At 41.2% G+C, this 144,179-nt stretch overlaps 3 protein-coding genes across 3 annotated transcripts; 1 reads left to right on the plus strand and 2 right to left on the minus strand.

The window, feature by feature from the left end:
• The first annotated feature begins 22,942 nt into the window (after positions 1 to 22,942).
• On the plus strand, positions 22,943 to 73,738 carry mpdz (multiple PDZ domain crumbs cell polarity complex component). The gene is made up of 49 exons (XM_071902882.2): positions 22,943 to 23,017; positions 24,281 to 24,447; positions 29,915 to 30,076; positions 30,540 to 30,679; positions 31,340 to 31,553; positions 32,100 to 32,222; positions 32,484 to 32,684; positions 33,490 to 33,592; positions 34,194 to 34,282; positions 35,131 to 35,365; positions 36,171 to 36,257; positions 36,621 to 36,700; positions 36,972 to 37,118; positions 37,231 to 37,401; positions 38,158 to 38,343; positions 38,730 to 38,939; positions 40,108 to 40,269; positions 41,268 to 41,420; positions 43,786 to 44,130; positions 44,508 to 44,619; positions 45,537 to 45,735; positions 46,457 to 46,498; positions 47,920 to 48,027; positions 48,838 to 48,918; positions 52,017 to 52,194; positions 52,559 to 52,669; positions 54,548 to 54,631; positions 57,247 to 57,309; positions 57,791 to 57,862; positions 58,636 to 58,801; positions 60,103 to 60,299; positions 60,563 to 60,654; positions 61,389 to 61,467; positions 62,076 to 62,144; positions 62,839 to 62,934; positions 63,030 to 63,104; positions 63,284 to 63,476; positions 63,705 to 63,850; positions 65,274 to 65,357; positions 66,673 to 66,866; positions 67,306 to 67,320; positions 68,932 to 69,079; positions 69,504 to 69,590; positions 69,684 to 69,780; positions 69,928 to 70,091; positions 71,097 to 71,201; positions 71,546 to 71,640; positions 71,747 to 71,870; positions 72,058 to 73,738. Exons 1-49 carry the CDS (start codon positions 23,002 to 23,004, stop codon positions 72,202 to 72,204), a joined length of 6,414 nt encoding a protein of 2,137 aa, XP_071758983.2. The 5' UTR covers positions 22,943 to 23,001; the 3' UTR covers positions 72,205 to 73,738.
• An 18,102-nt stretch (positions 73,739 to 91,840) lies between these two features.
• Positions 91,841 to 96,570, minus strand: LOC139914468 (leucine rich adaptor protein 1-like). The gene is made up of 2 exons (XM_071902796.2): positions 95,991 to 96,570; positions 91,841 to 93,518 (listed from the first exon to the last, which is right to left on the minus strand). Exons 1-2 carry the CDS (start codon positions 96,198 to 96,200, stop codon positions 93,129 to 93,131), a joined length of 600 nt encoding a protein of 199 aa, XP_071758897.1. The 5' UTR covers positions 96,201 to 96,570; the 3' UTR covers positions 91,841 to 93,128.
• A 1,668-nt stretch (positions 96,571 to 98,238) lies between these two features.
• Positions 98,239 to 102,787, minus strand: LOC139914427 (5,6-dihydroxyindole-2-carboxylic acid oxidase-like). Its single transcript, XM_071902757.2, has 7 exons — positions 102,433 to 102,787; positions 101,860 to 102,182; positions 100,790 to 100,994; positions 99,633 to 99,800; positions 99,332 to 99,511; positions 98,955 to 99,101; positions 98,239 to 98,855 (listed from the first exon to the last, which is right to left on the minus strand). Exons 1-7 carry the CDS (start codon positions 102,785 to 102,787, stop codon positions 98,668 to 98,670), a joined length of 1,566 nt encoding a protein of 521 aa, XP_071758858.2. The 3' UTR covers positions 98,239 to 98,667.
• Between the last annotated feature and the right edge of the window lie 41,392 nt (positions 102,788 to 144,179).

Genomic DNA, 144,179 nt, shown 5'->3' on the forward strand with positions numbered 1-144,179 from the left:
AGTTTATTTTTGCCAATGGATCCACAGTTCTGCTGTCATTACACCAACCTGAGATGAGGCAGGACTGCAGGTATACACACCGCCCAGATTTAAAATACATCATTCCCATGAGCAGTAGCTCACACTGATGGGAACAAGGGAGTGCTCTTGAAGGGCCTGCCGGCTGAGGCAGTCAGCCCTGCCAGATCCCACCCCCTCTCCCACACTCCTAAATCCAATCCTATGCTATTGATTAGGAAAATCAATTTGGTCTAAGTCACAAGCGCAGAGGGAGATGCTGAAATGCTGCAATACATTTTGAAGTCGCCACTGAGATCAGATTCTGATCAACCGAACGGATAAACCCTATCTGAACGCATTCTCTTAATTAAAAATGAGAGGAGCTGACCTCATGTGATACCAACATGAATCCATATTCGTGGAACTATCCACCTGCAAGAAAATGCTTCAACTATCCACCTGAAAGAAAATGCTTCTAATTACTTTGCATTTTATCAATCAAGTATGGATGGGTAATTTGATGTGTAATTTGAAAACATTAATCAACATCTTTACAAGGCCATTACAAGCTCTCTAGAAAATGCAAGGCAAGAACAGTATACTTTATCTCAGAATGAAAAGATCTGTAATGGAATTCTTATCCAAACATAATAGTGAAAAGTGATGAACACCTTATCTGCTTTTGAAAAATATCACGCCAACTGAGTCTGCTACTGAACTATCACTAAAATAAATGAGATTAGATGTTTTGTAAATATTTTGGGGAGAGAGCGAGAGAAAGAGAGAGAGAGAGAGAGAGAGAGAGAGAGAGAGAGAGAGAGAGATTGTCCAATCACGAGTCACAACACTGAAAAATAATCCTAAGCAAATCAATGTGCCTGCTTTGGTGCGTGAGAGAGTCTGTGTATACAGTGAAGATGGACGATATAAAGTTACGTTAGTGGAGAAATACAGGGAGCTACATGACCATCAGTGTTCAGGGTATCAGGGTACTTCAGGGGTATTTCAGGGTATTTCTCCTCTGTGCATGTTTAGGGAGAGCTGCTGGATGCCACATAGAAATATGCTTCTGGTTACATTTCCATTCCACATTCTGTCTGAACCAGGCATGCGTGCAGAAAAATAAAGCTGCGACTGGAACCAAAAATGTTTCTTTGGAGTGATGCCATAGAAGAACCATTCTGGTTCCACAAAGAACCTTTCAGACCAACCAATGGTCCTTTAAAGAACCATTTCTGAACTCCTTTGCTTAGACACCTGCGTTGTGTTTTTGTTTATCTGCCCTTGTATAGCCTCATTTGCAATTGCACAATATATGCTATGGAGGGGTTCGGTTATTTTCCACATTTATGCCATCACCCACCGTCCAATAACAAAAAATGAAGAACCTTTTAATATCCCAAAGAACCATATATGGTTCTTATTAAAAGGTTCTTGAAAGGTTCTTTGTGGAACCAGAAATGGTTCTTCTATGGCATCACTCCGAAGAACCATTTTCGGTTCCAGTCCTGACAGAAAGCAATAATTTAGATTGTTAACTGTTGTGAATATGCAATATGCCATATTGCTCACTTATCAATTCTACATCTAACTTAACCTAAGTTAATTAAATCCCCTTTTGCCTGCTGAAGGTACGTTGCAGTGCATGAATTTATTTGATCAAATGATATTCCCTTGTCAATGTCAAATCTCCTTTGAAGGGCTTTACTACAGGTTGATGGGGCACATAATTATTTGTCAATTGGTGTTAGATCGGGGGTGTAAAGTTGTTATATGCAGAATTGCACCTGATATTTGCAGATACAGCAGCCTGTGGAAAAGGAAACCATCTTCATTTCTCTTTGCTGGCCAATTAGTGGTCAGATCAGGAGGTCCCGATGGTTTAGGGAGGCGTAAATACTAACCGTCATTTCCATTCATTTGTATGCGGCTGCAGGTGCACTGCTTCATTATGTATTCAAGCCCAAACCTGCCTTCCAAACAGGCCATAAATTAACTTCTTTTAGAGCTTCAGTCTCAGAGAAGCACTGCATCTTTGTTGGAGTCCTCTACTGATCTAAACTTTAGGGAAAAAAACCTCAAAACAAAGCAAAGCCGTCAATATCGTCGCAAAAAACTCGGTGTCATATTGTAAAATGCACATAGACAAATGTATCAGACTTTACAGAGTAGTAAAGAGGTTGATGTACTGTGGCTCTGTCAGGCTATGTCAGTTTGATAGCTTTTGGATACATTTTAACACCACCAACAGGGTCATAAGAGCGGCTTGGATTGTTTTAAATGCTAAGTTGACATTTTTGGATCCATATCTGCACTGCAACCAGCATTTTAAAAGATACAGTATGCTTTTCACTCTCATATTCATTGGGTCAGCTCTCCTGGGGTGGTAACAGTGTTACACAACAACTGCTTTTTGGAATGCAGATTTAATCATCAGGAATGGCAGTGCTGATTTGGCATTGATTTGATCTATGTACTGATCAGACATGCTGCAGTGGCCATCGTGTATCAAGATATAGACCTAAATGCTACATACTGGTACATGACGATAGTATGTAATGCATCAAGGTTTGATTTGTTTAGGATATTTCAATGGAAATCATTAGACACCTTGCAACGGTCCCTGATAACAAGACCAAACACATGGTGGAGCTACTGGAAAGCAAATTTATAAAGCAAATTATAAGAAAGACATTTCTTGAATAGAAAGACAACATGGGAATCATGATTCCTCCCCATTTCTATTTCTATAAAGAAAGCATTTCTGCATTCCGAACTGCAGAAGCTAGCTGATGCCTTCCGTTCACATTCACTTGGCAATGCAGTCTTTGTATCTCAGCCTGCAGGAGTTGTAAATTGTTAGAACGCTCCTGCTAAGTGTTTTGACCCCCCCAGGGACAAGTTAACTAAGTGTCAAATTGAGGGTGGTGGGGTGGCTTGCAGATAATCAAAAGTGCAGAATAAAAGAAAGACTACACGCAAGAGTTTTTGATGGAAAAGTGTCATTGGTCATGCTGGTGTGCACACTTGAGCTAGACAACGTAGTATCCTTGCAGGCTTTTATTCAAATTGAATGCATAAATTACTGGAATTAATGTGACGTGGCATTGGAACACAAAACACAGCCAAAGCTCTTTTGTGTGTATTGTTTCTCACGTCAATAGTGAATGCAACAGTAGCCTTCCCAGTGTAGACTCACGGTGATTTTCCTTTGAACCAATGGTCTCATGTCCTACTTCTCCACAATGGAATATCTCTGTCTAAATGGACATTTTTTTTCAATTCATCGTCAGCATAGCAAGTCAATGGGGGAGCCACTGAAATATTTCCATGACCTCACCCTCTCCGAATCATTTCTTTTCAACACACCACACACTCACTGGAGTGGCATGAAAGCCCCCAGAAATCCTACGGCGATTTAAAGTGGATCATCGACACCCCCCCCCCACCCCCACCCTCCTTCCCAGCCGCATTTGGTGGTAAACTAGCCAAAGAGAAAGGACCTGGAAATAATTTGATAATCCCCGTCATCATGCTGGTAAATAATGGGGTTACTGGTGGAAACAATGGATGGCTTTGCCAAATGAGGGAGGTGAACGGACCAATGTCGATTTCTCTCGCACTCCCTCCCATCTCACACAGATTGCTGTCATTGCCTCACCCCGCGTTTTTCAACCTCTGTGTCCGACGGTAACGCAGCAGAAGAAAATACTTCATGACTCACAGGGCCAAATAGCAGGGGGCATTCATTCTTTCTATCTCATAAACCTTCAAAAAGCTTCAAGCCTTTATGTTCCAATTTTTGTTGCCGGTGCCTGGTGTCCTGCAAAACATTGATGCCAAAGCACTCAACTTCTACCGCAAAAAAGCCACCGTAAAAACCCTGTATTCTCTGGCTGCTGACCTTATAATTTTCAGATTTCAATACAGAGCTGTAGTGAAATATGCTTTGTGTCATCTGGTGAAAGCAGCCATTTATATTAATGGCACTTGTCACAGTGTTGTCCACCGTTTTCTTTTTCACTCCACTTAAAATGCTACAACACTTTGAGGTCACTCTTTTCAGAGCTGTATAGAATTAAGAAACTAATTGTCTGCTCTTTCCATAAAGGACAGGCTGCAGCCTCCATCGTAGCCATAACCCCATTTCCCGTAATTTAGTGCTCAGGGGTTTGTGAAAGCCCGTGTCAAAACCTTTGTGTCCAGGCTCTTTATGAGACGGGACAGCTAAAGTGTTGAGAGAGGCATAGACCTCAAGGACCTTTCCTTGGCCATGCGCTTTCCTTTGTATTTTCAGCTTTTTCTTTTATTCTTTTGTGACATTGCTGCCAGAAAAAAAAGGGTCCCAGCAGACCAACCTGTCTCACTCCTAACACCATGATAACTCCTGTCTGTGGGACCTCAGAAAACCAAGGCCCTCATGATAGCAGTGGGTGAGACTTGGCCTACAGGGATATGTGCACAGTATGTGGCCTGCTTTATCTTTATCAGGTGAAAGCATTATGTTCAGCAGTAAACAAAAATGAACTCCTCATGGCAATTGCTAATGCATTGGAATTGTATATAACTTTTTTGGCATATTTTCAGAAATGTTATTAATATGCACTGTCCCTGTCAAATAAAGTAATAAACTAAACTAAACTAAAACTTTATAACTATAAATATATAGCTGCACACATGTGATCATCCCTACTACTGCTGAATCATTGAGTGGTAGCCATGGGAAATATCAACTTTGCTGAAATTGTAAGGCACTCGCTACAACCTGAGTGTTATTCCTAACTGCCAGGTGGAATGTGGTAAAAAGGGGTCGGATCATGATTGCCAGGTGTTGCTATCCTCATCTCTATTCTTGTAACTGGTTTTCTGTCTTTGATAAATAAATTACGAGCAAATTATTTCCCTCGTTAGAGCTAATGTACATGTTAAGCAGGAGGATTATTAACAGTAAAGCCATAATAAATCAAGAGTCTTCAATGCCACAACAGATGAGTGTACATGCAGACAGAGAATATATGACTCTCGCATCTGAAACTACATCTGAAACCAATTTGTACATGCCTTTGAGCAATATACCTAGCTGCACGGTAGCATGCCTCATCACTACAGACAGAGCATTCATCTAGATAAAAATGTAAAAACAAGGTATTCATTCACTCAGAGAACCTACTGCACCACACTGACCTGGGTCAAATAGCATCTTCACACAATTCTTAGCATTGGTTTTGGCTTGGAGTACCAGGTGAAGTTTATAGCATTAGGACAGTGCAGATACTATCAGGTAAACTGTCAGTCAGAGAGAAGTATACCAAGTTAACTTTCAAATGTGATTGTCGAAAGTGTTGCAGTGTCCTATTGGGCAAACCCCATTCATGTAGCACTGAAGTAGGCTCAAATAAATCAGTAAAAAGCCTTTTGCAGATTATTATTTTAAATAGGTTCCACTAAACAATGCAAATCCATTATCTTTACGGTCTAGGTGGTGAGTGTAAAGTTGCAGTAGAGGAAAATCCATTAATGCTGTTCAGTTCCAAGAATTCAATTCAAATGAATCGCATTAACCTCTCACTTGAGCTACGCAGTACAAAAAATGTTGACAATAGAGAGGAACAGTGTGTGTGAGACAGAGAGAAGATTTTCTTAAATTCTTCCGTTTGAAGAATGGCTATTCAAATCGATACACCAGTAAAAGCCCTCACTGTACATAATGGGAGCTATCAAGCCGTATCCCGTATAAGCTAACCTAATGAAGAAAATTGAAGAGCCCATGTCTCCATTCATACTGCAATGGCAAATTGGATTCCACCTGGCTTGCAATCATGTCCAAAAGGCAAAATCAAATCAAATAAATGCAACTGGCTTTGGAAAGAAACGCAAATACACTTGCTGAAAAACTACACGACAATACACCAGTGGGGAGAAAAGAAAGGGGAACAACATCACACAAAGTGGGATTGCTTCCGAGGAACAATACAAAGGTCCCGACGAAAAAGAAAACAAAAAAAAAACATGGTTCACAGTGAGGGCACTGAATTAACCCACATCAGTATAAGCCAGTACCACTGGGAGAAATATGGGCCAGAATAGAGCGTGGGTCTTAAGTTGTAAAAGAAACATCAAGATAGAAAGAGGCACTCTACAGAGACAGAGAGGGAACAGAAGAACTTCATCTCACACGGCTTTAAATGGACCTAGCAAAGTGCTGTGAGGGTTAAGAGTGCCAACTGTTTTCGAGGAAGAAAATCTCGTCTTTATCGGCAGCAACACAAAAGACGACAAAGAGCTGAGAGAAAAACAGGCGTTACTGAGACATTTAGCTGCGTAAAAGGCGCTCGGGTTCCTTCTTAATTGCCAGGGCGAAGTTGTTGTGAAAACACTCCCAGAAATTAGAAATTGAGTGGAGAGAGTGAAGCGGTAAACAAGACCTCTACCATCTCTTTCTGCTTTTTTAATATGAGGCAGATTCATGTTTGGGGAGTGGGCTGTCCAATATCCAATTCGAAACAATTGTTCGGTGACTCATTCCTCTGATTAGGTCCGCTCCTGGCTAGTAAACCTGGGTGGGTACTATGACAGCCCTTGGAGACAGGAAGCCAATTTAACCATCGACCATAATACTACTATATGAATGTCTTCCTTCCTATCAAATACCTACATCTCAGCTGTTTCAGCTCAGGCCAAAAGGTATATGCTGAATAACAAAAAGCCAAAGACAGTGAAAACACTGAGACAAGATGATAGATGTCTTTGCACTCTCTCAGTGGGACCTTGAACATCACTGAGCATACCGGTGGATTATCTCTTTCCTTATCTCCTTTCTTCTTCCCATAGTATTTTGACAGCAGTAATGTTGTAACCTATATATTCATTATGAACCCAGCTATGGATATATACGGTGCGTCAGTTCATTTTAATCATTTTACACTCTTTTGACAGCAAAGACAGCCAACTATATGAACATCGACATGGCTGCAATAATACAAATTAGATATTTATTATATATGTTTTGTTTCCCGATGTAAGATTCCTGATTTGGATGGGAAACTAGAAGCAGTGGGTGAGTGTGTGCCCTGCTAGTGTGTTATTTTCCTGTTTGTTTCTCCCACTTCCCCATCCCCATGCCCTCATCCCCATCTCACTGTGTGCATCTGTAGCCAGATAATTAATTCAAACCATATGCAATATAGTGGCTCACATTCCGCACAATATCTTCCAATAATGCAACGTGAGAATTATTTTAGTCTTATATAGTGCAGGCCTATCAGGTATCACACCAGATGCTTGTTCCATGGCTAAGGAATGATATTCCACAAGGAACGGCATGTTGTTGAATCAAAATGGACAAGATACATTGGAAACAAAGTGCAGGTTGACATAACCATTTAGTCAGAAAGCATCAAATTTCCCCTTGAGTTTCCCTGGAGGAAGATGTCAAGGCTTTTACTGTTGACAGTGGAAAGCAATGCATGTCTGTGTTTCTCTCTCTCTCTCTCTCTCTCTCTCTCTCTCTCTCTCTCCGTGTGTGTGTGTGTGTGTGTGTGTGTGTGTGTGTATATAATCAAATCAAACATCTGCTTGAGGGCACTTCCACAGGTGCAGATTATATGACTTTAGGTACTGCAGTCCTGGTCAGAATGAATGCAATATCAAATAAGGTACAATAAATAGTCAAGTTTATGATATGCTGCCATGAAAAGAATCATACAAGTTGGTCACACACCTGAATCACAGGCAGCCAAGGCCTGGCTGTTAGTACTGTACCAAAAGGTAAGGGGACCATGCATTCACAAGCAGATTTTCAAAGTCATCCAGTGCATCCTGAGGAAAAAACTAGCCATCACCCCATTAGAATCCATCGCTATTATCTTATTCTGAATAAATTCAAAATGGCAAAACGGGCAAAGAGCAAACCATATTCAAAATGATGAATTGGAAATGAAGGCCATCATTGTGCAGTGATGAGAAAACTTCAGAGCCAATTCAAAGTGATAGGCTTAGCTACCTTTTCCACTTTTGATTTTGATGTTGAAAGACAGTGTGCTGTCCTCACATCAAAGCATTCAGTACAGTGGCCCCATCTACCCCGCACCTCTCTCTCTCTCTCTCTCTCTCTCTCTCTCTCTCTCTCAGACACAGGACAGCCTCTCTCTCAGCACAGGCAACCATACAACTACATATATGCACAGGCGGTTTTCCCCATTCTCTTTCTTTCTTTACGTGTGGAGTAAATAATTATATTCGTTATGCAGTAAATATTAAGTATGTTTTCGATTGCATTGGCTATTTTGCAATAGAGCCTATATTGAAACTTCGGAAAATATGTAAATAAGTCAACTCACCGGGGGGAAAGCCAGTCAAATATGTGAAATATTTACAGTACGTAGCCTATCCATACATAGATACCAATAACTTGTGTATTTTTGTTCTTAGCATATAGGCGGCCTATTATGAAATGCAGATGCGACCACCACTGCGTCTGTTTGCACTCACTCCTGTTCTTTTTTTCTGGACATCAGATCGCAATAGAAAACACAGGCCTAAATCGCCTTCTTTATAACCAATCCAACATTTAAAAAAATAAAAAAAATAAAAAAAAAAACACACACACACAAATTTAGCCTAATCTGTACTGTCTTGGCTATAACCTGCACGATTTGGAGCTGTAAAATCTGCCAAGGCAAATATTGCAATTGAATGGCGAAGGAGGATGAGAAACCCGGACTATTGTTTAGAATTAGATTGGATGTTTCTGGATTGCAAAAACTTCATTCATAGGTATGCGTTCATCCATGCAACTTCTTTGCAAAGCCATTTTAAGACCGGTGCGCATCAGCACCGTGTGAATGGAGAATGTACCTTTTACTGCTCATCACATATTCCCCAGATAAATTAGATCATAATCCAACCTTCTAACCCAAAAGATTAATTATTCCAACAGGCAAAGGTCATTGGGCAACAATCAGTACAGATGCGCCTAATTGAAATTTTCATATTGGCTATCAATACTTGGCGCTCGTTGATCAGCGCTGACGACACCTGAACGTATCGATACCCCAGTTAAAGTAATTAAGTGTAGACTGCACGCCAAGACTGTCATATTTTAAAGAGCAAAGCAAAACATAGTAAGCACAGTAACATAGCTGCAGGGATTAATTTATGGGAATGTTATCGCCCTTGGCTGAATCTGCAGATAATTGTAGATATGCGCACAAACAGAGTGAGATAGGCATTTGCTTGGGGGATTTCATACTTACCGCGTATTTAGATAATATTGGTGAAATGGTGATATACCTCACGTCCTCCCATTGAAAGTATCGGTGATAATTTCTCTCGCAATTGTCTTTCGCCCGTTGGGTATCGTCCTTACGCACAGTGTATGAGGATTGTACTTAATCAAAGGGTCGAGGAGAGAGAACAACGAATCCAAATAGTTGCCTCCGATCACTCCGTTCAATATCCTCCTAAAACCGTGTCTATCTGAGCTGAAATGTGTCTAGAATCCGTACCCTGGTGATGTTGCGGGAGAAAGACCAGGTTCCTAGCGTTGTATCCACAATACTGTCCCTTACGTCCCTTTATGGCACAAGGCGTCCTTCTGTGCGGGGGCTACATCACGTCCCATAAAGCTGAAAGGCGAAACGCCAGTAGCCCTCGCACACAAAAAAAAGAGTATCCAGAAGAATTTGGAGAGGGAAGTCTTCTGAGAAAAGCTCCACAGGGGCAAAAATCAAAGTTGTTTGGGTCCAAAACTGAGCTCTCTGCGACTATGACAAACCAATTGTGCGCACTGGCTGGGAGTAATTCTGTGTGGAGACTGAGGGCTTGGAGAGCCAGTGAAAGGTGAGAGGAAAAACTCGGATCTGGATTGCCGCTCTCGCTGTATACTAGGGCTCCACCTAGCAGCAAATACTAGATAACATGCTACAAACGACAGCATTTTTACCTACAGTGTATCTTGCTCGCGGCTGGAAAGGAGACCTATGTTATATTACATTCTGCCTGTGTGCCTGTGACTGCAGTATTTAAATGCGAAATCCACTGCCTCTCTCAAAAGATTCAAAGCTTCTTGAAAATGCCTGGCGACCCACATAAGGACTGTCTGCCAACTGCATTGCCCCTTTACAGTCAATTTTTTCAATCAAGAAAATGTAGGTTAAAGATGTTGGTTGATTTAATGCCTGAAATGCTCGATATATTTATTTATTTTTTTAATTGACAGCAGATAGAACGCCATGCATGCTTAATCAAAAAGATTTGCTGAGGTTAAAAAAAAGTCAATTAATCCATAAACTGCATTTTCTGGGGTGAAAAGGTTTGCCTGCTCTGGATATGCTGTCATCTTGACTTTTATCCAGTAAGTGCTGAAAAAAGAGCCCATCATGGCCTCACTTTGCTGGAGGCCTATAGTTCACAGGGATCAATTTGTTGCAGGCTGTCAAAGCTTCATCTTTTTATTTCACAGCATCTTCTGATACCAAAACATTTGTGGAAAATGTAAGGATCAAAGTAGCACTAAACTCTATAGAACCACCCTGATGACCAAAGTCTTTCAACACTGCAGTAACGCCACACTTACAGCTGCGAACAGTCAGCATCCAACCACTCAGTCATTGTATAGCCAATTAGCCAGGTAAATAATCCTAATTTCAATCAAACAATAACAACTAATCATCCAATCACTCACCCGGCGCTCTACTAATGAGCACATCTGAACGTGAAACTTTGATGGCAAAGCACATTTTTGTGCTAGTTTTCCTGTCTGAGGAACACCTTGAACTTTCGGAGGCAGTGAGTTATTTTTCATCGGGGCCTGCATTTGAAAAGATGAAGTGTTATCTCTCGCTGGCACCGCTTTCCATGCACCCCCGATGCAAATGGATTTCTGCAGGTAAAGCACTGACCAAAGCTGCCTGCCATTACACTTGCATAACCCAGGTAGCTTCAAAGCACAGGCTTAAGTACCGTGCAGTATCTGCTGCCATCTTGACTACATAAAATATACAATAACGACAAAATAACAGTCTCTACATTAGCAATAACATGAATACCATACCAATAATGGAAATGTCAACGCCTACAGACTAATAGGATAGCAGTAAGCTTTGGATCAGTTCCTTTTCATCTTTTGGATAACACGCTCTTCATGATTAAAGAAGTATAAACAGCTTTGCACTTTCTCCACTGAAATGGAGAAGCATTTCAAAAACATGGAAATGAGGGCAAGTTAGGCCCTAATACATCTAGTTTTATCACTGACAAAGACGGAAAATGGAAATACCACTGAAATCAAGGAAAACAACAGGAAAACAACCCCTCCGAAACTGCATGAGTCAACAATTTCACCTTTTTGAATACTGAAAAGGAAGACAAACTCAAGCTCCAAATCAAAATCCCCGTAAAAAGAATTCACTTTATTCGTATGATCATGAACTTCAATTACCACTTGTCAATATTAGGAACTCTTCCCCAAAGTTGTAAACCAAAGAAGAAAGCTGTCATCTGTGATCAATCAGACAAAAGTTTGAGCTGCTCTATTGACAAAAGTAACTGACTTTGTGAATTCATAGACATTTGAGATTTTATGCAAATAGAAAATGTGCCCATCATTCCCATAAAAATCACCCTAGGTACTATCATTGTGTCTACAAAGTCAGTATCCCATTTACAGTCAGTGGAGCAGCTCAAGGATTTGTCTCTTGCTTCAGGCTCAAAGAGACTTGTTCATATTAGCAATTCTAGACTGAACTGTCCAAGATCATAGGAAACCTTGCATTTCCAAAAAGAGTATCCTTCCAGGAATTCAAAAAATGACTGACTATAGAAATTCCAAAATTAGAATGGGTTCACTTTTGTGATAAAGTGTAATAAATCACACAAGTGTCAGTCATCGTGCAAACATCCTAATTCAAACATTATACATCATAAACAAAAAAAATAAAAATTGACACAAAAGGCGTGAAAAAATAGAGGGGTTGAGTTATTTTAATTGATTTATTCAACAACTTTTAAAACACATTAAACATAAATAAAATCAAGGATATCCCAATAAAGTGGACTTATATCATTGTGGTCATGCGGTAAAGATGGCAAGGCAGGCTGACCAAATACATTAAACATTAGCAATAATGAGGGAATCAAATCATTCATTTCAATAGCTGATGGGTATAAGTTTTGATTACTTTATTGAGCTGCAGCCTGTTCATTGCTCCATATAAATGACCACAAGAAAGGAGAGGACCTGTTTTAGGTTTTTTTCCTTTAAAGAGCTGAGAAATCTTTGTAGCATTGGCTGAAAATACTGTTTTCTCTTCTCTGTGTTTTAGTTGTTGAGATTCTATTTAAGTATGCCACAAGCTAAACGCTACGTAAATGTCATCGGAGCAAAATATCCCAAAGCGAGGGGGGGGAAAAAACATAATAGACATACTGTATCTGAGCCAAACATCGCAAAGTCATTTGTGAAAAGACAGGCTCATTTCAATGTCCATTTACTTGTAAACACCACCATTTGAGTTGCTCGGCAATATGTATAATTGTGTGTGTAACATACTAATGTCAAATCTCCAGCTGCCAACACAGGATTTACTAAATACGGTGAGTTAAGCACCTGAGACATAGTCATAATTGAACACCATAAAGTGATACATAGCACTATAAAACCTCTGTGCAGCAACTTGCCATGCTGTTGTGAGAAACTCCTGCCAAATACAAAGCTGTTGAAGAAAATTAAGGCTTATGGGGACAGTTGTTGTGCAAAGTGAATCCAATAACGTGGGAGCCATTTCCCTGTTTATCCGTGCTAGCAAGCCCAGGAAATATCATCTCCACAGTGCTGACACTTAAATATGCAGCAGTGCTTAAAGTGCTTAGACAACTAGACACTCCTCTTCAGCTGTGTGTGTGAAAATGTGTGAATGTGTGTTTGGTTTAAGCAAGCAAAGTATAGGCTACAGAGCAAAGTATTATCAATGTTGAGACTAAGACTACATAAACAAGTGAGAACTGGCAGAGTGCTATAGTTACAACCTTGTCATGTTGGAGCAGATGGGTTAATAATGCAATATTGTTTTTCATTAGCTGCGGTGATGTTGTTATATACACTTATTTCATTTCTTGTTATGGTTGAAGCAAAATAAAGGTATGACAGCTTTATTTCAAGAAAAAAGGAAACTTTAATTTGAGTCTTTCAAAGTAAAAACTAGTAGGCCAACAATATTAAATTTGAGATGAAGTTGGCGGATGGAACGGACCACTTTATAAAATCTATAAGATCTAAAAACCAGTATAAAATCTGCTAACTAAGAAAACACACCCACGAATAATTTAAATTACACAAAAACCTGAAATGGAAAAAACATTCCAAACAACTGCACTGAAAACAATCGCAAAAGAGGCAGTTTCTTTCAAACTACAACACACAGAATAACTGCAATCTAAGTCCATCAGCTCATACTGCGACAGGTACACTGTGTGTAAGCTGGCGGTTTACACATGCTGCGTAGTTGGGAACATGGAAGTTATAGAAAAAGCACACAAACAGGATGAATCCTTAAAAACAAGTCAGTGGTGGTGATAGTTTTGTGTGTGTATGTGTGTGTATTTGTGTGTCTGTCTGAGTGTGTTACCATTAGGTGAAGGTAGGCGACTGCCAGTGGGCCCCACAAAAGACAAGAAAAAAAACGAATATCACTTATTTTTCATCAGTTTAAAAGAAATTTGCCTTTGAAAAACATCCCTTGTTTTACACTAAATTATTTCAGTCTTGATTCATGGCCATCCGCCCCTACTCAGTCAGGCAATAGTGGCCTTTTCTACTTAACTTTGCAACATTAACACTTGACTAAGCTCATTTTCCTTGCCACTGCACCGGTTACTGCGAGAGAAGTAAAATAAAATGAAGCAAAGCTACCCAAGTGGTGCAGAAAAACAACAACAACAAAAGAGAGAGGAAGTTTTGTTGACAACTTTTTCACCAACGAATCAACTGCTGCTCTAGTGAAGCAAACGTCTGCTCCACTGCCGACACCAACAGTAACAATGATGGTGAGTGTGCTGCTGTGCCAACTGATGCTCACAGCCAAGTAAGTATTAGAAATAGTCCCAACTTGAAAGTAATGTATAGAAAGTATGGATTGAATAGGGTGAAGGTTGGGATTCAGGGGGCCCCAGGGCCCTCAAATTACTAAGTCTGTCCCTGCCTGTATCAAGTCAATATAACAGTCCTTTCCTCAAACTCAAAACTAAAACACATGCACTCAAATGAGCATTGCAAACCAGCTGAGCCTATAGATCTTAAACATTACGAAAGTTAATGGTCTTGGCCTACAAAGCTGACCTACAAAAACAGAATACCTGTGAATGTGATTGCTTGGAAATTATATTTGGTCACACGAATAACCTGTGTTTCATTGGCACTGAAATGATGCACTGATAGTCATGTAGTGTGATGAACTGGTAAATAATGGTGTATCCACATATGATCAAATGAAACTCATAGTTATGGGAGTTCAGGCAATTGTTTACTTTGAAAATGTACCTGCATTAATATGATGAGAAGACTCTCTTATAAATATGCAAGGATTTTTGGCACTATTATACTAAACAACACGGGGCCAAAAACCCATTCACACAGAGAGGTAAATATGCTGTGATGTCATGAGTGGTTGGGAACTTTACCTTCGGAGAGTCTGAAGTGCGGAGGAAGCATTCGCAGAATCAAAGTATGGTGCGATGTCACCAGGAACAGGACCTGAGCAGGAAAGCAGCAGGAAAACAGTAATGCCCTTTAGGATTGAATTGGAGAATCCTAACCCAAACATTGTTTCATATATTTGTTCTTCCTCCTACAATAGTTCAACCAAAGTTTATCAAAGGGAAGGCAAACTCAGAAGGGGATTATCAAAATGAAAGCAGATTTCAAAGAAAGGCTGTGTTTCCCCCACTAAAACTACTGTGTCAGTCTTCTCTGACTACCAGCCATAAGCTCCTTTTGTTTTGGTAAATCTGTCACTCAAATAGTAGGCTACTGAGGTCCAGTGGAGAGTTGGCTGTGCTCAAATAATGGCTGAATACATAACAACTGGGTAAGAAAAAGACATAACTGATAAAGATTGTTGTAGGTCAATTCAGCAACGTTATAAGTAAAATCCCATCCAAACCCACATATTTTCAGATTAACCAAGAACAAAAACACCAATTTCACATCTATTTTGTTGGCCTGTCATGATGTTAGCTGTATCAACATATAACAGATAACAGATAGTATAGTAACAGATAGTAAAATGGTAAGAATTAGTGACTCTGTATTGTTAACTGGCATGAAGAGAGACTTGTAGCAGTGCTGGCTGCCCACAGGTATGCAGGTGACCATGTGTGTCTCTAGATGGGAGATCAGTCAATGAGCAGACAGTCTTCTTAACAGATAATCTTGACAAGAGACACTTTCTTTCCACCCTGTCACACAACATGGCAGTTATTTCCTCAGCAATTAGAAGTATTTCCAGAAATAACATGGCATTCTTTGTCATCATGACAGGCATGCACTGAACAACAACACCAAAGAAGACACACTCCTGATTTTTACACACATCAAAAGAAGCAGAAAGCGAGGTACTTGCATAAACAGCCAGGCTTAAGATTGGTACTCATAGGTACATTTTAATTTGATATATCTTCATTATGTTGTTTTCTTTTTTTATTTCTTGATGTGTAACTTTTGTATAAACACTGTCTCAAAGCTGTGAAAGTGACTGTTATGGTTACTAATCATGTTGATGGCATATCACGACCGCCTGATGCATTCCTCTCAAAGTCACATTGCTTTTTTCAGTTGTTCATAAGGTATTGATATTTTCATGTAAAAGTAATGAAACAGATTTTAATTTTTTACCTGATGATTTGTTGGCTGACCTGTCAGAGGTTGCAGGTTTATGTGTTGATCAGTGTGAGTAGGAATACCAACCTAACTTCAAAAACACTATTCCTTAATTTGAAAGTGTACAGCCTGTCTTACAAATGACAAATGCCATAAGAATTCCACAAATTCAAATAAATTTGGAGACTAAAAATGAATGAATTATCTCTGGCTAGCCCTACTTTACCCTGTAGTGGAAAGTAAGCTATTGATGCCTGATTTTATAAATCTTTTGGGATTTTATATACAGTTTTCTGAAGCTTTTTGAATGGTAATGGATTCACTGGTGATAAAACTAGACAAAAGACAATGCGAGCTTTCACTTTGCCAATAGCAGCCTATCAAATATGATGTATTATATAGTTAAGCGGTTCAGCCATGACAGTTTTTTGTTCCTTCAGGGCATTTCATTATTATGATTTCATGCACCTTGATGAGATTCAATAAAGTGTCATATCTGAGTAGTGGGTTATTCTTTAAAGAGAATGTCTAGTTTTCATGCAGCAACAGCATTTTTATAAAAGAGATGGGTGTATTTTTATTATTAAATCATTTTCACCTTGAATAATCACTTTCACCATTAATATCTAGGCTAAATTGCAATCAGGCGATATCAGATGAGCTTGACTGGCGTAAAATTCTGTATATCAGCTATCTATTGGATATAGCCAAAGAAAGTGATTTGTCTGTCATGGGCCTACTTTCAAATGAAAAAACTGAACCCAGCTGCATTATAAAGCAGCCAATCAAATCATCATCACTCCATCATTTTCAACTCGATCTTCACAAGTGAAAGGTAAACAAATTCTCATGGAGAAAGCCTGACTTTAGCCCCAGCACAGCCACAGAGGCTGTAAAACACTGGCACTTATGCATGCACAACTGAAAAAGAGGTTAAATGTTTGACACATCATGTGCACTAGCTTATTGCACAACTGAAACAAAATCGTAATCAGCGTGTTTCAAGGCATCAGACAATGCCCTGAGTCCAGTCTGAGCAGGGAATTACAGAATTATAACATTAGACCTGCAAATACTGTGTTTGAATAACATGGGAGAGAGGGACAGCATCATATTGTTGTCTCTTATGTTGACAACAGAGAGGAATGTAATTCTAGTGGGCTATGGGTCACTGAAATGTGTCTGGTAAACACAAATTAACACCGCAACATAAATAAAACAATTTTCTCTGGTATTTGCTATTTCTTTTAATCCCTTCAGAGTAAATCATATTAGATCATTAAACGGCTTTTTATTTCACCCTTAGGGGGAGTTGAGCTTCTCTGGCACAAAATACACCAATTAACTTACTAGGTATTAGCTTGGACAACGCTGAAATGGCTTCGGTTTTAATTGTACATGATTGACACTGGCTGAAAACAAAACAGCCCCAAAAAAGAGGTCCATTTAAACAGATTAGCTGAAATGAACAGATTAAATGAGAGGCTGATTTACACATACAGGTCAATGAGAGAAGAGTGGCATACAACAAAACCACTAAAAAACAAATAAACAAAAAATAAAAACACAAAAAAATGTGGATCCTACTACTGATGTACTACAGAATTGGTGTGTTCCGGAGTGCTTATCCACATGATAAGCACTCCTAAACACTGACGACCATTGGAGCAGGCAGGAAAAGTAAAGATATGAAGGGATTTAGGGAGGGTGGAGAGTCTGAAGAATTGAGGTAAGAGGGGAAAAGTTGTAGAGGTCCAGCCCATAAGCCTGCATCATAGTGTTACGCAATAGCGGGCAAGGCCAACCTGGCTGTTGAGTCCTAGCTCTCACTACATAAGTTCCCCCATCTCCATCTCTTGGACTTTCTCTCTTTTACCTCTGTGCTCCCTCTTGCTCTTCTTTGGGGTCTTGTTCCACGCAAAAACAAGTTGTTGGTAGCGTTGAGGCCAAAGGTCAGATGGTGGTCAACAGCTTGGTAGCATCTACCTGACTAGCCCATACCATACATCTGTTTCACTGAAAACAGGAGAAAACAATGCAATTATCAGAGTAGCCTACTGCTATTTCGGTAGGTGTTAGATCTGAGACAGAAGTTAACAGGCAACAAGGAATTTGTCCCAGTGGGCATTTGATACAATTCATTTTGAGTAACAGCTCATATCAAATTTGATAAGCATGGCACATTGTCGGCTGAAATGGAGTGCATAATCCTATAAACAGGACACGGCCAGATGATCTTGGTTTTATCAGCATGCAGTGTCCTTTTCCAAGGTGCTTCCTAGGCCTAAAATCACTTTACTTTCCCCTTCCAATCAAAATCACACCATGCAATGCTTAATACACTTGAATGCCCATTAGCCTAATACATTCATTTTTTGTGTGTGCTTGTGTGTGTGTGTGTGTGTGTGTGTGTGTGCGCATACTTGCTTGTGTGCATGTGTGTAAGCGTACTGATGTGCTTGCTTGTGGTTGAGAGAGACAGTGCATGTGTTTCGGAGTTCACAGATTCTCTCGCAAATTGCCATGGGATTCACCAAGTTATTTAAAATGAACAAATTGTTCACAAATCACATATTATTTCTACAATAGCAAAGAGAGCTGTCATAATCTAACGCAGATGAAAGTGAATCATAGCACAAGTTTGAGTCAGTTTTGCTAAGAATGGAGATTGCAGCATTGTTAATAATAGGCAGAGATATTCAGGCCCACTTCCTTCCTGTTATTTCCTATAATAACTCCAAAAAGCCTAGGCGTGTCATAAAATGATGCTATTTTTCATTTAAATTACATTTTAGCTAGGTAGGGGGTTCAGAGTCTTGCTCAAGAAACCATCGACAGGACACATGGCTGCTGTGGGGATTGAACCTGTGACCTTTTTGTTGTGGGACACTCTAACTCTAGGCCAGGTGTTTCCAAATGTTGGGAATGTCAAGGACCAAAGTACAACCGCCTTAGATGACACACCCCCATTTGATAACGTTTTTCTGAGGGACCCTCATGTAAGAAGATATTTTTTTCTGTCTATATCCTGTAGGTGGGAAGATAACAGTGGGCAAACTCTGATCAGAATAGTATTTTTACACATTCTCTAAGTTCTTGTGTACAACATAATAGTGAAATAACCCAATTCCACATTTAACTGGGGACTTTTCTGACGTGTTGGACTTCTCGGTTTCGGTCTTGGCCACTATTGGATTGTTGACTCGGCCCACCTATCTAAAAAATGTCAAAAATTCACCTTTCCCCCCTCTGGTCCACCTTGGTTTATTTTCTCCCCTGCACTATGAATAATTATATTTCTTTATATGTAATGGCCCTCAACCGTTTATGCATTGATAAGTCACAATCTGCATTAATTAGGCTAGTTGGATGTTGAAATGTATAGCCCATTGAGCTCCCGCAGCTACATCGACATCTGTTGTCTGCTCTTTAAAAACTCCTAATTATTTTGATATTTATTTTGTTTTGGTCTTGAATAGGTTTCCATTTGCTCTGGTTTTGGTCTCGACTCCCTTTGTACCTGGTCTTGGGACCGATTTGGACTGGGTGGTGTTGATACAGCCCGGGTTGGAGCTGAGGATGCCCTCCTCGGGCCTAGTTGTCATGGCAGCCAGCAAGCGGCGCTTTAGTCCCAGCTCAACTCTCGGTGCCGCTATCGCTGAAAATGTCCATAGAGGATCGAGTTACACTACGCCCCATCTTTAAGCCGTAGTCTGTGCGCCGTTAGCCGGAGGACAACACGGTAGGATACTGTCCGCCGGGGAAGTAAGAGTCAACGCCTATGTAAGTCTGAGTCTTTTTTGGCAAGTTTCGCTAGGGGAAATGCTAATGTAGGTTTCGCAAAACGTGTAGAAAAGTACAGCGTTTGGAAGCGTCGGTTTTGTGAGCTACAATGTCGCTAATGTGGAGAAGGCAATATCCCGAGACGCCTGTTGTCGCAGTGGGTCGCTAAGTAAAACGGGACTGCAATTGTTTTAAATGTCTCTTGTCAAGTATAAAGTGTTTGCTGTTGACTATAAACAGGCGCCGTGGGTGTTTTCGGTTACTAACCCGTGATATTATCTAACTTCTTTTGTCGTCTCCTGGTCGGAAGCCTGTTGCTTCTTTGCTCCATGGATGAGATGGGGAAGGAGGAGGAGTTGAGAAAAGCGGATTGTCCCAAGTGCCTTGTAGGCTACATTCAAAATAATAGCGTGTATATAAACAGGCAGGATTTAATTAATGACCAAGCATAAGTGAATATTTCGCTTGGTTAATATAACCGACCAATACCTGAGTCACATTGACAGTATTTGATGAGGACTTGTTCGACCGACATATTGTTTATTATTCTGGAGAAGGGCTGCATGACAAAAGGATATTGACAACCTCCTCTTTTATTTGGCTTCATTTGTGGTCACGTTCAGCAAAGCTCACACAAAGATTATTTTAGGAAGCAAATGCTCCACTTTTAGGCTATAGTAGCCTGTGTTTTGGGGAAGTTACTGATAAAAAATAACCCTGTATGTGTATTTTTTTTATAGCCTTAGGAATAATAGGCCTACTGTGAATCATTACTAGCCACTGGATATTTGAAACTAAAGAATGAATGCACTTGATGAAAAGAAGTGAATCATCTGTGACCTTCCCTCCCTTACGAGAAAGAACTACAGTAAGCCTAAATTTTAGAAGGATACTGTACAAATATCACTGCAAAACTATAAACTACAATATTGTATAAAAATAGTATAGTAATATTATAGTCATATAGGAGACTAAAATCACTATAAGCTTATTATACAGACACACTACAAGTTCCTATAGGAATTATTACAGGAATATCTGTGATTTGTCATTGGGGATGTAGGCTATTTATAGTTTCCCCCTGGAGCTGAAGTCCAGTAATTTGCATCATGTCCTGGTTGAACATGCAGATTCAGCGATTCAACGAGAGTAGTTAAATTATTGAACATGGTCTACACTTTATGTGGAAAAGATTAGCCTAATAATAAAAAAAAATCAGATTTCTATATCCTTAATGTCTATTCCTTACACTCCTATAGATACTAGGGTAGGATGACAAATAATTTCCCTGATGAAAAATGATATCTTCATAACCCTCAGATTCAGCAATAACACAAAATAGAGAACAAAGTGCTTACAAACAACAGAAAAGCAAACAAACCTTAACATTTAGGCCTACATGTTCAAAATACAGATGTCAACTCTTGCATCAAAATCTTACTCAATCAATTTGAAAGTAAAAAAAAAAAAAAGGTTTTACATTGAGATAAGCATACCAGTGAAATAAACATAAATAAACCGGGTGCCACAAGTAGCGCTATTCTAAGAGTCAAGAGTCTGTATTGGGCCTTTAATTATCTTAACCAATCTCCTTTAGTCGTGTAATGTCTGCCTGAGTCATGCTTCTAAAGTCAATCATGATGTGCTGGGAATGCCAATAGGCAGATATCAATCTATTAATAATAGCATTAGTCAAATACAAAGGACATAACCACCTTGATATGTTTCCATTAGGTTGTAAAGGCCCAATCCATAACAGCAGTATGGTGCCTCATGTGGACTACTGTCACTCAATTACTGGCTTTGTTAGTGTTTTATTGGAGACTGAAGACTTTTTCATGTTGAAATGTATTGTCTGACCTTTTGATACAAGGAAGGACTAGCAGCATGTGGCAGTAAACCTGAGTTTTACATGTATTCTGAGGCTTTAAAATGTGTATATAATATATACAGTATATATTCATATTTGTTGTAAAACAGACTCAGACAGATGTGTTTTGAGTTATGATGGGTTAAGAAAGTTTCTAAAATCTTCTTCTTCTTCCATCAACAAGTCAAGCTCTTAAAGAACATATACATGAACACGTATACCTATTGCTGTGGATGAAAAACTCCAATATCTCCAAAAAGTCAGTGCTTCAAAATTGAAGAAAAATAGCCTCATTTTCCGATAGACACCAGTTCATTTTTCAAATACAATGATATTGACTGGGTTTCATGAGCCAAACAGTCTTTAAATTACTCCGCAAATAAAAGTCCATGTAAACTTTTCATTTAAGAGAAAGAAAGAAAAATACCAACACTGGAAGCACAAGATTTTCATTGCAAGAGCAGCATTATGTTAGTTTCAAGTGTAACTGATAAAGACGGTTATCTTGCACATGATGATTACCAGTCACCAGAGTATGTTTCAGGAAGAGATATTGGCTACTTTTATCTGACAGGCGCGCGATGACTTCATGAAGCTCATATGTAATGCCGGCTGCAGACATGTCATGTCACAAAACCACTGCCAAAGGCACGTAATGAAGTTCCCAGGAATGGAAATCGCCAGGTGTTAATCCATCAATAAGAGCATTAGTCAAATATAAGGGGCCGAACAACCTTGATGTGTGTCCAATAATAGCCTGCTTGTAAAGGTGTACTGTATGGCTGCACTGGGACTCAGCAAATAGCCTACAGTTCTCCAGCACAGTGATTTCTCTGTGATATTTTGGTGAAGCATTCTTAGAGATTAATATGGGCCTGAGAGAAAGGAAATGAATCCATTTCATGTTGACCTTTAGAGTGGAGGACATTTAAGAAGTTGGCCTCAAAGGAGGATGAGGCTTTTTTGGTATTCTTCTTACTTCCAGTATATCCAGAGTGTGTTGTGAAATTAATGAAATATTGGATGAGTGAATCTGCTTGCAGTGACTGGCATCTTGGATCTGCAAGGGCTGCACAGTGAACAATGGACTACAGTTTCTGGCCTATAATTCAAATTGCACATTATAAAAGAAAAACTTCCATTGTATTCAAACACAGCAAATATTAAGCAACATCATCTCAGTTTTTTATTAAAAATGTTTCTTGTTTGCTGAAAAATCAAAAATATTGGAAAATCTGTGTCTGTGTATAGCAATTTATATTGCATTTGCAGTATTCAGCAAAATAATGTCATTATGCTTATTTGTCAATATTGTGCAGCCCTATAGATCCACTAATAGAGCCTGTGCCGTTTCCTCCCCTGTGTGTTTGTCAAAGACATGACACATTATATTTTACTTTGCAGGCCTTGAAAAAGGGAAGAGCAATAATCTGTTGTTAATGGGCAACAGTCGCATTCACCTAGAATTCTCAAAATGATCGAAACAATGGGTAAGTCATCTGTTATTTTAACGTCATTACTGAGATATTGAGATTATACTGAGACATCTGTTGTTGGCTTATATGTTATCTGCATGTTTTAGAAAATGTTTTATGATAAGTGTGAAGATTTTAATGATAAATGAAGTTTTAACAGTGTGTGTTTGGCTCATAGGTTTTGTATCTACAGAATGCAATTTTATTCTCTAGCCCCATCCCCCTCTGAAACAGGCCCAGTTATGGGGTCCAGGCATGCAGTTATCTGTGCCGTGTTCTGCTCTGCTCCAAAACCGCCCTACACACACACACACACACACACATAATCACGCACATACACACCACAGTGGTGCGACTCCTCATTATGCACACCGAGGCAAGGGCAACCAAAACAGCAGTAGAGTTACCAGCGTAGTACCAGTGGCGAATAGAAAAATCTGTCTGCCGAGACTCCAGCGTTATTGGCTTGTTTACAACCTCTGTTCAAACAACCAGGCCTCTCAGTGCAAAAAGTGCTTTGGACCTTGTGCACGCCCTATTAGGTGTTAGTCACAGTTGGTGAGCCTCGGAAATTGCTTCGTTTTTGTCCAAATGACGTTGGGCTGGCCCATCCTCACTAACAAGCCGCTCTGTGGAGAGCAGGAGAGCAGGCTTGAGTTGCTTGATTGTGGGGCTTATGCAGGGTCCAGCAAGCAAACCGTGGAGGGCCTTATTCATTTTTTTCCTCCTGATACCCATTCTTTGCCCCTGTGCAACCCACCATTGACCCAAAGGCAAAAAAGGAAACATTGCTATTCTGAAAGCGAACAGTGCATTGAAAATGGAGTTTTTCTTTTTTTTTTGGTTTTCTGGTGCAAAACCTGAAGCTACATGATTCCGATATTGTAAGCTCTGCTGAGCACCAGTCAACCTTAGCTAAGCCTACGGGTGACGATGTGTGGTTTGCTTTCTTTCTCTCTCTCCCTCTCCCTCTCTCTCTCTCTCTCTGCCTTATTCACACAAACATTGTTAAACATGAACAAAATTTCATTTCTACAAGTCGAAGGCATCGGCCAAATGGTTTTGGAATATATTCCCAAAAAAAAGTATTTAACCTATAACTGGGCTACATTAAATGAGGGCATTTCAAAACACCCCTCCCTGTCTCTGCCCACGCACTGATATGCTCCTGTCCTCATCTCTCCACCTCTCACCTCTCTCCCTCCCTCTCCTTTTTCTCCCTCCATCCACTCTTTCACTCTGGCCGGCGCTGTCACTGAAATATGCGACGGCCTGCAGATACACAGCGTGCCTTGCAGGCGGTGGAGCGTCTCCAGGCCAGACTGAAGGAGCGGGGGGAGGTGCCCACAGAGGAGAAGCTCAGCCTGCTCAAGTCAGTGCTCCAGAGCCCCCTATTCCACCAGATCCTGGCCCTGCAGAAGTCCGTCCAGCACCTCAAAGACCAGGTAGCGTTATTGTAGCACATTATTGTATTTTATGGTACTCCTTTTACAGCCATGGTCCTTAATATTTTAGATTGCATGGAGATTCCATGAGCAGACGTGATCATATTACTGATCCCAGAACAGCACACTTTTCAGGTATCTGTGATGATGTGCTAAAGAAAATTATAAGACCATTTTATCCATTTAAAAGATTTTTGTTTTAATATACATGTAAATAATGACGCATTTATCATTCTAAAGGATCGTTCACACCTAGAGTGATAACTATAAAGATAACTATAATGGTACATTGTTGCTCAAGCATTCACAAACAACGATTCTTTCTACTTTTAACAATTTAAATCTTTTTATAGTTATAGTTATCTTTATAGTTATCATTCTAGGTGTGAATGGGCCTTAAGTCTGGCCATGGGGACTGTGAACAAGTTGCATTGATATGAGGATGTTCTCTTTGCTGAATATGAATGAGTGGTGTATGGTTCCCAGCACGCTAAGGCATCGTGGAAGGTCATAAGGTGGGTGCAAGGGGTTAGAATGTGAGTAAACTTAACCTTTGCCCTCACTTAGGATTCCCCTGAACCAGCTCAGAAACTTAAAGGGGAACACCACATAAACTTAGAATTCACTGCAAGTGTAATGTTTTTTCTAGTGTGTAGAGTCTTAATGTTATTTTTTTAAACAAGTGAGGAAATCTGCCCTTTGAGATAATTAATTTGTTTCCCATGCAAATGAACATCTTGATACTAGTGGAGTGATCCACTTTGTTTCAAGATATTGACATCTGTTTTAAGAAAACTCTCACAGCAGGTGAAACTCTTGTGGAATAAAGTTAATTGGCAAATTTTTCATTTAAGGAAAACAAGACTTTACTATTTACTATAACAGCTCTTATAAAAGTGTTAAATGATATACGGCTATAATACTGATTACTGATTCAGGTAAAATATCAGTTCTGGTTTTATTAGATCTCAGTGCGGCATTTGACACTGTAGATCACAGAATATTACTGGACAGGTTGGGAAATTGGGTAGGACTTTCCGGAGCAGTCCTTAATTGGTTCAGGTCTTATTTAGAAAGCCGGAGTTACTTTGTCACCATTGGCAGTAATGAATCTGATAGAGTGGCTATGACATGCGGAATCCCCCAGGGATCAGTTCTCGGACCTCTTTTGTTTAATCTTTACATGCTGCCTTTGGGTCAAATTCTACAGAACAACATTGATTACCATAATTACGCTGATGATACTCAGATATATCTGGCTCTCTCACCAGATGACTTCAGCCCAATAGACTCTCTGTGTCATTGTTTAGACCAGATAAATAATTGGATGAGCCAAAATTTTCTTCAATTAAATAAGGACAAAACAGAGGTTATTGTGTTTGGCAACAAAGAGAAGAGAATTAGTATTAGTAAACAGCTCAACTCTCGGGCTCTAAAATCAAAGACCAAGTCCGAAATCTTGGCGTTCTAATAGACTCAGATCTCAATTTCACCAGCCATATCAAAGCAATCACTAAAACAGCCTTCTATTGTCTTAAAAAATATAGCCAGAATCAAGGGTTTGGTGTCCCAAAATGACCAAGAGAAGCTCATCCATGCTTTTATTTCCAGTTCAATCAGGAGAGACTAGGATGAATGCTCGAATTAAAAGTTTATTCATGACATAAGATGTAAACTTTGGCGTAAGCTCCATGGAGGAAGTCCTCCCATTCGTGAAGTTAGGAGTACATCCAGGATAGACGTAGGAATTAGGATGTCCCCCCGGGGAGTTCCTCTGGAGCCTGGACATTGGTGGTGATGGGGTGGTGGAGGGACGAAGGTAAGCACAGCGACTGGAATGACAGCAGCATATGGCATAGATCTGAGAGAAGGGCAATAGCATAGAAGGTGACGTGTATATACTCCCGTCACTTAGACGATTGGCTCTTTGAAAAAGAGAGGGAAGTGACGGCTAACTCTGATTGGTTCTCTGGAAAAGAGGGAAAGTGTTCACCAACTCTGATTGGGTAAAGAGAAAGCATGAGTGAATGATAAGTAGTCTTCCTGATTGAAATTACGTAATACTTCACTAGGGTGGACTATTGTAATTGTCTCTTAACTGGTCTTCCTAAAAAGACCATTAAACAGCTGCAGCTCATTCAGAATGCTGCTGCTAGAGTTTTATCCAGGACCAGGAGAACAGAGCACATTACTCCAGTTCTAAAATCTTTACACCGGCTTCCAGTTAGTTACAGAATACATTTTAAAGTGATGCTACTAGTCTATAAATCACTGAATGGTCTGGGCCCAGAATACATCTCTGATATGCTTAAAGAATATAAACCGAGTAGGGCTCTTAGATCCATGGACTCTGGTCAGCTAGTACAGCCCAGAGCCCAAACTAAACATGGTGAAGCAGCATTTAGCTGTTATGCTGCATGCAACTGGAACAAACTGCCAGAAGATCTTAGACGTGCCCCAAATGTAGCAATTTTTAAATCCAGGTTAAAAACATTTCTCTTTTCATGTGCCTACGATTGAGCTCTAAAACTTGCACTCTATTCCTACTGCACGTTAATTCTGGAAGTAGACCTCTAGTCACTCCCGGCGGGGAAGTGACGTCTCGGGCTTATGGCTAGGCTCTATTGGCGGGCTTTTGCTCTGTGGTTCTCTATTCGGTGTTCCAAAAGATATAAACACACAGTCGAGGCTACTTCCACTATGTTTTTATTCTATTTTATGTACTTTGTATTTTCTTTTTATTACTTATCTTTTAATTATATTACTCTCTTTTTAATTACTATTTTATGTACTTTGTACTTTCTTTTAATTATATTTTATGGATGTTCCTTTTTGCTTTTATGTATGTAAAGCACACTGAATTACCCCTGTGTACGAAATGTGCTATATAAATAAACTTGCTATTGCTATTTACTATTTACTACTTTACTTTTCTATACTAGACTAAAAGACTAAAATGGCCATTCATTGCAGTGTTTGCATCTGTATGTATGACCATGAACAAAGCGACTAACCATAAAGCTACAAACCTGAGAACCAGGACAAGAACATTGACTGAACAAATACTGTACCTGCACAGTTATTTTCCTAAACTTTGATACACAAATGAGCTTTATATTATAATCACGTAAAACACTTTGAAATGAGAAATTGTACTCTAATCCCCATTATCCAATTTATTTTCAAGTGTGCTGTGTATCAGTGTGTTATTAAAGATGAGAGGGCGAGATAAACGGTACGACTGATAGTACTGAACATTCACTAATGCAGACCAAATTGTCCTAGGGCACAGGAAGAACATATTTGAAAGATAAAATTCAGTGGCGTTCTTCTGCAGCGGCCTATTGTCAGTGGTTGCATGATAACCAGAACATCACCCAATAGCCCCGAGGTAAATAGAAATTCCTGCATCACCTATATCTCAGTAAGGTCAGAGTATTTTCCATATTCTATGGAAGCGTTTCTGCCCAGCACTGCTCCTGCCCTTTGCTTTCCTGTTTCCTGGGTGACCTCATTGATTCTCTGTTTTGGGCTTGTGTCCAGACCCCCCCCCCTGCCCTCACCCCTTCAATCCCCATCCCCAATCGTGTTGCTGTGTTGTGGCCACATCGCTGCCAGGGTTCATACTAGTCAGATATAATACGGTTACATGAGCAGAGATAGTTGGTCAAAGCCGGGAACTCTTCTCAGGCTGAGTCACCCTCTTGAGAACTGAACATTCGAGTGTAAGAAAAGAGCTCTTAAGTCACGGTGGATATGTGCAAAGGGGCCGGAGTAAGTGTTTGAGACATAGAGGGGAAAGTATGTGAGCTATGCAGTGGGAGGCAGGGGATGCTCGAGCTTTTGTACCCCTTGTGGAATTCAGATTATAAAAACCCTGCTGGCATTTTTGTGTGCCGGCGATTTAGCTTATTTCAGAAGTGCTACATTCCCATATGTATTGTAACTATATCAAGAGCTGTGCGTGAAGGTATGTGTGTGTATGTTTTACGAAACAAAACGCTTCAAGGAATCATTAATCATAAACTCTCCTCAGATCTCTCACAAAACCTATTCCACTTTGTAGCAATGGTAAAACAATACATTTGAGAAATTACAACAAATATCTGGGTTTCAACTATGTTTTTATAGAGCTTCCAAACCCAAGAGTACTTGTTTGGCCACCTTAAGCAATTTGGAGAGAGGATGCATTTTGTGTTTTGTTGTGAGACAAGAGCCAGACACGTAAACACACACACACACACACACACACACTCCGGCTTGTGGCTCTGCTAGTTAGGCCTTGTGCAGCCCATGTCGCTATGGTGATGAGGCCTGCTCTCCAATGAGAAAGAGGCCGCCGCCACCATGTGAAGTGGGGCAGAAACAATTTCTTAAATGTACAAGAACCAAACTGGAACTTTAATCCTCTTAGCCAGGCCCCAGCTAACAAAGCTCATGCATGAGGACAGCAACTTAGCAGCATGCTACACTAACTTAGCCTAGCCCATATGGTTTTGTTTGTAACGTGCAGCGTTAACATATCCTGTCCAGCAGGGTTTTGTTTACAAGGACTAAGCTTGAATTGTATATAAAGAGGGCATAAATTACAGTACATGTTTCTTAAGCTCTGAAAGTCAAGTTACTGATGCAAATGCACAAGTTCAAAAGGACAGCTTTAGCTTGATGATGCCATATGCCAAATGGAGTGTTTCTAAAATGATTGTTATGTATTATGTCTGTCCTTTTGAATCAAATTCAGGCGGTCATAAACATTACGCCCTTTGGCTAATGAAATCGAAAAACACTCTTTTATACAGTTGTCTCGTTCATGTAATTCATCTGTCACACAAGTAAAGTCATTGCAGTAATTAAAACCCGAGCATATTAAGGCATCCAGATGGCCAGTGATGCTTTTTTCTCCCACCATGATAGAAATATTGTATTTGGAGCCGAGTCATTGTTGGAACATCAGCTAAGAGCCATTATCTCCTGAAGGATTAGGCTGCCATAGATCCAGCTAATCATGGTGGGATAACAAACTATCTGGCATCCCAATGCTTTTAGACACCCAGACTCCAAGGTTTTGGTATCCAAAATTAAACTTGCTAATTGTTTACGTTCACAGCAGGGGTAATATGAGTCATGATGTTTTTAGTTTAAACTTAGGTTGGCTTATCTCCAGTAATTGTTACTCTGTGCACTTTGCAAAAATTCATAGCTATTATGCAGCATTGCAAACTGAAAACCTAACAGACAAATACCATAGCTTTTGAGATGTGGATCTTATATGGTGCTTAATTTGATTTGCGGGTTATTATGTCCAACTACTGTTAGGCAAGGTTTTACTCATGTACTTGACAGTGTAAAGTACCTCTCATCAAGGTCAGAATGACAGAACTGTTCTTAAAAAATAGTGGCGCTGTCCTTCAGTGAAATATATGCCATTTTCCACAACACCCACTGAATGTCTTCTTTATGATTCCAGGGAAGTATCCCATCATCACTTGGGGGAGACCTTGGCGACCACATCACAGCAGTAAAGCCCAATGGCGGCCATCTTTCCTACCCAGACATCTCAACTGTTCCACACATCAATGGCAAGCCATCAGCTGAAGAATTTGAGCACATTATTCACTCCATGGCACAGGTATGGCCAATTGCGAAGCAGAAACAGTCACTGGTGCTGCTTGTACACTGCGTTTGAGTTAAACGTCAACATAGTGATAGGCTAATATGAAGACTTTTTGCTTTCCTGAAGTCTATTTCTGAGGTCCCAGCAGATTTATTACCACTGTTTTTAAATGTTTTGATCATTTTCACCCACATAAAATTCAGCACCTCATCTGTAAACACCTCTTGATTACCTTGAACAGGTCTTGTTTAACTCAAAGTAAATACCCAAAGACATTCAAAGACGAGAACCACAGACTGCACACTGCGCGCTTCTCTCTTGAGGCACTTCAAATAGACTTCCAAGGGCTGCTTATAGCTTTGATGCTACAGTGAAGCAGCATGGGGCTAAAGTGCGTGTGTGTGTGTGTGTGTGTGTGTTTTTGTGTGTGTGTCTGTGTCTGTGCGTATGTGTGTGTTTCGATATGCGTATGACACAGGGCCGCTACGTGACAAACGTGGAGCTGCTGAAGCCAGTGTCGGGGGGTTTGGGCTTCAGCGTGGTGGGCCTGAAAAGCGAGAACCGCGGGGAGCTAGGCATCTTCATCCAGGAGATTCAACCAGGAAGTGTGGCTCACTGGTACAGAAGCGTCAACAAGCCGTCACTCAAACATCCCATCATGTCATGGAACTCAGAGAGGTGTATTCCAGACAGGGAAAGTCAGGGAATTTGATAAATTCTGTGGAGAAGTCAGGGAATATCAGGGAATTTTACAAATAGGCCACTTTACAGGAATATACCAGAATGGGTTTTACAACTTTTTTCACACATTCATTGCATTAGATGGTGGTTTTCAGCAGTTTTTATTCATTGCATTGCCACTTCTCCACAGCAAGCCCAACAGTAGAGGAAACCAGACTGTTTGCGCCCCTTCAGAACTTTTCTGTGCTCAAAAGCAACATTAACAAACCATGAAGGAATAACATTTTTAGGTCATTGAAGTGTTCCAACTTAATTATGGAACGTCATGGAAAAGTTATGGGCCATAGTGGCAACCCTAACTATAATGTACAAGACAGTGATACTTAAAGCAAGAGTAGAAATGATGAAACTACAATATCACTGATAGTCACAGACAATGTTTATGGTACATGCTGAATCTTAAATGTCACAAATCAGGTTTATCAGTATTTACATCAAAGTCAGATTTAGTTAAAATCTCAAAGACTCTGACCCCATGTAATTATTCACTGTAAATCTCTCCCTCAACAACTCACTGCATGCTCCCTCCCCGTACAGCGATGGGAAGCTGAGAGAAGCCGACCAGATCTTGGCCATAAACGGCCAGCCTCTGGACCAGACAGTGACCCACCAGCAGGCCATCGGCATCCTGCAGAGTGCTTCGGAGAGGGTCCAGCTCACGGTGGCTAGGGGACCGATACCTCAGCTGGCCAGCCCCGTGGTGTCCCGCACCCCGTCTGCTGCCAGCACACTGTCGGCCAACTCCAGCGCGGTATAAATACATTCACACACCAATCCCAAGTGAATGAAAGTTAGCACATACATGCGCACATGCTGCTTTAGAGAACACAAATGACACACACAATGAAATACGTGCACACACACACACACACACACACTACAATATTGTAGTAGAAGTGGAGAAGCATAGCCTACATGGTTCACGAACTGGCAAGCCTTAGTCTTATGTAGACACTACAGCCAACAATTTACATGTGTAGTAATGCAGTGAGAATACACACATGCTTGTTTTCACATATAGGGTATAATACACACACATTACATTAACACATATGCACACACACACACACACACGCACACGCACACACATTAATGATCATTATCAATACAGCAGAGAACCAAAGTTGGCTACAATAGCTTGATTTTAAAATGATCCTCAAATGACTGCTGGCTTTTTAATGAAGCTACTGTCTATATCATACAGCCCAAGAAGTCAATTGCATAAAAATCAGGGCAAATTTTGTTAGATGTGTCTCCACAATAGCCCTATTGTTTCTTCTCTCTCTTATTCACCTAGTGGCAGCATGTGGAGACTATTGAGCTGGTGAACGATGGCACCGGCCTCGGCTTTGGCATCGTGGGAGGAAAGACCACTGGGGTTATCGTCAAAACCATCCTTCCTGGAGGCATCGCTGATCAGGTGATTGGATGGATGCGTCTTTACTCTCTTTGGGCTTGGGTTTGGGCTTTGGGATAGTTCAGCATTGTCTGTACAGTGATAGCCTGGTTCCAGACTCCTAAATCTTGGGACTAGTGTTCAACGAGCTATAGTACGGTACTGACACTGTCATCATTAGGAGTTTGATTCCCACTGAGGCCTGAGCGTCACTGAGCCATTCATAAGACTTTGAATACAATCATCCATTATTAATCTCACTGTAACACACCTTGTCCACCGCAGGACGGCCGTCTGCACAGTGGGGATCACATCCTGAAGATCGGTGACACGGACCTGTATGGCATGGGCAGCGAGCAGGTGGCCCAGGTCCTCAGGCAGTGTGGCAACAGGGTCAAGCTGGTCGTCACCAGGGGCCCCGTGGACGAGAATCCCTCCGTCACTGCTGCCATGCCTGTGGTGCTGCCCACTGTCAGCGAACAACTGGTGAGAGGGGGGACTCTTTCATTGTGGCCAGATAGATAGATTATATAATTAGAATTTGACAGATATCATATTTTCTCATGAATGTGTTCTGTAATGTGTAGTAGTTTCTCACATGATGACTGAAGTACTTTACCTCTATTGATCTGGGAATCAGGCACTGTGTCGCATTCAATTTGATATCAGGAATTTGAGTATCCCTAGAGAAAAGTGGATTGTCTATACCCACTTGGCAAGATGATGATTGATTACCTTAGATATGACACACTCTGAGATCACACATAAAATACACTTACATCAGAAACACATCAGACCTGGAGTTCAGGTCTTTCATCTCCATTTCTGTCCCTTTTCTTTTTTTGGACAGCCCAGGTCTAAAATAAAGGATAAAGGAAATTAGAATTGCAGGTTACATCACCTGTGACTCAGACTTTGGAGAGCAGGGACTGCTTTACTTTCTTACAAACAGCACTTACAAACAGTGATTTCATGGCTATTATCAACACTCAACCCTATTTACACATTAATGCATTCCAGTGACTCACTCTTTGAGTGACTCACATTATAGCCTTTCATCATCACACACATTAGCTGTATTTTTGGTGGCTGACATGTTCAAAGTGCTCATTAATCATAGTATTCAGGGGAGATAGAAAGTTGGGGAATGAGTATTGATGATCATGTGGGGAAGTTTGGTAACACAAGTGCCATGAATTGCTTATTTTACTATTGCCATATCAGCCAGCCTTTACTGGGACTTGGTAATCAGTTGATGTTTACCTGTCATTCCCATGTCTCTCTTTATGAGGACTATGAGGAAGAGGAGGCTGAAGCCTTTGATGTGAGGCTGACCAAGAACGCCCAGGGATTGGGGATCACCATTGCCGGCTACGTTGGAGATAAAAACTTAGGTGAGAGATGGCAGATTTGCCTTAGTTAGATTAGATTACCATCAAATTAAAAGTTCCAAATCATGTGTTACATTAATTGCATGTGTGCTGTAATCTGCTGGATCTAAATTAATAATGGGCATTACGGAGCGTAATTTGTGTTCACATGTGTTTAGATCAATCCACTAAATATACGTTTATGTTAACTTTGGAATATGACACTTGCTCCATCCTGCTGTGAAACTATGAGCAGGAGCCCTCTTAAATCTGCACTTAGTGGTAGAATTTAATGAGACCACAGACAGGCTGATGATTTGGCTGTAAGCCTTCCTCAGAGCCTATGATAGTCAATGTTGAAATGTTCTGTCTAAGAAGTATTCTATATTCTGAATTCAAAGTCGAACGCCTCTTTATTATTCAAGCTTGGCAGAAGTGCACTGGGTTCATCAAATTATTGTTTATGACTTATGCAACATTTGAAACATGCTTAACCTCAACGTCGTCTTTGTTTTAATGTAAAACGAAAGCATTTGTTTTTACATCAAGAATATTATGTCTCGTTTGATGTCTCATTTCATGGCTACCTTTCCCATCTCTTTCATTTTTTGTTCTTACTTTTCAGAGCCCTCCGGTATTTTTGTTAAGAGTATAACCAAAGATAGTGCTGTGGAGCAAGACGGCCGTATTCATGTGGGAGATCAGATCATAGCTGTGAGTGCTTCAATTATGCTCAATTTAGCTATCACTACATCTCTCTCTTCAGTGGCATAAAGTAAAATGTGTTTCATACCATATATTTTAGAAATCACATTTATTCATTCAGCCAATGGAGGGGAATTATAAGATGCATCATTTTGAATAATTCAGAATTAGCTGACAGTTCATAAAGTGCTTTTACTTGTGACTGTGTGTGTAAAAATGAGAATTAAAACACTGAGCAATTAAGTTATTCATTTCATTACTGCAGCACATTAGCAAGAAGTTAGAATTTTAATGAAGAATGAAGTTAAAATTTGTGTAATGTCTTGCATCATTTGAAACTTGAGTACATCTTGGCCTGTGTTTTTATAAACTTCTTACAAACTCTTCATTTGACTCAGGGTGCTGGTGTGTGTGTGTGTGTGTGTGTGTATGTAGGGTGTGTGTGTGTGTGAGTGTGCACTTGAGCTTTTGTGCTAGACATAATACAGAGACTTTTAAATGCTAATGTGCTTCAGGACGAAACGTAAGAACTTAATAAAACACTTAATGGACTGTCGACTTTAGTCTGAATTATTCAAACATGCAGTTTGTAACCTGCCCTGAATGATCTAAATGAATGAAGTCCATACAAGTGAATACAAGTGAAAACAGATGGGAATACACACATGCTGCACTCTGTTTCTGTGTATGCCTGCTAGTGTTTCTCTCAGTGTTTATAATCACTTAGATCAATCTAATTTCAATTTCACCTCTGTCAACCAAGAATATAGATAGCAATTCAGCACTCTCAGAATGTCTACGCAAGCTGTTCTGTCCCTCGTTTAATCCAGCAGCACACAAACGGTCGCCCTCTGCAGGTTGACGGCGTAAACATCCAGGGCTACACCAACCAGCAGGCAGTGGAAGTCCTCCGACACACGGGCCAGGCGGTTCACCTCAAGCTGGTCCGGCGGGGCTTCCGGCCCGAGGAGATCCCCCCCTCCGTGGCCGCCAGCGTCACCGTCCTGCCCCCCTCCACCACCATCCCCACCACCACCACTGTCCTGAGGGAGCTGGAGCTGGAGAGCAAGAAGAGCGAGGAGGCTGCTCAAGGTAGTCAGGATAAAGCAGAGAGTGTATTTAATGAGGATAGAGGAAACATTCCTCGCTACTCATCATGCTGTCAAAAATCGCATCATTTGATGTGTGAATATAGCTCAAACACAAGCCTCAGAGACACAGTGAAGGGAGATAAATATGACTCCAAATAACAAATTTCAATCAATTTCATCAATGTAGTAAAAGCGGTGTTTGTGTGTGATGCTGTTTGGGAAACAAAACTTTCTCCACTCACATATTAAACAAATTCACTCCACTCATATCCAGTATTGCTTACAAATAGTGTCCAATATGGCATCAGAACTATGATGCCATTGAAATCAGTTATAATGGGGCGGGGCTATGCCATCAAATCGGCACAGATAGCATCATGACTTCAATGTGCCAGATATGGGTGGGAATGGGATCAGAGGGTTTCTCTTCTACTTAGCTCCCAACACCACAACCACACGCCTATAGATAGAACCCAGCGCCCTCCCCACTACTACATGAAGTCTGTAATTGAGCCAGCAGTAAATAAATCAACACATGATGCAGCGCTTCACAGAACACATACTACTCACAGTAGCACTGGCATTGGACAGCGTTCAGAAAGCGACAGAGTCAAGCAGAGGTCTACATGTATGTACTCAAAGCTTTGATGTATGTTTTGCTTGTGTCTGTCTCTGTCAGCATGTGTGTGGTGGAAGTGGACTTTGTGCTCATAGTACAGGTGGCAGTCTGCATGTATTTGTTCGTGCACATCTGTGTCTGTGTCACTGCATGCTTCTGTCTGTCTTACTGTTCATCCCATTTACAGTCGCCACAGATGAGAAGCAGCTCCAGTCAAAGAGTGAAGGATCTGATGTCAGTCCAGCCAAGGATCAGCTAACAGAGGACAGAGATGGTAAGAGACTGGGATCCTTTATTAAGCACACCAGCAGAGATACCGGATACGAATCTGACGGATATGGGCTATTGTTGTCAGGATCAGACTGACTGGCACCACACCCTGAGAAATTTATGAAATACTGAGATGGGTGCTGTTTGTAGTTTCCCAGACATCACAATGATTTTCTTATTTGCAATATGGGCAGATGAAAGCTTCTTTGATGTGGGTCTTTGCCCCCTCAACATCTTAAGTACTTTGCCAATAGTTAGGAAGTTAGGTTAGGTTGCATTACAGGCAGCGAAGGGTTTATCACATATTTACATTCAGTCCATGTTGTTTTGTGTTTTGAAGTGATTGCTGTATATTGTGTTTTTCAAGGGATCAAACTAACAGCCTTTGAAGAGCAAGAACTAATGAAGAAGTGGCAGGAGATTCTGGGTCCAAGTAATGAAGTTGTAGTAAGTCTGCTTTTCAAAATGATTTCCTATTTCTCATGCAGCAAATTGCACTTACTAGAGCTTAGTTGCCAGGCAACGGTTTCATGATGGTAAACTTGTCAACTATAATGAAATGACAGCACAAATCTGGTATCTTAAAAGGAAGAATGACTGCTACGAGCAGAACGGCTTGAGTCATTAGCAGATTTGTAGTTAAAATAATAACGCCTTATAATACACAAAAATTACCTTTTCACATGCCAACTGACATGTGGCCTTGCTCTCATGCCAGGTGGCTCAGGTGGAGAAGTTTAGTGAGAACAGTGGCCTGGGGATCAGTCTGGAAGCCAACAGCGGGCATCATTACATCCGCTCCGTCCTGCCTGAAGGACCTGTTGGTCGGTGTGGCAAGCTCTTCAGTGGAGACGAACTGCTTGAGGTAGAGGTCACTAAGAAGAGAAAAACATGAAATCGACACAAAATGTTGATTCTTCAATGTAGATACCTACATTTATGATTGAAGCAGACTGTAAACCTTTCTCCCCTCTCAGGTCAATGGCATATCCCTGATTGGTGAGACCCACAAGGAAGTAGTGAGCATCTTAAAGGAGCTTCCGCTCTGTGTGTACATGGCGTGCTGTAGGCCCGCCCCTCACCTGCAGACTGACATGGATGCTGCCCAACCAGAGTCGGAGGATTTGTCCACAAACTCTACAGTAAAGGTGCTGCATTGGCATTGATACACAACTGCAAAAATGTTATTGAGATGATTTTTGAAATTGACACACTGCAGAATTTTCATACCTCAATCCCTGAGAATTAGGCTACAGCATATTTAAAGATGATTGCTTGATATGTTTGAAATAAAGTGAAAGTGCTTGAATCATTACTTCTTATGGCTAATTAACATGCAGGGGTGGCATTGCTCGCAGAGCATTGCAGCAGATGGTGCATACAATTACAGCAGGAAACTCCCTGCATCTCCTTGACATGCGGTAATGCATCATGAAAAATGTTTCCCCGCCCCTGCATATCAGCCAGTGAATATGATTGGAGAGAAATATTCTTAAATCCTCCTCCTCCTTCATCACACATCAACCATTATTAGCCGAGCCTAGGCTGTCAGTCGCTCCATTGGCTTTCCACATTGCCAAACATGATGGATTAAGACTTAGTGATAAGCAGGGAGGCTGAAAGTTTATTAACGTCTATCCAGCTAGTAATACCTCAACAGAAGTAACCAACAACATTTACAAGAGATACAAGACTTCAAACGCAGCTTCCCAATGTGGAAGGAGTTTTCATCTCTTCAGCTTTATCTGTGATAACATGCTGAGGCCCTCGCATCCCAAAGATATTTCCCTTTTATCTCCTGCCAGAAACTTATGAAACGCATCTAGAGGGTAGCAGCCTATGGGTTGGGAATAAAATGAGGAATGCACGCCGCAACACTGAGGTTTGGGGCTTTGACTCTGCAGAAACAAATAGACCTCGGCAGTTTCCTGGTTCCCGAAGACTCAGATGTGCAAACAGCAGTGGCGGCGCAGGATAATGTGACCGAGGAAGCGCTAGGATCTCCTTTGGCCATGTGGGAGTCGGAGATCCAGAATATCGAGCTGGAGAAGGGAGAAGGGGGATTGGGATTCAGCATTCTGGACTACCAGGTGGGAATTCTGGCTGGGAATTCTGGTAGGTTTCATCAAAAAGTGTGCAACTGCTAGAGTGGTGGTAGATACTTATTTACTTACAAATTTACTTGTGTATTATTATGGATGCTGTCTTCTGGGAAAGGACAAGAACATCATAGCCATAGTCAGATAATAGTAAGTATTCAATGTATTGGAATGTTTCGATTTTTCAAACATCCACATTTAATATCTTTTTTTTGACATTCATAAAATAATTTCACCCAGAAAGAGGACATACCACGCACACCGAAGTAAAGTAAACTCCCAGTACTTTTCACTTAAGTTTAAGGCTGTGTCAGTTAGTTTACCCGCTGACCTCCTCAGTTCTGCGCACTAACCTCACTGACTCCGCTCCGCCACAGGACCCGATGGACCCTGCCAAGACGGTGATCGTGATTCGCTCTCTGGTTCCCAGCGGCGTGGCGGAGGTGGACGGCAGGCTGCTGCCAGGAGACCGTCTCATGTTCGTCAACACCACTAACCTGGAGAACGCCAGCCTGGAGGATGCTGTGCAGGCCCTGAAGGGGGCCAAACTCGGCACGGTCCAGATAGGAGTGTCCAAACCGCTGCCTGTAAGCACCGATTATTATTATTATTATTTTCGTCGAGAGTGCAGAGGGTGTTTATTTTTCTATCTTTGCTTGTGTGTGTGTTTGAGTCTGTATGTGTGTAAAGCGAAGGCTGGATGGGACTTGCGGGTTCGGGGGTAGAGTGATGACTGTGTGCATTTCTATTGTGCTTACTTAGTTTTTATATGTATTGCTTTTGTGAATGCTGTGCGTAATATTGTATGTTTGGCATATTGCATGTGTATGTGAGGGTGTGGGTTGGGTCGGTCTTTATACTATGCGACCTAGTATCCAGTCGTGAGGGTTCATCTTACAAGGGCTTGAATTTTTCATGCAGGAAAGACAGTGCAGTTAGGTTGCATGGTTTAACATTCCACTCACAGTTCTTTAGACAGAGGATAGCGGCCTAAAATACTCTGTGCCCTTTGTTTGATATTACTCCATTATTGAATTTTCGAGGAGCGCAGACCTTCCTTGCACATTTAAACGCATTGGGGCACCTGTCAAAATATTGGGTCTGTCCAACAGCATGTTCATTGCTCCAGGCATCTGTACTCTTTGTGTGGGAAATTTCTTTCTGCAGAAATGCTTGCATTCTTTCAGCTTTAGAACTGCATTTCTCTTGTATTGGATCTGCCATTGGATTACACAGTGAGACCTCTGGGCTGCCAAGGTTAGGTGGATTACAGAGTTGTAGGAAGCCTCTGTGGAGTTATCCGACTCTCCTGCAGGATGTGGAATGTACTTCTGAGGGGTATTTTGTTGTATTGCCTCTCAAAATTGAGTCTGACAAGTGTAATCCTCCAATACCCCCTCTTGCTTTCCCTATATCTGTTTGGACTGCATGCTACACAAAATCAATATCAAAGGCTCCTTCGAAAGCATACATTTGAAACTGCTGAAGGGCCTTTCTGTTTAGAGTTAGTTTTCACACTGAGAAATATATTATCATTTTCAAGATAGTTTCTTTGCTTGAGACCTGATGTACCAAGCTCATTACTCAACGCTATAGTTGAAAAGATTCTGAAGAAATTATAAAATCTCCTTGTTCCCTACTTAACAAATCTTTACTTGATTTAGTCCACTAAAAATCAAAAATCAAATCAAATTTTTAAAAAAATGATGTTAAGTCCTACCTGGAGGCACTGAAGGAATTTCTCCACTTTCCTAGGGAATATGTGGATATTCCCTCTCTCCACACCCATATGATGAGCAGGAAAATCCTTCATCATCAGCAGCCATCCATTCACTTCTCTTCACCAGTATGTTGGTTGGAGAAAGAGAGGAGGAGGGACTGACTGAGGCCATCCTTTACCGAGCAGAGCCTGCATTGGTCAGTTAGCTTTCGGGGAAAACAGACAAATCAATCTGGGTGTCGGAACATATTGGGAAAAAAAATCAGAAAAAAATATGTTAATCATTACTTCTTTTTGCCTTATTTTCACCAAGAGAGGACTGGTCACCTAATATCGGGTAGCAAGGGGGCATTTCAAATTCAGATTGGACAGTAATCTGACAAGTATCAATTCATTAATGCATTTATTGGTTGGGCCCACAGCATCATCATGGTTTATTCTTTGAGTAATTATTTCTCATTTTTGTTTACCCTCCCAAAAGTTCCAGCAGAGAATTGTAGATGACAGCAAGTTGTTTTCACCATCCTTGCCACTATCCACCACTCTGCCCCCCTCCCTATAGGCAATGAATTGAAAATGGTCTCTCTTTGATGAATCTATTCTTGGTGGAAATTCAGTGTCAGGGACATTTATACTGAATTAATACCAAGAGAGATGCCACTGTTCCCTTTTCTTTGTGTAAAACTGGCAACAAGGGAGCGTTTCAGATACAGGTGAGCAGGTGAGCAATCTGAAAATACACTTCATTTAGGAATTCATTCATAAACGAATGCAATTATTTACGACTAGAGAGTACTTTAGGTGTTAAATAAAAATAGAAATTTGGTTCAAACCCCTGCATTTCCTGATTTTTATTCCATCACCAACATAAAGTAATGACTTCTAAATGGTGTTAGCTCTTATATCTCTAATGGAAGTTGACTGCCAGTCAACATTTTGTGTAGGATTGCAAATAGCAAGTCATTCTCAGTTGCCCCTTCTTTTCACTGCTCTCTTCGCTACTCCCCATAGACAACAAATGGAATCTGGTTTCTTTTCTTGACCAATCCTCTCTTGTTCTAAATTCAACATTAGTGACATTGGTGTCATAGCAGCGCATGATTACAGCTATCCGTGATTGGATAGTGCACCTCAATGCCCAGTAATAAGGACAGTTTAGTATTCTACTTGGTTATACTTGTATCCCTTGTTACAGATTGACACCAACGAAGCAGACCTGTCTGATGAAAAGGTGCTGGAGCATAGTTACTCTGGGCTAGAGGACGATACATTCCAGGCATCCATGATCGCTCTTCATGGTAGCACCTGCAGCGCAGACCTGGATTACCTGCACTCATCCACGCCTAAGGTAGGCAATCGTTTTATGTACCACAGTAGATACATGCACAATTGAAACCAAAAGCACTGTTGGAAATTATTCCCTCATTTCATTAAATGTCACTGCAACAGCTCCTGCCCTTTGTCACAATGAAATATCCAGCATGTAATCATTAATCTTTGCTTACTTTCTGTAGAGAGCCAAAATGTCATGGGGAATGCTATTTTAAGGCAGTAACAACAATACTGACTTTGTTGGTACATGACAGGTGAAGTTGCTACAGCCCTTGTTGCTCTGCGTGCAGGAAAATGCTTCAGATTGAGCACAACTTTCCAAGAGGATATTAAATTATAAGGAGCATGAATAAAGAAGGGCAAAGGGCAATCAAACGGTTCCACTAAGGGTATTTCTATGCTTTAATTTTGCCCAAAAGTCACACCTTGCATCATTTTTTTAAATATAAGGGCCACCCTAAAGTTTTATACTTCATGGAGGTAGCATAGAGGGACAAATGCAGGCCAGGTCATAAACCTGGGGCATTTTATGGTGGCTTATATGGAATACTGGAGGCTTCCCTCTTAAAAGGGAAATCTGCAAAACAAAATATTCTTCTCCAGTGTTGTCGTAATTTCATGGCTTTCTGATGATATCTTGATCCATTTTTTTTTTTTTTTTTTTTGGATCCCATTTGACAATTGTTCTGTTGTTAAAATGGGTGAAATAATGTAAGTAGAAATGACATATGACTAAGTTATTCCTTATTTTAACGCATCACTGAATCTTTAAAATATATTTTGCTAACAACCATGGCGTGGATGTTGCCTTATCCTCGCGTCACAAAGCTACGAAATGCTGGAATACCAAGCTAAGTATGGCTAGCTATTTTTTATTGTTCTCATCGCAGCTTCAAAACCCACCAGAATGCACAACAAAAAGAAATGCATAATACAGAAAGCCCCGGAAGCGAAAATAGTCAATATTAGCACTGGACATAGTTAAAGGCAATCATTTTACACCCCTATTCATTTTCACATTAGACCAAAAGGGGGTTGGATCCCGAATCCCTTCCCTTGAGAGGACAGTTCACATTTGTGTGACGTCAAACAGCTCAGCCTATATTTGTGAACATGTACACATCTCTCCCAAAGCAATACGCCAAGGGCCAAGACTCAGTGGCAAGTAAATGGAAGTAAATGATGCACCAACTCAGTGGCAGTAAATGATGGACCAATTTTGTAGACATGGTGACAGTACCCAGGATGATTTTTGAGGAATATTGATGCTTTTTCTTCTGGTTTATACCTGTTTACAGTACACTGAAGCTCACTTGGGTGTAAAAGCTCAAACAAGCACACTGAGTCCACAAAGTCATCCTCGAAGTCATCGCCAACGGAGCAGCGGCAGCTTTTTTCTCATGGTTACATGACAGATTAGAGCCTTGGCTACTAGGAGTTCTAGTTTCTACCTTTTGAAGAGAGTCGTTCATGTGCATTATAGATTGTACTATCCAAGACCACAGGGATAATGTGAATTATTTTTTTGAGGCACACGCTTACAATTGTTTTTATAATGGTTAGACATCATAAGCAATTGTTTTTCAAAATAGACTTAAAACATCTTTAGAGGGGGGAAAGCCCTCTTACGCTGCCTAACATATTTGTGGAAGTGCCCTTTATTTTTACCTATTACCTAATATTTATTTTGACCTCTCCTCTGCATTAGTCTCTGCATGCTGCAAGACTGAATTACTATATAGTGATGCACTATACATTTTTATACGCTATGAATGTACTGTATCTGCTGTATTTTGCAGTTATGTTTTGATGTCACCTGTCAATGTCTTTCCCATTTTGTACAAATTTAATATAGGTCTTTGTCACACCCGACCACTCCTTTCTATGAACAGCTGAGTGCACTTCAGATTAGGCAGCTCTCCTACCTGTAGACGTCCCAACCCAGCACACCCCAAATTTATTGCACTATCCTGATAGAATGAAACAGCCCATTTATTGCTTTACTCTGCTTCTCAGCTCTGCTTATTGCAGACCCTCATTATTGTGTCTTAGGTTCCTTTGGATATTACCTATACTTTTTAACGAAGTTTTATACTTCTATTCTGGACCCTGAAGAGAAGTGCTTGCGGAGATTGATCGCTGGCCAGTCTGGTCCCCGTGAAGTCTAAGTGCTCCTATAATAAAGCTATATTTTGTGCATTGCGCACTCAGGATCATCAGTAATTACTGCTGTTCTCCATTGGCTGTTGATGGCTTTTCTATGGCTCATTACAAGGAGTGCAGAAGGGTGACTGTGCGAGATGAAATCCCCCCAGTTGGGCAATTGTCGACCTAACAGAGTGTAACATTCATTCGGTTGCTGCGGTTTGTTTTTATCCTAGCTGACAACTCGCCTGGACTTGTTGGATGAGCGTGCCGGCTTTGCAGCAGTGTCCAGCCTTGTGGACGACACCGAACCCTTTTCTCCGGAGAAGTCAGCCCCTTTCACCCCTCCTAGTTTAAGAGGTCATGTCCGAGCAATTAACACAATACTAAGCAGTTCTGATCAGTACCTAGCGCAGCACTCAACCCAGGTGGAACCAGTGGATTGCGCAAACTCATACAGCCCATTTGCTGAAATAGGGGCCCGATCTAATGTTCAGGAGGAACCACTGGAGTCGCTCCACTTTCAGATGGAGCCCACCATCTCTTTTGGAGACGATGGGGAAATAAAGGTCTTGATGAAGGTAAAAGCCTCTAATTAAAAACTATAAATTGGGAGTGAAGGATTTAATTAGTATTCAGTTTGATTGATGGCTGAGTAAACAGACTGGTATGTATTCAACTTCACAGATCTTTCAAGGTGCATTTTAACAGCTACAAAATAATCATCCTTTATCTTCTTTTAAATTCACTTTTATAAATCCATCCAAGGAAGTTCTAAACTCTAAACTCTCGCCAGTCAGACGTGAGACTCTTTTTAAACATCAGATGAACCAAATTCCTCACCCCAGCCAATCCTCTGCACCTAACCTGCCTCTAGAGACCCATGCATTGTTTGGAATGTGGCCTAAATATTTTAATTTTCTTTCATGAATAACTGTATTGAATTATCACCCTCAAGGATGGAGAGACCGGTGTGAAAGAATCAGCAGAAGACGATGGCAAGGAAGTAGTCACCTCAGGGAGCAATTTTGAAAGGACCATCACGGTTGTCAAGGGCAACTCCAGCCTCGGTTTGTGTTCATTTGTTCACATTCTTTTATTTATTCTCTTATTTATTTTCTCCACATCCTTCACAGAAGTGTTAATGAGCTTGCAACACTGAAAGGAACATTGGCCTTTCCTTTGTGTCACGTTTCATGAATGCCAGATTTGATGCAAAATGATTGAAAGGATCTTGGCTATTTTCCATTCTGAAAGGGTCATTCCACTGCTATAAAGCCTACAGGGGTATTTGCATTTCAAAACTTGCCCAAGGGGCTTCTCCTGGGTCAGAGAATACAAAATTGTCACTTTTAAGTTGGTGTTTGAAATCTTGCTGAAAATATGTGATCTCAGCTTTTTAGTACCCTTCAAAGTTTCCTACTCACTGGCCGATTATTCCTGCTAAATCTTTTTACCAAATTTAAGTAATTCACAATCAAAATCTTCTCTTTAACCAAACACTCTTATATTATTCTTATGTTTTAGATGTATGTATATGAGCAAGTCTCTAAATATATCATGTCACACTCTCAAGTTGCTCCATTGAGAATGAATTGGAGACCACATTGTGGACACTGTGACAGTTGCCAGGATGATTTGCTGCAGATATGGATAAAGTTTCAGAATTCTAACCTCTCCTATGAAAACGGGCTCCCTTTGGTGTAAATGATCAAGGAAACTCTGTGTAGTTCTGCAGTGCCAGTGTGCCATTTGTTCTCAGTGGAGCAGCTGCTGAAAGTGTCTCTAGATGGCATCACAGATGAGAGTCTTGGCTTTCTGAAAATATAACAGTTGGAGAGACGTTTAATTTAGAAATATTGAACAGGATTAGATCATGGGTTCTTCCTAGCATAAACTCACTGGTGAATCCTCTAAAAGGTTACTTAAAACTTAAAAAAAAAAATGCAGGTTAATGTGTGACAATTCCTTGTGATCTATCTGGAAGGGATGACGGTGAGCGCCATGAAAGATGGTTTGGGAATGCTGATCCGCAGCATAATCCACGGTGGGTCCATCAGCCGTGACGGGCGTCTGGGGGTGGGCGACCTCATCCTGGCCATCAACGGGGAGCCCACTGCCAACCTGTCCAACGCCCAGGCTCGTGCCATGCTCCGCAGGCACTCTCTCATCGGACCGGACCTGGGGTGAGCCGCCGTCATCGGATTGTTTCAAGTCAAAGAGATTGTTTTTGTACAAAGAGTTTAGCAGCATCAAGGGAGGCAGGAAAACAAGCACTACCTGTACACATACGCATGTGATACTCTGCAAAGGAGGTAGATGACTCAGCGACAGATGCCTTGTGATTGTTGTTCTTTGCTATCATGAAAAATTTATGATGGAGTGATATTTTGTACTTCTGTAGTATTACTCTTCTAAGAAGCTAGTACAGTTGTCCACCCCAATTGAACTGAAGCTAATCTACAAGCCTTGCAAACAATACATGTTAATGCAAAACATTTAATATTTAACATTTTATATTTTATATGCATGTGAACTCATAGTGATCTCCCCCCATCCTTTCTCTACAAGCTGGGTGATGTGCAGGAAACTGTTTAAGTTGCAACTTAACTTCAAAGTTATTCAAGCTTTTGTAAACCTAAATAAATTACGTGGGGAATAGCAAAATGAGTTATCCATTAATTCTAAAAGCAATACAAACAACTTCTATCCTTTGGTTGCACTGAGTTATTTCAGCAGGAGTCATTTGGAATAAATCACTGAAGAAACTACCATGCCTTCCGCCCTTTGAGGGAAATTACCTCAAAGGCGAAATTTGATGTGGTATTTTACAAGTAACTGCTTCCTGAGCTAAACTTGGCAGTTTGTTAGCTTCGGTGCATAAAAGCCCAACTCTTCACATTCTAGATCTGCTTGTGCACCTGAGGACGATCTGTGCCCCTTTTATGTGTGAGTATGGCTAACCTCCACGCTGGTGGTGCGCTGGCAAAACGCTGCCGTCGTGGTTTCCTACCTGTCATTTTCTCCATCCGCAGGCGGGCTTTCTTGCAGTCTGATAAAAAAGGGTTTTATCCAGAAAAAGAATTTTAAATTTTATTCATTTCACATTGGAGCACAGCTGATGAAGATGCTGTATGAGTAACATTTTAAACAGATTTTTTAAATTAACATTTTCAATATGATTTGATTTAGTATTAACAATATCTTAAATTTGTCTTGGGGTTAGGGTTAGATGCACATTTTAACACAGGTTCAAAATAATATCTGGATAAATCTCAACTGACTGCATCACTCACTCATTACAGTCTAACTTTCTTTGCTGCTTGTCTTTCATTTTCTTTAATGTCTGTGACTAAGAGGCTTGACAGCCTACTTTAGTGATTACCTGATTGAATGTAAATGGGTTTTTTTTGTACCTATCCCACCATTAACTGGCTCACTAACTAACTTGTTTTTATATTAATCACCGGTATTTAAGCTCTGCATGTTGTCCCACACTGCATGTTGTGATGTTCTAAATGAATTGATTCATCCGTTTCATCACTTGACTGGGATTCATTTCCCTCTGTGTCTGCATGCCGTCGTGTTTAAAAACCAAATCAAGCCATCTGTTTAAGATCTGTCAGCTTCACTCAAATGTCCTGGTGTGCTCCTCCGAATCAACTTGATCATGAACTGCTTGCAAATAGGCGTCACATTTTGTCAACCAGCTTTTGGTTCATTTCTTAATTTTGTATTGGTGAACTACTCATGATTTAATAATTGATATGCCCTTCAAAATGTTATAACGCGTTTTGGAAGAAAATATTCATCACACATTTGGTGGCAGAAAACTTTATCTGCTCCGACATTTATGAACAAGACAAACATCTGTTTTGAATAGTTAGACGTTGAGAGCCTATATATAATTCATTGACGTCTCACCTTGGGCCGTTGATAGACAGAATGCATTTGCAATCTTGTGCGCACATTTAAATTGGATGGGGTGGAGAAAAACAGGAGAGCTTCTGAATGTAAATGAGACAGCTATAAAAGGGACTCCTTTGTTTAAAAAAGGGGGGTCTTGACGCTGTCATATCTGGTTGCGTATGAATGCACTCTCTTCTGCTGTAATGTTTTAGTAAGTGATCGTGTCATTTGGTAATGAATACTGGCATATCTGCTTGCAAGGTGAACCGACTTCTGTGTCATGAGTTTGTAGAAATGGGGGATACATTTTGGTAAGAAGCAGTGATGATGACAAATCTTATGGTTTAAGTGCTGTCAACGGTAAGATTTTTTGAGACTCATTTGTGTGTGTGTATGCGTGTGCTTCTGTGTATGCGTGTGTGTGTGTGTGTGTGTGTCTGTGTCTGTGTGTGTGTGTTCAGTATAACATATGTGCCAGCAGAGTATCTGGAGGAGTACAAGGCTAGCCTGGAGCAGGCTAAAGATGATGTCTTCCCTGAAGCAGCTGCAGGTCCAGCCCCAGTCCTAAAGTATGTCCCCCGACTCTACCACAGTAACTTCCATTTGTAACAGGGTGTCCACAGGTCCTTAAAAAGTCTGAAAAAGTCTTAATATAAATTGTTGAATTTTAAAAAGTATTACAGTGCCTTAGTTCCACTTATTAGACATCTAATTATATTTTTTTCACCATGCAATGACTGGCTTCTTTGTGCTGCATGTCCACTCTTATGTTAATACAGAACAGGGTTAGTAGGACAAATGCATACTATGTGCTTTACTAAACATAATTCATGTCCATTCATTTCACAGTCACAATCACAACTTTCACAACTTTCATTAGTTGTGTTCAGGGTGAAATGGGCTCAGGGCAGTGTTTCCAAATTTGTTTCTTTCTTTATGTTGGTTTTTAAATTAAACCAAGTCTTAAATTGAATTCCAGGTAGCATTAAAAAAGGTGTTGAAAAGTCTGAAATGTGGCTTTCTGACCTGAAGATACCTTAAACTGCTTAAAAATACCTAAAAGGGATGACACTGACAAGGGAGACTAGAGTCACAACATGTTATGTAATATAACTTTTACAGTAATATATAACTTTTTAATATAAGTAATATAAGTTCTGAATTGCCAAGATGACAAGATGACCTCAACTAATGTCAAGGTTTTTTAGATTTTATATCAGCAAGTGTCTAAATCCAAATCCTTGGATGAGTTTTAATTGGAAGCTTTCTTATAAAAGCATTTGATTTAATGACCCCTTGACAATCTAAAAAAATGTAATGATTCAGACTTTTCAATGTGCTAGTTTAACCAAGGCTGGGGCTTTTTTCACTTTCATTAGAGATATTCCCAACCTCCCCGAGCGGGAAGATGGAGAGGGAGAGGAGAGTGCCTCTTATAGCAACTGGAACCAACCGAGGAAGTGAGTACTTGTACAGCAAATACGTTGACACAGTTCCAGTATCTTCCACAATCTGACTTACAATCTGATTTTGTGAACATGTTCATGCCACTTTAACACTAGAACTACCGGAATTCTATAACTACTAGAATGGCCATAGCAGTCATTCTGACCGTTCATACATTATTTGCATATAATTTCAATAATCAGTATAAAATCTAAGAATAAATGGATCTGTAATGTTAGGATAGGTAATAATAAACATCAGGACACAAAATTTAAATTCTAATGAATGTGAAAATGTATTAGTTAATCGACAACCACAGAACCTGCTATTGTAATTACAGATACAAATTCGAATTAGATCAATATTCTATTATTTTCTTTGTAAAATAAAAACAAATTAATTCATCCTTGGAACAATAACTTATAAAAACATCACCAATATGCATTTCAATGCATAGTAAAAACCTTTATGGACACGTATGAAACGCATATACCCCAAAATGGCCAAAACAGTCAATCTAACTGTCACAGGAAAAGAATATGAAAATTCGCTAAACTGCGGGAAAACGAACTGATTTAGAAAGCAATATTTGTTTTAGTGAGCAAAAATATCATGCTGTAAAATTATAATGAAAATAGCATGCTGTAAAATCATAATGAAAGTATTCTCCTCTAAGTGGGCTCACTTGAACAAGGCATCAGGTTGTTTTGGGAGCAAACGCCACGCATCAATTTCACTGACACTTGTGGATCAATTACTCACAGTCAACACAGGTAATCTCCACCTTCCATGTGCAGCTCCCACACACTACCTGCTAGGTTTTAGCTTTGCAACAGTGACGCAGATCTTCAAGAGCGGGAAAAAGTAGCAAATACTGAAATGATACACCATCTATAATGCATACGGTCAATATGACCGTTATGGCCATTCAAGGTAGAAATACTCAGAACTCTTTTGTGTTTTGTAATTTTAATAAAATAACAATGTTAGAATAAAATATACACACATTTAGGAAAAGTCAGGGTCCTATAGTTATATGGGTTTTATTTCAACAAAGTTATTACATTGCAAAATCTACGGTCAAAATGACTGCCTTGGTAGTTCTAGTGTTAAAATCCATGGCTCTGTCTAAGCATTGTATAAAAAAATGTTCCACAATTTTCTTTATTCCAGTCCTATTATTTTAGATCTGTTGTAGAGAACTCATAAGCAAACAACTAGGCCACAAGCATGAATCACTGAGACTCAAAGAAGCTTAGGAGAAAAGTAGATTTGAGACTTCTTCTTCTTAGCTGTCCATCGTGTCCGATGATGATACTTGCTCCAGGGGAGGGGTGGGAGGGGTATCAGCGCCGTTGGCGCTGGTGCTACCTCATGTGGCTGTGGAGGCTGATGCGTGAGCCACACACTCGACCGCAGGTGGGGCATGAGAGCCCAGATGTTGGGGTAATAGCAGCAGCCCGCTGGTGTCGTTGGACACGTCTCTCGGTCCTCCTCTGTTGGATGCTGTCGTGTCGTTGTTCTGTCCTTCTGGCACAGGTGACCTGCCAGTCCGTCCTATCAAGAGCCAGAGGTTCTAGGTGGTTGGGGTTTATGTTGCAGTGCTTCAGGAGGTCTTTGCTATAGTCCTTGTAACGCCTCTTTTGTCCGCCAGCTGCCCGTTTTGCAGCACTGAGTTGGCTGTAGAGGACTTGGCAGGGATGACGGTGGTCAGGCATGTGGATAGCATGCCCTATCCAGCGGAGATGACGTTTAGCCATTGCTGCTTCCATGCAGATGGTGTTGGTCATGGAGAGAAGTTCTGTATGGGGGAGGTTAGCACCTTGGTGCTAACCTTCAGATTTTTGTTTTCAAAAACCCTTGTACGGAGGCGCCCAAAGGCTGAGGAGGCTTTGTTGATGCGGTTGTTTATTTCACTGTCAAGGGAGCAGACCGGGGAAAGTGTGGAGCCAAGATAAGTGAACTGGTCCACCACTTTCAGCGGGACACCATTGATTTGGAAGCTGGGGGGTGAGGAAGGTTGCTCTGTGATTTGAGCAATGACTTCAGTTTTTTGTATATTGATTTGGAGACCGAAGGACTGGTATATGGCAGAGATTGTATTAAGGGCATGCTGCATGGACTGTGGGTTTTGTGCCAAGACAGCACAGTCATCCGCGTACTGCAGTTTGTGTATTTGGCATGACTTTGTCGTGGTCTTTGATGGCATCATAGAAGCCCTGGGTGTTATTGCAGTCCGCAAGGATTTGGATTTCTTGTGCCTTCTGCACCCATCAGGTGTCTTCCATGACCCGGAGAGCACGCTGGTCGCAGCTCTTGCCTCAGCAAAAGCGGGGGGTGGGGGGGTGGGGGGTGGGGGTGGGGGGGGGGGGGGGGGGTGGAGCAAGGGGCTTGCGCAAGGAAAGGTTTTAGGTGAGGGTGTGGGTGCACAGTCCTCACTCCCACCATCTTCACTCCGCCAGACAGACTTCCAGTGGCATGAGAAACTCATGACGACCTTCGTCTGGCTGGAGCTTCAGGGGACTGCCGATGATCCGGTCTGTTGGATCCCGCCTTTGCCTGTCCCCAACTGCAGATTTGGTCTCAGGGTTTACTCCCCTAGCCACCATTACCTCCCCAGGTTAACCCACGTGGCAGTGGGGCAGCGGTTGGTGGATCACCTCTAGGGACCACTGCAGCTCCAAGATCCCCTACCAGTTCAGCCTGAGGTCGCAAAACCCCAGTTACCGTGGGTTGCCACAAGGAGGCATGATAGGAGTCTTGGTGAGGGAGAGGCTATGTACTGACCACAGAAAGACTTATGCACTGCTTCCTGGACCCCGGCTGGGGCGGTCAGCGGCAGGAGCTAAAGGAGGGAGATTGCAGGCATCCCTACATGCAATGGCTCACTTAGCAAACTGCACTAGACGCATCACAACACCCTGCTGGCAATGTAGCCGGCCAATACACAGATTTGAGACACACACACACACACACCTCCCATTGATTTGAGACACACACACACACACACACCTCCCATTGTCAATAAAATGGCATCAACTTAGTAAGGGAGTCACAGCTTTGAACTGGAAAATGTAAAAATCTAGTATGCTGATAATGGCACCCTTCTCAGAGTGGAGCTCTTCAGAGAAGCAGGCAAGTCCCTGGGCATCAGTATTGTCGGGGGCCGGGGGATGGGCAGCCGGCTGAGCAACGGAGAGGTGATGAGGGGCATCTTTATCAAGCACATCCTGGAGGACAGTCCCGCTGGACGCAACGGCACCCTGAAGACTGGAGACAGGATCGTAGAGGTAAAGGAACATTTCAGGTCACAGGCCCTGCAGGGAGTTCTCATAAACCTGAGGTTGGTTTTGAGGTCATTTTGAATTTAATAAAACCTTTGAGAAAACTCATTTTCGGATTGAGTTTAAGGGCCTAAGGCTTATTTAAGCTGTGAGTAACAAACTTCAAAATCAAAGTGTATATTGTAAAACAGTTTTAAGTTATCCAAGTGCTTCCCTTAAAAGTAAAATGCACAAACTCCCTTAAAACTAACTAAAAATTCCCCAAAAAGGGCAAAGGTTAAACACATATAGAGATTTACTGTTCAAGCTACTTCATTGAGATTCCTCTAACCTTTGACCGGATCTTCTTCTTCTGTTATTCCTTTGTCAGGTGGATGGAGTGGACTTGAGAGACGCCAGTCATGAAGAGGCAGTTGAGGCCATACGCAGGGCAGGAAACCCCGTCTCCTTCTTGGTCCAGAGTATTATCCACAGGCCCAGGGTAAGACTGCATAATGGCGACAAAGCCGCCTGCTAATAACTGCCTCATAATCTAGTAGTAGTATTAGTGAATTTCCTCACTCCTAGGTCAGTTGTTTTCACTAAAGGTGCTTTAGTGTGCCTGCACATGCCCCTTAGGGCACTTTCAAAACTCAAAATGACAATATGCAACACAAAGCTGTTCTGCTTTTGAAAAGAAAGAGAGGAATTTTGGAATTCTTTATAAGAATGACAATAACTCTCTTGTGTGGCATATTAAAAATATTAAAAAGATTTAACCTTTATCCAAGTGTGACTCTCATTGAAAATCACTCTATTGGCAGCATCTCTTGTTGTTTGAAAGTGCCCTCAGGCTTCAAAGCATGACCAAGTAGTTTCCTGCTGGGGCTGCCACTGGCTTGGCTCCAGTGTCAGATCTCTCATAGTCAATCATTTTCCATGAATTGTCATCTATGAGATATTCCCACATGCTTTTCTCAACATTCTGGTAACTGATTAAAGCCTTGTAGCCACTCATACTGTAAGAACTGCACATATTGCAATAACCGCACATAATGTGATTTAAAAAGTGAAAACTAGCTAGTTGCATGCTTGCCAGCTGCGAGAGTCTTGGCAAATGAAAATATAACAATGAAAAATCAAATCACCAATTACAGCAATCAGTATACAAATAGCAAGGCGTACCTAGCGTTACGTCCTCAACAAAGGATTAAGCCCACTTAGAAGTCTAGCAGACAAAGAAGTCAATATGTATTATGTTTACCTACATATCCCTTATTTTAATTAATAAAACATCTTAAATTATAGAGGATTTAATTTGAGAAACAATGATCCAAACCCATGTTTTTATCATGTTTAGTTCAAAAGTTAAAAATTACATCTTAGCATATTCAAGTGAAATGATTAAATTAATTCAGTTTTTAGGAATTAATTGATAAACCCACTGCCATTGGAGTTAATTCCAGAAAGTGTTCATTTTCACCCTGCAGTGTAACACCACAAATACAGACATCTAGGAGTATCTTAAAAACTGTTCGCTGCAAGTATACAAACTAATACATCAGTCTTTTCAGCTTTTCAGCTTTTCAACCCATATTTCAGTAATACACAGACAAACTAATATTCCCTCTGAGAACCAATGAATAAAATTTGAAAAATAAAGCCAAGCAAGAGTTGATACAAAAAATGTACTACCCGGGAAAGCATAGCCCATTTTAAGAAAACACAAAACAAATGTCTATGCCTCTAGCTGCCTTGCTTGAAAAATGATTTAGACCACATCATTACCAATCACTAGAGAAACTTGTCCACAGTTGAATCTCTTTTACTGCAGCGACAGAGACATAAGGTGGGGCAGGAATTCACCTCAGCTGACTGATTGCTTAACACAACATGATTCTCAGCCGTGGCAACTTTGAAAGGGAAAAAACAGACTATATTTTGACCAGTTGAAACGTTTAATTGAAATTACATCAGATCTGCTTCTAACGCAGATCTAACATCCTGGTGAGGACTTACGGTATCTTAATTCTAACCGACTTAAACTTAAGATAGCAGCACTTCTGCACACCCAATTAAATCAGCAAAGTCTGATGGTTTTTCAGTTAGGTAGGTCAAGGTATCATCTGATCAAATGTTTCTCATCAAATGTGGTACTCAAAATAAAGTTCCCAGGTACTTATTAATGATTCTGGTGTCTTATTATATTACATGTTGAAGTTATTACATTATGGAATAAAACTGCAGCTCACTTTCTAATGTAATAACCAACATACAATGGAATAACTTAGTTGGCATTGCATTTTTATTACATTATGCAGTTATTACATTATGAGTTGCCTCAAGCCTCCATCTCTCTTCCTATACACTGCTTTCTCAGCCTGAGTCAGTATATAGTCCAGCTTCATCGCCTGTAGAGAAACACTGCACCGCTTTAACACGCATGCCACATCGCACACGGCAGGTAATCAGTCTTTCTTTTTCTGTCTCTCTTACTCTTATTCCATCAGCTATCTATCACACTCAGTCTCTGTTGTATTTCTCGGGTGCTCCCTGTCCTGCCGTGTCTCTCTTTCTCTCACAATATTAGCTGAGTCTTTCTTCTTTTAGACAGATTCTGAGACTGTGATATACACGTTATGTGTATAGAGGTAAACAAAGACAATCTAGAATTGGAGAACCATCCGGGAATACAAAAAGAGAACTGCGCGTCTTGTTCAGAAGGCTACCTGTAATATCCAGTCATCCTATTCTGTTTTCTGTAGTAATCTAAGAGTGACGGTAAAATAACTCAAAATAATGTTTTTGATCATTGCCACTGGCATTAGCAGCTGGTTTAGAAAACCTCCAGGTTGAAGGTGTGCAGTGTTGACTTACAACACTCACCCAGACTAAAATATCTTTTATGCAGTTTAACCACAGGGATTATTAAAGTTTCATCTCCCATCTCTTTCTCTTATAAATATCTCCGTCATTTGCTGAACAATAGGAAAGCAAATTAGCAAACCATTCACACCTCAGTGGCCAGTGGGCTTGTCAAAATATGCTACAGACGACGTTTACTCACAGAAGAGGAGCAGCCAAAAAATTCTGTGCTTGAGGCAGAAGAGACAGGACAGCTTTTCAATTTGCTATAAATTCACTGCCATTGAATAGCCGTCATCTATATTTTGCTCACTCTTCTTCTTTCAACCCGAATTCATAACAACAGACTGAATAAGCTGGAAAATATTATTGTGATTGGATAATACCTTTAAGTGCTATAGGCAGGTCAGTAATGCCTTTTTTAAATATAGCCACTGGGGGCCACCTAGCAAGTATAATAACACATCCGTGCTGTTTCCCTTTAAGAGTTTCAAATCCTTCCCTTGTAAGCAGTGAATAATCTCAAGGTAGCCTGAAGGAATCTTTGAAACATTTTGTTAAACTATTTCAGAGAAAGAGGCTCTGCTTTGAATTTTTTTTTTTTTTTTTTTTTTTTTTGGTGTAGAGAAAACAGCTCTCCGCAAGGAAACTGCTTGCTTTAATGGCTGCTCATTTGAATAAAACCCGAGGTGTTTCTGTCCTCCATTCACTCCCTTTTTTTCCCCGGATGGGCTCCGATTCAATTTTGTCAGAAGTGCTCAGCCGTCATGTTAAATATCCTTCAAGTTGTCAGCTGTTGGTCCTGTGTGTTGCTTTTAGAAGCCGCCCCTGCCTTTTCTGCAGCTAAATAGCCGCCCCGGGTCAAGCCTTTGCTGCACTAATCAAACCTACTTAGTACCTGCCCTCCCCCAGGTTAGAAAGCTTCCCCATGTCTGTGTCTGCCTGTCTGTGTCTGTGTCCGTGTCCATGTCTGTGTGTGGGTGTGTCTTTTACCTGACCTGTGTTGCTTTGACTTCTGCCAGTTGTGTTAACAATGAACTGCCGTAAGTGAGCGAAGAAGAGAATGAAAGAGAATCTGCATGTGTTTGTTTGCAGACCTGGGTCAAACAGTTGACAAATAATTATTTTTTAATCTGCATTCAGGTTTACCACATCAGGGCAATTCATTCAGTGTCTGACTAGCCATCAATCACAAACAATTATACTAAAGTTTCAAATATAACTCAATATACTCATTGTATTGTCCTATATGGCAAACCCGTGCTCCCAGGCATGACAAATATTTCCTTATACTATTTGTCCCATTTCTGCTTGTGTGTATGTGTGTGTCCTTGCATGCGTGTGTGTGTATACCTATGTTGACTGCATACTTTTTGCAAATACTTTTCCTGGTCTACCAGCATATGTTGCCATTATGTCTATCTCTGCTTTTGTGCTTGCCTGCCTCTCTCTGTTGTACCAAGCAAAGCATATAATCCATAGTAGAGGCTTTTAAGTGCTTTTTTTCTGCTCCTGTCCCCAGCCTTGAAGGCCTATTTTTCCCAATTATCCATGAAACACGGTCTCAAGGCTCTCACTGCCAATTTAAAGAGACAACTAAATAAGATGGAAAACAGACTAAACAAATACTATTATGTGAAGATCTATAAACTACAAGATCTTTTTCACAATGCCAGAGTTTCCAGCATAACTTTTAAAGCCTGTTTTTAGGGGACAAATGGTCAAGCTTGGATTGAAATGTGGTGCCGGGCAGCCTCTTTCACTCAACACATCAGTGTTTTGGCATGCTTGAGTGCGTGTGTGCCCGACCAAGGGCAATCCATAGTCTGGTCTTGCCAAGCTTAAGAGTTAGCCACCATTACTTGTGAAGGAAAAAAGTAAAAGTTTGGCTTTATTTAAGAAAAGCTACTTTTTCTTTAACAGTCAAGTTAACATTTTTGAATGGATGCCATTTCAGGCATATGGTGCATGGGACTGGTTTCAGTTATTCAGAAGACTTGTAACTTTGTTTAAATGTAGAATTATTAATATTTATAGGATTACAGTATTTGCATTAAGCTACGATATGATGCAGTATCATTCATTGTCCATTTACATAGAAATTAATATGAATTTGTTCTCTAGATGTGACAGAAAATCATTTGAAATGCATTTTTGTGATTGTTTGATCTAGACTGGAGTGATTTACCTTTGTGTCTCTCTTGTACACAACAGTCATCGACAACGGACTCCAATGAGGAGAGAGCTGCAGCTATAGCAAGGGAAAACAAGGACAAGGTTGGTATTTCCAATTACCCTCCATTGACAGCATCTCTCAGTACGTTGTATTTGTTGTAGTGTCAAAGTCAACTTTTGGAAGGTGTCAAGTCAAGTCACGTCAAGTCAGGTTTATTTATATAGCCCTTCATCACAAAAGCAAAGGACTTTCATCTAAGTAATCAACAATCAGTCACAAAACATAATGGGGGGTTTGCATATGGGTAAACAAACAAAACAAAGTGCCGCTCACCTCTCAATAGCAAGCATTTAAAAATAGGGTTTTGAGATATAAGTATATTTCAAATCAAATTCACACCAACAAATGTGCATCCATAAAGTAGACGACTTCACTTTTCACCATAACACCGAGCTACGTTGACAAAAGCATCACAGCCTTTGCAGCGCTGCCAGAGGTCTGAGTGACGTCAATAGATTCAAAGCACATGTGTCATAAATGTGATGTCTTATAAAGTTGTTGCCGTTTGTCTCTTCTCTGTAGGAGGGTGACAGTCACAGTAGACTTTTCCTCCGCCTCTCCCCAACTAACCCTTTCACTCCTACTCCGTTTAAGGTTTGTGGGTCTCTGTGTTGTCATGCTTTCCACTTTCCACTTCAGTGTATGCCTGTGTGGATATGTTGTGAGATATATGATGATATAGTTCATATATCGAATATATTCTAACATGTCGTACGTGCATACATGATGTCCTAACAACGCCTCTTCCATCCGTCTGGGTTTCTTTGTGTTTTTGTGTCTTCAGAACAATTTTGTCGCTTCTCAAAATTTATGAGAATCAATACTCAATTCTGTGGCTTATAAATTCTTGCCATTGAATCAAAACATGCATTTTTGTGAGGTGAGATCAAAAAGATAATCAAAGTAATCAAAAGTGTGCTTTTGATTATACTACTCTTGGTTTTAAGGTAAGTATCTATATGAATGTCTGATGGACAAATATTTGATTTGAAGAATCATGTTATTTTTGAGACTCTGTAAGCATCATTTTAACTGTAAGTAAGAATGTACCTTAAATAGTTTGATTGACTTTAGGTTTATTCAGCTGTGAAGCTCCAGCATCTGTATGAAACCATATTTCATAACTGATAGCTGATCAATTTTTCAACTTACAGCTAACGTCTTCAGACAAAATTGGTCAAGCTGTTGGTGTAAATAGAGCACATTGCTCGTATTGATTACATAAACGGCGCTCAAATGCCTCCCTATCCCAATGAGCTTATCTCACAACAACTTGATTCAGACTTTCATCCAGAGACAAAACCTTTCTCTATTCTTTGCTTTTCACTAAAAAAAACAATTTTCCGACTCCATCCTTGGCGTAATAGCCGGCGAAGCGGGAAGCTGGGAAGGCGTCCCCCACCAGCACCCCCATCCTGCTGCCTGTGGTGCCCCATGTGGGAGAGACAGATACAGACACCCTGACTGAGATCCCTGACAGACCTGCTGAGACTGAGGAGGACGAGGAGGAGGATGAGTTTGGATACAGCTGGAGTGAGTTCAAATTCTCTTAAGGATGCGCTCACACCTACAATTTGTTCTCTTTGGCCCAAAACATAGTGGAAAATTTGTCTTTGTTGTATATTTGTATTCGGTTCATTTAGTTTGATACGGCCGCATTACAAGCAAACCAGGGCTTGTAAACAAAAGTCACATCGACTCACAAGCTTGTTTATTGGTCACAATTTCTGTTGCCTTGGCATTGTTCTTACCTGCCCAAACAAATTGAACTAAAGGAGTCAACGTGCCAGAATTCGATTTAACTGTTCCAAGCTGTTTTGTAAGGTGTGGGTATACAGTAGCAGGTGATGCCTAAATAGACTTGGGTTCAGTGTTGACAGTACACAGTCCAGGAAGGTTCAACTGAATAGAAGCAATCAATCAGTGGAGACATACAGTATATTTCCCTTTTTTCCTTGCTTCAGCCTGCATTACTACCTAATTGCCACTAGAGGTCCTCCACGGCACTTGTTTGACTTGCCTGCCCATAAGTCCATCTAAAGCCAGCAATAAAACTGCTCTGATACGCAGGCATGCTCAAGGTAGTTGCACCTCATCAAAACCTGAAGGACTCTATCTCCCTTTGAAGCTTTTAGCATCATGCAGACGCTGTAGTGTGAACTGTAGAGTGAACTCATCGCTTCAAGGAGAATGAGTCAAATTCAATGCCCCTCTGCTCAGGCAGCCAGCATAAAGGACAGACTTCCAGCCTCCAAACACCTGGGACTGTGGCGAGCGAGCGAGTGTGTGTGTGTGTGTGTGTGTGTGTGAGAGTCCATCCTGCGGGGATAAGATTGATGAGGTTGGGCCTGGGGAGGTGAGTTGTGGAGATTAGTAGAGGACTGATGGTTCGACAGTGGCATGGAGCCCAGAACAACAGGAGCCCGTTGCTCTGAACGCTGGCCATCTAACACACCAGAGACAAGAGAGATGGAGAGGAGAATGGAGCGGGAGAGAGAGAGAATGGGATGGAGTGAGAAGGGGAGGGATAACAATGGAGAGATTGAGACAAAAGAGATAGATGGTACGAGTGAAGGGCGGGGAGAGAAGGAACTGTTTGGGAACACAAACTCAGCAGTGTGACATTTCAAAGTTTTTACTCTTACCATTTGCTTTTCATGCCTGTGCATAATCTTACCAAATCCAGCTACCCGCCCTATATTCAGTGTTCAATGGAGCAACATGAAATGAATTGAGATGGAAGCCCAGGCTCAAGACAAGCCTGCCACTATTCAGTATTACTGTCAGTCTACAGACTCATCTTCTGTCTGCCATTATTTCAACTCCTCTTCCAGAGAAGATAATCCAGCGCTATGGCAGCCTCCCGGGGGTCCTACACATGATCGAGCTGGAGAAGGGCAAGACGGGGCTGGGCCTCAGCCTGGCGGGGAACAGGGACCGCTCTCGCATGAGCGTGTTCGTGGTGGGAATAGACCCCAACGGGGCAGCCGGCAGGGATGGACGCATGGTCGTGGGGGATGAACTGCTAGAGGTGAGCTATTTATTGACTGTGTGCTTCTCAATTCAAGTGGGTTTTGTAGGTAAAGTTAGCATGATACTCTCAGACATAACGGCCAAAAATGGGATGAATAACCGCTCCTTTGTTCGTCTAAGGTCATATAATTAAAGGTTTAACCATATTAGATCAATGCTTTCTCAGGTTTGCTTTTTGTATTACTGTTTTGTGTCACATGTTTGCACTTGGTGATGAATTGTGTCCTGTTGAGCAATAATGCTGTTTTTGTATCCTGTCAGATCAATGGGCAGATCCTCTATGGCCACAGTCACCAGAACGCATCCTCCATCATCAAGAGCTCCCCATCCAAAGTCAAAATCATCTTTGTCAGGTATAGAAAATACCTTCTAACATACTGTTCCTTCTTCTAATGGCTTCTTTGAGCAAAATGTCAAATGGCAACCTAACCTTTTATTGTCATAAAATATTGAATTTGTGAGTGCTTGAAATTAAAACTGACCTAAGGAGGGAAAGCTCAAGTCTGTTGTAATGTTGTACAAAGTCCAGTAGAGGGAGCTATTGTCTTTCAAAAGAAAGAAGCACTTGAAGATAAAGGAAGCATTACAGCCCATATCCAGCACAGACCTAAAGCCGCTGTCCCTTATATGTCAACAAAGGCAGGTAGTCATTAGCTTAAAAATCACTAATCCACCACATTTACCCCAGTGATTTATTAAGTCCTCCTCCAGCTTTATATAAATGATTTGCCAATAAGAAAAAAAGATTTTAAACCCTAAATGGGCCATTTTACTGTGAAAACAGTGATTTCCCTCAACCATATCTCACACTCTCACCATATCAGCAGAGAGTCAGACATGTATGAGCTTGAGGCCTTGACCCATCTCTAAACCATCTTTGTCAGGATCACACCACTTAACCCTCTGCTTAACTCGTACCCCTTTCCTGACACCCTGAAAGAGGCGCTCCGATCAGCACAGTATTTCCTGTGAGTTACGACCCCCCTCCATCCCCCAGACGCACGCATGCACACACACAGACAGAGCTGAGGCGTCATGATGAAGCAGTGGAGCAATGGCTTATGTGAGTTATGACTCTTTGGAACAGGAACACAGAGGCGCTGAACCAGATGGCTGTGGGACCGGTAAGAGAGCATGAGGGAGACACAGAGGAGCCCCAGTCTGAGGTACATGTGTACTCCTGCACACTCACACATTAAGAGTTAAAGGTCCAACTGAATAGCAAGAAATCAAACTCGCAATAACTCGCACACAACAGCCCTATTTTTCAGCACTATGTTTAGCATGTGTGAGCACAAAGCAAAGTGACATCTGGCACAATTTATCATTTACACCCTAACTCAAGTCTTGATTGTTGATAATAACTCAGAAAACTCTTCAGCAGCTTTCTGAGGAAGGGTTTGCCAACCCTATGTTTTTTTGGTAAACTAAATATTATTTTGGCCACCTAAAGAAATATCTAGTGAAATATCCAATATCCATTATTTTGGTTCTACCCCTTAAATAAGTTGGTCTTTACCCTGCATGGAGCTCCTGAATTGTTTCCAGTCACTTCATGTTGGCTCCTAAAAGTCACTTTGTGTGGTCCTAGAGTTCTCAACTTCCCATTCCTGTGTGTAACTCAACCTGCTGGTGATGTTACCACCCAAGCCACTTCAAAAGCCAGAGAAAACCACAAACAGTGGTTGTGTACCCACTCACCGACACACACACACACACACACCAAACTTATGGATTTGTTGCTTCATACCAACTACCCTCTATTTCCTCACAGCTAGAATCGAGCGCTTCTAATGGTGATGCCGACACATCGAAATATGTGCATCACATCATACAGCTGAAGGTGAGATACACTGACACCTACATTCATCCCCCCCACCCCCACCCTCCAAAACACACACACACACAGGACTATTTCAATTTCAGGAAAGAGAGAGAGAGCACACAGAAGCAGTCAAGTCTGTCAAGCTGCGAAAGAGAGAAACTGTCAACTAGAAAAGTGATGCATACAAAGCAAGTGAGTGACTGAGAAAGGAGCTTGGCTACAGCAGTTCCAAAGGGCCTTTAAGAGAAACGTATAAAGTGAGAGAGAGAAAGAAAGAGAGGGAGAAAAAGGGAACACATCCTAGCTTCAAAAGCCAAAGTACCTGGATGGTAGCCCCAGTCTGGGACTATCCATATGGTTGATAAAGCAACAGGGGATGATGGTATAAAGGTAGCATCTGGTCAGCCCAAGGATACATACACACATACGCACAGGACCTCCTCTCTTGGAGCAAAAGATCAGACCTAGCAGGATGCTAGGTAAAGCTGAGGCTAATTACCTTTCCAGAGATTCATTGTCTTCAGAAATGCTGACTTGTGGGTAACTGGTGTAGGTCTATCATTTAGCATGTTAACGCTATGACAGTTTGGAATGAAAACAAAAATGAGGTCAGTCTGCATGCTTTTGCTCCTCGAGTTACCATGATCAGTTGTAGTTTACAGCATGGAACCTGTTTAAATCATATTTGTCCAATGATGTTTTTCTCCAATAGGAGGATGGTGGACTCGGCATCACCTTTGTCGAGGGGGACACCGAGAGCGGAGTTGAGATTCACAGCATATCTGAACTGAAAGGACACGCCAACAAAGTATGTGGTATACACTGCGTAGAAAAAAAAGAACTACTGGTCCTTGTACATTACACCTCAGTTTGTTAATCAAAGTCATGATCCTCTCCATGCAGGAGGGCTGCATGAAACCAGGGGACAAACTCTTATCTGTGAATGGTGAATCAGTGCTGGGCTACTCTGTGGAAAAGGTAGAGTTTGTCATTGGAAATAAATTATACTCATCATCTTATGTTACCTTCAAAAGCTAGGAGTTCAAAGTATTTCAAATCATCAAAGAATCTGTGCATCATAATGGACATTTGTTGCTATTTGAGCAACAGCCACTCCCCAAAGATTCGGTCTGATTAGGTATTCTAACATCTTTTAGGTCAATTCTCTACTGAGGAAGGCCAAAGGTCCAGTGAAGCTAACCTTCTCTACAGATGAAACCTCCGTCTCCTCCTCCCCCCAGTTAACCAGCCAGGACAGGAGAGGCTCTGATGGATGCCTCGCCGGCCTACCCAGCATGCCTAGCACTGCCACGGCTACCCAGGGCCAACCGGAGGCAGAGCCAATCAGGAGTGAGTCAACTTAAAATCATGCGCTTAGCTGCAAGAGCTGGTAGCATGCAAAATGATGTAACACATCAGCATTAATTTAAAATGACTGATGTATTGTATTGTGATCTGTACTGGCTTGTTATTGTTCCGGAAGATAATTAGAGGATCAATAGGCCTACTCTTGCTAACAGAAGTGAATAGACTGTGTACAGTAGTTACATCTCACTCCCTTTGCTCCCTCTCTTCCAGGCCCGAGTCGCTCGTCCACCCCTGCCACCCTGGCCTCCGACCCTGCGACCTGTCCCATCATCCCCGGCTGTGAGACCACCATCGACATCTCCAAGGGCCGGACGGGCCTGGGCCTCAGCATTGTGGGGGGCTGTGACACCCTGCTGGTAGGAAACAAAGAATACGACCTGCTAATGGGGCTGTATCAATGTATCAAAGGGCTGCTCTGATGTGAGCACTCTTAAAGGGGCTTACTGTCACTAGTAGTCACCAAAAATGTTAGGGTGGGGGGCGTATGACCTCCATTCAAGAACACAAATTAAATAAGGTTATCATAAATAAAATATTTGCACTTTTTACAATTTGCAATAATTTATATAATTTACACTACCAGTCAAGTTTGGACACACCACATTTTTCTCATTTTCCACATTTTAGAATAGTAAAGACATCAAAACTATGAAACAACACAAATAGAATTATGCAGTGACCAAAAAACTGTTAAACAAATCAAAACTGTCTTATATTTTAGATTCTTTAAAGTAGCCGCCCTTTGCCTTGATGGAAAGGCAAAGGCTTTGGAAAGAAATTCATACATAGGATCAACTTCACTATTTATATTTGTCTAAGAAACAAATTTCAAGCATTTAAGCATAAGCCTTTAGATCAAAATGGCTTTAAGAGAATGAAAAACTTAGTACATTCAATCAGGTGTGTCCAAACTTTTGACTGGTAGTGTATGTGATTGTATTTCATAAGTCAGGTGACTGCATGTGGGCTCAAGGTGCCATTTGCCTGAAAAGTTGACACTTGGACATTTGACATGATAACATAAACCACAAGGCTATGCCACCCACTTGGAATCTCTGGTGGTGGTATAACTCGGGTCTGAAATAGCTGTAGAGGCTCAGGAATGTAGGAAATGATGTTGTCAGAGTCTTTCTCCTCCTCCTCTCTCCTCCCCCTCTCCTCCTCTCCTCAGCCCATCTATTCTGTCTGCTCAGTCAGGCTTGGGGGAGTAGCTCTTTGTCTGGCCTCGGCCGCAGCAGACAATATCCAGCCCTGGAATGTAACCTCTGAACCCCAAATGACACTCACACTGGAACGCAGAGAAATACGCACTGGAAGCCAGAAACACAAACACACACACAAACAAATACCCAATCACATGAAGAGCAACCGAAAATGATGTCCGTTCACAGACAAACACATTTGAAGTGGGCAAGTATGCGCGCACACTAGTCCACGCGTACACACACACACACACACATTTTTATCTGTTTTTTTTATCTGTCTAGATCTGTCTCTGCACCCGGTGTGATTCCTTCTCCCAGCAGACTACTTGTGCCATTACTTCATCTTCTTTTTCCAATGCCATTCTTCTCCACTATTCACCATCTTATCCCGCGTCCCTCTCCAGCGACCTCAGTCGTCTCTTCCATCATAACCTGTCATTGTCCCTTTTTACCTTCCATCTCCATTCCTCTCCCTTGCGAGGCTATACCTTTTCTCACTTTGTCTCAGACGCAATTCCCGTTTCCCTTGTCCCCCCCTGTCCATTACTCACCGTCCGTCTCTCTCTCTCTCCAGGGGGCCATCATTATCCATGAAGTTTATGAAGAAGGAGCAGCCTCCAAAGACGGCAGGCTATGGGCGGGAGACCAAATCCTAGAGGTGTGCTGCAGTATAATCAGCATCACATATGACCTAGATAAAAAAGGGGCTGAGCACGTTCCAAATAACTGAGAGGTGACTGAGGAGTTTTAGCTTGACATGAAAGCAACATTTCCACTTTTCAGGCTGTTTGTTCAGTCAAGTTCAATCAAGGCCATTTCAAGTAGTTCAAATAGTTGAAACCTTTTCTAAATGTATTTGTAGTTACATGTGAGGTTAAAGGGTCAGTACTACAAAACACTTCTAGATGTGGAAACCAAAGAATTGTTGCCAGTGAGAACGCATAGTGTGTAAGAAATCACTAGTTTGCATCCAGTGTGTGATGTGTTGAGTGACACCTCAAGTAGCCCAGCTCAACTTTGAACCTTTGACCTCTTGCTTTGTCATAGAGGGAGGGCAGGGGTGGAGAGCGGGAGGTTAGTTACGGTAGCTCAATCAGCGGACCTGAATTCACAGGCACACACACACACACACACACTTATGACTTAATTGCCCTCTACTATTCACTTCTGGGCCCAAGCCAAGCTGTTGTGTTTAGAAATAGGGTCAGAGAGGAAAAGTGAAAGCGCGTTTACCCATTCTGTGCCTATAGCAAAACCAATGCCATTAGTAAGCCATTCTCTCCGCTATGGGAGAAAGCCACTGTGTGTCCATGGCCAAAGATAATGGGGTATTTCCCTCCTCTAATGTGGACCAAAGCTGGACAACAATCCTCAAGCTAACGCTGATCAGTAGAGCTTCTCACAGACTTTTGTGGGAACTACTTCCCTTTGCTACAATCCAAGTCTTCTAACACTGCTCTGTGATTCTCCTATTGCAGTCCTATATCTAGACACCTCAATAGTTTGGGTTTCTAAAGGAGAAATATAACCGCATATATATGCAAGTTTCAGGCAGTGGATAATTGGAAAATTGTATGTAGGCAGGTCCCATTGCAGTGTGGGTGTTATTGTGTTGAAAGGGCATATTTTATTCACTTTTTGGGTTCGTTTGCATTGGCCCTCTGGGTGGGTATTGGAGAACAGCGCTCCCTGCAAACTACAGGTCCATAAAGCTCTATGGTGAAGTAAGTGATGACATTTTGAACACAATCAATCGTCATGGTGCCAAAAACTAGGAAAATAAGGCCCAGGTTGAAAAGAACATGAATTATTCTTTTAGGCATATTCCTGCTTCTTTCTTCACATCGTCTTCTCTCAGTATATTTTTCCATGTTGCTCTCGCTTATTTCAAGAAGTGATTAATTAGCACAATAGGATGACCTCATATTGCTGAAGCAAAACACGTACTAAGACACCTACCTCTCTTTTCACAGGTGAACGGCATCGACCTGCGTGCAGCCACTCATGACGAGGCCATCAATGTGCTGCGTCAGACACCGCAGAGGGTCCGGCTGAGCGTCTACAGGGACGAGGCCCAGTACAAGGAGGAAGACCTGTGGGACGCCTTCACTGTGGAGCTCCACAAGAAGCCCGGCCAGGGCCTGGGCCTCAGCATTGTAGGGAGGAGGTGAGAGAGGTCTATCATAACGCTCAAAGCTTACTGCATAGTATGCACCCATTAACACACAGTACAGTTAGTACACAGAAGGCACGAGGGATGAGGCGAGGCATGTTACAGGGAGATCACTACACTTTCTTGTAATATTTTTGAAATAATCACGATGCATACAGCTGACTCACATCCTACGTACACCAATATGGTTAACATGGAGTAGATATAGAAAGCTGGGAGCTAGCATCAAATGTAGTAGCTCCCTGAATGTGCTGTACATGTGTATTTACTTGCACAGCAGTGTGCTCTTTCAATAAAGAAAAGCTTGCAGTTAGCTATGCAAGTCGCTTGTTAGAGACTTTGGACGACATTAGTCTCTTTTGCTGCACAGTAAAGCCCATTGCAATTGTCGGTAATTGTATATAATGTCTGTGTGTTCCTTTTTTTAATGCAGATCACGGGACCACAGGTAAATAGTGCTCAAAAAACCCTTTCATGTAGAACTGTAGGGGTTTAGAGAAATGGAATTGCACACAGTTCCATCCAAAAAAACAAACAGAAGTACCCATACACACATACCAGTGCTCCAGCTACCACATAGGGCTTACAGATTCCAAACACATACAAAACCATATGTAGTCCGGAGGGACTTCCCTGCATGTGTTTTCCCAGTCTTTGTTTGTCCTACTGCTCCTCAGGCTCAGTCTGGTGCTGTCAGTCAGGTGTGTGTGTGGAGCGTGGTGGGTGATCTGACCCCTGGGATAACCCTCAGGAATGGGTTATGCACCCACCGGCATACATACACATACACTGCTGTTTGTGTGTGTGTGTGTGTGTGTGTGTGTGTACGAGAGTGAGTGTGTGTGTCTTTCTGTCTTCCTGTCCGTGATGTCTGGGTTTGTCCAAGTGTGTAAATTTAGATGTGTTTGTTCCCATCTTGGAGTGTCTGTGTTTGAAAAATCTGAAGGTAGAGCAGTATTTGCACTACGTCTGTTTCTATTCTGCGGGGCATTAGACCCAAGTTGGGGTACACTTTGGTCAAGAATAGGAAGATTAACTTTTAACCTAGCTCTAACCTTTGTCTCTGTCACAGTAAATCACAATGGTTTGCCACACAAGCGGAAAAACAACTGAAGCGCTCTCGGATGGAAAAGACAGTAACATAACAGAAAACCTAAACCCTTGGCTAAAATGGAAAGCGCAAGCTAGCAGTTAGTGGTGAGGAGTTGTGACAGCCAAGTATCTCTGGCGCTGGGGATCGGGTGGGATCAAGTTGCCTCGCCTCACCGCTTCAACTTATGTTAGTCTTGATCCACGTGGAGATTGGCACCTCAGAAATGCAGAGTCCACAATAGTGATGTACAGTTGGAAAAAGGCAGTGGCCTGGCTTTGTTATTAACAGTAAGCACATGCAGGACGCAAGATGGAAAACTCATGTAATGGAGTAACAGTTGTGGGGCAAATACACTCCTCGCATTCATATATCACGTCTTACCGGCTGTTAATCAGCTGTTTTTTAAAGAGCAGAGTTCACACCTGTGCCCAACACCCTGTGTGAGTGTATTTTCACCAGTATAATTAAACCATGCAAGCTTATTTAGAAAACCTGTCCAGAGAACAGCGCTGACAACACAAATCTGTGTTCTGCATTATATAGAACTAAGGAACAAATACTTATCTACTGCAGTAGCTTGCTGAAAAATGTATCATCTTCCCTGCATTGTGTCCTTCACAGGAGTCTAGTGGCAAAGTGCGATTTTGCCCTAATCTCTCCTTACGGACATCGCTATTGCAAAGTCCAAGTGAAAAAAAAGATGGATTTCCGAGATTACAGTTACCTAACTGAGCAGACAGTTTTTGAAATAGCACGATCAATACTGCACCCATCAGTCACGCTTCCAAAAGTAGAACTCAGGGAGTTTGAGACCGGTCAAGGGCGACTACTAGTACTTCCCAGCATGAGAGACACACATACAGTAAATATACACACACTCTCTAAAAATCGGCCTATTCCTTTCCAGTCATATGACTTGATGTCATGCACGCACTCATATCTTTGTCGTTCCACCCTCCCTACCAGGAACGACACGGGGGTGTTTGTGTCCGACATAGTGAAGGGAGGTGTGGTGGACGCCGACGGCAGTCTGATGCAGGGAGACCAGATCCTCTCAGTCAACGGCGAGGACGTCAGGTCGGCCACTCAGGAGGCCGTGGCCGCTCTGCTCAAGGTACATCTACCATACTTACCATCTGACTGGAGCGTAATTAAATAATAGCCCATCTGCATCGGCGGTGTGATCATCCTGGTGTTCAGGAAACCACTTTTGAATCTATTTAGCAGTTTGTATGGGGGCATTATCACCTTAACGTATTTATTGTATTTTATCTATATCCTATTCTGTGCTGCTGGAATTCCCCAGTTTCCCCTCAGGATCAATAAAGTTCATCTTATCATTTCTTATCTTAATTCGGAGTGTCACGGTTGCATTTTTGAGCTGGTTGCAGACAGTTTGAAAGCAAATGTACAGGCAGAGCTGCTTGATTGTTGGAAAATATCCGTGTGCACTCTGTGCCTTGCAGCCGAATTCAACACTGTCTTCGTTGAGGCAACAAGTTGAAACATTGTTGATAATGTTGTGTCTTGGGTTTTAGTGCTGCGTGGGGCCCATAAACATGGAAGTGGGGAGGTTTAAAGCCGGACCCTTCCACTCCGAAAGAAGACTGTCTCAGAGCAGTCAGGTAACCAACCACTGTGTCTCGTTTCTCACCTTATCGCTCTAATCTGGAATATAATTTCCTTTTATCTGACAGTATTGAATGACTTTGTTTCAGATGAGTGAAACAGGCAGCTCTAAATTGGCTCCTCACTCACGCTCAGAATCCGGAAACCTTCACGGAGACTTTGACAAACAAAGCAGGAGTCAGGAATGTAAGTATCATCAGTATCCAACTCTTGAGTTATTCATAGCCAGGTAGAACACACATATATTGATTTAGAACAACATAGGTAACAACCAACAAGATGGAACAACATTGTCCTAACCTTGTTGGTATGTGTGCGTTTGCTTCCCCACAGCGCTAGAGCAGCAGGACATCAGAACGGTTGAGTTCAGTAAAGGCCCCACTGACTCTCTGGGCATCAGTATAGCAGGCGGAGTGGGCAGCCCTCTGGGTGACGTGCCCATCTTTATCGCCATGATGAATCCCACCGGCCTCGCTGCCCAGACCCAGAAGCTCAAGGTAGGGATTCACAGCTTTTCATTTCAGCCATTCTCCCCCTCAGTAACCTTCATTTTGCATCCAACAGAACGGAAAGCTAAAAATCTGCATGCAGATAATGCTTGTGTGGGATTTAATGCGCGTCACAATTATTTACAAGCGATCTCATTCCCACTCACTTTACTCAGTTGGTGAATCTCAAGTCCTTCCGTAGGTCAAGAGTGTGCACTTTAGCAGTGACCTCCAGCCCCCAGTAAAACGACAGATAAACTGACAATTGAAGCTCTGTGTGAGACAGACTGGAGGAGGACAATAGCCATCGTCAACTTGGACAATAAATCTCCCACTCCTGCATTCAGATCATTAAGCCTACAGAACAGAAGGGCTCATTGAAATGAATAGGGGGAATCTTGAATAGTATATTCATGCTGCTTTATCTTTTCAGACAGAATGAGAGATGAGAACGTAGCATAATGAAATAACTCAGTTGAACACATGCATAGTTTTGCTTTTGTATAGTGAATGAATGTCTCAGCTACAGTGGTGGCCATTGTAGATGTCCCCCATTGTGTTATACTGCAGGATTCTCCCAACTCTGTGGAGCAACATTGCAGGAGGACTTCAGCAAGCACTTACAAAAAAGTGGTACTGCTGTAATGGCTACATCTTTGTACAGGCGTCACGCAATGAAAAGCACTTCTGAAACTGTTCCTTTTCATTTCCTTACAAAAGGATACTAACAGTGTACAAAAAGAGGTAGCAGAGCTAACTTTATGAGTTTTTTGCAGTGTTTTGCTATTTTTATTGCTGTTGCTATCATTCCCAATCCAAACACTGATGTATTACAAACCTGAGCTAAGTGCAGCCGGGCAAAGTAACCCAGGCATTGAGCCACTTCTGCAATTTCCCCACTAATGGCTAAGGTGATCCCTGGTAAGCGCTAAAAGGCAGCTTCACTGCAGAATGTGCCAAGTAGTTTATCTAGTATGTAACCTTTTAAATTGTATTGCACTGTGGCTTCTCCAGATAGGGGACCGGATCGTCAGTATCTGTGGGACCCCTGCTGAAGGCATGAGCCACACACAGGCCGTCACTCTGCTCAAGAACGCCACTGGCACCATAGAGCTGCAGGTCTCTCTCTCACACACACTCTATCTCTCTCTCTCTCACACACACACACACACACTATCAGATAAACATACAGACGCATTTAGATAATCTGTAGTCAAAGGAAAAGGCTATCTTTTATGTTATCTGTGTACACAGTTTTCACCTGAAAAGAACAGTTGAAGGCTACCAGCACTAGACTTTGAAATACTGTAAACTGGTCTCCCAGCACAACAGTAAAAGCCATTTATCAAGGGGCAGATTATGACCAACGCTACCGCTCTTTGTGAAGCAATCTGCTTTATCTTGACAGCAAATCAAGTCTTCAACATGACATTTACCATAACTGTGTGTGTGTGTGCCTGTAGGTAGTAGCAGGCGGCGACACCACAGTGACCAGTCCCTCTCCGGACCAGGCGGCCGGAGGTCTCACACCCAGCTGCATCTTCCAAGATGACCTGGGGTACGGACTGGTTACCGTGCCAACAGAATATCCAGCTGTGTCATAATATCTGTGTTACTCATCCAATGTCAGCCTGTCTAACTGTCTGCCTCCGTCTCTCCACCAGCCCACCTCAGTATAAGACCATCACCCTGGACAGAGGACCAGACGGACTGGGTTTCAGTATAGTTGGAGGGTACGGCAGCCCGCACGGAGACTTGCCCATCTATGTGAAAACCGTCTTCGGAAAGGTGAGCGTGTGGCTTATCACCGTTTCTTAATTTGCAACTTTACTGGAAGCATTTTTGGCCTAAATAGTTCCTCTTTTTTCATTCTATTGTTGAGAGAACACATCTTTCAGAGACCTTGTGTGTCTCGTACGTTATCGCGCATTGACAGACATCCTGTGTGTGTGTGTGTGTGTGTGTGTGTGTGTAGGGGGCAGCTGCAGAGGACGGGCGTCTGAAGCGAGGGGACCAGATCATGGCTGTGAACGGGCAGACTCTGGAGAGCGTTACCCACGAAGAGGCCGTGGGCATCCTGAAAAGGACCAAAGGAACTGTCACACTCACTGTGCTGTCATAGACACACACACTCACACAAATGCACGTATGCACACACACACACACACACATATCCAGTCACTACTTTTCATGCACATCCACGCACTCCTTCCACTGCACCCAAAGTCAATCCGTATGTACAAACACAGATACTGAAAACTAGCAGTACAGTTTGCATGTGTGATCACGTCTAGCAACAGAATATGTCACACCTGGATAATTATGTTGAACTCACCAGACGTACATCTGTGAAAAATATGCACACTGAAATATGAACAACCATACACTGATATTTATGAATAAGCTTGTTGCTCATCATAGCTTTGAACACTGTGATCCATATTCGTACCCATGCAAGCCCACTAGACTGAAGAAGAGCCATATGATAAAAGGGCTTATATCACTAAAACAGTATCTAAGGTAGATGTACGGATGCTCAAATAGTTTGTCTTAGAGTTTTTAATAGAGTGCTGATTAGGTGTTTTATGAAGTCGCACATAGGTTGTAAATAGTTTTGGAAGGAACTTGGGGAAACTCATCCCTACACTCCATGGCTCTGGACTGAAGTATTCACTGGACACTGTGGCTCAAATATTTTATATTGTAGTTTTCTATACTCAGATGTATGGATTGTATTATCATTATTTGAAGGATTATTTTACGATTGAGAGCGCTCTTAGGCAGTATCACACAGAACATTTTTATAGAGGTGAGGCCTATTTTTCAAGATTTATTACAGTCTGAAGTCTACATATTGGGATGACTTCCACTAAATTCAGAGCATTAAAGGGCAAGAAAATGCCCTTGAGGCAATTAACAGATTAGCAGGATTTAGCTAATGGCTATATTAGCTGGCAGGAACATTATCTGTCTTTTATGTTGCGCTATTGTCGACAATTCATCATACTTTGATTTTCCTGAAAAGCTGATGCTGCTGTAACTGCTGTTGATCAACTGATTGTAAAGTCACTGTTGTTTTAGCAAAAGTAGCCATGAGACAATGAGCAATTTAAAGTCTGAAAGACTTGAAGTCTGATAATATTATAAATATGTTAAAACTTCTCTGAAGGGAAAGGTGTGAAATCTTTGATGTCTTGGTCATTAGACCAATAAGTGTGGTTTTGAGCACACATTCGACCAGATGTGTGTTCATGAGCTACTCACTGAAATGTAGTGCTGCTAAAGCAGATGTATGAGGTATTATGTCACAGTATTTTGATATTTTTAAGTATTAATTAATGTTCACTTAATGAAAGTGTACAGAGAACTAAAGGAAGGACCTGCTGTCCAACTTTCATTGGACAACTTGTTCGTTCTAATTGCTTAACTTGTCCTATGGATTATAGTATGGGCCTGAGGGCATACTGGCCTGATCACAAAGTCCTCTTCCAGTGTGTGCTGTCTGAAGTGATTAGGCAGGTATCGTATGATCTAGTTTCACAAAAAAAGGGTCTGTTTCCATTCTTATCACCGATAATGTGGCCCTAGTACTGTCCAAGTGACGGTATTGAATTTGTTCACCCACTGAATTTAATAAAAGTGACCTTCAAACTCGCTATTGATTCCTAATTGCTTTTTTACTCTCTTTAAATATCTTATTGTTCACTGCATGCTCAAAGCAGTTAGCATTCTTATTTCAGCATCTTCTGTTGTTTCTTACACTGTGTGGTTGATAATAAATGGCCAAATACGTGAGTCCAACCCTAAAACATTATGACAACCCACAATTAAATCACACCAACAAAATCAGATAGTTAAAGCCCAGCAAATATTGCATTGTAAAATACAACACAGCCTCCCAGTGTGCCAGCTGGTATTGATGCTAACCACTAGTTACTGAAGGCTCAGGGCATTGTACAGGATACATCACATCTGCCATATATTATCTAGATACATGGTTTATGAGGGAGAAAAAAGTCTCAGATGAATGTAATTTAATGTCGCTGGAGGAAAGGCAATGGGTCTGAGTCACATACTAAAACAAGTTGAAATGACTTTTGATCTGAAATGTACATTGAATTGAGATTTATTGTCGGCTAGATGTGGGATAATAAGGCCATGTGGTGCAGCACGTATGGTCTTGCTTGAATAGTCTCTCTGTTGTCACTTGAGACTCAATGAAGCTTGGGTAGAGAGAGAGCTCTCTGTTAAAATATGGCATCCCATCTGTCTGTATGCTGACAAGCGCAGCTGTTTCACAGCCTATCACATGGTTCGTGTGAAATCCCATGCATGAAGTCTGTTTCTCGAGTGCGTTTACAGCAAACTTAGGGGCTACCAATTATTCGCACAAGTCAAGCAAGCCGTTCAGAAGGGCAAGTCCTTTTGTCTAATGAGATCCAGCGTTTATTCAGATTCAGTGGACTATGTTACAGAAGCAAACTGGGACTAAAGTGTCCAGTGTGTTCATAGGCATCTACTTGGAAGTAGCAATTACACAGAAAAATATAGGTGCGAACTGGAACTGAAAATGGTTCTTCAGAGTGATGCTCCTGAGAACCATTTCTGACCCTTTTAATAAGGACCATATATGGTTCTTTGGGATATTAAAAGGTTCTTAATTCTTAGTTATTGGATGGTGGGTGATGGCATAAATGTGGAAAATAACCAAACCCCTTCATAGTATATATTGTGCAATTGCAAATGAGGCTATACAAGGGCAGATACACAAAAACACAATACAGATGTCTAAGCAAAGGAGTGCAGAAATGGTTCTTTGAATAACTTTGGAGGGACAAGTTAGTGTGGGGCCTCAACCACCATCAGCATGCTGGACTGGAGGGGGACAGGAGGGTGGCTTAGTGAGCAGACTCCTTCAACTGCAGAACCCGGACTCAAGCCCCTGTGTCGGCAAGCATCAGCAAGCAATGACCCCATGTACCCACCACTCTGTGGAGTGGGAGCAAGGAAAAAGAGAATTTCCCTGTGGAGATCAATACAGTATCGCATCCGATGACTGTGCAACCAAAAGCTACACGGGAAAAACGGAACACGTCCCAGCAACAGCGGCTTAAATCTGTGAATTAACTGTGTGGCGTGCCTCATGGGTCATATACTGGACCCACTGTTTTTCCTCCATGTGGGCAACATTGTTAGCCTACAGCTGCTACAGCACATGCTAGATACCGCATGCACTAGACAGCTGAGTTATCCCAAGCACCTGTTGTTTTAATTGCCCTGTTGGGTTGTGGGTTACACCAGCCTCTTTCCAGGTTCAGGAGACACTGCTTGGTTTACAGAAGGCTTGTCTGCACAAGTCTTTTAGATGTGAGATCAGATGTTGCCACTGGGTCGTGCTTGACTCACTGCAGGCAGATGGTGTAACGTTTCAGGGACAATGGCGCCAAAGCTAAAATCAACTTAAAGGGATCGAATTATCGAGACGTCAAACGGGGTTCTACGAACATTTTAGCTGGATGTTCCCATGGACAAGAGCCTCATAAACCAGAGTTATAACAATGACACTGTTTTATGTCCTGTCGCACACAAATGTCAACCCCATAACTAATGTGTTTGACCCCACAGCTTCAGACGCAGCCTGTGAAGCAAGCTGTCGCCGCCTGTCCAAACATTTCCGATCCCAGTATCATCATGGCCGAGTTTAACTACACGCTGCCTATCGAGAGGTTAAGCAAACAGAAACCTGTAGCCAATGAGTGGGCCTTGATGAGTCAGCGAACATGCCTAATGGGATACGTCATGCCACCTTGGCTCAACGCTTGTGCCCAACTGACTGCTAATAGAGGTTTTGCTGCATTGTTTGAATACCAGAGGGCAAACGGGCGGGAGGCGGAGGAAATGATTTGAATTCTGAACAGAGAACTCAAAGCACAGATTTTTCACTGTAGTCTTTTGTTCCGGGTTGGCAGCAGTGGATTTATTTGAACTAAAAAACTTGTTACCCGACATGTTGTCAATTGAGAAATTTGGCCACCCACTAGTGCAATGTATCAAAGGAATTACTGCAAATGGCTTTTTTTTTATTAACTGTTACATGTCACATACTAATCAATGATTTGCCGTGAGTCTAAAAATGTGTCAAAAGTTGTTTATGTTAATTCTGAATCTGTATTGTATCAACAGGCTTAATAAAATGCTTTTGCGCTCAGTTTAAGTTTAAAATGTATCACTCTGAAACATGAGAACTAAAGTCTGTTTACCCAAGCAGAGCAGAACAGACAGAAAAGTTTCCTAATTGATCATAGATTTTGATCCTCTCCCTGCATGACTGACAATAAGCCGCCGTAATGTTTGGAAAGTGGCTGGCCCACTATACAGCCGTTTCATATGGGCATGTCATCACTTGAAAGTGATGCAGTGCATAATGCTGCCACAGTCCCCATTCAGTTCAGAGTGAATTTTCATCGCTAGTGTTAAGTCATTCTGCCATTCTCAAACTTGCCCCAACATGCCAACCTGTCAAAAAAGAACATATACGTATTTGTACAGAGCGTGTGAACAGTGGGGGTTAAACAAATGCCTCAACATCATATCTCCACATCACCTGATCAGCCTCGTGGAATTTTTCAAATGGACACCGTCATGGAAATGAGTCTGCTATCTTCCGCATGGATCAGACTTCTCCTTTACATGAAAGAGTCTCACATGCACCAACACACACTGCAGCGATGACCGGTTGATCAGGTTTCACCCTTCTGTCTAGAGAATAAAAGGTCACGAAAGGTCATCTCTCCAAGCCTGGGCTCACAATGATGTGTGCTTACGTACGTAAACTAGCAAACATGATTCAATTTCCACAGTGGAGGTGGTGTAAAAGTCCTAGTTTAAACAGAGTGCTGTGTTGAAGACTACAGATGTCTTGAAAGGAGTACTCAAGAAAGTTTCTGAAGCAATCATTTGACCTTTTTGCACGGTGACTGTGTTGCCTTGAGGGTTTAGTCTTCACTGAGCTGTCAAAAAGATTAATACATCACAGGCTGGTATAATCCTCTGCATTGTTTAAGTCAGCATATATTAGTTGCTCTTAAAAGGTCTTGCACTCAGCACAATGGTGTTATAGTAGACAAATTGGGTGGTGATTGTTGGTGCGGTGACAAAAAAACCTGGCATGTTAATGTCACAAAAACCTAACCATCCGACATGTTTGTGTCAGACACAAGCAATTACCTCAATCTTGATTTGATAAATTGCAAATCAATGTTATTAAATCAGCAATAAATATTGGAATGTCTGTTCTTGTGCAGCTCATTATGCCTGTGCCTTGTTTTTTACAAGATTGTGATCAAACTGTGGTAATGAATGTAATGATTAATGATAAACACAGACAATGGGAAATGATCCAAAACTTATCTTACTCAACCCAAAGGGAATATTTCCCAAGACTGGTAAACAAGTCTGCAAGTCTGACAACGCAAACCTGGAATGAAGAATTATTGCTTGTGGCAAAAAAAAAAAAAAAGAAAAAAAAAAGACAATTTGCATGACAAATTTTGCCTAGACCTGCGTCTGTGGCACAATGTGCACAAGTCTCGATTTGCTCGCTCTGGCGTCTTGTTTCCAGCACAAACAAACAAAAAGATATACAACTATATAACTATGCTTCTTTATTTAGAGCCTAACCATTTTTTTTCTGAGTAAACAATCAGAAACAAACAAACAAATACTTTTCTTGCACACCACAACCCAGAATTATGTTAGAGCCATACTTGACAAGCAGGAAGCCCGTTGGTATGATGATTTACAGTGAGGTTTTCTTCTTCGTGAGGATAGCCTTCAGCTCATCCAGCTTGCGTTCCTTGACTGTAAAATAAAGCTGGGAGGTAACCAAAGCGGCGGTGACATCACCGGGGCTCGGATTTCCTCCCTCACCTTCAGTGTGTTTGCACAAAGTGGAGTGTGAGGACAGTGTTTACAATGACAACAAAGCACACGCTCAATGAGGCAACACCAAACACTGAGATTAAATGTTTGGTGTTGTAGCAAATGCGCCTTTAGCATTGGTTATTGCATGTTTGCAACACAAACAAACTGCATGCTCAGGCCTTAACAACACAGCAAAGAAGACACTTGTAAATGACCCATCCCATAAACCGCAGTATACCTCTCCCTATAAACCTCTGACCTCCGGCTGATAACAGGTAGCCACTTCACTGGTAGGGAGCCGGATGCCTTAAACACACCTTGCGTGTTTCTCTTGGCATGTTTGCATTTTAGCGACAGTGTCCAACTCATTACATCACCGTGGCCGAGGCCCGATAAGGGAGTGTGTAGTCATTGCTTTTCGGAGCAGTGACACAGCCGCTGGGAAATGTTTGCAGAGCTGAGGGTGGAAGAGTCACCTGCGCTGGCCCTGATAGGAGCACGTGTGTAACCTTGTGGAAGGACGCAGAACCAGCATTAACACACAGGGAACTAAACAGAACGCAATTTTTTTTCAAATGCAGTCACAATAAACCGCATGAATGCAAGCAATGCATGTAGTGGTTTCTACTCATTTGATATCACTTCCTCACCTTACACCATATTTCATGACTCACTGTATGAACTGTTTATATTATCAAAACTAAGTGCTGTGCATGAACATCTATTTTTGCAATTTCTCTGTTGAAATGTTTGATTTACATTGAGCACTGGCAAGTCGCAAAGTTCTTCCATGCCTGAGAAATACATAACTACTGTGGCATACCAAAGGTCTGGCTCTATTTTTAGAGACTGCAATGTGTTTACACCCCACTTGTTACTTGTTAATTAGCTGCATTATTGACTGGCATCTCTCTGTACCGCTGTTTTAAAAATAAAGGCATCCTATTGATTTTTGCAGCAGGATGGAAAAATGAAGCAGTGACGCAAGCGAGTGAATGCCTCTGGCCTCACTGCTGCTTGTGCCCATTGTTCATCCTCATGCAGCAACGTGCCTATGCCATTTCATCAAAATGAGAGTCAAATTTAAATGAAATGCAATAACCTTTTCTGAAAGAGCCACTCACCCCGCCTTGGATTTGAATGTCAAACTTTTGATTCATGCTGCGTTCCCGTTTATCATTTTTAGAATGACACTTTAAAAAGCCCTGTTATCAATCCCAGAACTACAACCTCTATTTAAGACTGGGCTACGATTGTAGCAAATGTTAAAGTGTGGCGGAGGATGGGAACTGCGATGGGGCGAGACCACAAGTCATCTTGAGCTGACAGCACTTGAAAGCAAGCCATGTCGTGTTCAAAGCTATTGTTGATGACAAAATTCCAGAGAGAGCTTACCATAGAGTCTTTGATGTAGCATATTACTGAATTTTGTATGTCATTATTTGCATAATGCAACCATTACGTCCATATAAAATGCTTCACCATAACCCCTAATCGTCCTTATAACAAAGAACCTGATCGTGAGTCATAAAATTCAGCTTGTCATGTTATCGAATGGCTCACCAACTTAAAAGCCCATGAGGTATTTGTGTTTGCACAGCTCTATTATTATCGCCGTATCTGCTGGGCAGTGTTCCAGTGATAGTTTGAAGATGCCAGGCGATACTGGTGAGGTGCAACACTGGGATTTCAGGACATTCTTGCAGGGTTGCGTTCTCAGACAGACCCATAAAAAGTAAGGGTTAGGGTCTGGACCAAATAGTCAAGTTCTCACACTCGAAGAAAGCCCTAAATCAATAAATAAGTGTACCATTATTTTAGCAATTTCAAACCAAGTTGTGGAATTCAAGTTTGGCACAATCCAATGCCTTTTCATTGCCGTCTAGGCTGCATTTCCTATGGTTTATTACTACTTGTAGTGCATAAAATATGTGTGGTGGTGACAACAGGTCTATATTGAATGATCTAAGACCTTTCTGTCATAGAATCTAACATTGTAACTAAAGTTTTGCTGATTTTCAGTTTTACTTGAACTGAAGAGTTGCATAGTCCTTTAAAAGTTGAGCAAATTTCATGACCTTACAGCCAAAGAAACCTACTACTACTACTACCGACTACTTTCAAAAGTTGATTTTTCAACATGCAATTTTTTCATTCAACAGTAGCTATAAACTTTGCTGTTCTCTGGTCTTTGCAAGACCTGGAACTTTCGTGATAGTGCTTAAGGTGCTGCACTTTAAATCCAGTTCCCCCGCTTGATTTATGAGGATGCCCCGCAGGGCTTGGGGTACGGCCTTCTTCCACTTGCCTCTAAAGTAGACAACAGCAGTCTGTACACAGGCCTCAACAGTGCTTTACAACATGTTTACATGCCCCTGGCCAGGTGAATGTGTCCTCCTGGTTCATGCCTGGTTCAGTAATGTGCTCTTAAAAAGTTTGCTGCCAGTGCACATTTTTAGCTCCTTTTCCTCAAGATCAAGGATACCATATGTGTTGTGTTGTATAAGTGGGCTTGTACTCCATAGAAGGAATTCAGTGCTTTAAACAGGTGTAACACGTCCCTTACATTTGCTGTCATCCAGCCTGTTGCCAACACATCAAAGCGAAGTGAAGGAAAGGACAACGGCAAAGAAAGCCAGAAGTGCATCCATGTGTAGCTCTCACACTGAATTCCATCAACGGCTCCCTGAAATGTCTGTGTGACTGTCATATTTGTAATAAAGAAAGAAATGCCACTGGGTGATGGTGCATGTCCTCTGAAGATAAGTACACACATGCTTGAGTCTGGTTTGGATCCTGCCAAGGCACCTAAGGGGAAAAGGTATTGGCCCTTGAAGATGCATGCAAAAAGAAGATGCATGTTTGGCATACCAATAACACGGAAAGGCAATGATTGGAATTTCGAAGCGTGAACAGCCTCACACCAACGCAAAGTCACACCAGGCATGAAACGCATACTGTAGAGCGTGCGTATACAATTGTGTGTGTGTGTGTCTGCTTATGCCCTTCTCTGCATGCTGAGGTACAAGACCATATGATAATCTTTACTCTGCTGTGCAATAACTGACCTTCAGCCGCTCACAAAACACTCTGAGTAGTTTTATTAGGAGCAGATTTACTCAGCATATGCCTGAGAAAATGTCAGGAGAAATGAGGACACATCACTGTCACCGGCCCACAGTGCATTCATCACACCAGACCTGTAGGCTATTCAAGGAGTTCACAAAAAAGTTTCCATCAGACTTGCGTGAGCCTGTTACTTTGGAGCAGCAGGGTTGATCGACACAGTCATGCAACGTTCATGTAGTTTCCTACAGGCAAATCTAAATGACAGAGGCATCGCCATTCATCATAATTTACAACGATAAAATCGGATGAATCAAAACTACATCGCTCTTCTGCCTGGAGGAGTTCTTTAATGGCTTCTTGAATAAATACTGTCACCGGCCAAGTTGTTTTAGTTGTCGTGAAAGTAATAAAGTCAGCACATTTCTATTTGTTGACAGGCACGCAAAGTGAAGTGCAGACAGACGTGGCTGCAGGGCGTCACATGGCGTCATTATAGGGGACACTTTCACATGACTTTGGCTCCGTTTCAACATAGCGATGCCATCCACGTCATAGTGCTGCACTACTTTTTGAAAGTGCATGTCCTGCCTCAGACTCACTGTACTACTTTCTGCAGAATGCATTATGTTCTTAGGTGGAAAAAAACGCTGGAGAGTATGATTATAATATCAATTTTTAAAAGATTTTCCCACTATTTTGGTATTGGTTTCCAGTGGTATTTGACATTCTGTGGTCTCAGTCTAGACATGGACTGTTGTTCATGAGTCAGACTTGACAAAGCTGCGGTCCAGACTGTAGCACTCGCATTCAGGAGATCAGAACCAAATAATCCTCAATGCTTCACAGTAAAATTAACACGATGCACAGGACCACTCCAGAAAAGTAAACAAATTGTGTCAAATCTTGTTGAGGGATGAGCACTACTGTGAGTAATGACTTGCGACAGAGTAATTGACATAATGGATAGTCTTCAGCGTGTTGTTTTTGCGTGAATGTAATCTGTAAATCTTTTGTTTTTTTCATGTAAATGTAATCAGGCTCAGGGACAAGGCTTCTTTGTATTTCAATGCCTTTTACTCCAATGTCATTGAAATGTATTTAGCCCCTTAGAGAGAAAAAATGCCTGTCAGCCTGTGCTGAGGTAGAAGGCTTTCAACAGGTTAACAAGTACAGGCAACACATTAAACTTGCAGAATGCTGTTTTCTTCCAAAAGCCTAACTGAATTAAACTGTTTGAATTCATCTGATGAGAGGATGAGATGACAAGAAAATATCACAACTATGAAACCCCTTTAAGTCAACCATGTAAAAAGTATATAAGTAGCCTATACTGTATATTCTATACAAATAAAATACTATACCATCATGGCAACATCAACAGTACATTAAAATGCTATCAAAATGAAATGATGGCTTCCATAGGACACACAGAGAAACCCCTTAGCAAACCCATGTAGCCATGCATCTATCCTCTTACTGTTTTCATAAGTGGGCTGTGGTGGAATTCCTGCTATGTAACATTGCTTGCCAAGACTCAGAGATTTCCCCATGCATTTCATATTCCAACATCTCATTGCACAGGAGCTAGCAGCTACAGTAACAGCACATTAACAATATATTGCTGTTCTTATAAGCAAATTGAGAATTGTAATAAATTCACCTCACTGCCAGTGCTTTGTAAACACCACTCAAATCCAAAAGGAAGGGTTAAGCTCCATTCTTTTGATACACAATGATAAAAGCTTTCATTTTCAAGTGGGGCTCAAAGGGAATAGCTTTGATCGACTTGTGGCATCGCCCTCTTTATATTAGGTAGAATCTCTCAAGACCACAACGCAATATACATGAGTCTTTCCATCTAGATGTGATGGAGCAGAATAAGAGAGGAACATATTGCAGGCTTTTGTAAAGACTGTTAACAAATGTACCAATATTTGATAGGTATCACTTCTCATTGATTTAATCATCTCTGTAAGGTTATAATCATGTTGAAGGTTTGAGACTTTTTCTTAGTAAATGGACCAGGAAATGTTACTGAAAGCCATTAGCTTTAATTTACAACCAAGTGTGGAGTAATTTCCAACCAAATGGATTCATAGTGTTTAGGGCTAGGAAAACCTACTTACCTGCTCTACTAGCACTTACACCACATCAGCAATCCACATGGCCATTTGTCTTAATTAGTCTTAGAAACATACCTGCTCACCTATGAACCCCACAATAGCCATTGAAGGTAGAGGCAAAAATCTGGTGATCTATCTACATAAGCAGACAAGCTGTCAGTGAGTAGCGCACCGGTGATGCAAATGATGATCCTGTACAGAGGTAATCATTAACAGAAACTGTCAGTGGCCGGACCACCTGACCGCAATTATCTCAACTCTCAACCTGCAAAGCACGGCCTGGTCAAGCTGCGGTTAATGGCTATGTTGCGTACTTTCAAGCTGAGGTCATTCTGACTGGTTGTACCATTTTACCGGACAACACTGTACATTTTTGGGGTCAAATAAGTGTCAGTGAAACACTTGTCTACCTTACTGCTCTAACTGAAATTCAGTTGTACAAACTTGAGCGACAAATCATGAAGATAAAGAAGAGCAAAAGGCATTCACCAAAGCTGAAGTATAAAAAATATGAATATCTGCACCTTGAAAACTCTTAAGGAAAACAGCTTATTGGGAAAGAAAGACAGTAGGCAAAGCGCATAGCTAGAATACAGCGCTGTAACTCCTCTTTGACAGAAGAAGTCTCCTGAGTGCTATCGGTAACAGGCTGCTAAGAGGCTTTACTCCCCCCCCCCAGCACAAAGAGCTGTCTGTTAGGCCAGGGGGGCATCCCAGGAGTCAGCCGGGACAGGTGGCTATCCCCACAGGGAATGTATGTGGGGGCTGGGAGGTTGACTGCGAGGGTAATCAGAGACAAGTCGGAGACAAAAGCATGGTGTTATTTCAGTGGTGTGGGTTTCCAACTGTTCAGCGGCTGGGTGAAGTGTTTTGTGTGAGGAGCGCCTCTGGAGAGCAAGAAAAGTAAGAGCGGTGTCTTCGACCAGCGTGACGATAATTCATGTTAAATGAATTAAACTGTATACTGCAGAAATACTGGTTATATTGTCCGTTCAGAATGGCTGTGCTGTAGAACTCAAAAACTTTCCTGAAAACAGTTATTTAAAGTTCAAAAAATGTTCAACCGCTAGAATTTTGTTAAAGAAGTTTCTAGTGTGCAATTCACATTAATGTGGTTTCAAGTGACTGTAAATAGATGCTTCTGGAAATCGGGGATATTTTCAAACAATTGCCTCTGAGAAATACAGGGTCTGTATATTCAGCTAGGCAATGACAAATGACGATATGTCAGGAAGATACCTGGGGAGGTTATTGTTTACTCAATGCCTACCTATTTTTCTTGGTTACGGATCAAACTCAAAAATCATATGGTTCATATGTCAAAATAAGTCAAGAGGTAACTCTAGCCAACAACTCAAAATCTACTTCTCTTTTTTGGCGTGCAAACTTTCAGGTAGCTGGGGCCTGACGGTAATTCAAACCTCCCAAAATTACACCGCCGCAGTGGACACCATCCAAATCCCGCTCAAGTAGAAATGATCTTGTGTTTTCATTGAAGCTCTGGATTTGAATGAGGGGGCTTTAAGAGGGTGCCAAGGAAACGTTGCCAGTTTTGCTTCCTAATCCCCCCGGATATTAGAGGTCCTTTACCTCTTGAACCAAAGCACTTGAGGGGAAATCTTCAAGGTTCTGTTACACCATCTTTTTCTTGAGATGCGGAGGAGTTTCAGTGGCAGTTTTTGAGGTTTGAACTTGGACGGCCCTGGAAGCTCCATCCGTCAGTACTACCTGGGCAGAACAAAGGGGATTTCATTGTGGTCCGGCATCAGAATCGAACAGTGAATCCCAATTTTCTGTCACTTCTCACCACATCGGGGACAAGAGGACGGACAAGCACGGCTTTGTCTGCTCTGGCAGCGTCGAATCTTCAAACCGGGGGCCGCTGAACCGCACATCTCATGTCGATCAGACAGAAACATCTAGAGGATTTAGAAAGAGCGGGACATACACTGATCCAGGGGCAATTACACTATGAAATAAAAACTGGTCGACAGCTAAAAAAAGGTGTCTTGATAAGCCACAACAGGATTATAAAGACGCCTGCTGTTGATTCTAATAACAATCTCAGTGCCAACAGAAGGTAGTAATATGATTAAGACAAGCACAGCTGTGAGGTTTTTTGCACACGGCAAGAAATATGAATAGATATCAGAGATTAGAAGACTAATTCACAACAAAATATCAACAGAAGTGGTATCATCAACCACTGCAAAAAGAAAAAAAAATGTTCCTCTTCAACTAATGCTGTGTCATGAGGGGACTAAGGGAGGGTCTGGCTGGGAAGGACAGTGACGGGGGAGTGCAGTTCCCAAGAGGATCACATCTCATTCCCAGGAAGGATGACAGTCTGTGAGGGAGTGCAGACGGGGCTTTTGGGAAGATGGACTCCCATTATGACAAGAAGGCTGCCAGACTCCGGGACAACATTAATCCATTAATGAAGACAGACAGTGAATTAAAAAAACAAAAGGTCCAGGACTGATGAGACAGAAAATAACAGATTGAAGGAAAGCACCGCACAGTCTTGTTGTGATTCCACAGCTTGAGGCAACACTAACTGAAGTATTCAATTCCTCAGCTGGGTTCTTTATAAACCCTGAAAAAGTCAGAAAAAATGCTGGGAATAAACACATGAAACTTGAACTTTGACAGCTACTCAGATATTTTTTCCTACTGGCACTGTTTCACTCTAAACAAAATATAAATATGTATTCAGGAATACTGGCAGGGGAAAAAGATGGTTCACATGTGAACAAATGCAAATGATGCGCTGATGAATGTATTATTTTTCATATCCTTGAATTTCAATATCGTTTATTGAAAAATCCTTCTCTTAAAGAGAATATACAATACTGAATACATACTACGAGTCAATGGTTTGGACACACCTGATTGAATGTATTATGTTTTTCACTATTTTAAAGCCATTTTGATCTAAAGGCTTATGCTTAAATGCTTGAAATATTGTTTTTTTTAGACAAATATAAATAGTGAAGTTGATGCCTATGTATTAATTTGTTTCCAAAGCCTTTGCCTTTCCTTTTCATGGCAAAGGGTGGCTACTTTAAAGAATCTAAAATATAAGATAGTTTTTTGTTTAACACTGTTTTGGTCACTGCATAATTCCATTTGTGTTATTTCATAGTTTTGATGTCTTTACTATTACTCTAAAATGTGGAAAATAGTAAAAAATAAAGAAAAATGTGGTGTGTCCAAACTTTTGACTGGCAGTGTACTTCCAGGCAGAGCATGGTGAACTAACTGATATCTAGAGGGATAATACTGTAGATTGGCCATAGTACTTAATTTCATTGAAATCAGATCAGATTTTCCTGAGCTCTCTGGGTCAGTCAGTCGTTATGTTTGCCTGCTGACCCCAAACTTTAGGATCATCTTGTTACCAGGAAACATCTAAAGACATTTTTGACCTTTTGTCTTGCTTGTTGCCTTTTGCTGGGAGTGTTCCTCATCCACCTTGCCTAAAACTGCCCAGTGAATCACAAGTGTGAGAAAGTCTTAGAAGACTGTTTATCTCTACTTTTGTAAAACGGTCCAGTCTCACACCACACTAACAAACACACACATCTCGAGGATGTCATGATAACCCCGAAGACACATTTGCAAGATGGTTGAAATAATCGGAGGAAGCCACAACTTCAACATACTTCAAAGCAACCCAGATAACACATGCTTCTCCCTCTCTGTCTCACTCTTTCTCACTCTCTCTCTCTCTCACTCTCTCTCTCTCTCTCTCGTGACTCACAAGTTGACTGTCAAACAGCCAAGCAAAAGTTCAAAAGCTCTGACGGGGTCAGCGCCTTATGTAGAAGGCCCCTTTGATTCCTAATATAGCCACGGAAAGGCTTCCAGGCCCGGATAGAAAGAGAAAGAGGGAGTGAAAAAAGAGATCAAATGGGATAGAGGTTTGTTTTGTTCTCTCCTCTCTGACAGTTCACGCTTCCTGGCTGATGTAGCCTGCCGTTTAATCTCGGCGGGCTCAGTGGGTCGGCCCGTGGTAGTGTGGTGAGGGAGAGAGGCACCCATTCCAGACACACATCAAACACAGCCGCGGTGTCACAGGACAAACCGATAGACATCAAGGTGAGAGGTGCGAGGGATGGAAGAGGGATGAGAGGAATACTGAAGGTATTGCAAAAAGAGATAGGAGAGAGGGGTTTGAAAATATATGGTATGTGTGTCATGTGCTGATAATGATAAATATTTCAGGCCATACATTAGATCACTAATATTTGGTCAAGAAAGACTATATATAGCACTAAAGCCTGCTCTTGTAATTCAACATATAAGTGCTCATAAATCAGTGTTGGTTGATGAATTTAATCATCTAGCCCTTAACCTTTGACAGCAAAGTGGACTAAAGTTCAGTCACACTGATCTTGAGGGTAAAGGTTGCATCCTAGTGTGTAACTAATAATGACTAATTAGCCAATCCTTAGTTCCATGTACTAAAGGCAGAACTTCAAGGAAATACACCACAGAGGTTGAGAAATGTGTTGACATTAGCATTGATCACACTGTATACTGGTTCCACCAGTTAGAGCATTCAGTAGAAAGTGTCACTGCAAAACCATCAATTGTTTTGGCAGCTGAATCTAGGATGTGTTCAGGAACTGAAAAAAAAATGCATCATTAAAATGATAATTCACTCTTGTGAAGCAATTAAATTTTGGAACACCCATACCTAGATATGAGTTCATGAAAGGTTGGAGACAGTCTGCTGTCTTTTCCCTTCTCTCCTTAGAGATAACCGCACACTGGCAAAATTAATTCTTGAAAAGTTGGACACAATACACTGAAAAATATTATTATCTGGGTCACGTTGTTGTAGTTTGTGTATATGTTAGAAATATAACTTTTTGCACCATGTTTTCAAAATGGGACCTATACAGTAGCATCACCACAGATAGATGGGATAGCCAATATTGTTCATTGACTTTAAGTGAAAATTCTCTACTTGACAGTCAAATTTAGTCAGTCAAATTTAATTAAAATGAGCTGTAAGAGCTCATTTTCCTAGTTTGTGTACATGTCTACATCCATTTATTTTATACATTTCTTACACTTGCAAATGAACATGCATACTTGAAGCTCAGTGAGCCAGTACAACATTGCACTTAACAATTCAGATGTAATTATAATGTGATATTCTATTGGGTTCCCAAATAGCAGAGGAAAAAGGCCTCATGGGATGATTTGTAACACTGATAATAGCCGAGACTGCATCTGATAAATAATCACTGCATCAAGCATTGGCTGTATATTTATTGTGATCTAAAATACCCTCCCAAAAAATAACTATGAATGGAATGCAGCATGACCAGATTGGAGGGTAATGAACTGTCAGACTGGCCATTTCTCTATTTGGGTTTCTCAGAGTTTTTTTTGTTTTTTTTACAGAAGCTTACAAGGGGTTCTTGTAAATCTCAGCGGAGGAATTTATGAGACGAGAGACCACCGTTGTTAATCTCTACTATTTGCACTGACCAAAAAAAAAAAAAAGTGTTTCGCGCCTTCTTCTGCCGTATTTGGTTAGAGTGTTCCCCAAGACCAACAAAGTTTCATGAGGCAGTTTAGCGGTGGTCCACAGAGTGATGGGTCTACAGCCTGGCATGAGGCCAACTGAGAGCTTATGAGAGACTTTCAGCTCCCAAAATGGGATGTTTTCCTCACGTATGAGGCAGACGTATCCCAGGATTTCCAGTTACATAATAATCTAATTGGAGTGAAGTATTCGGCGAGGCTGAAGTTGAGCAGTATCATCGCACCGGCAGTGCAGAAAATCTCCTGAGAAACACAACATTAGCAGCGCGGCTAACCTTGACATTCATTAAGTATTTTTCCTAGACGAAACAAGATATTGGTGCTAAGGGACAGGCCTTATTAAGTTTTCCACGGCTTCATAAATCTCCCAACATGGAGCTAACCCACGTCTTGGAATGTAATAAAGGCTGACACAGTGGATCTAATGTGCTACATCTATCACGACAGCAGAGCATTAGTCAAAACTATCATGACCAGGTAGCAACACAGAGACGAACATGAGTCAGACCGCAAACGTTCCTTTTTAAGCCTGCAATGTCATGTGTAGGAAATGCAATCTCTTCCATCTCAGTGTGATCTTTATTTAGTTGAAAAGTTGTTGGAAACCGAACACAAACAACATAAGCTTAAGCAGACAGAATTCCGCAAGCTAAACCTCAGGCCCACAGAGAGAAAACCTAATTAGACCAGTCTAGATTAACTTGACAATTGTGTCTATTTACTCCGTGGCTTCCTGTCTGAGGGGTCCGCTGTGTCTATGGCTCTTTTGATCCCCCCCAAAACCTACTCCAGTAACCCATATCCTGTATCCTGTGTGTTCGCTCGGTAGCATGGTGACAGTTTCCCAGATACCAGACGGTATTGGTTTCCCTTCATCTTGTGGCACAGGCCCAACCCCAGTGTCTAATTTGCTAATGGATCCCTGCTGGAAGCCCCTCTCTCCAATGTATGGCAGTGTAATTATTTGCGCTCAAGAGAAGAAACTGGGGACTAACTATGTGAATGAATAAATCATTGTTTTGCACCCTGCTCCCGAACTCGAGGGACTGCAGCCGATTCTGCCTTTGTTTGCTTTCCACAAGGCCTGCGTGTCATTCACCCTCAGAATAGGGCAACTATAATTGTTGGCAGAAAGATTTCATAAAATGTGTAATGTAATTATGTGTGCTGTAAAAATTCATGAGACACCGACACGTTACGTGTCAGCTTTTCAGGAGGATAGGAGTAGATAACTGATTGGAGTCATAGACTTTTCTATTAGCATCTCTGAAATGACATCAGCAACGCCAGTGGCAAAATCCCTCAACCAGCAAGATAGAAGGCGATTAAAATAAAATGTGATTGAAGAGGATTTGGTTACAGGTTGAGCTGGGTAATTAGTTAGTTTTAAGGTGAACATTTAAATCGTAAATGTTATACTTAAGAGACTCCATGCTTGGAGTAACAAAAAACCTTGCACAGTTAACATGTTTAAGCTAGCAGCTGAAGCACTGTTGTGTCTGTCTGTATTTTCAGACTTGACAGTGGATGATCTGGTGAAAGATGACACATTTCGTCGCAAACACTTGTATTCATCACAAAGACTATGAGAGATGTTAAATGGATCTGCCTTTCATGAAGGAGAAGTACATTTATAAGACCAAGGAAGACCCAAAAGGCAACTTCTGTTCATGTGTAGCGTACCATGCAGCTCTAAGGAATTTTGACTCAAAGCTATTACAACATAAACTTGCAGAACCTGTTCTGTATGCCCGATTACTTCAAGGGCCACTAGGTCTAGTCTCAACATTTTTCCTTAAGGGATACAATGCTATAATCAGTGATTACATGGTTAAATTTGTTAAAACATGAAATTGTGAGTATTTGAGACAACTTTTTGTGCTTTTAATTGAATCGGTGACACAGAGGTCATGCTGCCATTCACAAGGCTCTTTGGTTTAGTGCCTTTAGCTTGGTTCAGCTTGACAGGGAGCTTAAGCGTGCCAACGGCTCTGGGAGGGAGAGATAAGGAAAGGCAGCATAAACCAAATAAAGCTGCTTTGCACTTCAAGTGAGACAAAGTTACAAGTATGCTTAATGCGCCCGGATAAATAGAATGATTATATCTGTGTGGGACTGATGAATAATGAAAAGCGTCCTTTTGTGTCCAGTCTTTCCATTCATGCTTTGATTGATACCAATCCCAAATACTGTGAAAGCCTTAGGTGAGAGAGCTTTGTGGAAGTCTCATTAAGAGGTGAATAAATCATGACTAATCTAACAAGGCAACATTTCCAAAGCCAAGGTCCGGTGTCAGGCTGAATAAAGAGGGTGTCATCCTACTCTGGGAACTGCTTAAGTACGCCCCATGGCCATGGTCGTTTATTTGCTGGCCATAGACACCGAGGGTCTCAACTTTCCAATAATGACTTTCCCTGTAAAATGTCTGTCTGGAACTTCAATTATCCAAGGAAACACTGAAAGAAGCCAGTGAGATGAATAAAAACAAAAATAACATACAATAAAATGGGCTGTGTGGCTGGTATTTGTTCCTATTCTGTCCCATTCTTCATTGGTGTTAGTTTTAATTGACTTGGTCCAAGCATTGCACTCTGATGAGAGATACTCAAGAACCTTTTACACGGTAACAGGATTCCTCGTCCGTGATAAGTCTTGCTATACCCTCCCAAATATTAGCCCAAATGGCCTTCCTCTGCTAATAGTTTGAGGGATTTTAGAGGGCGAAATAAGCGGTCATTTTCTGAATTTAGAATTCGTAATAACCTTCCTAGCTTTGTGTTTTCTCAGTAATGTGATGTGGGGTAACAAACTGACTTAATGAGGGCAATTTTCCATGCTACATTACACAGGGAACCACAAGTTGCGACTCGATTATTACAAGATTATTCTACCTTAAATGTACCAAGACAGGAAAGCACCACAATGTTCACGTTCCGTCTCATTAGGATTCCATAATGGGGTCAGTGAAAAATTTGTTTTTATGTCCAAAAATGGACAATTACCCGACAGTTAAGATTATGTGTAGGTGTTTTTTGGGAATAAAAAAAGAATTACACAACGTGAGAAAGAAGAAAGTCACAATATATTATTTCATTCCCCCAACAAACCATTCAGCAATTACTGAATTTTTTTTTTTTTAAAGTAGGCAGCATATATACACAACACACATGGCATACACATCAATGGAGTTTAAAGCTAAAATAATTGTTTTTTGTACAGAAATAGCTTTGTTAAAACTTCAGTCAAACATTTGACAACAGTGAACTAGCTTTAAAATGTGCCCACTATAAGCAAACATGTGTTTGACATATGTCCACCATGAACAAATCTTCCATCTGGTATTAACACGTGTTGCCTCAGGCCTAAATTATCTGTAATACAATCAAATTGCTTTGGTATTCAATCAATCAAGTATCTGTGCTTTCAATAAGCAACTAATCTCTTGTAGTTAAAACTACATTTCGTAAAATTCTAGTAGTGTTGACTGAGGTATAACATTTAATGCCATCAGTCAAAACAATAAAGTGAAAAATTAAAAGCTGAAGACAGAGGTGGTGCTCAGAATTTGGCATGGAAACAAATTGCACTTGCTGTAACACTTCTACAAACCACTTTGTTTTGCTACTTAAAAGAGCTCACCCTCTTGATTCACACAGCATGAAATTTTTAATTTTCCAAATGGCTGCTAAATCCTAATCTACTCCTTTGCTTAGATCAGCTGATTGTGGCTGACCCACTACAAAGTCCAAATTGAATTTGCTACAGATAAAGGAAGGAACCTGCAGTTCCACAGATGTTGACATTGCAGGACTGGTGTGTCAATGAGAGGAACACTTTGCAGGAACTATCTCACTGTGGTGCGTAACTGTGATATTGAATTAGTACTGAAATTGATGCTTTCATGAACCCATTCTTCATTAAATGTTTTGAAGCCAATAAGTAAAAGTGAAAAAGGTTCGGTATTGGAGCAGAGTAAGACTGTCCTTGAAATAAATAGAATTTTAGTGCATCATACAGCATCTTTTTTTCAGTTTAATCAATCTGCACGTTAAAACATTAAGACATAAAAAATTAAGGTGTTTTCCCTTGCATTTGATGTGACATTAAGTGGCAATGGTTTTATGAGGAACATAAGGAAATTGGTTTCAAGTTAAAAAGTAATATGAGTCATTCAGCAAGTCTTGCCACCCACTTTGGTGTCGCTGTGAAATGACATCAGAAAAATGTGGAGCATGTGGCGACCTCAAAAAAAAAAAAAAATCTGTCAAGTGTGTTAATTTGCCAAAGTGAAGAACATGTACGCCTTGTAAATCTTTCTCCACAAAATATCTCAGTAGTCTCTGCAATCACCACATTGAGCTTATCATCGTTATCCAAAGCAGTAGTATTCGTCTGATTCCACCCTGAGTTTCAGTGGCGATTTGCTGAAAGTATCGCCATCAATTACGTTTTTATCCACAAAACAGTCGAGGTCCGTGGGTGACGGCTGGTCTGGGAGGTCCTCTGCTAGAGTATCCAGATAGCTACCTACAGATATACCATCTAGCCCGTCGCTGTTAGCATCATTCAAACTGTTGAAGCTGCCTCGCAGTGAAGTCCCGTCCTGGCTGTCTGAGAGGCTGTACAGGCTGCCTGTCAGGCTGCCCTCTTGGCTGGCCGCACCTCCTTTGTCTTCTATCATCCAGCGGATGGACTCGATGCCCTCGTTGATTGACATGAGCTGCTGCATCAGCTTCACATCAATGGCTCGCAGATGCGCCTGTGTGTTGGAGAGAGAACACTCACATCAGGAGAGGGCATGTAAGGGTGATCAAGTGTTTAACACAGCTGGTATTTCCATTACATGACACAGTATGTTCTCATATCAAAAACGTAAGTGGAATACAAGGCATTCATAAAAACATAATGGTTCTTATTGTCATTGCTGACACACTGTATGAGAAAGCATTAGTCAATTCCCCTGTAACACTCGAAAATGAGTCTTAGCTATTTATGAACAAAAGAGATAAGCTGCTGTTTACATTCCACTCATGGACAGCACACCATATGCTGTTTTCATTGACACTATCAAGCCTGCTTGTGGAAGAAAGAGACATAACTATGTGGCCCTGGAAAAGGACTTGTATCTTGTACTTCTCATGTAATGGCATAGTCAGTAAAGGGTTTCCATGGTGCTGAATGATATGCCTACTATAGACAGAATGGCCATTGATTGAACTCCCTTCCATGACAACTATGCCATTGATTGAGGATGGAAGTGGTCAGCCTATGGTGCTATTCCCCTGCCCCTAGCTAGTGACAAACACCCAGTGAAATGTGTAAATGGACAGTAGTAACAGCCAACCGCAGTCAAAACGCATTAAGCCAGATGGGGGCTGACAGGGCCGATACAATGTTCCAGACAGCTGGCTTGATAAAACAGCCTTTCTTGGGAGTGGATTTGCAACCGGCCTCCATTTAGCTCATAATGCCGGCGGTGTGTTTGTTTTGTGAGCGTAGCCACCCGCTTTATGCACATATGCAAGCCAAGCAGATGGAGCCAAACTGGAATTTTACTCCAAATAGCCATCTCATATTATAAGATGGAACCAGTGGGTGGGTATCACAGGATGAGCTTAGTAAACACGATTAGTGCTGCATAATTTTTTGTGTACTGGGTAATGATATTGAACCTACAAGATGACATGTTTTATTATTTAGGATAATAGATAAAGCTAATAAAGTTTGGATCCTAATATTGTTCAACACTGCCTGCACTACTTTATTCAATAGAATTTATCCATGTTACTTTGCTTATTTGACAGGCTACAAATTATTGTGGCACTTATAGCAACACAGTGTTGCTATCGATATAGTGTGGCATGGGTGTGATTGTCTGGTAGAGGGCCAAACCTGACCAGGCACACCAGAGAAGAGCTGTCTGATTGGATTAGAGATTAAGCTGTAGGTTTAAGGAGTGACAGCAGCATAAAAGCCCAAGATGGCCCAAATTAGACATCAACAATACACGGCGACAGGAGACCGATAATGGAATTACACTCCGGCCTTAGGGTTTTTCCAAGATGAAAACAATTCAATTTCAGCATAATTTTTGGTAAATTTGAGAAGTCAGCGTGAGAAATAAGATTAGCTGATCAAAACAAAGGCATAGGCTGTTACATTTTCAAAAACAAAATGTGCATCTTCCAGATCTGTGACCATGTCTCAGGTCTCATTCAGCCCTTACATTGATATATAAAACTAAGCACAACAACACAAAGTCTCACTCTGAGGCCTGCAGTTGTCCTCAGTTGGTTAGTCGGCCACTAAACAGCCCTACTATAGTCTGCAAAACTCGGTCAACTTGGCCATCTGCTCAGGAATCCTAATACCTTTAGTGACCTTTAGACTTGAAATGGGGGTTATGCTGTGACTCTGGGTCAAATAAGGCTGCAATGTAAGTGTGCTATGTAACAATTTGTGGAATCTTTCATAGTGTGTGTTAGAAAATAAAAACATGTAATCATGAAAAGGTGAATATACAGGCAGAATTGGTTTCCATGGCACATTTCACAGATTCATTTGAATCACAAGGGAGAGGGCCGTTCACTGAGGTGAGGATGGTTCATCAACAAAGAACTGCTGTAGTGAGCAGGTGTGAATGGCTCTCACCAACTGGGTGGTTTCACAATACTTTCTGGAAGAATGAGGCAGGACACTTACCACTGGATTTTTACATTTAACAATCACATGTTGACACAAAGACCTGTTTTGCATTGAGCCTAGGCATTTCCTGTGCACCCAGGGCTAGGCTGCCAGTGAATGCAATGCAGTGGCCATATTACAGACAGCAAGAATGTCAGTTAAAACCTAATAGAAATAAAACTATACTAAATAATAATGCTAGTTAGTCTGTTTATATATTTAAGGCCTTACTTGTGTACCTTGGCTTTGTAAGGAAAAGAACAGCATGGGCATATGGACAGTTGAGAGCAAGTCTCTTCACATGCAGTGACCTCCCTTCAAATTACAAGTCGGTGAACTTTTAATAGAAAGCTGAAAATGAACATAAACATGGGTGTGCGCCATTATTTCTTGGCGGTGCCCCGTATGCCATATGGTTTGTAGCGTACAGTGGAGGGTTTATGGCTCGAGGACCAGTGTTGGCAGCTTTTCCCTAAAACCCAGCAGCTACTGTGACCTTTTCTTAACTGCTCGTTCAATTAAGTGAGATACGGAAAGGACCACTCACCATTTCTTGCTTCAGGAACAACATTTTGCTCTCCAGCCTCTTCAAGTCGGCAGAACTCGCACGGTTCTTCGCGAGATGCGGCGCCGCCGACTTCTCGTGCTTGTCGTGATGTTTTCCTCCCACGAGAGAGCGAATGAGACTATCGGGGACTTTGCGACCCAACTTTGTCTCGATATCCTTAAAATCAGGCGCGACGTTGTCCTCGTCCATGGCAGAGGTAAAATGCCGGGGAAATTATATGTTTTCACTGTGTGATTTGGAGCAGGCAGTACAGCAAATTACGGGGCTCCGACCTCGGAAATGCTCCCAGTGACTTGCTGGGGGACGACGGACGGAGACGAGAACTAGTTGTATCCAGGACGAGCAGTTTCAAAGTAACCGAGCAAAGAAGCAAAGTCGGTGGGAAAAGCTCGTGCCAAACACGCTCTACTCACAACTTCAAGTATTCAGTCAGTCCACGGCAACAGTGTTCAGGTAAAGACACTTGAAATGACCAGGTCCACTACAGCGCTATAGTGTTTCAGTTAAAGCTCCCATTGAAGCGTCTGGCCAGTAGATGGGACAGACAGTTTAATGACAACGTGCTTTGCTTAGACCCTCCCAAGCGGAGCTTCCCCTGAAACCAGACACCAGACAGGTGAGGTGGGACAAAAGTTGTTTCCCCTAAGCCAGGAAAAACATTTTGGAGGAGATACAAACTTTGGCACAACACCGGGACATCAGAGTTCCCACCCCCTGGCCAAATATCCTCCACAGAAATTAATATAAAGGAGTGTAAACCATAAATCATATGGGGCGCGGCTAATGAAGGCCATATACGGAGACTGACATATGAGTAAATGTATAAGTAATATATCCTGACAGGCTATTTCAAAATGTAATTAGGTTAAATGTAGCTATGTATGCATAATGTATCCTGGGATAAGCACATATATTTTAAAACATCAGCAAATATTTTAAATAAATAATGTATCCTGGGATATATACACTCATCGATAATATATCCTAGGGAAAATATATTCCATGTATTTCTGTAAAGACATGGTGAAAATACATGAAAATGTCCTTTTTTCTTTTAAATATTGACATACATTTACGCCAAATGTATGTAGCTTCCATATATGTCAATACATAACATGCTGTTAAAATGTATGTAAATGTATTTTTGCTTCTGGGTTTTGTCACATCAAGATAATACTTCGATATCAATGCGCAACATCTGTGCGTAAAAGCCGAATAAACCACTGCGTGTGCGCATGAGTTGGAGAAAAAAAGTTTAATCCATTAATCAATTGACATGCATCCAGACCCAGCAGCATTTTGGCAAATGTATACATGTAACAACAGAACAGGCCAATAACTCATTTAAATAAAATGTGGTTATTTATAAGGCGGTATTGTGTGAGTACAGAGTTCAATGAGGTCACAGGACTGCAGCCTCCTCAGTGTTCTGGACATCTGCAGCTTCGTTTCTTCTGAGTCACCATGGATGGATTTCCCCTGTTTTAATCTTCATCTTCATTTATAAACAATTAAACAGTTCAGGTCATGACAAATCAATTTATCTAAACGCATAATAAAAAAAAAAGCATATTACTAACTTTTCATTCACTCAACAAGTGCAGCTTTCCACAAGGAATGGGGCAGAGTTTCAGAGATTGAACTATTGCACCCCCTTGTGGGTAACACAGCTCCAATCTGCTGGAAGGGGGACAGTTAAATACCGTATATTTACAGTATAAGCGTTTGTATGCTTAGTTTGGAAATGTTAGCTGTTACATGGACAGTATCTTTGTATTTTGTCATTATTTTATTGCTTCACTTCTGTTTTGACTGTGCAATTAAACTAAACTAAAGACAGTAAAAACACAGAAAGAGTGTGATATAAAACATATGGCAGGATTGCTAGATTGTAAGGTTAAGATTTTAATTATTTTTGCATGTATTACCTCATTTCAAATAATTCTGTCACTTTGACCTGTGTTTACAAATTTACATAACATCTTGAATCCCTGTCAGAATGTCTACATTTCTTACATCAAGGCACTGTGGAAGTATAGCAATACAAGAAACATTAAACTAAAAGGCACAATATACTGTATAATTGCCTGCAAGACTGGATGCAATGCAACACTGGTGATACCAAAAGCTCAATTTCAAATGGTTGAACATGAATTTCTGTTAAAGGCCCGACTACAGCGCCACCTGTGGCACCAATACAGCGCTGCCTGTGGCACCAATATGGCCCCAACACCCACCTTTGTTCATGTTAATTTTATTGGATTGAAGACACATTCCATTTATAAATTGCCTGACAGGTGAGATATGGAAATTGCAGAGAGATTATCTTCCATCGTAAAGATGCACCCTTAAAGAATGTAAATACCTTTACCCATGATTGATTTACTCTGAAAAACCCGGATGTTGGAACGCGTGAGAACAAACATGAGAATAAACTGTACCTGCATTTTGAGTCATAGTGGGATATGAAATCTGCAAAAAGATTATTTTCTATCAGCACCTTGTACCGTTCAAGAACCCATGTGCGTATGTTCTTTATTGATATACAAATGAAACCCCCAGATTCAGGCTTTAACAAACTGCATAGCTGCGTGTCAGTACAAAAGTAAGGAAAGAGAAGAGGCGCGTAGCCGAGGCTGATGCTTGAACGCTGATCCTAGACTACAGATTGGCTTTTGTCATCGTCGTAACGCTGGTACTGATCTCCGAGCAGAGGCTGGCGGCCCTCCGTCTTGTAAGACTTGGCACGCACGGCACATGTGGTGGCAGCAAAAATGACCGCAACGATCACAAGGGCAGCGACAATTGCGATGGTGATGATCTCAGTCACAGTCAAAGCTTGGCCTAGAAAGGTAGAAGTCGATGATTATTATCCTATCATCTGGACTTATTCAAAGACAGTGACGGAATATAATGAGACTCTAAGTAATCTGAAATTCATACCTGGCCATACAGCCTCATAAGAGTAGCCAAGGTTCTCCGGGGCAGTCACAAACATCTCAGCGTTAGTGACAGGAGGCCAGAAAGGCACCATGTTGTAGCCCCTGTTGTGACCAATGGGGGCATTTTCTTCGGGGTACACAACTGAATCTGTAAAGCATTGGGAACTTTAAGTTAGCCTGCCACCAAACAATAGCTTACCATGCCAACAATACAGCATTAGCTAAAAAACAATGCTTTACCATGCAATTGCTCTAATTTACCTCATTCAGTGTATATTTGGTGAAAATCTATTAGGAAGGCAAATACATTGACCAAGTACGACTTGGAAAATATAAAGAACAAGTGGTTTTGAAAGTCTGATTTGGTGGTTGAAATACCTGGACTGTGTCTCCTCAGCCACTCGTCAAAGATGGCGTCAGTGTAGGTGTGGAGCAGGACGAAGATGGGGTCGTTAGGGGAGAGGTGAGTCTGTCCCCCCGTCCCATTCAGGAACAGATGGGCCAGGTTGTGGAGGCTCCTCACCACGGGGTCATAGTTCCCCTGGGGGGCGCTGTACCCTGCCGACACAATATGAGTGTGTGTTAAATGTGTGTGATAGAGAGACAGCCTACTTGTCACCCTACACTAATAAAATAAATTCAGCGCACATATACAGTACATGAACAAACACACACACACCTTCAACGGTGTTCCTGAAGCTTTCGGAAGAGGTGGAGTAGTAGGGCGGCGTGTCAAAAGTGTTAACCTGCAGGCAGTCAGCCACGTCCTGGGGCTCAGGGAGACGCTGGACCATCGGCCTGTTGACGTTTCCCGCTGGGTTCCTCCTGATAGCAGACGTCTCAGTGCCTGGGAGGAGACAGTGGAAGAAATCCAAATATAATTGGATAAGGGTTTATAGCGCAGTTTGTCTTCAGTTGAAGATTAAAATAATACAAATGTTAAATCCAGTATCTGACGACTTTCTGAGGGAGATGGATGTGGATATGCCTGACAGAGTGAAATGTTGCATATAGCGTTTTCATGCGGCATACATGTCCTGTATGCTTTTCCTACACACCAGTCACAAAGATAAGCACTTTGCCATGCAAAAACATTTGTCATTTGCAGATTGGAATTTTAGTTATCCAAACATTTCAGAAAAGCTCTGGAGGCAGAAATAATCTTATTGGTTGAGTTGAACCTTAATGGGCAGAGCCAAAGAACCATGTTTTTCTGAGCACAAGTTAGCCAACTGGCAACCTTGAAATCCAAAGAGGGAATAAAAAAATAGAAATGGCAATGACTTCTCTTTTTTCATTAATTTGTGACCATGGCACTATTGATTTTGGAAGGTGGGTTACCTAGATAGCTAGGCTAGTGTGGCTAGTTTGAACTTGGAAGGTCAGCTAGGCTAACTAGTTAAGCTAGATAACTTAGTATGGCTAGATTTATTTATTTTTTGTCAGTATCAAGAGCGCTAGGCTTCGTATTATTAGCTTCCTCCTCTGTTACCCCTTGCCTTTTTCACTGGGCTTTAATCTGATTTTATTTAGCCGTAAAAACTGTGGTCCTTTGGCTCCACCCATTGAGGTTTGACTCAACCAATGAGATTAGCCTATTTCTTCCTCAGAGCAGCTTTGCCTGCGAGAAATGTTCATATGACTAAAAGTCCAACCTGCTTCTCATTTATTGTGGTGTGTTTAGTGGGAGAGTAAGGGCTGTGGATGAATTTGTCCTATTTTTCTGCCTCACATTTATGTCAGGTGTTGGGATGCCTGGTGTTTGAAATTCCATGGAGGATTGCTGTAAAATCAGTGAAGGGGAGTGATAGCCACTGTAGGGCACGATAGTCTTACTGTTGCAGATGGTTCCCAGAGTGTCATAGTCGTCTACATTCTCACAGATGACCCTCCACTGGGAGAAGATAGAGTTGGAGCTCAGGCCGTTCATGTCAAAGCTGCTCCTGGCTCCCATCAGGTCGTCTGTACAGATGTCACATGTGCTTCCACCGATGGCAAAGTTCCAGTAGGGCAGGGCAAAGGACGGCTCTTGCAGCATGTCCTGGTTGTTTAAAATAAAGTGACAGTTACAGTAAATCACTCTTTGTGAATGTGAATGCTCCTTAAGGCTAGAATCCAGAGAACCAAGGTTTTAACCTGTGATTTAAGCAAACAACACTTTCTGGAGCTGCTCCATAGTGTATTGGAGGCTGACATAGTGGAATGTTTCTACACATAAATGGGCTTTATTCCATAGTGCTGCTGTGAGTAAGAAAATTTATCCCTATCCCCAACAACCACCCTAGGTAATGTCACAGTGTTCATAAAGTCTAATGTATGAAATGTAGTCATAATGTATGAAATCCAGTGACTACTGTCATATTTGTATTTTCACTTTAAAGTCAATGTCAACAGTAGATTGATTAATTCACCATGCATGAATAGATTCAAAATAAATGGCATTTATTTGTTACAACAATATTTTTTGGGATTATAATTATTTTAATTGCAGTTGACAATATGCCAGCAATAAGAGAAAACAAATGGCCAACAGGCGCTCTGGTGTGCATGATTAAATCTAAGCTCAGACCATAAAAAGCTTAAAATCACATTTTGTGCAGTGCTCGCTTATAATTGCATGAAATTGTATGGTCAATTATGATTTCCCAGCCAATACAGCTGTAGGGCAGAGCATTAAACACAACAAACAAGCCAGCGAAACCACCAGTGGATTGACAAAGCATTATTTACGCTTTTTTCCCCCACTTATCTCCATGTAACTTAAATCAACTTAAATTAACTTAAAAGTTTGACACTACTTACTATGATATGAATTTATGTCAGAAAGATTTGTGAGCCTAAAAAGGTGAGTAAACCTGAACAGCACAGTGGGCCACTTCTCAGTACCTCAAAATAGTCTATCTCACCTGCATGTCTCGCTCCAGCTGCAGCAGGTGGAACCTGTGCCAGGTGACAAAGCCGGGCCCTTCGTGCGAGAAGTCCACTCCCCCGAAACTCGCCTGCCCCGCGCCCAGGAAAGTCTTGCTGACCGAGTAATAGTGGGACCACACGAAGTAATTGTAGATGGTGATGTTTTCGAATTGCACGGTGTTTCCGTCGGGCCCGAAAATCTCCGGATAGCGCCGCGTAGCGATAACCAGGTCTGGGTGCACCGTGCGCTTGGCTTGATCCAGCGCGTTCACGAACGCCCTCTTCTCATCCGCGCTGAGCAGCATCACGTTTCTCCTTACTGAGGGATTACCGGAGAAAAATGGGATTAACGTTACCAGTCATGCGTTAATGAGGGCTGAGTTTTAATGACTGGAAAAAAAAAAAAAAAACATATAGGCATATGCCAATTAAACTATAATTACGCATAACAGGCTGTTTTATTGCCATGTCCTTGAGCCAATTGATAACTTTTGACTGCTATTGTTGATCTATTCATGTTCTAATCACACTCATTAAAAATAAAATTACGTAAGAGAACGCGCACTTACCAACGGCGACCTGCTGGTCACAGCTGACCCCCGTCCATCCGTGTCTGCAACGACCGCAGTTATAGCCGCTGAAGTTTCCATTGCACTGGCAGGTGCGATTGAAGAAACGGACAGGCCATCTTTCCCGATCATCCCGTCCGTCGTGGGGGTACTGAGGGCCGTGCGGGCGGGCATCCACCGATACGGACACGCACCGTCCGCGTCCCGAGCTCGAGCCACACTGGTCGTTGTCCAGGCCGAACGGTGACGGACAGCACTCCCCGCTCCTCAGTCTCTCCGGTGCCACGCACTCCCTCGGGAACTGAGCGCTCACGGCCGCCGCGCCCAGCAGCACCAAAAAGCCGCACTTCCACATATCCAAAAAGTTGCCAAATTTACGCGCGCCTGCCACTGATTTAGAGTCAACTCTGTCTACTGTGCCACCTCCAAAATGGTATCTCTCCTGCAACTGTGCACTCAAACAAGCCCTTTTCCAAAATGCAAATCACATCACTTCAACACATCAGCAATTAGGCTACTTTCTCTTTCAAGTCAGTGGATAGAAAACTTCCCCTCCCATGCGCCCGGGCCCCTGGTTCTAATTGCCCCACACCACTGAACCCCCGACCTTAAATACCGGATTAGCGCATGACTACCCAGATTTTCTGACTCCCGCGTGATCCCATCACATAACATCATATTTCCTAGTACCGGACACGAATTGAAAGAGGGCTAGGTAGTGTGATTCAGTCATGCAGTGTTATTCTTCTAAAACACACTCGAGGTTTGTAGTGGAATGAATCTGACAAATTTATAGGTCTAACATTCTATATAAGAATTGTAATGAATTGGGCTACAGAATTGTTTTATAATATAATACAATAAGATATGATATGAATGAGTAGGCCTATCCATAAACTTTAATTTGTGTGCTATTGTGTTTGTTACATGGACTATAACGTTTTAACGCCTCATGAACGCATAAAAAATCAATTTGCCATGAAGTAATAGCCTATAACAAATTGAGGCAATTGGCACACTAGTAGGTGTTTGTGGTTCCACTTAAATAATCAAATTAGTGCTGCTCGCTCAGCCACACAATATGGGACTTGCTTACAGCATTCACTATTGTAAGTGTATACTCTTACAATGAACACATTTTGTTATTTTGTGTATACAGGGCTACCACACTGTGATATTAGTGAATATTCTGTCAGTCTGAATGTAAAAACAAGTAAAGGTCCACAGTCATTCCTTGCATTATTTATAATGCCAGAATTGAATCTACTTGAATTTGCCTCCAAGGTTCATGTGTTCATTAAAGTGATCATATTTCAGGTCATTTGACTTCTAAAGTATGCACCCCCTTCCCTCTCTTTCTCTCTCTCTCTCTATCTCTCTCTCTCTCTCTCTCTCTCTCTCTCTCTCTCTCTCTCTCTCCACCACCACCTCCTCCTTCATCCCCTCCTTTCTCCTTGTGAGCAGCAAAGAACCTCAAGGCTACTTGTGCTGCCACCGGCACGTGAGGCATGGAAACAAGGAGGGGCTGTGTTCCACAAAAAGACAGGACTTCTAGGTATGGAGAATTTCTTCTATGGTTTCTTCTCCTGGATTATACTTTTTGCATTAGTTTTGAGTTACTGTAGACTGTTCCAGTGTGCTTCCTGCTGTGTTTTTACACACACAGTGGTGAACAGAAATGACTCTAAAGCAATATCTTTTAGAGGCATATTGAGTATGCCTATTTACGCTGGGTAGAAACCTGGTGAAAGGTGTTTTATGAATGTTCTCCATCTTTAAAATGATTTGTGGTTACTGCACCAATATCAGCCAAGGCAAGTCTTAACATTTAGCAAAGTGGACACATTTTTTTAGAAGGATTAACTACTGTTCAAAAAAATCTACTCAATTTAAGGGTATCATCAGTATCCAATCAAAATGATATTTTAGATGTTAATCCAATGTGATGAATGTCAGTTGGAAGTGGAGTCAGCAAGGACGAAAAAGCTTTCAATTATAGTGAGTTACAGCAATATGAAAAGATTACCCAGTCTCCTCTGCTTCCATCATGTAGTTCTTTTCCTGCTTCACTTTTTACATGAACTGCTTACGCAACATTCATTTGAATTCTACCTCCAATCGCCCCTCCAGCCACTGACTGAGACATGTGCGCTGTTTGCTTATTTGCTTCATTGTTTTTCAGGTGAAGGAGTGGGGTGAAAATGAAAAAAACCTTTGATTTTTCAAATGATCCTCTGACACCAGTGGCAAAATCCTGATTTTCGGTGTGCTGCCACTGTAACCTCAAGACTATTTTGTGATAGAAAAAAATGATTGACTGTTATTGTTGACAAACCCTACAGCAATAACCCCAAGGGGTCAGAATCTAGGGCAGGTTCAGCAAAGCAGCCTCTTTTTAAAACACCCAAAGTCTTAGAGATAGCAGTTACATTCTTCCCATAATACACTGCAAGCTTTACAGTGGGTTACACCGAGGGCATTTGATGCTACAAACAATAGTTGTTTGGTTGCATTAATTGCTAGTCATTATTTCATAACAACGAGGATGTGCACAGTACCAGCGATCCTCAAGGGGATCAACTCCCACTAATTAGCAAGCGGCTGCTTCACATCTTCACACTTCGAATGATGGTGGGCAAAATACAGTTGGGTTCTTTTGGGAGAGGAAAAAAGTTCAATGTCAGGTTTTCTTAGCTTTAAATAACCATGTGTCTGCTTTCACTTCAAAAGACCAGGCATTTCTGAAAGAGCAAAGTGGCAGAGAACTGACATTCCTTAAAAATGGCAAAGCAGGCACTAGGATAGTACTAAGTAATGTCAATAGTTAAACAGCCCAAATGGTTGGCAGCCAAATGTTGAATAAAAGGAATGGCGAGGAAATGTAGTTGTCAAATGATCTGTCCTGAGATATATTTGATGCAGTTTGCTCTAAAAGTAAACAGTTTAGTTCTGGAACAAAACTGTGGCGAACACATTGTTCACAAAAAGATGTGATGAAAGATGTGGCCAATATTAATTTTGTGGATGTAAAAAGTGTTGTACAAATCATCCAGCTTTATAATTGAACTGTACGCCACAGATACATCACAGAAAATAAGTTTCACAGCAGTTTATACCGGTTTACTCAGAGAAGAAAATTAGGCTTTTTTCCAACCTGTGTTTCCACATACTGGAAAGGAAGGATTCTTAACCCAGTCACATGTGTTTCACGTTGGATATCATAATACCAGGCTGGATGTATCGCTTCATAATTGGGGCGTGACGATGAGGATTACACAAAGCTAGCCCTAAGCTCATTCTCATGAAATACATTTGAAAATACAACCACATTCCTGATGTTTGTAAGTTCCCAGGTTCCCCTTGAGGAGCAGTGAAAGGCCTATTAGAGTGTCATGCTTTTAAAGAGATTTTTTACGATAATTTAAACATCATTTATCTTGAGTCTACATCCATTTAAAAAATATTTTATTTTAATATGTATTTCTTGATGAGGAATACTGTAATATTTGCCGTAATCAATCATTTGTCCTATAGTCCTATAGTGGCCTTGAATTAAATTTATGTGATTTATCAGTGTAATGGTCTTGCATGACGTATTTAATAATTGAAAGCGCTATTGACCTGAAAATGCATTGCAGTCTTTGTAAGGTCACATATTCAGAAGAGGGGGAGCCAGCTATTTAGTGATTATCTTTTGATTAAGTCTGTAAAAAGCTTTTATGTTTACTGTCTCCCTGCCAAATTTCCATTCTGTTCACTTTGGGCCATAAATGTGTCAAATGAGTGTACATTAATATGATGTACAGTTAATACAAACCTATTTTGATTACACTACAAATAGCAAAGCAGCGGCACTCTTTGGAAATACAGTGAGATAGATAGCTATATTAAAAAAACAAATGACTTTGTTGTCATGTGAGATTTCAGCAATTTATTCGGTCTGTGAAAACATTGTCCAAAAGATCATTTTGGGTCAAATACAAAACTAAATATAAGCTTAGGGTTAGGTGAGGTCAACCATGTAAACACTACAACATTAAAAAGGTCAGTGGTCATGTCCTCTCACATGATAATCTAATGGCTGAAGTGGACATGTGGAAAACACACAAATATGCACCTACAAGAATATACTCATAGTCTACTTTTACATAAACACACACACACAAATGCAAACACACAGGCACACACAGACACACACAAATGCAAACATAATCACGTACAAAGATAGGTAAATTTTGGTTCATGTTTGCTGTGAAAGCTACTGCATTATTCTGCTAGCGTCCCACACGTGTGTATATGTCATGCATACGTCCCGTGACCGACCAAGCAACCAACCTTTCTTTTCATCGCTGCCCGAACCCCCCCAAAACCCCCTCAACCCCCCACCCGTTCTGCACCACTACTATTCTGTGTGTGCTCGTGTGTGTGCATGCGTGTGAATAAACCTTGGGCAGGATAGAGGATCATGTGAGAAGATGTGACTGGGGCTTAATGGTAATCCTTGCCTTTGGTCAAAATGGCACAGTGGGAGTCATTAGGAGGGAGATCTACGCGCCGTTCATATGACTGTCTCTCCTCTCCTCTCCTCTCCTCTAAGACCATGCCTGCTAGTCCTTGTCGTCCCCCTTTCTCTTTCCCTTCACAGTCCATCTTTGTACTACTTTCCTGCTTGTCATCATGCGCATTTGCTTCTCAGTAAATGTGGGTAAAAGTGAGAAAAAAATCTCTTGGGGTGTATGTGTAAGACTGATTGTTATGTGACTACATGGTTGCAGCCTGTGACTACTTCTTCTATAAAATGCTCTACAAAACAAAAGAATGTGGCCAAACAAAAACAACTTTGATTCACATTAGGCTGAGCTGGAAACACAGTGATTTGCACTCCATACAATGTATTACAAAAAAAATTCAGAGATGAAATACTGATCTTTGGACTCATGATTGCCATGTGATGTAATATAAACATAATGATCTGAAAGATGGGTAAAGGTAAAGATCACTCTATATTAGTTTCACTGTGAAATTGAGACAGCGTACCAGAGGTGGACTCCATTCACTTCCAATTCTATCAATTCAAACATAATTTGAAACTGCCACTTGATATCTTGTTCCAAATAATATCTTGGTAATTACTTCATTATGAACTGAAAATGAAAAACTTGTCATGGGAAAATATTTGACTTCTGAGGAAAGTTCACTTCCTAATTGAGCTGAAAGTGAATGGAGGGCGATCCTGCGGGAGGCTGTGCTGACGGAATGAAGCAGGCTCATGACCGAAGCCCTGGGGGGAAGGGAGAAGGTCTTATCTCCCCGTCTGCCCTGCACACTGCATCCTATTGTTTCATATCTTCACTTTATGCCTCTCAAAGTCCCTGCAGTGCAAGGTTGCATAGACACAATAGCCATCAGAAGACCATTAACAACGACGCACTGTGGGGCTGCGATGAAATCTGTACGGCGGGAGCCCATTTACCCAAGTTTCTTGGGGATGGAGGTTAATCAGAAGACAGAAACACGTAGGTGATTGGAAAATTCATTTAATACTGAGCCAAAAACTCATTCACAACATGAATACCACATTTGCACACATTTCAAAACTGCTTGCATATCATAATTTGCAATTGTGCCAGACATGCCAGCAGTAGTTACCTACTGTTTTCTACAATACAGCTCAATTAATCAAGCCAGTCTGATGTTGGAAGTTCATATAAATGAAGTTTTGTTGGAACTCGAAAACTACCCCGTGGGCCAAAAACAAGGGGGAAAAAATCTATTTTATTTCTTTCCTGCCTATTACCTCACATGAAATTTCAAAAGTAATTCTAAGACCAGGGATGTGATATGGAGGTATATGCACTCATATTGACAGCATTTCTTCTTTGCAATGGGCTTGATCCATATATTTGTGCTGACGAGAAATCTGTCTGCATCCTTGAATACCAAAGCAACATTAAGTTTCACAGCATTTGGCACGGGAATAAAAAATAAGCAGGGGAATAAAGGAATGCATTGCTCCTGGAAAAAGTATGAGCCTGCATGCTGGGCAAGACAACAGAGGCATTTTAACAATAAAACAATTAATTCTCACGGAGGTTTTTTTCTGTGATAAGCATATTAACAGTCACAAGTTCCACCAGAAAATAGTTCCCCTGGGTAATCATGTTGCAGGTTGGCACTACGGTTTGCGCAAATCCTATCACACTGAGCACAGAAGGACCAAATAAATCCAAATATACCCAAATAATGAACAGTTGGTGCTAAACAAAATAAAAATAAAACATGAAACACACATCATTATGAACAAACCAACACTTGGACCTCTACAATGTACAGTAGATGCCAATGTTCCTGTGAAAGGTAATACAATATTTTAACCAGCAGAGGACAGCGATAGCTCATGTAAAGATCTGTACCCACTTCACAGCCATCCAGGGTAGGGACCCATCCACTCTATACATACTATACATTATACATACACACATATACATTTTAGTTATATTCGCATATTATCTTGAAGAATTTTACTTGTAGATGAAAAATGGAAAATGGGCAGGCTTTTAAGAACTCTCTTAACCAATTATTATTCGAAATATGCCTGTTGTACTCCTTGGTTTACAAGCATTATGAATGTAAACACAACTTTTATAGTCTTAAAGTAAATGGAAACTCATGTTTAGCTCATACATTCTGTCAAACCTAAAGCTCAGACAATATATTTTAGAGTTCAAAAATGTCTTAAATCCAATAAATCACTATGTAAACAAAGCCAGTAGATGGGGGTGCGAGTCTTCTAACGGAGGACACAACACTGCCATTACAAATTGGGCCTTTAATGACTCATTTGTGCATTAATTGTCCACTTTTCTTTCCTTACATTGCAAATACCAGCGTCAAAAAGACAAATTATTTCACGTCGGAACAAGCGAGCAAGGGGTTTTTTTTAGATTGAGAAGTATGAGAAAGAAGGAAGAATGAGCAGTAAGGCAGAGGTAAGGTAAAAGTGTTTCCTCCACTAACTAGTTGAGAACTTTGAGGCACTACTTCACAGCAGTTTGCAGAAATTCAGAATAAGCATTTTAAGTATGTGAGGAAGAGAGAACTTCATTTGTTCCGCCAGGGAACTTCTCAGAATGTAGTGCCAGCTCTAGGTAGACTGACATGCTGATGAATAGCAGGAGTTAGTCCCTCAAACGAAGGCCCCCTTGACTATTGGGATACTGTCTACTTAGCACATGCAACAGCATCTTAAATCTGCTGCTTTCCAATACCAGAGCACTTCAGGTGATTTACATAGCAATAATTTAAACAGCAGAGGTGCCATGACCGGGCGTTAGCAATAAAATACAGAGATCTACCGCCCAGACTGCTGCTACCACTTGATTGCTTTTTAACAGTCATTAGTCTTGCGGGAGCCTCTTGAAAGGGCATCATTTTTCTGTCAATCCCTCGCTCTACCTCATCAATTTTTCACCAATGTGTGACAATGAGGGAAGATATTGATAAGTAAGTGATAGAGGTGAGGATATTTCAATGGGAGCCGGTTGTCTCGCAGATCATTGCAGACAGTCGCGATAATTAGTGAGGAATACTACCATTGCTCCAGGATGTAGTAGGGAAACGACTGGGGTTGGAAGGTTGTGCCAGCCATGGCCAATTAAAATGCCAGAGAGAGCAGGGTGATGACAGGGATGTAGGCTGTGCTGAGGCATGCTCGCTCGCTGCACAGCCTCGCTGGAAAATAGTGCGCTCTCGAGTTAACCTATGCTGGGTAAGGGAAAGGTTAGGGAAAAGCTAAGGGACTTGGTGGTTACTCAGTGGACCAGTGAGGCACCATCAGCGGTATCAAGTCATATTTGATGAATGAACAGAAACATAACTCAGTGAAATTTAACCAAATTAACCTTATGCTGCATGGATCATTTTCAAAGCCCCATTGTTGAATTTCTTGAATTTCTACCATATTAGATTGCACAGTTTTTCCCCCATGGTACATATTTCTTAGTTCATGGTATTTTACTTGTGGTGTTTTATTTTGTTTTGTGGTATTTTACTGCTTCTACCTTATGTCTTACTTTGTGTTTTAAGTGTTTTACAACTTGTGGTTAATTTTTAACCATTCCTGTCCCTCTCTGTCTGTTTTAACTTTTAACTTGAACTCGCTTTACTTCACTATCTCAGCAAATGCTCATCATTTTTGCAGGTGTATTTCTTTTACCAAACAAAATACCATATGAAAATACTTGTCTGCTGTCGCAAAACATTTTACGTGACCCCTATATTGAGGTGCACAGCATATATACCTTGCCCCGTCTTTCCTGATACTGCCGGTCCTACTGATACCCTCATTAGGTGTCCCCTCACACGTTGCTTCCCAAGGCAGCTACCTAAAGCCCACAGTCGCCATGAACAAAGGGATTGGAAGAAAGAGACAGAAGATCAAAGGCCTTGGACAAGGCTTTGTAAATTCCCTGACCTGGATTCTACTGAGCCTGTTCCGGACAGATGGCAGGCACCATGCGCACAATGTATAGACAATGTACTTTATTAGAAAATTTCAGACTTTTTCTTTCTTGGCAAGAGGGAGATTATTTTTTAAGATGCAGGTACTATGTGGTGTCATTCAGAGTATCGAGCAATATCACCTCAGCCTGTGGGTGGATGAGAGCCAGGCACTGATGTGGCAAGAGTGTTTTCAGAAATGGAAGCACCCCTGCCGTCAGTGTGAGGCATGCACGAACATATAATAAATTTGAAATGAGTTCCTGACTCTTTCTCTACTGATTACAGTCATATTTGAGGTCTGTGCGTCTCTACGAAAATGTCATATTCTCTTTGTGCCATGTCACTTTGGGGATAATGAAAGTTCTACGACTGATATCAACTTTTCACAGACTTGCTGAAACGAATTTGGCAACATGCTAATCTGTGCCCACACTGAATAATATTTCCCTCATAGATAAGTGCATCCTACCTTCGAGTTTTCTAAAGGAAATTAATTCATCAGAACTTCTCAATATAGAGTTGCATTGATCTGTTGATGCAACCCATCTTTGGTCTGATGGAAACTTTGATAACAGTCCAACCACGTAACACAACAACAATGCAAGGTTCCTCTGGAATAATGATATCCTGGTGGTGTAGACCTACTTTCCTGGAAAAAAAAATAACACTCGCAGACAAGCAGATTGAATTTATGAAGGCAATCTCAAACGTGATATGGATCAGTCAGCCTAGACTACTTGCTAATGGGACCAAATGCACCTGAGGTAAACACATGCATAAACTTCAGAGGCCATAATGCTTATCATTATGGAGCCAATGCTACGTGAGGGCAAAACATTGTCAATCAAGCTTGGCATATTCCCACAATCGTGGCACGCGTCAAGGTGTTTCGGCTAATCTCAAAGGAAACATACAAGGCTCATCATTCAATAATGTTTCCCAGCATTCTCAGGAGTAGCCCAGAAATGTCCCTTGATAACATGCACACTGGAAGAAATTCACACAGAGAGTAGAAATGTCTGCATCCCCATTTCCACCTTCCCAAATCTGCCTCTCTGCACATTTCTGCTCTTAAACACTCCCAGATGTGATGAGGTGCTGGCAAACGTGATTCACCTGCCACCGTCTGCCTGTACGTCGCTCGGGTGGCGAGTCATTTGTTAGCACTCCATTATGTCACGTAGCCAAATGTATTTCATTTGTTATGCGTGCAAGGGTGACGACGGTGGAAATGTTCTTGCTAATTTAATGCCTATTGAGACAGAAAATTGGATCTACTTCAGGGAGCCGTGATGAGTGTCGTGATGCCCGAACTGCCAATTTCTGCCCAAGATTAATTAAAATGAAATTTCCATGGGACCTGTGACAGTCGCCCATCTCCTGTACATATTTCTTCATAATTGGAATCACAGTCACTCTCTGGAGGAGGAAGGGGGGCGAGGATGTTTCTGGGACCCATCGGGGATTTGCTGAGGTTTGCAGAGAGGAGGGTCCAAATTTCCTTAAAAAAAAACACGTTTTTAAAACTTGGAACATGATCACAAACAGAGAGAATATTGTGGTATTTCTGCAAGTTGAATGACATAAATGTTGAGTGCCTGAAAGGGCTGTTCATAAGCAATATTACACAGGCTGCTGTATGGTTGTAGCATAAGCAAGGGCAAAGAAAAGGATGCCTAATACCAACCAATATATCCAGACCAAGCCTAACCACAAGGAAACCCAGGCAAAAACATAAGGGTGTACCTGTAGTGGCAGCCCATGAGTAACTAACAGGCTGCAGCATGAATGGATGCTGCATAACTAATACACTGGCACAGCATGAACAAAGACACAACCGTTTATATTGTAATGACAATATGGTTACGTTTTGGTGATTTGTGCAGTTTCAAACTTCTTATGGACCTACATATGGTTCAAATAATTTCCATGCCAAATCCTGAAGCCATGCTCGGTATAGTTTTGTGTAACAATGAGAGCCGATGTGATAATAACATATCCCTCTTGCTAGAGGGGATTTCATTGTAATGCAATAGAGTCAATGTAACAATGTAACCAGGGATTTACCGCTCCATCAGACAGGCTAAATATTTTCTCATGATGAAGTCAACCATTACAGGATTTTTCATTTTTCTGAGTCAAAAGTTTCTGTTTACCAAACAGACATGCCCTTTGGATCAGGAGAATATTTGCAGTATTCCCTGTAGCATGTTCATAAAAGGTATATAAAAGTATAATGTATGTATCTGTTTACATGTTATGGACGTGACAATATGATGGCATCCATATACTGCAGCTGTCATTTCGATTAACACATCAATTCAATCCTTATTTAAAGTTAATTCTGGTACTCGGGGTTTTTTACTGTTGTCACTGAGGATATACCCAATTACAAGTTGTATCATACTACTGAGAACCTTCAAGCAATTCAAGGAGAGACTACCCCAAAAAGTAGAGCACTATCCACCTGTTTTTTTTTCCCCCATTCAATCTGTAATCCTTAGTCAAAAGATCAAACTGGTTTCTTACCTTTCTAGCTAGACAGGAGCTTAAGTGCTGTCACTAGATGGATTTGGGCCAGACCTGAGCTGTCTGAATTCACACTGTCTGGTATTTTTTTTTCCTTGGTCAAAACAGAAGTGCTCATAATTCAAATGCAGGCATCTGTGGGAATTAAAGGCTCTTTCAAAATGATTGAAGTTAAAGTAGGTGCACCGGTGTTCATCACACATTGCACACACACACCTACCATCAGCAGTTATGAAGAAATAGCACCAAATACCAATGAAACAAAACCAGAGGAAGTTAGCAAAGGAATGCAATGCAAGGCGAATATGCAAACTGATGCAAAAAACACTTGCACTGAATTACATTAAGTGCTCAAAGTGATCAAGAAGTGCAAAAAAGGAAGCGTTTCAGCACTCGGACCTCGTACCTCAATGAACACCTATGCACCCGTGATTCTTACTAATTAAGGACTTCTTCATAGAGCACAGACATTTGTCTTTATTTCCTTTGTGGATTGCTTCTTCTTAAGTTAGCACTATAAAAGGAACAAGCTTAATTTAAAGACTTAGTTTTGCTGTGTTGTGTAGGTAAGGCTACAGAGACTCAGAGCTCTCTATCTTTGCAGCAATGTATATTTTCAGCTACCATGAGGGAGTATGCTGCACCCTTAGGTCCCCCATGCTTTTTCTTATTGTCAGGACTCGTTGCTTGGGCTATCAACAAGCAGCGCAGGACCCGTCCCTTGAGAGAGCGTGGCAATAGAGAGCAGTCTCAGAGACCAATGTGTATTTTACCTAGACATTTGAACATGAGGGGGGTTTGTATGCAAGTTTTAGAAAAGATAGTGGTGCATAAACTCGCACCAACTGCCAAATCCTACAACATAACTGACCCCATGCCCATGTCAGCAAAGTTGGCTTTGCAATGTAATAAACAAATTATTCAAAATTCATGGCGTGTGATTTTGTCCCGGGATTTTCTGGAGAGTTCTTGGTCTATGACTTGATTAATTCAATTATTTGCGAAAGTATCAAACTGAATCCAATACCTGACCTAGAATGTGCTCAAGGTCTAGTTGGAGCACACTGCCCAAGGATACATGGCAATTTGAGGAGAGTTTTTTTTAGGTTCTGTATTAAGGCACAACTTGTCTCAGTAACAGACCATCCCCTTGTCTCTTAGTAACTGTAGTTTGCAATTTTGTAATGTCCCACAGCTATTTCTGAAAAGCAAACAATCCCCCCACTCTTTCCAAAACTCTGTTTCCCTTGTGTGGGAAGCCATGCAGGTTGCTGTGTATAAAATGATCCCTTTGTGATTGGGACACAGGAGACACGTTTTAGATGTTGACTGATACTGACAATCTCAAACCTAAAGAGGGAGAATGAAGACACATGTTACTAGTGACCATTCAGGAATTGGAGGCTGGGATTCACTTCTGCGTCAATGGAAGACACAAGCAGGGACGGTAATTCATTAAGCCTTGGGATGCTCTATTTATATAATATGGTTCTGAGGGAAATACTGCGCCGTGCCTCAGCCATTCATACATCAGAGAGAGCAGCCTTGATGCTGAATTGAAGCAGCAAGGAGACAGAACAGAGTGGGTTGACATCTTCTGGGAGGGAGGCAGACTGAAAGCACCTTGACACAAGAGCAACTCGGAGCGCTTAAAGGGACTGTTGGCTGGCTTCAGCATTGTCTTGTCCTCTTTGTACATCCCCCTTTCAGAAACAGGCGCACATGCACATGCACATGCACACACACACATAAATATGCTTCGATACAGACAGAAGCAAGCAAGTGTATGCTAAAGACACAAAAACAGACAGACACTCATACACACACACACACACACACTTTCGTTAAGAGACAATACCCTATCTGTTCTTCATATTTGGGCCACTTATATAACCGACCATTGTGAATTATGTAATGGCCCCTGTTATTAATTTTTAAACGCATCTCTCTTTGAAGCTACTATAATTGGGCGTTTATATGTTTTGTGCCTCGTCTCTGAGGTATCGATGCACTTTGACGTGAATTCAGTGGCAGATATGCAAAAGTCTCCCAAGCAGAGGACACGTTTCCCCTCATTGCTATGTGGCTCGAGGGTATAGCGTAGTTCTCTCCGATTAAAACTAAAACTAGAAGAGGTTTCTTCTTGTCATGGGGAATAAAAATGTGACATACTGCTTTTTCCAGCACTCAAAAAGTTTCAGCAGAAATATCTTGCAGAAGCAAAAGCAGAGTAAAGTGTGCTAACTCCGTGACAGCTGTCATTAAGCATTGGCAGCTGTTGTTAAGCTTTGTGTAGTTTGACAACAACACATGGAAGGCTTTAGCGCCACAGGGCAGGTGTGCCAACAGTGATGTTTAGCTGATAATGCTCTTCTGATGACATCACATCACTGCCAAAATAGGCAACATGTCTTCCCTGAGAAATTAAACCTGCAATAAGTAATATCAGACCTCATGACCAATCCTGAAACTAACCTGTGCTATGTGGAGATTTCATTGAGACATAATGATATTAACCAATATCTGCTCTGGAATGAAGCTCCTCCCGGCCATTCAGTAGCTTAACATTTTTTTTAAACTAGCTTGGCTTCTCTCTCCCTGTTGGCCCTCACCCCATTTTGTCATAATGGCGGAATCGATAAAGCGAGCGAGTAAACTTAGTAAAGTAGTAAACTTGCTGCCTAGCTCTTCACTTGTCATTGTTTGTGGCACACAAACCTCAGTGGGAGAAAGTCCTGGCAAAGCGAGACCGGTAACTGGCTCCACTTATACAGTTAGCTAGTAGCCTTTATGCACAGTGCTTTGCGATGTTTGTCCTTGGTAGGCCTCCGTAGTGCAGTGGCTTTGCTGTGCTTTATTTACAAATGTGTTGCGGTGTCTGTCACCCTCTAGCAGTGTTGGGAATAACGCGTTACAAAGTAACGATTATCCAGTTTATGATCATCTGACTTTACGGTGGCGCAAGTGAATCAAAAGACTACCAACCTCCCTGGCGACTTTATTTCTCAAAAGCGACTAGCGACAAATCTGGCGACTTTTTCTGACCATGGGAAGCAATGTTAATGTATTGAATCCCAAAGCATTTGGCAATAAATTGGTTTGGCTGATGCCGGTTTTCTCTACTTGCTTGTCTAATCCAGAGAGGTCTGACGGTCACAGTGCTTCCCACACACAGCGTAGCCCCCCTCCCTCCGCTGAGAGCAGGGACTGTAGGATAGGGTCCACTTGTAATTGTTACCGGCGTACGCCGAAACTGGCCCGGGTGGGCGGAGTCAGCACTTATATTAAAACGGGCTATGCCGCGGCGTGCATAACAAGTGCAGCATTATACTGTATATTGATATGCAAATTATCGTATGACATCATCTGGCGACTTCTAGCGACTTTCTGAGCAGCCAATAGCTACTTTCCTTGGTAAAGAGTTGGCAAGACTGCTACCGGTCCGGTAACTTAGCCCACACAGTGTACTAATGCTTGATTGAAGGCCTGTCGAGGCTACAATAAATACGCCTATCAAAACATATCTATTGTGTTTTATTGTTCCACTACTTACTTTTCATCATAGTGATAATGGGTACAATGATAAATAAAATTTGACAGTTGTCTTGTCCCACACTGCCACAGCAACACTAAAATAATATAGCTATGTGTAATAAGAGAATTGAAGCAGACATTTAAAAGTAACGCAAAAGTTACTTTCCCTAGTAACTAATTACTTTTATTATGCAGTAATTGGTAAAGTAATTCAATTACTTTTTGAGAGAAGTAACTAGTAACTGTAACTAATTACTAATTTTCAGTAACTTGCCCAACACTGCCCTCTAGTGGTGAGAAAATGTAGTTTATTGCAGCTCTAATCTAGGGACACCTTGAAGACATTTGCTAAGTCCAGGGTCACTTTAGTGTCACTTTGTCTTGTCACCATGACTTCAGCACTCTGTCTCCTCCTCATGTAATCTTAACAATAATACCCAAGAGGGTGTCCTTTATTCTGATTCTGGCTATGATGGTGATGCAACCAGGTCAGCATCAAAGTACCCACAGTTCCCATAATCACAGTAAAGAACGCACTCTTGGGTATTACAATGTATATACAATGGTTACCAATGCATGGATACTGTCATGTAATTGGTAAAAAGTTTTATTCAAAGTAGAGAACATACACAAAAATAAAAGGAGAAAATAACAAAGCTCATCGCTAACTAGCTCCCTGTTTCCACAAAAGTCAGCGTAGAATCCAATTCCTTTTTAATACACGGTTAGCTTTGAAGAATGGCCAGCTAATGAAGCCAGAATAAAAGAAATGCGTCTTTGACAGTCAGACTGCCTGCCTGAAACGACCCGTTGTATTAACATCAACATCCTTTATCCAAAGCTCAAGAATGGAGATTGCTCATGGGACTGAAATACACTGAAATACGCTGTAATAATACCAAAACTTGTTCAAAATCTGAATTAGGTGCAAAATATATATTCCTAGGTATGGGAGTGCCAGAAAATTACACTTTGCAATTTTTTTGGCTGATTCAGACTCAAAAGATTCAGAGTCAAAAGCACTGACAGTGTTTGAAGAGTAAGTTCTATTAGATTTCATTGAGTGCAGAGCCCAGCAGAACCTGAAATATTTTGATTACAATGGGCTTTGGAATAAAACATTTGCCTATGGATATTGCATTGTAAATGTATGAAATGAAATCAAAATGAGATTATATATGACAACTGCATGACATCAATGCCTGTCGACTGTCGACTGTCAACTGTCAATCTGTCAATCGACTGTCTGTGACATTTCATGATCTACCCAGCATGGGAAGAGGGGTAGATGTTTGTTGCTAAACTTAGACAAAAACAGCCGAGGCGATAATACTAGATTTTTTGGAATCCGGGGGATGATATATATTATCATAATCAAAATCCAACATAAGTGCTGACTGAAATAAATGCAAATTTGGGTAGCTCACACCACAAATTTACAAAGTTGAGTACAAAAACACTATATGGAGGAAACATCACACTCGCTCATCAACAACTACTGTTGCTTGCATGAGAAAAGACAAATAGAGTGAATATATAGTGAACAGGATGTTTGAGATAAGTGTACCGATATTAAAACAATGCTTACCAAGCTCAAAAGTGTCTAAGTGAGAAATCTAGACTTGTCATGATTTTGGCAGCCAACAGCCGCCTTGCCGTCTTGGGCTTTAGAAAATACCCCTTGGCTATAGTAAGTTAAGACTGTTGATTATACAACTCAGTCTCAAGATGCACTACAGTATGGCCAAGCTCCCCACAGGGATCATGAAAGTTTCATCAGCTTGGGCACAAAGACAGCCTAACTTTATTTGTAATCATCATCCACTATTTTAGTAATCATGCTAAAATCAGAAGCCTTTAGCATTCACAAATGATTACAAACATGAATACATTGGCTCACGCAGGCTGCTCAGCATTCCAGGAGGTGCATTGTAATTGGTTGATGATTAACTGTGTTCCCCAAAGTGCAGTCTGTGTGTAAGTAACTGTAGTAACATCTAAAGGAGGAAGCCAGGCTTCTTCCTCATGCAGTCTGACACTGAGGAAAGACTACTCCATCATACCATTGATCAGAAGTGTGCCCGTTATTGCGAGATGCCCTTAGGCCTAATTAAATATTAAACCTTTTATTGGCTCCCACAAAGGTATTTGTAAATACATTTCATGCCAGGGAAAGCATCAAAGATTCCAAATTCCCCTCCTGACACAAAGTTGCGGTTATTGCCGTTCAACCCCCCCCACCCCACCCAAACCATTTAGGCACATTTAGAATGATGAAAGAGAAAGGAAATTGCTGGAGATGGCTTCCAGGGGAATGGATAGTATATACATCTCAGTCTATCTGTGAGAAATTCTACGTTCCAGACTTCTATGAGGTCATAAAATGAGGTTATAAAACAATGTTATGTATAGGGGGTTTTCTTGCACCTTACATTTATTGTAATTGTGGTTATCAGATAAAAAAACAAAAGGCACAGGGGCGCGATGCTTTAATGAAGCTGGAAGGAAAGATACTGCCAGTTTAATGGCTACACAAATTCTTAGGCAGTTAAATATGTTGGATAATGCACATTGTTTTATTGCCTCCTGTCAGGATGTAATCATGGTGGTGAGCAGAATGAGAGGGAAACCGCCCAGTTTTTGCAGGAATCCGAGTCGAATGAGCTCAGTCAAGTCATAAACAACAGGTGACAGTACATTCGACATGTCTGTCCTGGCAAGGCACCTTAATGGATGGCCTGGCCTGACGTGAGCAGATAAATCAGGAAGTCCATCATCAATAGAACCGCCAGCTATCAAGTCATAACCCCAGCCAAAATAAATGGAGGGGGGCACGGTATAAAACATATATTGGCCTTCACTTGCCTGGTATAGCCGTAATTCACAGGCATAAATTATAGTGCCTCAGCCTCACTGCTGAGCCTGGCTGTCCCTTTTCGTTTACGGGCGAGGAATTGAAGTGAGCGAGCTGGGACACTGTGAGAACATATGAAATACACAGAAGAGAACAGTAGATGGAGCCCCATGCATTGGCTTCATTTATAGCTTCACCCACGTACATTGGCTCCACCAGAAACATTACATCAGTGATTTATTTTTCCCTCCAGGTCCGTATCATCACCATTACATGCCATTTATGTCATTAAGGCTGGTTTGTGTCTCTCTCTCTCTCTCTCTCTCTGTCTGTGTGTGTGTGTGTGTGTGTGTGTTCTGGTTTGTGTACAGAAGGGGAATGTGCGTGTGTGTTTTTCAAGCTTGCATTTCACAGTGCATCTACCCTCTGTCAACCTGTAATCCTAAACCTCACCATAAAGAGCAGGAATTGATCCACATTGTGCTGCAACCGTGAGGGAGGCATGGGACGGGGATGGCGCTTCGATGTTTGCTAGCCCTAAGGAACACCATGGGAGATGGGCACGATGGGAGATGACATTTAAAAAAAAAAAAGAGAGAGAGAGAGAGAGAGAGAGAGGAAGCTGCGTAGAAAGCTTCTGGCTCGGGCGCCGAGGCGTGGACGCCACTTCTCGCCGCTGATTACTGCCACAGCTGAGGAAACCTGTGGGTGTGAGGGGGACCCATTGGCATTTTGAGCTTTCTCGAACAAAGCTGCTCAGGGAGCCGGGATAGAGTGGGCTCTCAGCTTGTCGCATGCTTGTGAAATTGCACCACAAACAACAAGGGAACAACTGGAGCTGCTACGCCTCATTATGTGATACTCATGTGCACACTGTCCATACATAACAATGTGCATGCGTACACACACATGCGCACACAAACTCTTTCTGTCCTAAATATGCTCTCACACAGATTACAAATTGTTATTCACAGTCACAGGCAGGCGCTTGTACACACATGTGCTCCCACGCTTGCACATCCGCACACCTTCGCTCACACACACACACACACACACACACACACACACACACACAGCAGTAGGGCCGGGCCAGATTGCTGTGGCTGAAGATACGAGGTGGAATCATCAATCACAAGAGCCTCCCTCTGGTCAAATCAAGTTTGTCCTGGTGTGAACAGAACGCAACGCCAGCCGAGCAAAGGCAGGCCCTCGCTGGCCGGTGGGCGCAAGGGGCAAGCTGGGGCTTTTCACGACATCCAGGGGCACATCAATCTCGCGGCAGATGGATGGACGGATGATGATTAGGAGGAGGCTGTCGCCGCGCGAAAAGCCGGCTGGGACGCGGCTTCCATGGGTGAAGGATTCCTCTGTTCCTCAGTCCACACCAGAGCGAAATGGGAAACAGCTGGAGGGACGGAGAGCTCATTGTTCAGCCCGCATCTGTTCTGTGCAAGCTCAACTTCTAAAGGAAGACTGGCTTTATGCCCCAACATCTTGGATGGCAGAGTTTTGGGACTTGATGATTAAAGTGACCTTGGCCAAAGCGATGAAAAACCCCAAAGTTGGGAGGCTACATCACATAGTTGGACCTTGAAGTACAACTATTAAGTATTACTAAGTCCAGCATTCAAGGCATTAAATCATAGAAAATATGAGGAGCCTCCAACTCCCTTCAAAATGTTCTGTGAATTCAATCTGCGGCTACATTCATTCAAGCCTTGAGCAACAAAGGCACTCTACATCCTGTTCATTAAAATAGAGCTCAATGTAGCACATACATCAGAGGATACTGCTGCTTTCTAAAGGAGCCGCAGCGAAGTTGAAGTACTCCCATGCCATTTCCATGTTACCAATTCCTCCCTACATTTCACTATTTGTCAAGGTCAACTATTTCATCGGCGTGGAAGAGAAATCTGGGCTAAAACCATGTTTGAGCAGCAGGATTCGGGAAAATTAGAAAGCTGAAGTGCAGCTCACAAGTGTAATTGGTCTCCTGGCATCTTCACAGAGGCCCTGATTAACATGCCTTTGAAGCATTCCAGGCGCATTAGCCCACAGAACAAAGACACACCAGATAATGATGATCAGAAATTTCAAAATTTCTACCAGTTATTGACAGGCAAGGTATGCACATTTCTGAGAAATCTTTCCTTGAAATACGTCCATTGGCAGATAAGCTCAGTCTCTGTAAGGCTCAGTTATCATCAAAAAGCCAGACAGGGTCAAAAAGAAAATGGGAGTATTTTGGGTGAGCAGGAGCTACATGTTAATATTAGGGTTCTGTCAAGCAAGGACACGGAGCCTTTGATGTCTGTTTCTGCTTAAGCCAATCAATGACTGCTGATTTCTCTGACTTTCTCACAAATTAGGGTTCTAATTGATACTATACTGCAGTTATGACATAATTCAGTTCATTCATTCATTTTCTTTACCAGTTTAAGGGTCACTGGGGGCCGGAGCCTATCCCAGCATGCAGTGGGTAGAAGACAGGGGAACACCCTAGACAGCTAGTCCAGCTCAGGTAACCTGATCTCACAGAAAAACGTGAAATGAACACAACTTGTTGACACCAAATTAGGTGTTGGTGCCACGTTAAGTGTTAAAATTACATATTCCCAGCATGAAACGGTGACATGAAGGAGACATGACTATAAACAGGAAGTAGTGTCACATTGAAGTAGCACGGTGGAAAGTAACAACCTGATCCTACAGAAAAACGTGAAACCGGCATTTCAGAGTTCGTGTTCATGTCACGTATTTGTGTGAGATCATGCTGTCTCAGGGGTCACACACATGGAGAGACATTACTCACATTCTCAAGTTAGAGTCTCCAATTCACCTGTGGAACACCTGTGTCTTTGCAACAGGCGAGGAAACACACGTAGGCACGGGGCTAACCGCTGCGGCACGGCGCCGCCCCTAACATAACTACTGTAACATGTAAATAAACTCATCACAGTTTTGTATTTGTACCATGAGATGACTGAAAATGGAGTCATTTGGGATAAATTTTGTCGTACATCTTGACTGCAATCAGTGGTAAATATTTCCTCATCATGAAATATTTATACTGTATCTTGGTCTACACAAACCCAAAGGGGTGTACTTACTTTTATTCCCCTCAGAGAAGGGTTGCTGAGCATGGATGCTCTTTTTAGCAACACAGACTCACACAGTTGCACACATTTGCACTTGGGAGCTGCCTCATTCAACCACAGTCTTCTACTGTTGGAAACTGAGCAGCTCCACTGGAGCAGGTTGGGTTTAAGTGCCTTGCTCAATGGCATTTTGACAGCAGTTGTTGAAGGAGGGGAGGGATTGACTTCCCCCATTCAGATTTTTTCCTCACACCGACTCTATACTGGATGCACAGACTTCACATCAAACCACAGAGGTCTAGAAATATCAGACAAACGAGGATTGTTTCATCCACCGTCCTCTTCACTTCTCACTTTGTCATATGAGTCATCAGAAGATGGCTTCAGTCAGCTGTGGAGCGCTCTGTTCTTTGTATCCTTTCTTTCCAAATCAGTTCACGAGTCAGTCCACCTTCATCCGTCTTTTTCAAAATCCCATGGTCCATCATAAATCTTTCGCTGAAGTAAATGTCGTCTTACACCTTGGGTTGGAGGTGCCCTGTGGAAAGTGATGCTTTTCTCAGGTGCTGATCAGAGCAGGAATAATTATCCATACAGCAATGAAAAGATGTAGTATCTGATCTTAAACCTGCCTTTTACTGGACAGATTAAACCTTGATTAAAAAAACTACAGTCATAGCCTAAATGAAAACAAGAAATTGGCTGTTAAAGGGGAATACCATTCAATTGAGGTAAGTATGGTAACAGTTTTTTACCAAAATATGGTAGGGGGCTCCTGGAAACTGCCTATGAGATGCAATAATGAAGGTACATTTCTACAAATTGAGCCTAATAACCTACGAGTGCAGTTCAATGGATTCTTGTTTGCAGTGAAAATCCCCCCTAAAATACAATTCACATATAGGTATTCCTGTGATCATGGCTCAATCAATATGTATAAACAAAAAAATCACTCTGGGTAATGTTTCTGTCTTTTTTTCATTTAGTGTCAATGGAACAGGTGCAAAATTTGTCTCACTCTTGTCTGTTGTTTCTAGCAGAAGGGAGAAAAGAGTATTCATGTTCATGTTCCAAAATCATATAAATTCTGTTATAGGGTAGATTTTCCATATTACAGAACTGCCCTGCAAAAACATAACTTTAAACTTGAAAAAGTGAATTTAAGAGAGAGAGATTTAAAGAGCCACTTCGGCAATTGATGTCAGTCACATCGTGTGAGAGAAATGGAGGAAGAGACGCTAAAAGCAAACTCTTCTGTCCTGTCGAGATCAGCTTCAATTCAATATACTTCGTGCTCGCCCAAAAGAGCTCTCTCTCTCTCTCCTTAATGCAGTGCAGATGACATGCTACATTTCCATTACAATAGAGGCAGCTTTTGAGTTCATTTCATTTTTTTTATCAGCACACGGGGATTAGAAACGCTTTCCCTTTTGTAACACAGAAACAAGGGATCATTTTTACCTCTAATAATCTCCCCCCTCATGTGCCATATAGGTCTATATATTCAGAACAAGAGCATGAACTGGTAAAACTGACAGAACACATCCAGTGGACTTTTGATGAGACGCATTTTGGCAACAAAACACTTCGTAACTTTAACTTGATTCTATCATTAAAGCTAATGTATGTAAAGTTTTAAAATGTTCACCTTCTTTGTCAAACGCTTTGAATCAGATCAAGGCAGAAAATGAGGTTAACTCCTCTTTGAGCATCATCCAGTTTAAACCGGTTCTGTTTTGATCCAAACTCTCTCTCAGTATATATCCTTGGGAGTACAAGTGCTCTTCCTCAGCATGCATATTCAAACAGAATGGAGAAGAAAGAGGGTAAACAATTAAAGAGACACTCCGCGTTCCTCTGAATCTGGAGCTGCACTGTTGATAGAGGGGAATTCGTGTAATACCATATGATACCCTATGATGTAGTACACTAAGGTTACGTAAAGTATGACCTGCTTATGGAGATGAGCAGAGGCAGGAATCCATGTTGTGCAACTGGTGTGTCCTTCATTGTTTACGGATACAGTTAACATCATGCTAGTGGGTGTGCGATCACAATTATGCCAGAATGAATGCACTTTTTTTTTTTTTTTTGTTGAGTCAGCAGAAATGCTTCATCTTGTATTATTATCACATTACTTTCAATATCTTTCTAAATGAAAGTGTGGTTAAGCTGATTATGTAATGAAAAACTGTCAGTTCTGTGTACATGTCTTTTAGCTTCATTCACATAAAATGACATTGTGTAGGAGATCATATGTGGGCTGCAAATACAGTTTTGTTCAGAGTTCAATAGATGTCTTAATTTGCTGCCTTGGAGAAAGAATTAATTAGATAATGTCATCACCACAGCACAATTTGCCGAGCAAATTGAAATCAAATAAACTGCTGCAAAAATCCTCTCATGCCCTTAGCAGCCTCGTTCCTTTATTATTTCATCATTCTGGGTCACAAATGTCTCAGGCTTATAGTCATGAAACTCCATGGTAACAGTATCACGGTGTGCAAAATCTGTGGCTGCTGCAATTCCAACTTATTCATACATCTACCAGGGTTTTGATTATCCTGACATTACTGCAGCGACAGTCCAGGTGACAGCCAATGAAAATCAACATGTTAATTAAGCATTGCATACTTAATAGCCACCCTGATTACCGACACCTGTGTGACCTGCGTCAAGCCAGCGAGAGATAGCTGGTATAAAACCGGAATTATGTTGATTTTGCCTTCAAAATAAAAGCGTCAAATTTGCCGAAAATGCACTAAGAAATTCCCAAACACCAAACTCCCATTCTATAGCCTTGAGAAATAATTGTGTCTATGAAATAGTTCAAATTGACTGTAGTACACACATTTCCAACTATAAGTTTGGTGTTTGAGAATATCTTCGTATATTTTGGCACCCCTCTACAGCAGCTTGCATAGGGCCATATGGTTATTATATGCCACCTACAGAGACTCAAATTTCATCAGAAACAGAAAAACCAAGGAAATGAAAAAAACAAGACTCTCGCTGCTTACCACTTTAAGTGAATGAACCATCACATTGTATTCTTTGCTGGCACAAATGAAGACAGCACTTTTGAAGTCACTACTTAGACTTAGTCGTGGGAGCTGGTCATTCACAAATGGATGATTGTTTGGGTTTATATTTAACTGTTCAAACACAAGCTTGAACAACAAAGATGAACAGGGTGAAAATATGAAAAACTACACCCATATGAAAAGGAATCATCCTATAGCTGTTGATGTCTTCAAACAAATTATTAATCGACAGATACGCCAATTTGAGTTCAGCAGACCTATTTGTTGGTGTGAATACAGTTGAAATGTGTTCTGTGTATAATGTGTGTGGTATTCTCTTTATTTGACTAATGCACAATGGGGAAGTTAATGTAGGTGTAACACTAATGATGTGCTAGACGTGTTATCTCAGCTTCATGAAAACCAGCGGTTTCTACATTTCTCACATATCAGTCGCCCTGAGTTTGATGTCTTCACAAAAAAAACAGAAACAAAAAAACAATACATCTTTTACATCCTCGTTCTGTACACACTGTCATATCCCCATTCACTTTTGATGAGGTCAATACTTTTCTTTTTGCTTCACGGTCAATAATGCATCAAAATATCAAACAATACTTTAGTCTAACGCGATCTATCTAATGCCGCTTCCATCTTTAAACAATCTGTCGGTTCTTGGGGAGCTTTTATGCCGGAGATCAAAGGATAGCGAGGATTCTGTTTTTACCCAGCTGCATAAAAGATCAAGGCGTGTAATGAGGCAACCTGAAAGGTGATAGTTCAGAAGATGAAAGTATTTGTAGTGTTGCATTGGGTATGGCAAACAGATATGTACGCTGAAATCCACCCGCCCCATATTTCCTCTGTGATAATCATGATAGTGATTACGATTAATTGTATAACATACACTTGATCTGTGCTCACATTCATTATGTTGAGTAATATCTATGTATTTGATATGGAATTGCCTTGGATTGCGAACGTTCCTCGCGCATACTGTATGTGAGAACATTTCGGCATCAACTAGACCATACATTTTTCATCATGATATCTGCAAAAAAAAAAATGCTTGAAGAGCCAGCTTGTTAGGCGCTTAGAAAGTGCAGAGCCATTAACTTTTGTTGAAAGCTCCATTGTACTTGCATCTACTTGTAGCTCCCGTCTACGGTTACATTCTCAGCACTGCTAAAAAGTCAGTCTGGTCACGTAGCATAAAACATTAAAACATAGTTAGAGACAAATCCAAAACATAAATTAGAGAGCCACTTCACTTTGAGTCCTCTGTTACTGAGAGTCTGAACTAGACTGCAGTCAACTAATCTCATCATTATCATTGACCCCTATGAGAATGAAAGGGCATTATAGTCAGGCAGACGCCGCACAGTGATTTAACAGCGGGGGACGGTGGGTATTTGTGAACGTAGACAAACTGAAGTGAATCTATTGGTCATCTAGTCGGAGGCGGCGTGCATAGCAAGAGAGCTCACCCTCTGGGGGGATATTAGCGCTTCATTTTCACTTAACCCTCTGCGGCCGGCGTGTTGCAGGGTCAGCTGACATGCGTGCGTTCTGCCAAGCACTACGATCCTGTCACTCATACGTCAGATGTGCTGAAAGTATCGGAAAAATGTCCTGTTAGCTATTGATTGCCCCATTAGTCCTCTTTACTACAGTCAAAATGACCAAAAAGGATGTTATTGCTGCCACTATTGCTTTTACACTGTTGCCCCTTGGACCATGATACTAAAAGTGATATTGACTACGATGATAATAGCGATGAATGATGAAGTCGGGCTTGACTGAAAGGACTGCAGCTGTGAGGACGAAGCAGTGCTGTTGAATATGCCAATGAAAATAAAGATGGCTACAATTAAATGCATTATGATGGTGATAGTGAATTAATGATGATGGGTATTAAGATAAGGACGATCATGATGACGATGGTGATGACAACAAAAAAAGAGTACACTGATGACTGAAGGCCCTGTTCCACTTCACGGAAATTTTTATAGCGTCAGAAAAGGTCATTCAGTGGTTAACATGACCTCTCCAGTGTATTTGCTTCACTGTTTGCGAATAATGATTAGAAATTCCTCAATTATTCATGTGGTTACAAAGACAGCAGGGTTCTAATTTGACTCTAATATTGCTCACACCACTATGACTAATTCTGTGAAGGGCGCAGCAAAACACAGAATATCCATAACTTTCCAGAGTCTGTGCGCACCCACATTGCCGGCTTCAGTGTGTTGGAAAAGAATGGCTCAATTGAGAAGGGCCATCTGGAGGAGGCATTACAGCTAAGACCATACCAATAACATTGGCTCCCATCGAACATGGGAGGTCACAATCATTGTCTGCTACAAAGGCTGTTTTGAATGGCACACTGAATGATATTTTCTGCATTGCCTACAGTATTGTCACCTTTGGCAAGCACCTTTATCCGCTAATCATGTGCAGCTTTTTTGTCATGAATATTCATAAAATGTCGCGGAATAACTCAGCGGTGATATTTACAGTAGTTGTTGTTTTTCACTCTCTTCCATCATCCTATGTAAGAGCAGAGATGGTACATAGATAAAGATGGAACATCTCAGGTCATGCAGGATGATGGGCGAGTAATTTGGCTTAATGGTGTTCATGCCTTCTCTGTCACTGTCATAAAATTATGCAAATGGTGGCATTAAAAACTCCATGAAAAGGACAAGAGAATGTGTTAACAACAGCCACGCCACACTAGTGTGTACTGTAGCTCTTTAAAAGGTACTTCTATGAACTCAATTATATTCTGAATATATTCATTCCATCCATAAACATTTTTTCTCACCGTTTCCTTTTACTGTGCGCATGAATCGCAATTTACCCAGACCCCGTCTCATAAATTCTTGATGCAAACTTTCTTTTCAGCTTAATATTTTATACAAATGCATGGTACTGCATGACCAGAGCGTTCCCCACTGCCAAGGAAATTCAACATCTACATGAATGACAAAGGGGATGTGCATTACGGTGCCAAGAGAGATCATATCCAGACAACAATGTTGGAGTTCCTCGGTTGACTACATCCTTGGCCTGTTCCTCTCTGAAGTGCTCCATCTAAATGATGTACAGTGACAATAATGCTAACTTTGCTATGCAAATAGCTGTGGGTCGGTGAGCACAGCAGTAAAATTAGCAGTGAAATACATTCCAGACGTCACAGGTTGAAAATATGGCATTATGAAATGATAGTGACATGCTTGTGTCTGTTATTCCATGAGGCATTGGGGGTGAGTCCTGCAGACTATTGTATGTTTGTATTGTGATATGTATGTTTTGTAGTATGACGCTGTAATGATTTATATTTTATACTGATGTGTTTATATTTTATGCCTTTTGAATATTGCATCCTATGATCTGAATCCCCACTGGATATGTTGTAATGGAAAATGTATGCAAGTAGGTTGAAACATCTGGCCTATTTGAATGGAACTTGTGTGTGGGAATGAGATATATAGATGTAGGATAATATATACATGTATGTGCAGATCCTTCCACATTTTATTTTCAACACAAGAAACCTTTATATATAACTAAGTCAAATATGATGAACTAACACTTTGTCAAATTTTCCTTACGCTACTTGCTTTCTTTGGAAGAAAGTTTTGTCTCTGGTCTTTTGGAAACAAGGAATGTGTGCCACTCACCAAGAGATTACTCTTCAGCAGCTATACCCAAAGAATAATATTCCTTTAGCAATTAATGACACTTGTGCCATGGGACAGACAGCCTACATGGAAATATATGAAAACAGTCAATGTCAACATAAGTCATGATGCCTCGAGAAAACTGTTCAATCTGTACTCTCTTCTGTTTTCTCTTCTCGCTCTATTTCTGTCAAGAAGAAATATAGAGCATTGTGATATGACGGCATTTTCTTCTCACTTGGCAAATAAACTGAGTCAGTAAACATGCTTTGTCTTGCTGTTAAATAGCTTTGAAGTTTTTCCACTTTTCCTCAAGGTCTCTGTAACACATTAACACATTACAGTTTTAAGCGTACTTACCAGAGAGAGAGATTTCTGGTTGGTGACACCACCAGGCATTTCTGTATTAGATGCACTGCCGTAATTGAAATAACAGCAGGCAATGTTCAGAATCGGGAAGCCCATTTTCACATTTGTGTAGACACTGGAAAAATACTAACCAGAGAACAGTAGAGTTAGTCATATTGTGCAAAATGAATGATGAATGAATGAATCATCACAACAACAACAGCAACAACAAAAAAGAAACAATAGCCCAAAAGAAGGATTGTCATATGGTGAATAACATCACAGTGTTAATGTTATGTTGTGTGATTCACAATAATAAACGGTGCAACAACACTGAACATTATGCAATGCAAAATTCAAATTAAGTGCAGTAATCTGTTGATTTCACAATATTATTCATACTGGAAGTCATGATTGTGTAAATGCTGGTGCACACTGCATGGTAATGGCAGATGTCCTTAAATAACTTCCTCTGTTGCTCCAAAACCTGAATGTTATTGCAGCTTCAAAGCAGATAGGGAGGGGAGCTTTTCACCCGTATGTGCCAAGTTTTTGATAAGCACAAAGAGACATCTTAACCACTTGTCAGTCAGCTATCGTAGCAGATGGGCCAAAAAGACAGGCAGGCCAACAAAACAAACAACCGACTCTCCTGCATCTACCCTATTTCGGAAAAAATGGACAAAAGCAGCAAGGGAGGCAATAGCCGGACGACTAAACCTGCTCCCTTCGCACCGAAAGGCACACCAGCCAATTCAGCATCAAGACACCCAAATGATATTGCGCGCGCGGAGGCTCGGCCTAGCGAAGTGTAAATAAGCATTTCCAAGCTCAGCATCGGCTGTATAGCGTGGTGTCAGGTAGCTACAATGAATGTAGAGGGGGAGAGCGAGCAATCAGCCAACCTTCGCCTCGCCGAGATGGAGGGCCGCCGCCACACACACAAACAACCAATCAGCACAGGACAGTGATTGATGTCTCATCCTGCTTTGAAATCTATCACCCCCACCAAGTGGCTGTCGAGACCCGGCCCGACAGATGGTTAAACTTAGCTTAATATGCATCACCTCTGCAAATACTTCATTAACTCTTTATTATGTGGGTATGAGTTGTTTAAACCTTGGTCCCCCGCCCCTAATATATACACTAAGTGTTTTGGCATGCAGAGTGAGACATATTTAAGTAATGCTGCATTCCATTTTGCTTGATCCTTAAGAAAACTGACTTTTGAATTATTACAACTGAAGCAATCATGCCAACAATTCTAATCAAGTGAAACATCTTCTTGCGCCTTGATGCTGAAAATCCAAAGGTGGAATGAGTCACATTTGTTAGGTTTCTCATAAAGTAGAGAATCATCATTAGCTGATAACGGACAGGAATACTCACAGGTACCTCCTTTCTTTTTAAATTAAGTCTATATGTGTGATATGTATGTTCATCATCCATGAAATGAATGATTTTGATCAATTTTATGTTTACTTCTTCTCATCAACTGGCAAATACAGCAGAATGAGCATAAAGAGAAGTAGAGAGGTGTAGATGAGATGAAGAGGCACATACTGGATTTCTGGCTCCTCAACACTTCATTAGCAAAAATCTAATGCCTCTCAACTTGCAGGCGTGGTGAGGCAACAGTTCGTTTTATTCTTAGATCTGTGAAATCACGTTGCATCTTGCCAATGTCATTTTTGCTACATCACCTCACCCTTCAAAGTTAACTGAAAGACTGTGAATAATACAAGAAGCCAAAGTGTTCTTGCCAAGATTTCTAAAGTCCCCTTGACATTTCTCAACAGCTTATTTCCGCTCAGTTTCCACAAAGACCTATTTTGTAGCAAATAAGCATGGAGGAAATTGCACTGGATTCAGTTACATTATTATTTAACATGGTTTGGCAATCTGACAACCCTTTTGAAGCTCTCATGCCCTTGCACACCACACCCCGCACAAACTATGACTTATGCGAGGTAAAACCTTGCCAAAAAAGTCTGAATGATGAATGCCAACGCGACATGAGTTGCATTCGTTACAAACGCAGGTAAAGCCACCCAAGGGGCAAGCGGCATCACTTAGTTCTTCCACCCACATGGAGCTTTCCGTTTATCACCCACCATCTTGACAAGTTGTTCCTCATCCCCGCACTTATCTGTCCTCCTCGACCGCTCGTCCCCTCCCTCCGCTGGCTGGGGAAGTCACGGAAAAGGGGGAGGAGAGGTGCTTTCACAGCGAGGGTTATTTTTCTTCTCTGATCCCCATCTGATAAGTGTGTTTGCTCTTTTGTGTCTGGGGCTACTCTTAATCAAGAGGAGGTGGAACGTACAAAGAATTTGGAGAGCTTGCTGATAAGGAAAGCATCTGTCTAACATTTTTTTTTACATGCAGGGTTACAAACGATAGGCAATTTTGGCCGCAGGAGAGCCAGATAAAAGGGTATAGCACATTAATGCAGATGTATTCTACTTCAGCTTGAGCATTTCAGACAATACTAAAGCTATTCAGCGAAATGATCTTTTTGCTTGGATTCCAATTGGTGGTGAAATTGATGATATCTTTTAAAAGAATGTCTCGTATGCCTCTACAATATTGTAGCAGATGGAGTTCATGGCAAATCATAGCACAATTTCCTTGCTTCACAAGCTTAGCTGGTGCTAAGGCTTAGCCCAGTCATTTAATGGATTCCATAAATATTTCATATCAATATTTCAAATGAAGTTAGGGCACTATAAAGCAACACATGCCTTTAAGTCAAAGATGCAAGTGAGATGCAGCAGATCACAAAGAATGCCAATCATCCCTGTTTGAGTGCTATATCAGTGACAGGCTGGGGAGCGGACACTAATTTAGCATTTCAAAGCCTTTCCACTGTTCCATCCGACTTTATACCTGTAATCGCCTTTCACAAATATATTTTTAGCCTCTTGGATTTCGCTGCGAGTCCAGACTGGTTGCTTCCCCAGGGAAATAACCATTCCCAGTGCTGACATCACCGGTGTGTTCTCTATAGATCAAACGGGGCTCGGCCCGAATTGCCAACGCCCGCAGGATCCATGCTGCCAAACCCGTGAACTATCTTTGTTAATGCCTGCTGGTATCACCAACTCTTGAAGGGGTTTTGCTTCTACTTGTAAGACACACCGTGCTCGTTATTCAAGTGCATCACATACCGGATGACGATGGTGTATTAGTCTTATCTCTCGCCTCCTGGAGCCGCACACGCTCTTGCTCGAGATCAAATTTAACTTTCTTTCCTTAGTGTTTTTAACTTTCTGTCTCCTACCCACTCTCATCCTTTTAAAAACCCCAATTAAGAGGAAAGTATTTGTGTGTGGGCTTCGACTCAATTCAAACAAAGACCTAATCATAGAGCATCACTGCGTTTTGGAAAAAAAACACCACTTGGCGGAGGGGTAAAGCTCTGGCCTGGATTCTGAGGAAAAGTTTGTTCCACTTTCTCTCCACTTTTCACTGGTCTCTGAGTGCTTTGTGTTTGTTGCTCCAAAATCAGAGATCAGCACATTTGTTTAATGTGGAAATTAACTTTTATCCCGTCATGCTAAATTTAACACAGTACAAAGCAACCTTTTCTGGGAACTGAACGGTGGTGGTTCTCATTTTAGGAAACCTTCACAGAGAAAACAAAAAGAAAAGACTAATATGAAATTCTCTTTTCCAGCAACCGTTTTCAGAGCTACTTTTTGAAATGCTGGCCCATCAAGGGAGTTATCTCTGTGAGATGTAGTAATTGAGGGAAATGTATAGGCTCTTTCATTCAACTTCAGAGGAGACTAGCACTCATTCATCCCATGTGGTTTAGTTTCCCATCAGCGGCAATACGATTTTAGAAAACTCACAGCAATATACTGAATATTCCCTTCATCTGTGTATACAGGGATAAGATGCATATGAACAGCACCTCATAAATAAGACCTTAACACAGCAATTACCCAGAATACTGTGTGCATGTATAATAATGTAATAATATGATACTTTTATTAATCCCCATGGGGAAATTCCTACAGTGCAGCACCACTGGAGCTAGTAGGGATTTGGTGTCTTGCTCAAGGATACTTCAGCAGAATGGCTCCTTGCAAAGATGGATCTTGAACCCAGGTCTTCCAGTTGGACAGTCTCTCTAACCACTAGGCTACCCTGCATCTATTTTTGTAAGTAGTGTGTAACTAATGAGGAAAAGACAAATTTCGATCAAGGCAAATAATCTCTCTGATCGCTGTTCAGTAAGTTAGATATGATATATAAAGGTAAAGTAAGTGCACTTTAACTTTTTGTTTTTTTTTTAAGATTCTTTAAGGCTCCATCGCCCAGCAGAAACAAGCCAATGTTTGTACTCTGATCATCTTATACAGCCACACAACCTCATTCCCCCATAGCCATTCTGATCTCTTTGTAGATTCAGCATTGCATCCCAGGGGTTTAATTATCTGTAAGTGATGAAAATGGTAGAAAGGGGGCAGTCTTGATGCATTTTGACCGGTGTCATTGTAATGCACAGTGCCAATCAGGGGGAGTTTTGATTGATTCATGTGATTGCTTTAACAGCTCTTATAGATATTGATTATCGTCTGTTTCACATTGAGAACGAGTGAAATGAAACACTTGCTTTGACTAAAATCAATAATAAACACGTTGTTTAGCTACAGCGCCTATGGTTTTCATGTCATGACATGATTCCATACAGCTGAGATGGGTCCTTCTTTTGATGTATGACTCATATAGTCTCATAACATGTCAAAGCAGAAAGACGTGTGTGTGTGTGTGTGTGTGTGTGTGTGTGTGTGTTCCCCTTCATGAATATTCACAGGCACAAATAGTCAGCATGGCCTTAATAAATTTGATAACATGCCTCTTACTATCCCGCATGAGCATTGTGTGAGATTACAATGAAAGATGAAACGGTGTTTGTATAACAACACCTTTATTATTCATACGTTTCATTTTGAAGAGGCCTCCTCATTAATCTAGGCTAATTATGGCTGTAACACTTTGGAGACTGGATAGAGGAATCATGCTTTGAGAGAGAAACACTCCAAAACAACTGGTGAGGCAGTGCAATTTACAGCAAGATGCCCTAGATAACAGAGAAGCTTGTTTGGGCTCGTGCATGGATCGTATATACATAATTTACTTTCCACCTAATCACCTTCCTCTTCATTCTAAATGCATTCCAGGCAACATATAGATTATTTAAACTGAACAGCAATTCATTTGTAATTGATTACAAATGTCATTTCAAAACAAGGTAAAGAACTTATATTTGACTCTTCTTTAAGCCACAGTAATTATATCACTGCAATGAGAGCACTGGAGACATGATTAAAACATCACAACAAGCATCAAGAGGAATTATTTGCTTCATTATGCTTTATACACATCAGGATTAGCATTAATAAGCACTAACAAGACTTAGAGTGTCCCATTATGTTACTGAGTGAGACACATAGATAACATACTGTATCTATACTATATACACAAATAAAATACATAAAAGCATGCGTCAATAACTATAACAATATGATGGGAAGACACTGACTACAGCTGTCACAACACTGAATTCTGAGGTTTTATTGTTGTATCTATTTGTATGATACACCAAGTTAACCACTATTAGATTCACCATAGCAGAACTACAATCTGAAATATTTTGATTTCTTGATTTCTTTATAGACAGATACTGACCACATTGTCAATATCAGCATTCCTATAACTGGATGAGCAGTAATTGTGTCAGCTAAGTTCACCTACGAGACAATATGTACTTCACTAACTTCAGTAAAAACACTAAATTCCCTCTGAGACCTTCTGGCAGGCTCCTACTTGCTCTTTGAAAGTAACTTAGAAAATTTAATCAGGTTGTTTGTGATCCAGTTTGCACATTAACTATTGATATGCCAAGCCTTGTGCGATTACATGGCATGGTAACACTAATTACATTATATTATAATACTAATTACATTCCTCAGGGTCGCATAAAATTGTTGGCTGTCATTTCCATACCAAGCTAAGATCCAAGGGGCAGGGTATGCATAATAAGCCTTCAAAATAGGACTTGTTAGTTGGATTATGCTGTACTTGTCTCGTACCGTGGCTGATATTCTTCATGATTATTGATTGCAATCATGAAAGATGATGATTGTGTGCTTCTTCAGTAAGCAGATTTTCCATATAGAGAGATTCTGTGCTCGTATGCTTATCTATACGGCATAAACATGGCTTCACATGCTTTTATTTCCAGAGTGAAGGCCTTATTATTCTGGTTCTGCTGTATGACACTTCTGGGTTGTGTCCCAGAAGAGAACCTTGGGAGAAACTGGGTCGAATCTTACATCGGCTGTTGAATGAAGAGCGGAGCAGAAAAGCCTCAAAAGGAGGCTTGATGTTCTCCGAAAAAAAAAAGGTATGATAGTAAAAACATTTTGTTCAGATTTTGTGCATAGTTTGATGATTAGGATAGATTTAGCATTCAAGAGCAAATTTTAAAATGAAGAACATAAGCAGAGGAAGTATCGCTTGTTAGTCAAGTGTTAAATAATCAAGTATTCATTTTGCAGTGTGTTGTAGTTAGCATGCCCTTTGATCAGAATGTTGTTTAGATGGAAATTAAACACAATATCCCCACAATCTCCTTCACTGCTCTCTGCTCTGTCACAATTTGCGATACTATATTCTCACAATGATGTGAAGAAAGTTACTGTTGGAAGACTTAACATATAAACCACTCTACCTCTAACGTTTGAGCGCTCTGCGTGGAAACATTTTCCAGGCTTTTCCCGGCTTTCGAGAGCTGCGCGGGATGAACTTGATGATAATATTCAAATATATGTGCACATAATTTCAGAGTGCTCGGTGCAAGTCACCTCCAGATGTATCACCTCTGAGGCGCCATCTTGACAGTGTCATGATGTAAATTGGTCCCTGCTGCAGTGTCTCTCCTTCCTCCCGGTGCACGTTATTCTCAGCTCATACAGCTCTGCAATGGTGGAGCAGAGGCCTGATACTACAGTGGGGTTTTTTTCACCCAAAGCAGCCAGGGTTGTAAAGGTGTCTCATGAAGAGCGTCCTTTCCTGTTTTCTTCTTCAAGGATTTTCTCATTCATGTATTGTTGTAAAACTACTTCTACTGCACCTCCTTACACAAGTGAAATATGAACAGCCGGTTTAGACTGTAAATGGTAGAGTGGTAAGGAGAGTAGAAGGCAGCTCCACAATTCATTTGTCAATAATATATTTCAAGAAAATCCTACATGGTTTACCTTTAATATAAATACTTTATAGATAATGGGAAGTTCTCTGATGCAATATGTCATGAATGAAAAGAGTAAAGAGCCCTAGATTGACCCTTGTGGTACACCCTTCGATGTTTGGTTATTACATTATTTCTATTTCTGTTTCTCTGGTAACAGTAGTGAAGAAGTTTAAACAATATGATAATAAAAAATAGGACATTCTGTTACTTGAATGCGTAGCTATAGTCCTTTAGAATGATTACTACAGCCTCTTGATTTAAGTTTGCCCTCTCCTTGACACGGAAGAGCTTTTGTCGAGGACCAAAATGTTTCCTTCCCGGGGCAGAGAGAAACACTGCATGCTGGTCTCTGGGAAAGGTGGAAACAGTGAACATTGAAAACAGCATTTTCCAAAGGGTTGACAAATTCAATGCAGTTTAGAGGTCCTGATAATTAGATGTTACAGCTCAGTGATGCACGACATTGTTTGGCTCCCCATGGTATATTCTCCTTGTAGAAGTTCTTTAGTCCTCTACGACTGCCAGTCCAAATGGGATGCTGTCATGGTATTGTCATGGCAGTTGCATCCAAAATGTCTAATTGGGTTTTTAGTTACTGAGCTCTTGTCATTAAATAACACTAGTGATGATAATACAAGTAATGTGAGAGAGACACATTTGCAACAAATAGGCCAATTTCACTGGGATGGCAATCTAATTTACATCTGACAAAACAGCTCAGTGAATGAATTCAATGATTATACGACTAAAAGCAGCAGCAAAGAATACAGTAAACCACAGGACAATTTTTTTTAAATGCACAGCTGTAAAGCCATTAAAATACATTCAGATGGTTTTGCTTGCCAACTCCACTAATGTACGTACAGTATGCTGTACCATTTGTGATGCAATGCATTTGCTGTTTATTGGTGTGTAAACAACCTTTAAATAAAATGCCTTTAAATGCAGAAATTAGGCCTTTTTGAAGTTTTTGCCAAATAAAATGACTGACATAGATAATGCACCCAATATTTATTATGCTAAGATGCCCCATAAGGGAACCAAATATCTTGGCGCGGCGAGCAAAACATCCTTGAGAATCCCGAAAGAGCAAACCACTCTCGTCTGTATCGCGCATGCACGTTATCAAGCACTTGGCATCATAAGGGCAAAATGTAATTCCTTCGTCTACATTAGGCTAAACGTCTAGATAAGCGTAAGGAAGGTTTCTAGTACACTACCGCGGGTGATTAATTACAGAGCGCGAGATACAGTGCGCCGTCCAGAGAAGTATCTGGAAGCACAGTCAGAGACAAATAGGAGAGTCAGGTAATTCCAGGAACTGACACAACAAACATATTATACACCCCTTATCTTAGCAGGGAAAACTGTATTTGGAGCACCAGCTCTGGAGATAGAGGGAGCACAAGTATAATTGCTGCATGGGTCCGCGGCACTCAGGCACAGACCATCAAGATGGCAGCGGAGACGGCATCTGATGAGGTTGTGGGCCAATATGTGGAGGTTAGTCACACGGATCCATCTCTCCGGGGACGTTCTTTTCATAGGATAATGATATGGAAAGTGTGACATGGGCTGTTATGTCAGAATGATATCTTCAAAAGAGGGTATTACTTGAATATTGTGCCTGTAAGAATTTTTCTCTCTATAGCAGAACTACAGTATTTGACTCTTGCTCGTCAAATGACTGAATGTTGCTGTCAGTGGGTTCAACGTCATAATCAAATTAAGTAATTAAATAATTGAATAAAGAAATGAAACGCACGCCTACAAATCTTGAAAAGTTTTGCTGTCATACATAATGTAGGCTCTCGCATTTGGCATTACTCTGCATTGAGTTTAGGACGCAAATTTATTCTCAACACCCATCCTCCATTTTGTATGAGGCTTGAAAAAGAACAGTGTTTTTCAAAAGAATTGTAATCAGGCCGCACACCTCACAACTCAGTGCGCCGATATAATTTAATAATAAGCAAATTCACTTGAGAAATCCATCTGCCTTCTTGTGGAGCGCTGCATGCATTTTGCATTCACACTTGAAAGCTGGAAGTTGACTTCTAATATCACACAAGCAAATCCTGAATTCTCACACACCGCCGACTGATCGAAAATAAGAGCATACACTTTTCATATCGTTTCTTTTATCAATTTCACTTTGGAGGATGAAGTCTTTTTTGACACTTGCTTCACATAAACAACAGTTGGAGGTAAAAAATAGCATTTCCCCCTGTATATCACAGGGGTTGATTCTCACATAAAGAAAACATGTCTTCAGTCGTCAAGCGGCTTTGTGAGCCTTCCAAAGGGGGCTGCACACAAACACACTTCACAATACAAGGCTCTACAGCGGGCTTTTAGACACCCCTTCTCTCTGCCTGTCTCTCACTCACACACACACACACACACACAGCGAGCCATAACAGTACACACCATTTTGTTCTCTACGGCTAAGTTGCATCTTCAGCTTCTTGCTCACGGCACTGCTGATCCAAATTTCGAGGCTTCACATTCTGGCCAGAATGACAGGCTGCAACAGTGTGCCATGTAGGCAGCATCCAATAGGCAAACAGAAGGAAGGCATGCATCATTACTGTGGGGTAATGGGGCACTAGTTAAGATCCTGCGTAAATGCGGACTCTCTGTCCAAATTGGCTTCGCATGCTGCATGGTAAGCATGTGTGTGAGTAAAAGCTGCGTATGCGAGTAAAATGCAGCCTCATTTGTAAAGTAAAGAAGGAATGCTTATTGTTGAGAGGAGCGGCAGAGGGCAAAACTTAGACTCTTAACACGAGCAAGAAATCCCAAAACATCCAGGAGTTGGATTGTCTTCGAAAAGGCCGCCAGCTGTTTTCCACTTGTCTTTAACAATGCATCACCCTGATGGCAATTTCCACTCCATCATGAAGCTCAATTTCCAAAATGTGCTGCCAGACTATTTGATATTTATCGAGGAATTGGCAACTACTGTTAGCTTCTGTTCTGAAACAAACAAGCAGCCAAGACCCTGCATTACTCATGCAGCCACAGTATGGTAGACTTTGGCCTATTAATTTTGTTCCAGGATATGAGTAATGACTCTGCCATTCTTTATGTAGCCATAGGGGTATTTACCTTCGATTTCTTAATCATGCATCAACAAGAGAAACTTCATACCATCCAACTCTGTGCCAACTATGTTTTTATAATGTAATTTTAGTAGCATCCAAATAAGCCTGATTAGAAAATTCCAATTGAAAAGAGTAACCCAAGTGGCAAAACTACAATAATAACATTCATTTGGAATTCAACTGTGAGGAAATGCAAATCAGTAATTGGTGATATCAGGAGGCAAAATAGTGCGCATCTATCTCTTCCCCTCAAACCCCAACACACAAATTTAGCTGACGATTTCCAAAATGTTAACAGTTGTGGTTAAGACTTCAGCCCCGTCCTCAGGTGACCTCATATTAGCTGATTCCTGCTACCTGTCACACTTTCACCCATCATTTGCATTAGTCAGGAGAAGAGGGCTGCTCCCCCTCATTCTCTCACTTTCTCTCTTGCCATTTAATCAATGTGGACTCACACCCACAGCGTTCCAGGGAGCAGACGACAAATGATTAGCAATCATTTTGTTTAGGCTGCTGCCGAGGGAAATCTAACTCTCGGGGTTAATGTCCTGTGTGACACGAGGTAAGGTGAGGAGGAGGGATCTCCCTCCTCATCTGCTGATCAGCACTTTGCGTCATCCCTCTTCAGGTGACTGAGATTAAGTAAAGTGCCGCTCAGGTGGGAGCTTCACTGTAATTGTAGCCAAATTTTATGAAGGCAGCTACTCCCTTCCCTGACTCATACAGCAAGCAGGGTAGAGACGTGCACTTCATCAATCAGCTCAGCAAGCCAATGTGCAGTCGGAATCAATTTCTTTTTGGCCATCAAAGACACTCTCCTTCACATTCTTCATGTTGTATTATTAGTCAGAGGATTTATCACACCATGAGAACAATATTTTAAAACATTAGGGAAAGTAGAAAACAGCGTATTTGCTGCTGTTGCAGAGAAACCATGTAACTCCAATTTGCTGATTTTCACAATCCAGTGCAGTGATTTCAACTCAGTCAGGAAAAGTTTCATGTTGATTTTTAACACAATGAGCATCATTTTTTTCAGTATTTGATGGTTAGATGATACAAAGCTTGTAGGATTGAGTGAGTATCTAACCTTCCCTATGATGGTGCCATCCACAATAAACAAATATCCAGTGTTGGAACTTCGGCACCCAGCAACAACAGAGGCAAGGACATTTTGGCTAGTTTGGCAAGTAGCTGGCTGCAGGACACCTGATTAACTATGCACACTGTCGACCAATCAGAGCATTCATTAAAACCTGAGTGTGGGTGACATCAGTTACACCAGGAAGTGAATTGGTATTCTAAATCTGTTTGATTCCGTTGACAACCAGAGGGAGAGACTTTCAAAGGGTGTTAGTCAATTTCCTCAAGGCTGACAGTTATAATAATTTGGGCAACTTTACATGAAAAGGTCCTTTGCTAAATTATACCATAAAATTGAGAAATGCAATTCTCATTCTCAAGTTAAACTACAGGTTAACATTAGCTTTCCATGACCCTAGCGCTCATGAAACCAATTAAAATCTATGAAAGAAAATACAAAATTGTGTCTATCTGAAAAGAAAGCAGTTTTTCAAAATTCTTGAAGAGTTGAATTTTTGAGAATCCAAGGTTTTCCTCTGATGACTGATATTTTCCCGCCACCTATTGTAGTTGGATGCTAATTGGTCTACAAAATGAGTACAAGGGCAATAACCGCCCTCTTGTGCAATCAGGTAGGTCCTTTAAAACACGGGCTGCTCTTTTGCCTAGAGGCAAACTGCTCTAAATTGAGATGAGATAAAATATTTTGTCCGCATTTCCACAAGTGCAGCACTCATGGTGAAAATCTGTGAACATTCAGTTGGTTATGCTGAATGACTGTTGTAGATTAAAAGGTTTGCTTATGAAGGCAAATGAGGATATTTTTAGTCGGAGCGCACACTTTGAAGGTCCTTGAAAGCTTGAAGTTTTAATGATCATTGCTGATAAATATTTGCGCTCTTTTATTCACATTTGCTATTTCTCATAAAAACAAGTCGAAAAACAGGGTGAAAACTCTGTAACGTATTTGTTACACAGTTTCATCGATGCAAACACCTCAGACAGCCACAAAATTGTTAGTTCACTGTTTGTGGACAGTTTGTAGGTACTTTATTGGATGCTGACCCGGCCCTAATTTAATGTAAAAACACTGTATGAGACAAGAAGAAAAAAGTCAATAATTATAATGGAAGGCCCCCGAGAGATCTTGGAGATCATTAATAATGGGTATAATTTCCCCACTGGCCACTCTACTGCATGATGTTTGACAGATTATTTTCCCATGCTGAAAGAAATGAAAGAGCAGCACATATGAACACAAATGTTGTCACAGATGCGGGGGAAATGATACCTGGTTATTTTCAGCGTTGTTTTGTTTGTTCTTTGTTAGGTTTTTTTTTTGTTGTTAAAGCTATGACAGCTTCACAGTATTTAGAGGGTTTTATGTGGGACAAACATATTCTCAAAAGATCAACCTCACTGCTTCGTGTAGAACTAGACTCAATACTTTTCTGAGGTGTACACACTGCAAAAAAAACTCCACCCTAACAAGTCATTTAGATTATTGAGTCCTAAAAATTGTAATTTTCTTAAAATAAGTGGAAAAATCTGCCAATGGGGTTAGATAATTTCACTTGTTTCCAATGCAAATCAACTTGTTTCAAGAATTTTGCAGAATCAAAGTGTCATTTTCTTGATAGTAGTGCAGTGATCTGCCTTATTCTGACTTGTTTCAAGATACTGACACTCATTTCTGGAAAATTCCTGAAACAAGTGAAGCTGCATTGGAAACAAGTGGAGTTATCTCACCTCATTGGCAGAATGTTTCTCTTGGTTTAAGACAAATAAGATTTGAAGGCTGAATATGAGACTAACTGACTTGTTAAGATGGATGTTTTTTGCAGTGTATAAAACAGACATGGTTATATTCCCTTACTAGATGGATACAACCAAAGAACATTCACAGTATTATGTTGTCAGTAGCAGCAGACAGCGCTATTTATACAAAAATTGTATTCTATAGGTAACAATAACAGGCGTTTCTGGCCACTGAACAACTAGCTGAGAAGAAAGAGAAAGTGATGGCGAACTCCTGAAGAAGTCCAGCCTAAGATGTTTCCCAGACGATAAAAAAAAGGCCCTGAACAGTGAGCGAACCTTCTCCTGCAGTTTCTACATAATACAGGAAATAAAAAAGCAGGTATGTCAGCAAGAAAAGGACCAACTCCGTGGAGTCCAGGTGAGAGGGATGGAGGGGAGGGGGCAGGCGCTAAGAAAAGAGATGGTGGTGGAAACCGTTAATGAATGGCTATTGGAAACTCTGGGCGGACGCTGCGTTGAAATGCTTACTCGTCCGTGATTAATGACTACTAGGTTGCCGTAATAGGTACCACTGGGACCTCAGACTCTGGCCCCTTTTTATAGAATAGCCCCAAAAGAAAAAAAGATGAAGTCCCCATTACAGTGCTTGTTCATAAAAAAAAAAAAAAATAGGTCTCAATGTGGCCCAGGGAGCTACGGTCATATCATACTGTACCTTTTCTCCACACAGCAAAAGTGTTTTGTCAAATCAACTGAAAAAATTAATCACATGAAACACCTGAATTTTTCATGGCTCAGCAACTCCGAGGCACTGCAACTGTAGACAGTTGCATTTCCCCACTGTAAGGAGTGTCATTAAAAAAAAATGAATGATTTCACTAGATCTGAGATTCGTGCCTCTTTGGAATCATCATGGAGCCGAAATGCTGCAGATCTGACAATGGAGAAGCTAAAT

This window comes from Centroberyx gerrardi, chromosome 23 (genome assembly GCF_048128805.1).
Source record: "Centroberyx gerrardi isolate f3 chromosome 23, fCenGer3.hap1.cur.20231027, whole genome shotgun sequence".
NCBI classification, from domain to species: domain Eukaryota; kingdom Metazoa; phylum Chordata; class Actinopteri; order Beryciformes; family Berycidae; genus Centroberyx; species Centroberyx gerrardi.

Bases quoted from the DNA above. Each gene is read 5' to 3' on its own strand.
- mpdz (XM_071902882.2), top strand. The intron at 46,499-47,919 runs GTGAGTATGGCT...GTGTGTGTTCAG, and splicing joins GATCTGTGCCCCTTTTATGT to TATAACATATGTGCCAGCAG. The intron at 71,202-71,545 runs GTCTCTCTCTCA...GTGTGCCTGTAG, and splicing joins CTGGCACCATAGAGCTGCAG to GTAGTAGCAGGCGGCGACAC.
- LOC139914468 (XM_071902796.2), bottom strand. From the start codon at position 96,200: ATGGACGAGGACAACGTCGCGCCTGATTTTAAGGATATCGAGACAAAG. The intron at 93,519-95,990 runs GTGAGTGGTCCT...TCCAACACACAG, and splicing joins TGTTCCTGAAGCAAGAAATG to GCGCATCTGCGAGCCATTGA.
- LOC139914427 (XM_071902757.2), bottom strand. From the start codon at position 102,787: ATGTGGAAGTGCGGCTTTTTGGTGCTGCTGGGCGCGGCGGCCGTGAGC. The intron at 99,801-100,789 runs GTAAGACTATCG...GTCTCCTCCCAG, and splicing joins TCTGGGAACCATCTGCAACA to GCACTGAGACGTCTGCTATC. The intron at 98,856-98,954 runs GTATGAATTTCA...CTACCTTTCTAG, and splicing joins TTATGAGGCTGTATGGCCAG to GCCAAGCTTTGACTGTGACT.